This window comes from Eleutherodactylus coqui, chromosome 1 (assembly GCF_035609145.1).
Source record: "Eleutherodactylus coqui strain aEleCoq1 chromosome 1, aEleCoq1.hap1, whole genome shotgun sequence".
NCBI lineage: Eukaryota > Metazoa > Chordata > Amphibia > Anura > Eleutherodactylidae > Eleutherodactylus > Eleutherodactylus coqui.
The window spans coordinates 397,442,764-397,586,942 of record NC_089837.1 but is presented as its reverse complement, the minus strand read 5'-3'; the positions used below and the strand labels follow the sequence as shown (position 1 = coordinate 397,586,942).

Sequence of the window (144,179 nt, the reverse complement as noted above, 5' to 3'; positions counted from 1 at the left end):
TGGTGGTACTATGCCTAATTCTTTTTCCTTCAGCTACGAAAATTACTTTAGCTGCATTTTTTTACATGTTATACAGGGCTATTTTTTATATGAATTTTCACAGACTTTTTTTTCCATTTCTTAGTTTTATTGGGGGTAAAAAGCTAAAAAAAATGATATTTTTTAAAATTTATATATTTATATTTTTTAAATTGGTATATTTACGCTAAATAAAGTACAGGAATTAGTTCCTCATTTTGTTTTGGACATTTATATATAATTTGTAGAGTTTTGGATTATAGGGTACATATTACGACAGTTTAGGTGGGCGTCGGCGGTGGGTCATTTTCTTATTTATGTATATATTTTTATTTTAGTCAGTAATTTTTTAAACTTATGTTTATAACTATTGTTTTTACCATCTTTAATCCACATGACATAATATAAGGCCTCTTGGCATCCTTCACATGGTCTTTTTTTTAAATTATTTTTTATTTCACACTTTTCCACTGTAGCTGGGGTATCCACAGGAGCCTCAGTTACAGAGGTAAAAAATGTCCCTGTAGTAACAATAGTCAGCAACAGAGCTGATCAGGGTCTGCGGACCCTGCAGCTTTGTTGTGACAGAGGTCACCTGGCGATCACGTGATCGCCAGGTCACATGCTGGAAATAATACTTTCACTCTTTAGTACATAGCGCTCAATGTAGCTGGAAAAGGAGAAGACAAAAACTGCTTCTCCCTTCTCCTCTGAATCCTCTGTTGTGACTGGCAGCTAAGGACCCGACCTGCTCCTGCTTGATTGCAACAGCAGAGGCTTTATCTTATATCTGTTATCAGCGTGGTTTAAAGCCCAGGACCAAGTGCCGTATATTTACTGTGCTTCAACCTTAGTTAAACTGATAAATAAAATAATCAATATCAATAAATATGGCGCTGCAATAACCAATTGCTTACATATAATTGTTCTGCATGACTTTGAAGTTCTGAAACGTTAATGGTATGGCTAAAGGCTGATTTGCACGCAAAGATAATCACTCAAAATTCGTCCAAATGACGGCTTTTGAGCAATAGCCATTACGTGTAAATGCACCCATCGTGCACTTACCGTGCAATCTTCGTTCATCGCTGACTTCAAGTCAGCATAAAATCCTCATCCCTGATAACAGAGACAGCATGTTGTGTTCTTCGCGGGCAGCGTTGATAGCATTGTATGCAGCCGGCAGCCTGCGGCAGAACAAAGCAGATGTATTTAGAGAACAAACCACCGTCTAAATACATGCAAATGAAGCTAGGTAGCTACTAATGAGCTAATTAGCCCATTAATAGCTAATGTAAAATGATTGCTCAAAACTGTCAGTTTCTGATGAATTTTGATCGATCATCTGTGTGTGTAAATGGGGCTTTAGACTGGAATGTTCTGGGAACTATAAAAGACCGCACTGCAGTGGAACCTTGTTCACTTCCAGCCCTGGCTGCCATTATTGTGCCAACTGCAAACACTCTCTTATATCATCAGAACAGGGAAGGGCGACAAGTACATTCTCAGGATGAGCCCACCAGGATCCGCCTTTTAGGTAGGGCTTTGAGGCATCTTAGACCCTCGCATCTTGCTTCTGCCAAAGTCAAAATAATTTTATTAGATGCCAAGTTCCATACTTGAGCTCATGTTTCACCTTAATCTAACAGAACATGGGAAGGTAAACTTGTGTTACCAAGGTTGCAAGCAGCTTCAAGGCCTCCGTGTCCTTAGGTCCAAGATCATGCTTGCTCATATAGAACAGCATGCCCCTCATGCCACAAGTACTGTGCGACAACACAAGATCTCAGTGTGCCACTGAATAATTATAAAGACAATCCAAGACATAGTAACATAGTATGTTAGGCTGAAGGGAGACAATGTCCATCCCAGTTCAGCCTGTTTCCACATCTGCCTTGTTGATCCAAAGGAAGGCAAAAGAAACCCAATGAGGCTGAAGATAAATAGCCCATTTGGGGGGAGAAAATCCTTCCTGACTCCATAATGGCAATCAGAATAATTCCTTGATCAACATTTGAAAGTTCCTGCCTAACTCCAAGTGCTTGCTAGCAGTCTTGCTTATGTGAAAGATAAAAACGCACAGGAATAATCAAATAATCACCGATAATAGCACATTTTACAGTCACAGTCACGTGATCGCCGTTATCCAATGGATAATGGCGATCACATAAAAGTTAAAAAATTGTTGAAGTTTACTGCTCCTTTCGGTTTGGGCCCTGTTGTGCATACAGACAGAAGATTAAGGCCACAATGGGCATGTTTCTAAACTCGGGACAAACAGGGGTATCCATTTGGGGCTGAAAGTCTTCATTCATATGTGTGCTGTACAAAAAAAAACTGTTTATAAAATGACACATTTGCCAAAAAAATGAAAATTGTAATTTATTCCTTCTGCTTTGCTTACATTCATTTAAAAACTGTGGGGTCAAAATACGCAGTACACCCCTAGATGAATTCATTAAAGGGTCTAGTTTTCAAAATGGAATCATTTGTGGGGGTTCTGTATCGTTTTGGTGGCTCAAGGCGTCTACAAGTGAGCAATGGGGCCTAAAGCACCTTCAAGCAAAATGTCTGCTCTGAAAGCCATCGGCTGTTCCTTTCGTTTTGGGCACCGTTGTACATAAGATTAGGGCCAAAACGGGTATGTTTCTGAACACAGGACAAACAGGGGTATTCATTTTGTGGTGCAAATCCTCATTTTTATATTTACTATAGAAAAAAATCCTGTCTTTAAAATGACATATTTGCAAAAATATGAAATTTTATTTTTTCTCCTCTAAATTGCATTAACTCCTGAAAAGAAACTGTGGCGTCAAATACTCCTGACCCCCTCAGTGAATACATTAAGGGGTGTAGTTTTTAAAATGGAGTCATTTGTGTGGGTATCTATCATTCTGACACCTATGAGCCTTTGCAATCCTGGCTTGGAGTAGGAAAACAAAATGTTCCTCAAAATGTTGATAATCAATATTAAATTTGTACGTCTCCTAAATGGTTAAAAAAAACTGAAGTTTTTCCAATGTGCTTCCAGAATAAAGTAAACAGATGAAAATATATACCTCATCAAAAATTTGTACAGTATGTTTGCACATATTTTAGATATCGCATTTGAAAATGTGGAAAACAAATATATACAAATTCTATTGGTCTATTTTTACCACCTGAATGAAGTACAATATGTGGCGAAAAAACAATGTCAGAATCACTTGGATATGCAAAACCTCTACAGAGTTATTCTATGTTAAAGTAACACATGTCAGATTTCCAAAATGGGGCCTGGTCATTACGGCGCACACAGGCTTGGTCACTAAGGGGTTAAATATCTGAAGGTTTGTCCAGATTGACCATAGATGGAAAAGTTGGGTGTACATGCTGGACATTTATGCAGTGAGCTAAGAACACATGCGCACCCATTGGGCACCAGTAGCAACTGAACCAGCGCAGGAAGAGATGCGGCGTGTGCTACATGTGACAGACAGATGGGGACCACGATCACCATTAGGAGGAGGCGAGAGAAGTCGGCGGCCGCAGCCCCAATGCATAGCAATATATACTGTAGTAGTATATTTATCACTACCCATTAAAGTGTATTTTTGTAAAAATTGGATGCATCCCTATTATGGGTTCCGCTTTTTAAAGCATCCATGTATGTATGTTTAAATATTATAATATGTTGATTTTGTACACACCTATATTAACATGACCAAATGCTGCAGGAATGGGCCTCTACATACAACTGCATTCTTCCACAATTCATACACCTGAGGTAATCATTAATTTTTATGTTGCGACAGTTTGATAGGGTTCTATTTGTAGAACATTACAGACGTCAGATTTCAAAATACGTTCCAATGTGCTCTAAATATTTTGCGCTCTTGCCAAAAAAAACCATTATCCGACAACAGAAGCTATGATGGACATTTGTCTTTGATTTGCTTCCTACCCTATACAAATATAACTTATGAGAACATGAGTGAACAATTCCATCAACACCGAAAGACAGATTGGAATGGTAAATATAGAAAATGCTGCAACCAACAAACCTGGCTTTGACATCGGTAGTGGCCACTTGACCTTTGGTCCTCTAATCTTTTGGAAACAGAATACATTTACAGCATTTCAAGTACTTTTTGCGCAAGCTGTGTATATTCAGTGCAGACAGCAATCAGTGCTTGAAGTCATAAATGAGCAATCTAAATACAAGTAAATGTTCTCCTATTATAGACCTGTTCACAGATACTATGTTCTTCATCTCACCCAAGTGTAATAGATTTGTATTTTTTTCCATTGGTCTTATGCTAGTCGTTAGGCTCATGAGAACAAAAGAACCCTGGCCAAGCAGCAGGATGAGAGATGTGAACTGATATTTTAAGGACATTGATGCTTAGACTAGTCATGTGAATAGTCATGGGTTGTTATTTCCTTTTATCCTTCCAAATACTTGATCCAGTGGCATTGAATACTGTAACCACAACGCTTGTAGAGGCGTCTATGTCATGATACGGTACCATTTACTTTAAGAAGTAGCTTAACCTGAGAATATATAGCATTATCCATCACTGTGTTCCATGACATTATTCCATCCGTAGTTAGCCTATGACGTGGGACATTTATACCAACAAGTTGTTAATGAGATTTTGACTCACGTTAACAGAGGTAAGATCTCCAAATAACTGACCATTAAAACTGTATTATGGGCAATCTGCCTTAAAACTACTCTGCTTTTCTAATCATTCATCTGCTGTTTCTCAACTTTTGCACGTAAAGGGAATGTGTCATCAGAAAATGACCTATTAAGTACATCACATTTTTGCATTTGAACATATTTCTTTAGAATTTTTAGTGATTTTCGTTTTAGCTTTGGTCACAATCTGTATTTGAAAAAACATCCTGAAATCCTGCATTTTCCACACTGACCACAGAGCCTAATAGGCTGATATTTCCTGATCTGCAGAGAAAGCTTTTCAGCAGTCGTCTCACTAACATCACAGGCAGTATTACACTGAGAGGTAACACCTATACGTAGATAACACAGGATCCAACATTCACAAAAGGTATAAACTATGGCTATCTACTCCGCTCCCTGCAAAATTACCTATGCACGGGTCACAGAGCATGTCTAGAACAGTCTCCCATACAAGTCAGTGGGTCCCTTCCTGTCCATTGTGTGAATGCCTTATTAGGCTGCTATAACGCATCTCTCTAAATGCTGTTAAATGTAGCTCAAGAAAGATGGCAGCCCCCATAGTTATGTATAGAGAACAGAATAAAAAAATCTACAATCAGAAAGTAAAAACAGTTTAAAAAATGGAAAATCTTTCACCACCTGGTCTTAATTCATACAACAGAATGTTGGTGATATAGTCCCTTTAAGGCCTTAGTCAGACGGGCGTTTTTTCGCGTGATTTGTGCATGCGCATGCGCATGCGTCCGGTGATTTTTTAAAACCACTGCTTTGCAATGGTATCGGACACATGAGCGCTTTTTATGCGCTCGTCCGATAAATTATAGAACAGAAATCGCAGATCGCACCTATCTGCGATCTGCGATTCCTGTTCTCTTCTCTATATGCGCTCAATAGGGCTGGCAGCAGCAGCACCGACCCCATTGAGAACATATAGAAGACAAATCATTCTTCTCTGCCACAGCTGAAACAGCTGTGGCAGAGAAGAACGATGTTTGCCCATTGAATTCAATGCAGCCGGCAATACAGCCGGCTCCATTGAAAGCAATGAGCTGCCGGCGATCACGGGATGAATTGTCGGGAAGGGCTTAAATATATAAGCCCTTCCCTGCAATTCATCCAGAAATGTGTAAAAATAAAAAAAATATATATACTCCCCTTGTCCCGGCAGACGGAGTTCAGCGCGGCCGGCCTGCAGTGGGTGTGAATTCATGAATGGGTGTGAGTGAGAGCTACCTCTGATTGGCTCAGCGCTGAGCCAATCAGGGGCAGCTCTCACTCACACCCACTGCAGGCCGGCCGCGCTGAACTCCGTCTGCCGGGACAAGGTGAGTATATATATTTTTTTTATTTTTACACATTTCTGGATGAATCGCAGGGAAGGGCTTATATATTTAAGCCCTTCTCGGCAATTCATCCCGCGATCGCCCGCAGCGCATTGCTTTCAATGGAGCTGGCTGTATTGCCGGCTCCATTGAATTCAATGCGCTGGACAGCTCCGGCCCATTTCTATTGAAACGCGGCTAGGAGCAGTTTTTTCGGGCGATTTTTCGGCCCCGGTCACGCGATTTGCGGATGCGCATCCGTCATGCGATCCGCAAATTGTGGCAAAAAACGCCTGTGTGACTAAGGCCTAAAGCAAATATTCCCCCTTTTAATCAAACTAATCGTGCCTATAAACTTAAAGAGGTTGTGTCAAGAACATATTTGCAGTTCATATGCCCTATTAGAGAATATGAACATCATAGAGTGGGTTTCCACTTGGGACTTCTCTATATAAGCCAAAACGGAAAGCTGCTCTGTAAAAGAGGTTCCAATGATGGCAGACTTTGATCCTGGCTGTCTGTGGCTTCCCTTGGCAAAATCAGCTTTTTGCCAGAGGTGCTGTGAGTGGGTGCTGCTGTTTGCCCCAGGGCGCAACCCAAATGGGTTGTCTTAGACCCCATTTATACTGACAGATGATCGCTGAAAATTCGCTCAAACGACAGTTTGAGTGACAGATTTGAGCAATTGTCTTTGCATACCTTATAGTAGCTAAGTAGCAACTATACAGTTATACTGGCAGAGCAGGACACAGCCTCTAATAGAACAATACAGCTGTTTTGCATAAGCAAACAGGTGTATTGTTGTACATGCTTACAGCCCCTGCCCCACTGTGAATTCACAGCAGGACACAGGCATAGAGAATCTTATCAGTGCAGCTGGCTGTGGTAATAAGAAAACTTGAAGTGAGCGATCAACAACTCCTGCACAAAAACTGCAGGATGTCAGTGCATTTAGCCACAAAGATAATCACTCAAAAGATGGCTTTGAGCAATTTTTGAGCAATTCTCGTGTCTAAATAGGCCATTAGTTCCCACAGTGTTAACTTGCAAAAGCAACAATCTGTGCCCCAGAGCAGCTCTTACAACTTTGAAGAGCTTAGATTGAAACAATATTGTGGCTGCCTGCAGCCACCAGTAAGGGGAGCGGAGCTTACTGAATGTTTTATTCTTATGAGTATTATTACTACTTCTAAACAGTACAGCATTTGCTCTTAAGCTCCATCAATTGGCAGCTGTCGGCAACCAGCATTTTAAGTTTAAAACTCTTCCTATGCAGCTGTTTTGCAGCTCTGTATCAGAAAAATAATATACGAACCATTATAAAGATATATTGGGGACATAATCAGCATAGAATAGTGAACCTAGATTTACATTAAACACATTCGTGTTATAGGGTGAGCAATCATACTAAAATGATTAAACGACAATAATAAGCTTTACTTCTGAGGCACAGATGGAAGCAAATGGATGCTTTACAGATGTACTGAAGTTGAACTTTAGACTCAAAGTAACTTTTTGTTATAGTATATTTACCCTTCCAATTGTTTTTCAATGGCTTTTGTGGTATTAACCCTTTCCAATCCAATTTTGGATTCAGGGTTTCCTAAAAGGCTTTCTCTTTTTGCTGTTATACAACGGTGCCATCTGCTGGCTAAACCAGTGTGTGCGCGCCAGGGAGGCTCTGACAGTGGAGTGGCTGGTAATAAACGGTAAGAATACCCTGTCAGATGTCTTCTGACACTGGACCTGTACAAGCTTCAATCAGAATGTAGGAAGACGTCAGACAGTGGATTGGAAAGGGTTAAAAGGCATTAAAAATAGCTCTTAAAAGGCTTAAGATAATGAATATGTCACACTCAAGTTAAATCTTTGCTACATCTGTAGCTTTTAAAACATAAAGGGGGATATTTACTAAACCTGGCATTTCCTGCAAGGGGCTTAGTTAGATTTTCCCCAGCGCATGGTGCACTGTATACATGAAGCCTGAATACATTTCTGGCATAATTTATACCAGTCAATCTGTCTGTGCGGGTGGCCTTCCCCTCTCCTGACACCCCCCACCCACATTTCTGAAAAGTGACAAGGCCAGAATAGGAGAAAGGAGAAAGAAAAGTCAGTAAATTTTTGCACAAGCAGGCCTTGCGAGAATTTGCGACTTTTCTATGCTAAAAACTAGTGGAAAAGCATTAATAAATATACCCAAAATTATTTTCAGAAAAAAAATAATGCTTTCACAAAGAGCTAAAGGGCACTTTTTAATATAAATGTATATGACCTGAATGATAATGATGTGTTACTGTGTTTTCCAGACCGAACAGAGTACAGTAAACCCTTGAGTAGCATTGCTCTTAAGTAAAGCTGTTTTCAACTTAAGTCGATGTGTCAGGGCAGCGGCGGTCCCTTAAAGAGGTTGTCCCGCGAAACAAAGTGGGTCTATACACTTCTGTATGGCCATATTAATGCACTTTGTAATGTACATTGTGCATTAATTATGAGCCATACAGAAGTTATAAGAAATTTTTCACTTACCTGTTCCGTTGCTAGCGTCCTCGTTTCCATGGAGCCGTCTAATTTTCAGCGTCTAATCGCCAAATTAGACGCGCTTGCGCAGTCCGGGTCTTCTTCTTTTCTCAATGGGGCTCCGTGTAGCTCCGCCCCGTCACGTGCCGATTCCAGCCAATCAGGAGGCTGGAATCGGCAATGGACCGCACAGAAGCCCTGCGGTCCACCGAGGGAGAAGATCCCGGCGGCCATCTTCAGCAGGTAAGTAAGAAGTCACCGGAGCGCGGGGATTCAGGTAAGCGCTGTCCGGTGGTCTTGTTTAACCCCTGCATCGGGGTTGTCTCGCGCCGAACGGGGGGGCTGTTGAAAAAAAAAAAAACCCGTTTCGGTGCGGGACAACCCCTTTAAATAAAGTTCCATTCCTTAGATAAGGGCACCGACCGCTCCATGACCTCGGGTGCTGCTCAGTGAGCCGGTCACTTCCTGCTTCTCCTGCATCAGCGCGCGCCTACTCCTCCCCCTCCCCTCTCCACAGTGCCGGCTAAACGTTGCTGTGTCTGCCTACCTTTTGACACAGTACAGCAGCTGAATCCCCAAAGTGCCGGCTGAAAGCTGCCTGCCTCCTGAATCCCCACTGTACTCCAAAATATAAGTACAGTACAGTAAAGAAATGTTTGCAAATAAATACTGCAGTCCTATGTCAAACCACAGATAACACAGCGATACATACTGCTATAATGATGTCCCTGCAGTCCTATGTCAAAGCACAGATAACTCAGTGATACGTACTGCTATAATGATGTCCCTGCAGTCCTATGTCAAAGCACTGTATGCTAAATGTCCAAAAACCTGTTAAATGTTAATTTATTCTTTACAGTTGTGTTTTATATTCATTCAGTATTGTTATTGTTTTTGGTATTAAAGACCAGAGTTATTCTCTATTAAATGGGGTTTGGTGTGTTTTTTTGGAACGTCTAGAACCAATTAATTGGATTTACATTAATTCCTATGGAAATAATGTCCTCAACTAACATTGATTTCTACTAACGTCCATTGCTTCCGGACGAATTAATGACATTAGTTGAGGTTCTACCGTACTTTGTAGTCATTCACTTCTTTCGTAAGTCACTCAAAGAAATGCAGGAAGGCTGTTCCAAGGATCCAGTGATATTCTCCACAGCAAATTGTCATTTCTAGGATACCACATATAACTTTCTCTTTAATATGATGTGGAGAAGAATATCCTGTGCAAATTTTACTATTACCTTTTAACTTCTACATGAAAATAGACAAACATCACTGCAAGACTGAGCTGAACATGTTAACAATGTAAATGATTCAAAGTCAAAGTTCGATCCATGCTGACAAACTTTGTAAACTTTTCTTTTAAATACATGAACAGAAAAATGGATTATAATTTCTCTTACTGTTCTGTACCATTCCTTCCTGCTATAGAGTTGCTCATCCACATAACTGTGCAATACATGGGCTGGATCCAGTAGGTCATTATATGCCAGCCATTCCCAGAATAGAAACCATTAATAGATGCTATATAGATTTTCTACAGACTGATCATGAAAACTAGATGCATGTAACTGAAACTGTCTCATAGAATTACTAATCACAGCTAAGTTTTCCTCCCCCGGAATTTGGTTTTCTGCCCTGGTCCTGTATATCAGAACCCTGGCCAAAGCAGAGAGGCTTATTGGTGTCCCTCTTCTCTGACACCCAGTACCTGGAAGAAAAGCGCTGACAACCCCCCACCACTCCAGATAATTACCTACAGTGCAGCATGTCTGGCTGTATGTATTGGAAAATACCATTTCATTTAAAAGACTTGCTCTATAACTTTGTTACCTTAGGGTGGATATGTCACACAAGGTGGATACGCTGTGTGATTGCATGCAGAAAATACACAGTGTATTACAGAAGCAGAAAAGTAAAGGGGATTTACAGAAATCGCAACCATACTCTTCAGGAAAATCCTGCAGTGTAAATTGACAATTAATGCTGGGATTTGGTCATTGATGTGTTGCAAATTTTTCAAACTGAGTTCAATGGGGAAGGGATAAATCTGCTACAAATTCCAATTGTTCCAATTTCTTTGTGGATCTACAGAAAAATCCACATGTAGAGATGTTTGACAAGAAGAAAAAAGCAATAAATAGAAAAAAATACATTATAGGCCGCCTGCACACAGGCAAATTTGCATTGCTGAATCCGGAGCGGCAAATACCGCCCATAGCATGCTATGGCAATACGCAATTCCATGTCTACGAATGGAAATCGATTGCAATTTTCCACTTGCGGAGGACAAATCGCAGCATGCTGTGATTTTGTGCAGGGTCTGCATAGACGGCTTCCATTGAAGTCAAGGGAAGCCATCTGTCCCACGGCCCTTCCACAATATCATTGTGGAAAGGTCACGGGATCTGTGTCATCGCCTAGCGACGGCATGGCCTAGTCTGTACTGCACCAGTTGGCAGATCCGCAGAAAAGAATAGAAGGCGACAGACTAGTACATGGGGGTCACCGGCCGGGCACAGGGTTGGATTCCATATGTGGAATCCAAAGCGCCCGTGTGCAGGCGGCCATACTCATCCTGTCATCTTCTTCTCTTCCATACAGAGGTCTGTTGGCCTTCCCAGCAGTCTCTGCAGCTTGGCTTCAAACTGCAGCGGTCACATGGGTCAACAGTAGAGATCAGCGAGCACCAAAATGCTCGGGTCCTCGTTATTTGAGTCTAGCTTTTCGTAAAATTCAAGAGCTCTATTTGAGTAACGAACCCCATTGACTTCAATGGGAGACTCAAGCATTTTTGTATTATGTGACCCGCCGGCTGCCGAGCTTTTTTTTTTTCCTTTTCTGTTCTCTCTCTCTCTCTCTCCTCCATTAAGCCAGCCACAAACTAGCGTTGATGCACGCAGCGTCGCAGTGGGGAGGGGTCAAATCTGACACGTTAGCGTCGGGGAGGGGCCAAAACTGGGGCGGGGTCGAACACGGCATGATGCTCGCTCGAGTACCGAGCACAATCGAGTATGCTAATACTCGAACGAGCATCAAGCTTGGCAGAGTACGTTCGCTCAACTCTAGTCAACAAGTAATGAGCCAGCAAGCGCCTCTGTATGAATTGGAGAAAAGATGAATGTGTATACTGTTTTTTTTCAAAGCATTCTTCAGCTGCGAATTCATAAGCAATAAAGCTGCCTGCGGATTTGCTGCTGAATCAAGGCATTTTAGGTAAATGGAGAACAGTATATGGATTGAGGCTATCCTTAGAGGAAACTCCTTGTCATGTTGTCCAAGTTCTGATGCAGCAATGCATCCCCACACCATCACAATACTATCTACATGTTTAATGTTAGTATGAAGTCCTATGCTTGGGATGTAATGAGTTCTGTTAAACTTCTTACCAGTCCATAGAATATTATTCAACTAACTTGGGAAATCACTCAGGTGTTCTTTTATTTTACTTTTAAAAAATAGCATGAGTGTGAATGTTCCCTTAGGATATTGGTGGTTTCTGTGTAGCTGCTCCCAGATGACTCTCATCGTTTCTCCATAACAAATAATTAAGCCGGGTTTCTCAGTGCAAAAGATTTTTTTCCCTCTATTATTTTCTTCTATTACAACTTATAATTGTTCAGTTTCTTTTTACTTGTGGACTCAAAGTGACATGCCACCTATAGCAGCAGACCAAATGGGGGTCGATTATTCGCATGCCACCACTTTCCACCACCAACTTGCTGGGCCCCGAGCCACCAGAAGAACTCACAGTTTTGCCAGACACCACGAATCCATGCAGTGCAGAGCTGACTCCTCCCCCGTCTCCTGCTCTCTGCTGCTTGACTGTATTGAGAGCTGGAGTCAACTCTGTATTTTATGGATTCATGCTGTCTAGGAAGACTATGTGTTAGAAAGTCACCGCGATTTTTGAGTACTTCAGTACTCGGGTGAAAAGATTCGGGGGGCGCCGGGGGGCGGGGGGAAGCTTGGCGGCGCGGGGGGTAGCAGCGGGGAACAGGGGGGAGCCCTCTCCTCTCTCTCTCCCTCTTCCCCCCACTCCCCGCTGCAACCCCCCACTCACCCACGGCGCCCCCCGAATCTTTTCGCCCGAGTACGGAAGTACTCGAAAATCGCGGTGCTCGGGCAAAAAAAGGGGCGTGGCCGAGTAGGCTCGCTCATCTCTAATGTTTAGCATATACAGTACGTTAAATATACAGGAAAGAATGTATACAAAGTATGCAATTTTTTAAAGATGTTTTTATTTATTATTTTCTTTACATGTAAAAAACATAACATGAAAAACGGAATTGGTGATATATAGAGTCTTTGCATCAGTATCTTCTGTTCAGTTTATGCTTATTGCTAGATAAGAGATTATATCTAGTAAATATATTTGCTGTCATTTTAATAAAATGAACACGTTTCAAAGTTCAAACAAAACCATAATAAAACATTCAAAAGAAAGAATAGTCAGAACTGCTTTTACCATAATATTTTTATGTTCCTCCCTCCTTTGAAGCAAAGGAAGGCTGCATCAATCATCTTTACAGATATCCTTCAAAACAAATCAAACTGCTTGACTTCGTATTAGAGGACATCCACTATGTCTAGAAGAAAGCAGGTTTCATCACCAACATAGAAGGTGGTTCTTTACTGTAAGAGCAGTGAGACTGTGGAACTCTCTGCCTGAGGACATGGTGATAGCAAAATCAATAGAGGAGTTTAAGCCCTTAACGACCGCCCCATCGGGAAACTACGTCCTGCTGTTGCAGGACGTGTATGGAGGGAGGTAGCGGCGCTATCTCCCTCCATACAGCGCGGGCATCAGCTGTTTATTACAGCTGACACCCGCGGGCAATAGCCGCGGCTATTAACCCTTTAAATGCCGCTGTCAATTCTGACGCGGTGAGATCGGGGGAGCCGTGCATGTGTCATGGCAGCCGGGGGCCTAATGAATGGCCCCAGGGCTGCCTTAGCAGACTGCCTATCAAGCCATCCACACAGGGTGGCTTCATAGACTGCCTGTAAAAAAGCAGTATGACGTAATGCTACAGCATTACGTCATACTGCAGGAGCGATCAAAGCATCGCATGTTAAAGTCCCCCAGGGGGACTTCAAAGTAATGTAAAAAAAATAATCAATAAAGTTTTTTTAATTGTTAAAAAAAAAAAAAGTTATAAAAGTTTAAATCACCCCCCTTTTGCTCCATATCCATTATTAAAAAATCAAAATCATAAAATAAAAATATGTATTTGATATCACCGCGTCTGTAAAAGCCTGAACTATCAAAGTAGTGCATTATTTTTTCCGCACGGTGAACATCGTTTGAAAAAAAAAAATAAAGAACGCCAGAAATACACTTTTTTAGTTACTCTGTCTCCCAGAAAAAAACGCAATAAAAAGTGATTAAAAAGTCGTATGTATTCCAAATTGATACTATCGGAAACTTCAGGACATCCCGCAAAAAATGAGCCCTTGCTCAACTACATCGACGAAAAAATAAAAAAGGTATTGCGCGCACAAAATGACCACAGAAAATAATTGAAAAAAATTAAATATCTTAAAAAAAAAAATAAAAGTAACAAGCACAAAAAATACTATACAAGTTTGGTATCCTAGCAATCGTACTGACCCATAGAATAAAAATATCAGGTCGTTTTTGTTGCAATTAGTGTGCTGTAGAAACAGGACGCACCGAAAGATGGTGGAATGTCATTTTTTTTCCATTTCTCTCCGCTAAGAATTTTTTAAAAGTTTTTCAGTAAATTATATGGTACAATAAATAGTGCCATTGAAAAATACAACTCGTCCCGCAAAAAACAAGCCCACATACAGCGACGTCGATGGATAAATTAAGGAGCTACGATTTTTTAAAAGGGAGTAGGAAAAAACAAAAATGGAAAAAAGCAAAAAAGCTCCGTCACTAAGGGGTTAAGAGGGGGCTGGATGAATTTCTAGAGCGCTACGATATTACAGGATATAGACATTAAATAAGCAGCGAGGTTGTTGATCTGGATCTTGAAGTCACATAGGAACCTTTAAACGTTGATCCAAGGATTTTTCTGACTGCCATTACGGAGTCAGGAAGGAATTCCCTCCCCCCCCCCCCCCCCCCCCCGAAATGGGCTAAATTGGCTTCTGCCTCATTGTTTTTTTTGCCTTTCTCTGGATCAACAAGGGGGGAGTAGAAACAGGCTGGACTGGATGGACATTGTCTTCTTTCTTTCTAATATACTATGTTACTATGGATGTATAAATTCCCCTACAGCCCCAGTCAAGCATTTAGAAATCCCTAAAGGGATTATTCTCCGAACCATATTTGCTCTTGAAACCAACATGTGTAATAAAAACAATCTTAAAGTTTGTCCCTAACTTTCTAAGACAACATCTCGTAAAGCTCCCATAGGTCACAAAAAAGACTGTACCATTATCTCCCTTAGAAGTAAGGTTTTGGTTAAACCCATTTGAAACAGAAAGGCAAGTTTAACCAGGAACAGTTTGAAAGGAGTTGCTTTTGGCTGCAGCCACTCCTGCAGAATAGCTTTCAATCTTGCTGCCGCTATGAAATGTAGCAGTTTGCTCGCTCCCACAGATCAATGATACATATTAGGATTGAAATATCTGAAAATGGCCCATAGGGGTTCTTGTGGACAAAAAGTTGTCAAATGTGTGGTATAAGAATGGATTTGTGACAGTGATATAAATTTGCATTTGGTGCTTAACATTTAAAACCGTTTGCATACATACCCATATAGTATCCCTGTAAAGGGGTTAAATAAGATCTATGACTAATTTGCCATCTCATTTTTAAGCCAAGGGGGTTAAATCTGGGGCATCTGTTGACCACTTAAATGTCCCCTAACTCTTGCAAATTACAGATGGCCCTATACCACCTGGAAATCAAGCCTCATAAATTGTTGGTTTAGAGATCCAAGTGTCTCCTGTCAGATCCCAGTCAAAGTCTCGGAACTCTGGCAGCAGTTGTTGGATATAGTATCTGACCTGTAGATAAAAAAATGGCACAGGCATCTCAGGAAACCTCTGTCTCACCTCCTCATATGACAAAATGCTCTTCTCTTTTTTGTATAGTAATTTATCTACTAAGTCAATCCTTTGAACATGCCGTGTGTAAAAAATCCGGTAAGAGTTATTGTTTTGAAATTTAAGGTTTCTTATAAAGACAAATGACATATGTGGGGGGATGCATGACTATTCTATGCTTTCCATTGCTTATTAAAGGATTACGTATGTAATTTTAAGCATACGTGTACTCTTTCTTAGCATATACATCGTATTGCCATATATTTCCATATATTTTGTCCTATTTCGCTTTTTTTCTCAATCAAATGCTTTTATTAAACTTTTTCCAACTATAACAGAAATAGCCCTCTAGGGTAGAGGGGGTCAACAAGAAACATAAGAGGGGGGGGGGTGTTTGAGAGGATGGGCGCCTGAGAATTGTAAAATTTTGCAGTATATAGATAAGAATAGTAATTCAGGAAAGCGCTTGTTTATCTGTTGCAGAGGTTACCAAGTATCCCTTCCCAACGGTACAAACCTGGAAAATGGTATGTTTCAAGCAAGAGGGTTTCTCTAACTCCCTGTTTTACCTCCCCATCTATTGAAATAATTTCTGGTTAATTAGAAGCTGTAGTTTTCCTGGGCAATTGTGAATGTTTCTATTAATCTCAGTGTAGGCTTGCTTATTGTTATCTGTGGGACTGGATAAGTATGCCCGACGGGCTGCAAGCAGATCGGAGTGTAACCTTTATGTTCTGGTGGATTAAGAAATGAAGTAATATTACCCCTCATGGCTGCTTTTGAAGTGCATCATAGTAATGACACGTCCAATGATGAGATAGCATTATCATCCAAAAAGTTACCCCAATGAATTTGAAGGAAATTCTTGAAATTGTGAAAGTGCTAAAGATATGAGGCAAGTCGCCAGTTAACAAATGAGAGTTTAAAAGGGTTCAAAAACAATTGCAATGCAATCGGCGCATGGTCTGACACCACGACTGTCTCTATAGTTGCAGGGTCCATTCTCTCAAATAAAGCATTTCTCATCAGGAAATAATCAATCCGCTAATGTAAGAAAATGCACACATGAAAAGAAAGTGTAATCTATTACCGTGGTATGGATTACACGCCAAAGATCACTGAGACCAAGGTGCTGCATGATTTTATTAATAACTTGCGCCGACAGATCATCATGTGCTGAGTGTGAATGCCTGCCCAGTTGTGGGGAAAGCATTGTGTTGAAGTCACCACCAAGAATGAGGTTATCCATACGTTTAGTAACCGTCTTTTAAATAAAGTTTTATGGTTGAATAGTTTTCTGTTCTTTTAGGCATTTGAGAACAAAAACCATATACGTTAACTCCCCAGATGTTTTTTGATGGCGGCCATTAGGGGCTTTATTCTGATACGCTCTCTTGTGACAGCGCTGCATCAGAAGCCTGGCAGGGATTTCCAGTGCTAGGGAGAGCAGGTGTTCAGCTGTTGGATGACAGCCTGGTACTTGCTCAATACCAGGGACCAGAGAAATCTCCAATCCCCGCTGTTTAACACTTTACATGCCGTAGTCAGTGCAAAAGGGGCATGTAAAAGGCTGATAGAAGGAGTGGGCTCCCTCTGTCATTCATCAGACCACCGCAATGTGATCGCAGGGTCCTGATGGGTTGCTAGGGCACCAGCTGCTTGAATATAGTCTCCGTGTCTGCCAGTCTCTGGCTGAGCTTCATAGCCTTTCTAATACACTACTATACTGAAGTATAGTAGTGTATTAGAAGAATGATAAAATACGTGATAAAGAAAAAGTTTTAAAAGGTACAAAAAATAAATAAAAATGTCAAAACCCCACCTTTCCCTCTTTACAATGTAAATAAATAAATCACACATGTGGTATCACTGCATTTGCAATGACCCAGAGAAAAAAATGGTACATTATTTAACTCACACAGCATGGATAATCATGGAAAAAAACATGACAAAAATAGCTAATTTTTATTAAACATATGGAGATGTACAGCTTTAGGATTCCATATGTTTCCTGTTGATTGTAATGTAAAAAAGGTACACATTAAGCATATGGTAGTTTGTAGGACAGGAAAGTGTGATGCGCTAAGCTTTTCTTTCTAAAAAAAAGCACATAAATCTAAGGAATGTCACATATAGTCTACAGTAGGCACTTTCGAACTATGTTTGACCAATTATATAGTCAATGGGTATGTCAACAATAAACTTTAATACTTTTTTGTATTTAAATATATAGGCTAAAACCCCTTAAATTCAGTCCACTGACAAATTTTGTCACTTTTAACTTAAATAATATGTCCCACATATCCAACCCACATTATCAAAACCACTAAGAACCTCAACTACTGTAATTTATCGCTGATTGGCTTTTCCCTCAAATTAACTGGCTCCAATTCAATCCATCAACAATGCAGCAGTTGAGTTGCTCTTTATGTCCAACGTGAAATGAAAAACTATCAGCATTACTGCATGATTAGAATGCAAAGCTGCTTGAGAGGTAAACCAAGGGTAAGCGAGCAAATCTGTAGTGGAATTATGCATTTTGGGTTGAGCTACCTTAGCTATTCTGGTCTACAGTATAACTTGGAACTGTGTGTCCTTCATTGCATGACATTAGATATAGCTGTAGAAAGGTAACACAATGTTATACCGTTCCTAAGGTGCATTCACACACACGATAAAACTTGCACAAAAATAGAACCCTTTCTTTTCAATGGGTCTATTTACATGGGTGATTTTTCTCTCGCAGAGACGATGCAAGACAAACAAATTGCAGCATGTACTATTTTCATGCATGTCCCTCACATCGCACAGCACATGGACAGTGTGTCCGTGTTCTGTGTGATGCGAGTCACACTCGAGAGTGTAGTGCTTGACTTGCGCTCGTTTGTGTAAATGCACCCTTAGGGCTCAGTCACACGGGCATTTTTCTTTGCGTGATTTGCGGATCGCATAACGGATGCGCATCCGCAAATCGCGTGACCGAGGCCGACGATTCGCCGAAAAATCTGCACCTAGCAGCATTTTCAGAGAAAGGGCCCGATCAAACGAGCGCTGCCCGCTATCCTCTGTCATAGCTGTGGCACAGCTGTGGCAGAGGAGAAGGATGTTCGCCCATTGAATTCAATGGAGCCGGCAATACAGCCGGCTCCATTGAAAGCAATGGGCTGCCGGCAAGCGCTGTATGAATTTTCGGGGAAGGGCTTCAAATATAAGCCCTTCCCTGAAAAGCATCCTGAAAATTTGTAAAAATAAAAAAAAAATGTATACTCACCTTTTTGCTGCAGCTGGAGTTCAGCCGCGTCCAGCCGGGGAGTTCCTTCATCCCCACGAGGAAAAAGAATTCCCTGCTGCACCTGCCTCCTTTATTCATCCCTCTGGAGAATATTGCTACCGCAGCTGTCATCTGAGACAGCTGTGGTGGGGAATTCTTTATTCCCCGCAGGGATGAAGAATTCCTTTGCTGCATCTGTCACAGATGTGGCAGGTGCAGTAGGGAATTCTTTTTCCTCGCGGGGCTGAAGGAAACATCTGCCGCATGCAGCAGATGTATTCTTCATCGCCCCGGGGACACAGCAGCGGCAGGCAGGTAAGTATTTTTATTTTTTTTTACACTAAAATTCTTGTTTTTCAGGGAAGGGCTTATATGCAAAGGGGTGCCGGCAGACTATTGCCTTCAATGGATCCACGGGCAGCACCCGTGGCTCCATTGAAAGCAACGCACGGACCTTCATACGCACGTGTTTTTGCACGTACAAAGGTGCGCACCTATGTAGGCACAAAAACATGCTCGTGTGAAGCCACCTGTAGTCCGTGAAGCTTAGCTGAGATGTACACTAGCGGTGGAAAGTTTTATGCAACCTCATTTTTTCCAGTTATTTTTGACATTAAGACAGTTCAAGTACTGCAAATGGCGTGAAATGGTTCAAAGGTAAGTTAAAAACAAAAACATACTATAAAATTTTAACCTGAAATGCAAGAGTATTCTGAATTTATGCTTTTAACTATGTTTTTTTTTTCAGGGAACACATCAAGAACAGCTGCTCTGCTGAAAGCAAATTATGGTTTGAAATTGGATACAAACTATTCCTACAGGTATCTCAACTTTTGAAAATTACTTTCAAATCATTTGATTCTATATAACTAGTGTTGGAACAGACTGCATTACAACACCTTCTAAGGCTGGATTTGGACAGTTTTGTCTTCAGGACAGAGCACATTGCCATCATAATGGCAAAAAAAGGCAATAAACCAAAGAAGACAGACAGACAATTATAACCCTTGAAAGTGTAGGCCTGTCCTACAGAGAAATTGCCAGGAAACCCCAGGTGGCAGCCAGTACAGTTTAGTGCACCATTAAAAGGCACTTGGAAACTGGAGGAAACTCTTACAATAAGAGGTCTGGCAGACCAGAGGCCACTACAAAATCAGACGACGAGTTAGATGATGCCTCACAGCACAGAATCTTCAAGCATAGCTTAATGCAGCAAAAAAATTAGCAACTTTCCATTTCAACTGTGAAGAGAAGACTTGTATTTGTAGATTTGACAGGTAGGATATCAGTAAAACAAAAACCACTGCTACAATTGCAAAATTAAAAAAAAGACTTGTCTGGTCCAGTCAGCACCTCCAGTGGACTTCTGAAAAGTGGAAAAAGGTCTAATGGACTAATTAATCAAATTCTGACATTTTTAATACATCACACAAGGTTTTTGTATGCTGTTGAGTAGCTGAAAGGATGGTGCCTGAGTGTGTGACACCAACTATCAAATATGGAGTAGGAAGCGTGATAGTCTGGGGTACTATTGCTGGATCCAGAGTTGGCTGCTTGCACACAGTTACTGGCACAATGGACAAAAAGGGCTACCTTTTTGATACAACATGTAGTACCCTCTGGTGTACGCCTAGTTGGTGAGGGATTTATATTACAACAAGATAATGATCGAAAACATACTTCTAAGTTATGTTAGAACTACTTAAGAATACAAGAAGAAGCAGGTAGGCTTCAAAGAATGGAATGGCCTGCACAGTTTCCACTTACACCCTACTGAGCTTGTTTGGGTGAAAGCAAAGCAACCTACAGGTGCAGCACATTAATGGGAACTTCTGCAACAATGTTGGAAAGAATTTCTGAACAATATCTGAGTGCAATTGCAACTGAATGCCTTGATTGTGTAAAGCTGTTATATCAGCTACAAGTAGCTACTTTGAAGAGTCAAACATTTAGATTTAATTTGATCAAACAAAGTTAATACATTATTTTTATTCATCTTAACTATTGTCCTTCTCCAAATAGTAGTTACCCTATTGAACACTTCATTATACCACAATGAGAAACCTAGGGATCCTTTACCACTTCTATGTGGGATCCCTTGGTCCTCTCAGGTTGGTTTGCGGTCCATGTATATCCAACGATTTTGAATTGTAAATAAACCTGTTTTAGTAGGACTAAGCGAGGAGAACGTCCATTCCTCTGTTTTAGTCACAAAAAATAGTGTGTGCACCAAGTACAGCCTCACTTTTTCGATTGCTTTATCCCAATCTAATATGGGATTAAATCTACTCATAGATCCCTTGGGATCGCTGTATTAGGTTATCATGCATCTGTCTCAAGGGTGGGAGATGAAATTACAGTTCCTCCCAGTTAGATATGAATACACTCAGGCTGGGGATCACGTCTGGACTGTACTGCATCATACATATTGATGCTCTAACCAGACGTGATCCTAAGTGTGGGCTTCACTAAAGTATCCGGTGACACCTTATTCTGGCACTGGCTTCTTTATGTTACTGTGTGTCTGGACATCTTTTTATCTTAACTATAATAAAGGTTAAGTTTTATGTACAAATATATAATTCAGAATGATGAAAATTACATTTGCGACATGAAACTGTGTCAATACAGACTGGAAAAATTAAGGTGTTCTAAAACTTTTGACCAGTAGTGCATGTATGTGAGTTTCATGCTCCTATTTTTGTGGTAGAGTTTTTAAGAAGTATTAGGACTTTGTGATTAGAATATGCCTAGTAATGTTACTACACACATATTCTTCTTTCTGTAGTAGCATGTTGCAGAAGAAAACAATACTTTTCAGTCCATATATTGGTTTCCAATCTTTGGCTGTCTAATTTTCATGATTTTCGTCTGTTGCTGCCTTGCTTTCAAGTTCTTAGCTGATTGCAGGGATGACTGCTCTGTTCTATTACTGCTGGAGCTCATGTAAGTTCAACTTGATATGTGTTCAGAGGTTTGCATACCATTGTTGTGGCTTACTCTTCAAGTACTTATATTTACCAACATTGTAGACAACAGTGTTAATATTTACAAAAACATAATAAATTCATAGTCATCAGAAAATATAAACCCTTTGGAATTACCTGGATTTGTGTATTGATTACTAATAAAATATGGTCTGATTGCGTTTATCGATAATTAGGAGTTAAATAGCAATCTAAATAAACTAATAACATACTAATAATTGTCCCATTCATGTATTTTATGGAGCATATTGAGAAAATATTCACAGTGAAAAGAGAAAAATTAGTGAACCTTTGGGTTAATGAATTTTCTAAGAGCCAATTGGCAAAAGGTGTTTCAGTAAGGCCCAATGTCCACAGGCGGATTTGATTTGCAGAATCCGCATGGAAAATCTGCAGTTCAAAGTGCCCATAGGGAAGTATTGGCACCCACAACTGAATTTAAGCATGCAGATTTGATTTGTGGACCGTATGGTGTGGAAAACAAGACGCAGGATGCCCCATTTCAGTGCGGATTCCATGCGGATGGGTTTAATAGAAGTCAATGGGTGCAGACTTTCCGCAGTGCATCCGCAAGTGAAGGTTAAAATCAATTAGGGAGGTTGGGTTGCGTTTTTTTTCCTGCGTATGATCCACAGTGCATCTCCGTACATCCGTGCGGTAAAAAAATTGCATTCGCGATTGCTGGAAAGCATTTAAAAATAACTTCTGCACTGGCACGCAGTTCTTCTGCTGCAGAAATGCACGTGTGTAATCCGCATGTGATGTGGACATGAGGCCTTAAGGAGAGAAGATTGGCATTGTGGGTTTAATTGGACAGGTGCTTTGCCCATTAAATAAATGCATACAAAGCCTGGTTACTGACATATCTGTTTGAAGAAAGATTGTGAACCATGCAACCAACTTTCAAAAGACGTGATATAGAGATTCAGTAGGCTGGAAAGGGCAAGAAAAGCATTTGAAAATACTTGAATGTCTATTAATTCATGATTAGACAAATCATCTACAAATGGAGAAAACTTAGGGCTGTTGCTGATCTGCTTTTACAGGAGAAAACAGATTTGTGCTTTGGAATAACAAAGTCAGAGTTTTCTTAAACAGGGTTTCCCATGAAAATATTGCTTATAGTTAAATGCAACCCATAAATAAAAACACGTTTTGTATTTATATTTATTTAAAAAAATATTCTATCCACAGATATGCCAGGACTAATGTTAGAATAGTGTAACATTCAGAATCACATAAAAATAAATAAAACAGTGAAAATATAATGTGTAATTCTAAAAATACTTTGTAATAAAAGGTGAAATAGTTACCTGCAGGTGATGGATAATAAGCTGGGTTTAGGAATCCAGAAGGGGAGCAATCCACACCAGACAATGATCCACTTCAGCTCTGTGTAAAATCCTAGGCTGGTCTGGTATTAGAAAGACTTGAGATGGAATATCAATGTCCTGTAAAGTTCATTGACCTTTGAATTTGTAGACATAAAACCATCCTGTTTATATGTCCAATGAGTCTGCTGAGCAACTGTAATTGGAACTGCAGTGCATAAACTGTTAAAGCAACCGACTTCCAGAGTGTTAGTTCGTGATAGAATTTCATACTGGTATTTACTTTAAATTACATTAGAAATAATTGACAAACACTTGGCATAGTTATACTTTACAAGAAAGCATCTCAGATGTATTCTTCATTTATGCTGTATTTTTCTGAGATTTTCAAACAAAAGAGGGACATTTTAGCAGCCTTAGCGCCCATTCAAACAGACATATGCAAGTAGCACCTGAGATTCTTAACGTGACTTGCATCGGACAGCACATGGTCACACGTCTGTGTGCTGTTCATCAATACCTGCAGCCAGTGGACATTGTATATCCAATGTGATACGGACCAGAATAGGACGTGCTGCAATTTTTTTCACATGGAAAATGTCCATGTGTATAGCCTAATTGGCTATAATGAGTCCGTGTGCTGTCCATGAAATGGATGGACGGTGCATGGTACATGGGAAATACACCTGCGTGAATGGGCCCTTAGGCTACTCTCACACACAGCAGAATAAAAAATCCACTGTATTTCCAGATCAAAAATCCAAACCAAAATCTGCAATGAATTTGCATATGATTTTGGTGCTGATTTCACTTAGATATTGCCTTAGGGCTCGTTCAGCGAGCGTGTGTTTTGCGCACGCATAAAGCATACTTCTAAAAGAGCCAATGGGTTCCTATAGAAGCGTTCATATGCATGGAATTTGAAGCGCAAAACAGCTCGCACCTAAAAAAGATAAAATATGCACTATCTTTGGTGCGCATTTTGCAGGAGTTTCCATTGACTCCTATGGGAGCAGGAGTTCACGGAAACTCCTGCGCTGCCAATAGCTTCCCCGCTGTTTACAACACGGCGTTTAAGAGGTGCTTCTGGCCAGAAGCACCTTTTAAATGTCCCGCTGTTAGCTCCTTAGTCCCTGCGGGGATGAGGGGACTCCCTGAGGGTTCTATTAATCCCCGTGGAAGTCCCCTCATCACTGGACACTGTGACAGCAATGAAAGAATCCCCTGCCACAGCTGTGGCAGAAGACCGTGATGCTATCCTATTGTTTTCAATGAGAAAACAGTGGGATGAAGGCAATCCCTGCAGTGATGATTTTCAGAGCGGTGGGGGGGGGGGGGAGCTTGAAATATAAGCCCTGCCGTGAAAATCATCCCAATCTTAACTCATCTAGAAGCCATCTAGAAGCCATTTCCAACTCTTCTCCTCGATCCCTGGCAGTTTTCTTCTGTATTTCTGGTGGCCGGGGATTGAAAAATCCCTGCCTCCAGAAAGCGCTGCCTCTGATTGATCACAGCACCCAGCCAATCCCTGCGCAGAAGAAATACAGAAGAAGACTGCCAGGGACCATAGAGAAAAGCTGGACAGTGCTTCTAGGTGAGTGAAGATTTTTTTTCTTCTACACTGAGGGATGATTTTTGGGGTAGAGCTTATATTTCAAGTAATACAGATCTGTTATAATAAAGCAACTCACAGAGCTTGGAAGGAGTTTTTTCTATACTCCTTGGCGCGCAGTCTGGCTGAAGTAGACGAGGACCATAGCCAGGAGATACTGGAGGGAGGAGAAGGACAGTTAGAGGCTGCGACTACTAACAAGTAAAGAATATAATAACTTCACCGTATGGTAAAATCTCTTGTTGCATCTAATAATGACTATTGTGTCAGCAGGTCATTAAGTGTGGTGTGTCGCCAGGCCTACTACATTAATACAAACCCCTATATGTAAATATGTTGCATATCTGCAATCCACCAGATTTTCTATCTCTTTCTACATTTTTATATTACCTTGTCAGATATCATCATGCAGCTATCACAGGCAAGAAACATCCAGAGATGTCCATCCTCTAGAGCAGGGGTGGGCAATTAATTTTCCCATGGGGCCACATGAGAAATTGGAATGGTTTTAGAGGGCCAGACCAACATACGAAGGCTCCATGCACATTGCCTTAATGGGGCCGTATTCCAGCCGCCCGATTTGCGGCCAGAATACGGCCGCCATTGAAAATGAATGGCGCTGTAATACGGCGCGGTGAACACCCGGTGTTTCACCCCGTTTTACGGCGCGGCCCCCGTGTCTGCCAATGGAGAGGGGAGCGGTAAGGAGCACTCCCATCTCCACTCAGAAGTTACAGTGGCATCACTAAGGGCTCATGTCCACGGGGAAAATCGGGCCCGCTACGGATTCTACATGTAGAATCTGCAGCGGGTCCCTCCTGCCCCGTGGACGTGAGCGCTGAAAATAACAATAAAAAGGAATTTACCTATCCGTAGCGGGTGGCGAAGCTCTGCTCTTCCTCACGGCCGGATCTTCTTTTTCGGCCGGCGGATGAATTCCTTACGCCGACGGCACGTCGCCGGCACGTCGTCGACGTGCCGCGCGCATGCGCCGGGCACATCCGCCGAGCCGAAGCAAGGGAGATGTGGCCGTGAGGAAGAGAAGAGCTTCGCGGCCCGCTGCGGGTGAGTAAATCCTTGAAATTCCTATTTTAGGTCTCCCGCGGATCCGGACGGCTTCCATAGGCTTCAATAGAAGCCCGCGGGAGCCGACCCCGCGGGAGACCCGCACGAAAATGGAGCATGGTCCAGATTTTTTCATGCTCCATTTTTTTTAAAATCCCTTTTATTGACGATCCGCGGGTATTTATCTACCCGCGGGTGGTCAATGCATCCCTATGGGGTGCGGATCCGCGCGCGGGAGATCCGCTGCGGATTTTAAATCTCATTTTGCCCGTGGACATGAGCCCTTAGGGCTCATGTCCACGGGGAAAAGAAGAATTAAAATCCGCAGCGGATTTTAACTCTTCTCCCGCGTGCGGATCCGCACCCCATAGGGATGCATTGACCACCCCGGGGAAGATAAATACCCGCGGATCGTCAATAAAAGTGATTTAAAAAAAAATGGAGCATGAAAAAATCTGGACCATGCTCCATTTTCATGCGGGTCTCCCGCGGGGACGACTCCCGCGGGCTTCTATTGAAGCCTATGGAAGCCGTCCGGATCCGCGGGACACAAAAATCACATTTTACTTACCCGCTCCGGTTCTTCTCTTCGGCGCCGCGCCATCCTCTCTCAGCCGCGGCCGGATCATTTTGCTTCGGCCCGGCGCATGCGCGGGGCACGTCACCGACGTCATCGTGCACATCCACCGAGCCGAAGAATGAAGATCCGGCCGCGACGAGAGAAGATGACGCCGCCGCGAAGAGAAGAAACGGAGCGGATGGGAGGTGAGTTTATTGTCATTTATTTGTATTTTCAGCGCTCATGTCCGTGGGGCAGGAGGGACCCGCTGCAGATTCTACATGTAGAATCCGTAGCGGGCCCGATTTTCCCCGTGGACATGAGCACCGGACTCATTGGTGAGTCACCAGGACACTCTTTGCGGGCCGGTCCGAGCTATTCAGCGGGCCGGATGTGGCCCGCGGGCCGTGCTTTGCCCAGGTCTGCTCTAGAGCAAAGAGGAATAATATCGATTTTTCTTTAATAAATGAATCAATTTTATGAATTTGTTTAGTGACTGCAGTAAAGTTACAAAATCTCCTCCATCATGTAACACTGAAAGAAGCAGCAGAGCAGGAAGAGCCATCAGTTCTGTACTTGTACAGGAGCTCTACTGAAAGTCATGAACATCACATGTGACATTATCACAGAGACAGTGATACAATAAGGCCCCGTTCACATCTGCATTTGGGCTCCATTAGGGCATTCCGTTACTCTCTTCATTTTTTCGAATAGAGAAACTGAAGTTAAACTGAATTTAAACAAATCCATTTTTTCCTATTAAAAACAATGATTGAAAAAAAATGGAAATATTTCCATTTTTATCCATTCCATTTGACTTTTTTTACAGGACTAATAGCACAGCAGACTATATAAGCAGGTTAGACTGCATGAAAGAAAGGGGAGTCAAGTGTTAATAGATAGCAGATCTAATTGTAAAAGAAGCGAAACCCCAGGGACAACCTTCTTAGAAACATTTGTAGAGGAAGACAACACAAAGATATGATCATACATTGCACCGGGTAAATCCACACCAATATCTCTGAGTGGAGATGCAGTGAATAAATTCTGCAGTGAAAATCCGCCGCACGGCTGTCTTCCATTAAAACTTCATTCACTTACATTGTACTGTACATTGCTATGGAATGATAGCTTGCATTCTGCAGCCCATATTCTGCAGCAATCCCGCTGTGGGCTCAGTCACACGGGTGCATCGGCACCCATACACAGGCGCCGATGCGCCCGTGTGACCGAGCCCTCACTGCAGGAAGAAGACGGCCGTACCTGAAGACGGACATCTCTCTGCAGCGCTGATAAAAGAACACATGACCAGCAATGAAGCCGGTCACATGTTCTTTCTCCTGGCGCTGCAGAGAGACGTCCATCTTGAAGTACGGCCATCTGCTACATGCAGTAACACGGGCGCAGATGCGCCCGTGTGACTGAGCCCTGTGTGCCAATTTACCCTAAAAACCCATTGTGCATACAGACATAATATTAAGGCCACAATGGGTATGTTTCTGAACACAGGACAAACAGGGGTATCCATTTTTGGGTGTAAGTCTTCATTCATATGTGTGCTGTACAAAAAACCCAGTTTCTAAATTTATATAATTGCCAAATAAATAAAAATCGTAACTTTTCCTTCTGCTTTGCTTAAATTCTTAAAAAACTGTGCGGTCAAAATATGCAGTACAACCCTAGATAAATTTGTTAAGGGGTCTAGTTTTCAAAATGGAGTCATTAGTGGTGGTTCTCTGTCGTTTTGGCCACTTAAGAGCTCTACAAGTGAGCAATGGGGCCTAAAACACCTTCAAGCTAAATTTCTGTTCTGAAAGCCATCAGCTGCTCCTTTCGGTGCATACAGACAATATTAGGGCTATAATGGGTATGTTTCTGAACACAGGACAAACAGGGGTAACCATTTTGGGGTGCAAATCCTTATTATCATGTGCACTACAGAAACAAATCTTGGCTTTTAAATGACATATTTGCAAAAATATGAAATTTTATTTTTTTTCCTCTAAATTTAATTAATTCCTGAAAAAAAACTGTGGGGTCAAAATACTCATGACACCCCTCATTGGATACATTAAGGGGTGTAGTTTTTAAAATGGTGTCATTTGGGGGGGTATCTATTATTCTGACACTAATGAGGCTTTGCAAACTTGGCTTGGTGCAGGAAAACAAAGTGTTCCTCAAAATGCTGAAAAGTAATGTTAAATTTGTACGTCCTCTAAATGGTTTAAAAAACACAAAAGTTTTTCAAATGTGCATTCAGAATAAAGTAAACAGATGGAAATATATATCTTATAAAAAATGTGTACAGTATGTTTGGACATATTTGAGATATTACAGTTGAAAATGTGAAAAAAATGACAATTTTTTCAAAATTTTCCCAATTTTGGCTCTTTTAATAAATATACACAAATTATATCGGTCTCTTTTTACAAACGAAATGAAGTACAACATGTGGCGAAAAAACAGTGTCAGAATCACTTGGATATGTAAAGCCTTTACGGAGTTATGCTACGTTGAACGACGCATGTCAGATTTCCAAAATTTGGCTGCGTCACTAAGGGATTAATAGATTATTTTTGCCAAGGTTCATGTTCATAAGTATACCAGATATGGTTTTCCCATACAAATTTGACCCCCCCTTCCATACTGTCCAAATTTTATACTTCTAACTTTAGTAGTTTTGGTTCTGCAGTGATGAATCAGTCAATCAGGACATTTCATAACCGGAATAGACTTGAGGAAGGACTGGTTTTCACATGGTCAGTTCTATGTGGCTGTTCAGGAGTGAGTTCTGATAGCAGTCTACTGATCCTCGCAGGTGAAGGCAATACTACCGATGCAGTTTACAAAGAGGTCCCTCACTAATGAGGATTAGTGAAGGACCTCTCATAATACAGGTATTATGAAAATGGTTTATATTCATTGTTGTGGCTAAAGATTTGTGGAGTTATCTTCGAGAAGTCCACTAGGGCTGTGGAAATAAACATCTCGGTTTAGTGTTAGACTAGTGTTGGGGCTAGTGATGCAGTGCTCAAACCTGGGAGAAGCTGTAGTCTGGTTCCACTTGGGATTGGAGAAGATTCCTGTTGACAGAATGGTGACGCAGCTTTGGGAAAGGCTGGTTGCTTTGCAAGCCAAAGACGTGGCATGGTGGCATTATTTAGTGAGAGGTTGGACTGCACATAGTGTAAGGGGTTATCTGACAGAAACCTTGACATAAACTGGGTGCTGTGTGGGTGCTGCCCCAGTGTCTGTGTTGCTGCGAGTGATGGACATGGCAGTAAAAGGTATTAGTCCTCTTATTAGCATCGGACCTGTTATTGCTGCTCTACTGTTCCTGTGTCCAAGCAAGAACACGTAGAAGACTTGAGGTGTGGTTAGTGTGTCCTGAGGCGGAAATACAGTTACTGGATTTGATAATGTGGAGTGTGAAGAAGACAAAACCTACAAGATACAGAACTGTTGATAGGAGTTGAGGCCCTTGAGAGTAGAGTAGGACTTTTTGAGAAGTTTGCAGTTGACACAAGATGTGTGTGTTCTGTTTGAGTAAGACTATGCGAGGTAACATACTGCAGTCTGGCTGTGGTCTCTATGAGAAGAACTGAGAAAGAAAGTTCTATTTATTGATATTCTATTTTTGCGGTTTGCAATGTTCAAGTAATTGCACCAACTTGTGTGCGGAATCCAACAAAAACTGTGGCATCACTAACAGAGAAAGCAACCAATACGTTAGGCCCTGGAAACTGTGATTGTGTTAGTAAAGTCTAGCTATTGCAATTTATGTGGTCTGTGAGTATCTTCTTTCTGACATTATCATCAGCACTCACATTACAAGCACACTCTATGTTATGGCCCTTTTAAGTGGTCCGATAATCTCACAATTTTTCTTAGCCCAACGGAATGAGCTGGTGTCATCACCAGCTTGTTCGCACTCAGGCAGCCCATTTACTCCTTGAGAATCATGCAGTCCTCAAGCACTTAAAAAGCAGTATTCAAATGGCTCGATAGGTGCCTGAGCCAGTGATAATTTTTTATGCCGGCTGAAACTGAACGATGAACAAGAACCTCACGATTTTCGACCATTATTTAGTCGTATGCCCGCATTTAATGCAAATTAAATTTGAACAATTTTTTGAACGATAATAGTTTTGTGTAAACAGGGCATTAGACTCTTAATAAGTTATTGGGTAAAAAAGGGCAAAAAGTAATCTGCATTCCTGACACAGATAAAGGCTCCTGTGTGATCTCTTGTTGTTAAACAAAAAGGTGGGGGTCTGGTTAAAACAGCTTCCTGACATAAAGGCTATGGGATAAAAGCTTAAAGGGGTTGCCCCACGCTGAAATGTTTTTTTTTTTTTTTTTGCATAGGCCCCCCGATCAGCGCAGGACAAACCCAAGGGATGTGTTGAAATTTTAAAAAAATAAATTTACTTACCCGAATCCCCTCTCTGCAACTTCTTCCTTCTTTTCCTCCAAGATGGCCGCCGGGATCTTCACCCACGATGCACCGCGGGTCTTCTCCCATGGTGCACCGGGGGCTCTGTGCGGTCCATTGCCGATTCCAGCCTCCTGATTGGCTGGAATCAGCACACGTGATGGGGCGGAGCTACGCGATGCCGCGTAGAAGGGGGCAGAGCCAGAATGCCGCTCGTGCCCGGACCGACCAGAAGGGAGAAGACCCCTCTGCGCAAGCGCGTCTAATCGGGCGATTAGACGCTGAAATTAGACGGCACCATGGAGACGGGGACGCCAGCGCAGGGAAGGTGAGTATATAACTTCTGTATGGCACATATTTAATGCACGATGTATATTACAAAGTGCATGTATATGGCCATACAGAAGTGTTTAACTTAACTTGTCATCGCGGGACAACTCCTTTAACTTCATGAAGGGAGCTGTTTTCAAAAAGGTGGGGGCTAAAGGCTGGGGGATATAAGCCTTATACTACACTCTCATGGAGATAGATAACTTCATGATATAAGGGGCTGTAGATAAAGTCTCATAATATACTCATTTACTTCATAATAGGCTGTAGATAAAGCCAGGCCATAATCATAATGTAGATAAAGCCATCCATAATCATAATATACACTGCTCCGCAGAGTATATTATGATTGGCACATTATAGGACTGACATTTCTGCTATCCTATGCTAATTGGGTGAACTGAAGGGGGCGGTATAATAGCCTAGGCTAATGTGGGTCCCTGGATCCAGCCTCCGGAAGGGGGCCAGCTATCACATTAGCATAAGGGTCATAAAGTGATAGTGGGCGTAGTAACTGTCACTTTCCAAAAACGGGCGGTTTGATGAGATATATGTACGTACGTATTACTACTCAGTCACTTTCGGAAATGCATAGCTCTGTTCTGGTAGGCCATCCTGGCATCAATGATACTCGTAAGTTAATAAGTTGAGCTTTTTGTTGGCCGTCTTTAAGACGTGATGTTTTTTTTTTGTGTCTGCATGCAAGGTCTGTACTAGAGCCAAATCGCCTCGGCATCTCCCTGCCGGGAAGTTGTTGCCTTTACCGGTACCAGAGAGACCCTGGACAGATCTGTCCATGGATTTCATTACGGACTTACCCTCCTCCGAGGGAAACACAGTTATCTAGGTGGTGGTTGATCGTTTCAGCAAGATGTGTCATTTATCTTCTACCTAACCACCCTACCAGAAGCCAATCCCTGATTTTCAGTATACAAACAATAGAGTTGATATGGATCCTCAACGACCCCATGTTATATATCCTTTGTTACCAATGAGTATGATGTTATAATAAAAATTACACTACTTCAAGACAGTAGTAATGATCCCCCTGCGTGGGGAATTGAAAATGTGGTACACCAGTAATAGTTGTATGAAAATTTTTAATAAAAACGTTGAAACTAAACTGTACCCCTAGTAGGCAAACATTGCACAATCTGTTGCTACTGCTGTGCTGATGCATGGCGACATTGATGTGAAAGTGAAAGCAAGATTTTCATTAACAAGCTGGTGCCTGATAAGTATCAGACAGGGGGCTGCACTGCATGGATGTAACTGCAATATAAGGGGGGGGGGGGGCGACACCTCCAGAGTGTGACAGGCAATCAGGTAGGGGGGAAGGGAAGGAAAATGTATTTTTGCAGTAGTGGCCCTTTAATGTATACATTATGAACAGGAACTTCCTAATATACATCTAGTGTAATAAACAGATCAGACATCATTTTCACTGTAATATGTTAATAGCATTTAGAGATGAACAAACTAATTTATCGGCCCCATTCACGGTTGGTGGAAAGTAGCCCTGCTGTGCAGGAAAAAGCCTTCTGCCCCTTTGTTCTCAGGATTAGCAGGGGTCCCAGAGGTCAGACCCCCCATTGATCCTATCCTTATGATATATCCTAGCAAAAAGCAATAACATTACAAGGTGGGAACGCCACTTTGAATAAACATACATTTACATACAAACATGCACAAATGTATATGTACACATAAATATAAACACAGTATATCATGTTTTAGTTGTAATTTTCTTCATGCTGTTTTCTCGCCTTTTGGTAATGGAGGCCATTCTGAGTTTTGCTATGATTTTGGTATATGCCAGTGATTGGCTACATGGTTGCCACCCACCCTGGGCTGGTTTTGGAGTGTATTACATCTGCCCTGCAGGTTGTTCTTTAGAAATAGCAGGTTCTTTTCAGTACTCGGTAAATGATAATATTTTTCTGTTGGGACTATTTTGTACTTTTATAGCAACTATAGCTGATAACAATGTAGTTTATGACAGCCTGCGGTCTGCTGACAGAATATAGGGATGTTAAGGGCAATTTTGTATAGTATTGTCTGATTGCTCCTACTGTGCAGTGCTAATTCTGATAAGAATATACTGGGGAGATCTATATCCTCCGGGTATCATTAAACTAACTAAAAACGGATATAGGGTATAGGGTTCTTGGCAGTTTTTCCTCTCTTAGTGAGACATCATCTCAATGTAGCCAAATTCCTCCCCCCAACTATTCCCTAGTGGTTTGCCCAGGTCAACAAAATGATGAGCATGGAGTGCCTGACCACCCTTGGAAGGAAAAATGTGGAAACAATAAAAAAGATCTGGTACCACTGGTTTCACTTTACATGGAATATGCCCGTCTTGTACTACTCAAGACCGAGTAATCCTCAATCATTCACTCCAATAACCAGTTTAGCCCTACTTTCCCCTATTTTTTAATCCCACCAGTTCTGTTTCTTTACTCCCCCCAAGTCCCCCCTTTTTTTATGACAGCTCTCTTTCTGCGCCAGTCTAATGAAACTGCGTTCTATGTGGGAACTGAATGGGCTTTGGAGCAGTGTTTTTGTTGAGTTGTCCAGGTCATGTTGACTATTATTTTTCACCATCAGTTAATTTTTCCTTTTTTAAATGCTTTAAACTTAATAAAACTTTTATTGCCAAAAAAATAATATTCAGGAATTAAAAGAAACAATAAAACACCATATGCGAACCCGCCTAAGTTTATACAGTGAAGCCTCTTTAAGACGACCAGCCAAAATTGGATTGAAAAGTGGTCTTTTAGGACGTGACCTTCTCAAAGAGGAAAGCCAGTATGTATAATACATGGTGGAAGTGAAAATTTCTCTGGTCCTCATGGTCTTCTCAGAGAGGTGGTTCTATGTAGAGAATTCCCTGGATATAACTTTTGTGGTGATTAGGTTTTTTTGGGCAGTATTTATTGATAAAGTATATGTTTCAGACAGTCATAATGTGCAAAGATTTCAACATCCATATTTCAGTAGCCCGGCTCCTCCATGGTGTACTGAACCAAACTTGAAGCAAGATAAGATTCTATGGTGATCTAAGTTCAGTCCAGTAGAGACCATAATATAGATGTTAAAGCAGCCTAACACATCCAACTACAAGTGCCTGGCTAACAGATGTGTTATGGAATCCTACCCACTGTTACGCCAGCCCATGTTGCCCTAGATTCTAGGGCCTAGAACTTACCCGCAACCCCCTGTCCCTGCCTACTTGCCTCCACTCCTGACTAACCCCAGGCGGGCAACTGGGCGGTGGTCCCTACTCTCACTAGGAACCGAGAGGAGACACTGACGTACCAAGATGTAACAAGGTAGAATAGCGACAGGATGGGCAGATGATACAACCAACAGAAAAATACAAGCAGACCAAGGCAGATGGGAGAACCTGGCAGATATGATAGAACAAGCTGACAATGCTGGAGACCAACAGAGGAAGGATACTAGCACGCTGAAGGAAACCAAATAACTGGCAGTGAATGCAGGTCACTGCCAGCCTTAAAAACACAAGCCTCCGCCCAGGGGTGGAGAGAGGGAGACACTCACTCCCACAGCACCAATTTAAAAGGTGCTAATGCGCGGGGCTGACTACAGGTGCGCGTGCACATGGCGCCGCCTGGACCCGCGAGCGCGCACCAACAGCACCACACCGACCAGCCACCCGCGCCGCAGGCAGCCGGACAACCAGCCGGGAGAACGCGCCCCGACCGCGGGACCCAGCGCCCCGCCACACGGTAACAGATGAATATGAAATATAAACCTATCATCCATGTCAAAAGAGAAACAAAAAACCCTCAAATGTTGATGCAGGCAAGTGAATGTTAGGGGCAAAGGTAGGGCCGGTGTGCATCAGAATTACCCTGGTAATACCCTGCATTTGATATACAATGTGAAGCTTGTTAGCTACAGCATCTCATTAATTTGTAGAACCTATCGCTAGCAAGTCTATCCTTGTTACTGACACTTAGGATCAAGTTTCGTGGATGATAGATTCCTAAAAATATGAGTGGCAAAATAGTATATGGTATCGTATAGTAATAACCAGCCAGCAATTACTTCACTTTGGCAAGCACTTTTGCCAGTTTGAAACATCAGCGAGATAGATGGGTTACAAAACATATCTGGTTGCAGAGAAAATGACTTTTTTAAAATATGAATTTCTGTGGCGTGTTATAAAGTTCACTGAATAAGTAAGAACAGTATGCCGAATATGAGATTCCCAGCACACATCTGCACTCATTTCATCTACAGTATAATGAGAATACAAGTATTTCCACTTCACATGAAATAGAATCCTTAAAATTTAGTACAAATTCTTTATAACCAGTTCTTCTAGTCTATTCAGTGAGGAGAGTAAATACCCACTGGAAACATTACATTATATCTGAACTCTACAACTGGGAGCTTAAGACTGAATAAACTATTTTTCTGTTGCCAAATATGTAGATGTTAAAATCACATAACACTGCAAATTGCAGAAGAGAAAGGAGGAGAGATCAGCTTACGGTCAGGAGACCCATGTAACAAAAGAAGACAAGCCCTTTAATAGGAAAAACATACTAAATTACATTACATGGGACATTGGTATACATTGTGTCCAACTCATCAAAACGAAAGGATCGGATGATTTTAGAATGCTTCCTACATTTGTATGTTCCATTTCCATATTTTGGTAATGATTCTCATTGTTAGCTTTGTACATGGCTGTGCTTGTCAGTGCTTCCCATATTTGCACAGATCTATTTATTATAGATGCTTAAAGGGGTTGTCCCGCGGCAGCAAGTGGGTCTATACACTTCTGTATGGCCATAATAATGCACTTTGTAATATACATTGTGCATTAATTATGAGCCATACAGAAGTTATAAAAAGTTTTTTACTTACCTGCTCCGTTGCTGGCGTCCTCGTCTCCATGGTGCCGACTAATTTTCGCCCTCCGATGGCCAAATTAGCCGCGCTTGCGCAGTCCTGGTCTTCTGCTCTCTTCAATGGAGCCGCTCGTGCAGAATGCAGGCTCCGTGTAGCTCCGCCCCGTCACGTGCCGATTCCAGCCAATCAGGAGGCTGGAATCGGCAATGGACCGCACAGAAGAGCTGCGGTCCACGGAGGAAGAGGATTCCGGCGGCCATCTTCACAGGTAAGTATAGAAGTCACCGGAGCGCGGGGATTAAGGTAAGCGCTCCGGTAAGCTTTCTGTACGTCCCTGCATCGGGGTTGTCTCGCGCCGAACGGGGGGGGGGGGTTGAAAAAAAAAAAACCCGTTTCGGCGCGGGACAACCCCTTTAAAGGGGTTATCCAGGCTTTTAAACTGATGGCCAGAATAGGCTATCAATATCTGATCGGTGGGGGTCCACCATTCTGATGAAATCCTGTGCAGCCCATGTGTCAAAGAATGCCCATGCTTGTGTACCAACCTCCACCTTTACTTGTACTCACTTCATGTGCTGAATGCGCATACACTTTCTCAGCAATTACTCGCAGGGTCACCTGACATCAGACGTTGTTCGGCTTCTGAGCTGATGTGCATGTGCTTTTACGGCTATAACTTGCAGGGTCACCTGACATCAGACGCTGTCCAGCCGCTTAAAGGGGTTGTCCCGCACCGAAAGATAAAATTTTTTTTTTGCCCAGTCCCCCAGTACCTGTAAAGGAAAACCACTGACATGTGTTGTTAAAAAAAAAAAAAAATTCCCTTACCTGAATCCCCATTTAGCAACTTTAAAAAATCTTCTGTCCAAGATGGCTGCCACTGGTCGTCTCCCACAGTGCACCGCGGGTCTTCTCCCATGGTGCACTGTGGATGTTCTTCTGCTGTCTGCGCTCCACTGTCGATTCCAGCCACCTCATTGGCTGATCGGCACCATGTGATGGGGCGGAGCTACGCAATGACGCTGAGAAGGGGGAGGAGCCAGGACGCAGCTCGTGAGCCCAGACCATCTAGGAGAAGAATCCTGTGTGAGCAAGTGCGACTGTTCCTGTGACCAGAGAAGAAGTTTGTTCGTCGCCATGGAGACAGGGACGCCAACACCGGGAGGGGGTAAGTATATAACTTCTGTATGGCCAATATTTAATGCACGATGTATATTACAAAGTGCATTAATATGGCCATACAGAAGTGTATAACTGCACTTGCTGTTGCGGGACAACCCCTTTAAATGAAAGAAAAATTCAGCTCAGACCTTGTGAGCAATGGCCAAGAAAACGCATGCGCATGAGGTAAAGGTGGACGATAGTACGTATGTTCTGACTCTAAATCTGACAATTACAATAAATCCTTGGATGGATGCCCCATCTCCAATAATCCAGTGATCATAACTTATGACATTATTATAGTCAAAATAGGCATCCAGGCCCATTTGAATTCTTTTAGTGAATTCAACACGTCCTCAGGCAGAGAGTTCCATAGTCTCACTGCTTTTACAGTAAAGAATCCCCTTCTATGTCGGTGTAGAAACTTCCTTTCCTCCAGATGTAGAGAATGCCCCCTTGTTACAGTCACAGTCCTCGGTGTAAATACTGTAGATCTCTGTATTTACTTTCGATAAATTTATCCAGCAAATAATTATAATGTCGCCCCTCAGCCATCTTTTTCTATACTTGATAATCGTAAAACCGAGCTCACACAATCATATGCAAAAAATGCTGCGTGAGTCACGAAGGGTTTTACCACTGTGGAGCCGGCAGTCAGCTGGCCTATCGCCGTGTATGGCAATGATTTTGTACTGAGCATGACAGCGTATCTCATGCACACTGTCATGCGCAGTCTTCCTTTTTATAATTCCTGCTCTGTCGCTACACAAGAGCGCATATACATGACGCCGAACAGCGTTGATTATGCATCCATAGAGAACTATGGGCTCTCTCGCTCATAATAGGTGGCGAAGTAGAACACGCTGTTTCTCTTATGTATTGCGTAATATGCTTTTTTTTGCGCTCGCAAATTACGCAATAGATACACTCAAAAGTGAAACAGCATAAAGCAATCTATTTGATTGCCCGCGAATTACCGCGTATCATACGTGTTTACATCTGGAGTGTAATACGCAATTGAAATACATTTGTGTGAGCCCAGCTATTCCTTGTGTGATATGACCAGTGATTGGTAAAGGGGTCTCCATGATTCAAGTGTGAACAGACCCTTATTAAGTTGCTCAAGTCTTAAGATTTTCTCATGGAAAAGAGTTAAAGAGAGCTGTTTTGTTCATTTCTCAAAGATAGTTGTGCAATTGCTGCAGAAATCTCACTTTCTGGAACATTTGTAAATAACTATCAAAGTCTGCAAATGAGGCACATATCAGGCAATATCTGTACAGCACTTTTTAAACAGGAACCAGTCCTCCTTTAGTGACAATCCACATGGATATATTAGAGATTGCTATACAGTTGAAGTCTTCCATCTCTCACAGAGACCAGGGACTTTGCAGTTAAAGATGTATCCTTTTTTAATGTACAAATGGACACAAATCTATGGAAATATATAGCAATATGTAATAAAGATATATGATGAAAAGTAGACATATGTTTTAAATTACATATATTTATACAAGTATATAGATATACAGTAAATGTATATTAAAAGGTGGTGTGAAAAGCCCCTAAGTAGCATGCTACTAAAGGGGTATTCCCATCTGTGACTTTCATGCCATATGGATAAATGTGGGTCCTATCTCTGAGACCCATACCTATTTCTAGTTCTGACCACCCTGGCCTGGATAAATGTAGTAGTTGGGGATGGTCGGAACTTACAGAAAAAACTGGGCAGGCTTTGCTGTTTCCATAACATCAAGAGAAATCAATGGAAGTTACACAAACAGTATAGTACAGCAAGTTAGAGTGTTACCATAACTCAGGAGCTGCAGAAACAGCGTAGCTTGCTTGTTACGCTGTCTTTGTGATTCCCTTTTAATTCCTTGGAAGTTATGGAAACAGCGTAGTAAAGCATGCTTGGCTATTCCTGTAAGTCCCAACCAACCTGGGCCACCACTTACAACCTGGCTATGGGTGGTGGGGGCTAGAACGTAATATAGGTGCAGGTCCCAGAAGAGGGAGCCACATCTATCATACTTGAAGATCCTGTGGATAGGCCATGAAAGTCTCAGATTGGAATACTCCTTTAACCCATTAAGGACCAAACACAGTAAATTTATGGCGCTTGGTCCTGGGCTTTAATCCCAGCTGCTAGTAAATTACGGCGGTGAGGGGAGTAAAGCCACTGCTTCTGCAATCAATCAGAAGCAGGTCATGCTGTCAGTTGTTAGTCACAGCTTATAACCCAGAGGAGGAGAGAGAAGTGGTTTTTAACCCCTTCTGCCTTCTTTCTTTGGTACACGTGCTCAATGAGTGTTTCTTCCACTACGCAAGCAGGCGGTCACATGACCGCGGGGATTCCCTGGCACAGCAAAGCTGGAAAGCCCCAGCAGACCCTGATCAGTTCTGCCAGTGACTATTGTCATTACAGAGGGATATTTTCCCTGTAACTGGGGCTCCTATGGATACCCGAGGTACAGTAAAAAAATGTCAAATAAAAAAAAAAAAGACCATGTGAATGTCCCCCGGAGGTCTTATATGACATCATGGGGACATACATAGTAAAAAAAAAATATTGCATAAATAATACAAAATTACAGAATAAAATAAAAATATATACATAAGAAAGAAAATGACCCAAAGCCGATGCCAACCAAAACCCTCACCGTATGCGAAAACCATGCATATTATATATTAAAATGTCCAAAACAAAAGGAGGAACCCATCCCCATACTTAATTTTAGTGTAAATATACTTATTAAAAAATAATAACGATAAATGTTAAACCTAAAAAACAGGAAAAAAGTCAGTGAAAAAGATATTAAAAAATTAGCCCTGTATGTCACGGGAAAAAAAACACAGCAAAAATAAATTTGGTAGCTGAAGGAAAAAAAATAGGGTAGTTAAACCACCATATGCGTGAAATCCCTAAAAATTGTCTGTCCCTTAAGGTACAAAACAGTCTGGTCCTTAAGGGGCTAAGGAATCCTTGAACCAAAACTAACAAGCAGTAAAACATAAAGGCTCAACAGCTGACAAAGACTGAGAACACAAGAACTTTTGACAGAAATGGAAGGTGTGGGTGATTGTTTACTCTAGTTTCATTCCTTGAACTGATTACCTAATGATAGTACTAAATAACATTAGGGTAAGGCATTAAAGGGGTTTTCCCTGAAAATATTATTGATGACCTGTCATCAGAATAGGTCATCAATAGTTGATCGGCTGGGTCTGCCGCTCGGGCCTTCGACTGATCAGCTGTGCGGGCGCATGCTGTCAGCGCCACAATAACAGAGGTTGGAGCGGAAGCCAATTGAAATCAATGAGAGCCGTGCCTGCAGTTACAAGGTCCGCTACATGGGAGGTCAGCGTGGAGACTTCTGCTCTGACCAAGTGATGGACCTAGGACGATCAACTATTGATGACCTATCCTGAGGATAAAAAACAAACAGCTTGGGAACACAGGCTATATGTGAGTTATTTTCCTGCTTTATTAATGAATAGTGTACAAACATCAGAATACATGGAGAACGCGTTTTGGTTATTTAAAGGGGTTGTCCCGCGGCAGCAAGTGGGTCTATACACTTCTGTATGGCCATAATAATGCACTTTGTAATGTACATTGTGCATTAATTATGAGCCATACAGAAGTTATAAAAAGTTTTATACTTACCTGCTCCGTTGCTGGCGTCCTCGTTCCCATGGAGCCGACTAATTTTCGCCCTCCGATGGCCAAATTAGCCGCGCTTGCGCAGTCCGGGTCTTCTTATCTTCTCAATGGGGCTCCGTGTAGCTCCGTGTAGCTCCGCCCCGTCACGTGCCGATTCCAGCCAATCAGGAGGCTGGAATCGGCAATGGACCGCACAGAAGCCCTGCGGTCCACGGAGACAGAGGATCCCGGCGGCCATCTTCAGCAGGTGAGTATGAAGACGCCGGACCGCCGGGATTCAGGTAAGCGCTGTGCGGGTTGTTTTTTTAACCCCTGCATCGGGGTTGTCTCGCGCCGAACGGGGGGGGGGTTAAAAAAAAAAAAAAAAACAGTTTCGGCGCGGGACAACCCCTTTAAAACCTTGTTCACAAACTCATTCTACATGTATTCTGAGGTTTGAACAGTATTAATTATTAAAGCAGGAAAATAACTTACATATAGCCCATGTTCCCAAGCTGTTCGCTTTTTATGTACAAAATTGGCCACTAGGACTGGAGTGGTGAAGGGCGTGACTATATTCCTGCCGACACAAGAGGACTAAGAGCATGCACAATCTGCAGTAAGGTGAGATGCTTATTTTTTGCTTATCCTGAGGATAGGACCTATCCTATCACTGTGAGGTGCACTATCACCGCTGGGGGCCGCTGTGGGGGGCGCTGTCACTTCTGGGGGCCACTGTGGGGGTCGCTGTCACTGCTGGGGGCCGCTGTGGGAGTCGCTGTCACTGCTGGGGGACACTGTGGGGGGGGGTGCTGTCAATGCTAAGGACCGATGTGAGGGGCACTATCACTGCTGGGGGTCACTGCTGGGGGGCCGTTGTTGCTGCTGGGGGGGTGCTGTCATTGCTGAGGGGCCGCTGTGGGGGGTGCTGTCGTTCCTGGACGGTGCTGTGGGGGTGCTGTGGCTGCTGGGGGCTGCTGTGGGGGGGCGCTGGCGCTGCTGGGGGGCGCTGTTGCTGCTGGGGGAGTGCTGTGGGGGGCGCTGTCACTGCTGGGGACGCTGTCACTGCTGGGGGCACTGTCAATGCTGGGGCCACTGTGGGGCACTGTCACTGCTGGGGGCCACTGTGGGGGGCACTATCAATGCTGGGTGCTGCTGCGGGGGCACTGTCACTGCTGGGGGCTCATCATTACTGAGATAAGTGAGGGGGAGGCTGAGAGAGGCGAGGGCCTGTGCTATGGGTGTTTGGGGTTTATTAAATACTGTTATTAGAGATGAGCGAACGTACTCGTCCGAGCTTGATACTCGTTCGAGTATTAGCGTGTTCGAGATGCTCGTTACTAGAGGCGAGCACCACGCGATGTTCGAGTTACTTTCACTTTCATCTCTGAGACGTTAGCGCGCTTTTCTGGCCAATAGAAAGACAGGGAAGGCATTACAACTTCCTCCTGCGACGTTCAAGCCCTATACCACCCCCCTGCAGTGAGTGGCTGGCGAGATCAGGTGTCACCCGAGTATATAAATCGGCCCCTCCCGCGTCTCGCCACAGATGCATTCTGACAGAGATCAGGGACAGTGCTGCTGGTGCCGGAGCTGCTATAGGGAGAGTGTTAGGAGTTATTTTAGGCTTCAAGAACCCCAACGGTCCTTAGGGCCACATCTGACCGTGTGCAGTACTGTTGAGGCTGCTTTTTGCAGTGTTGCACAGTTTTGTTTTTTTTTGTATATCGGCCGTGCAGAGCATTGCGTCCAGACCATTGCGTCCTGCAGTAATTTTACATAGTCCACGGCCAGTAGTGGTGGTGAGGCAGGGACAGTGAAAGACATATCCAGTCTATATACGCAGTGGGCTTTTCCAAAAAAATTTGGGAAAAAAAATCTATTTGGGCTGCCTGTGACCGTCCTGACTGTACTGCGTCTCTGCTGGGGGTAGTTGTCCTAATTCATACGCAGCCAGCTAAGTGTTACAGCAGGCTTGCGCAAAATTCTTTCCTGCCTCTGCGTTGCCTCTTACATCACCGCTGTCATCCTGTCCAGAGTGAAACAGTTTGCAGTAATTTTACATACTCCACGGCCAGTAGTGCTGGTGAGGCAGGGACAGTGAAAGACATATTCAGTCTATATATGCAGTGGGCTTTTCCAAAAAAATGTGGGAAAAAAAATCTATTTGGGCTGCCTGTGACCGTCCTGACTGTACTGCGTCTCTGCTGGGGGTAGTTGTCCTAATTCATACGCAGCCAGCTAAGTGTTACAGCAGGCTTGCGCAAAATTCTTTCCTGCCTCTGCGTTGCCTCTTACATCACCGCTGTCATCCTGTCCAGAGTGAAACAGTTTGCAGTAATTTTACATACTCCACGGCCAGTAGTGCTGGTGAGGCAGGGACAGTGAAAGACATATCCAGTCTATATATGCAGTGGGCTTTTCCAAAAAAATTTGGGAAAAAAAATCTATTTGCGCTGCCTGTGACCGTCCTGACTGTACTGCGTCTCTGCTGGGGGTAGTTGTCCTAATTCATACGCAGCCAGCTAAGTGTTACAGCAGGCTTGCGCAAAATTCTTTCCTGCCTCTGCTGTGCGTTCCGTAAGTGAAGTCAGCCTCCAACCACAGGCCAATAAGCGGCACATTTAATTACAGCGTTCTGTTTCTGCACTACTGGTAATACAGCATGCTCAGGGGTATGGGTAGGCCTAGAGGACGTGGACGCGGTCGAGGACGCGGAGGCCCAAGTCAGGGTGTGGGCACAGGCCGAGCTCCTGATCCAGGTGTATCGCAGCCGACTGCTGCGGGATTAGGAGAGAGGCACGTTTCTGGCGTCCCCACATTCATCTCACAATTAATGGGTCCACGCGGTAGACCTTTATTAGAAAATGAGCAGTGTGAGCAGATCCTGTCGTGGATGGCAGAAAGTGCAGCCAGCAATCTATCAACCACCCAGAATTCTGCGCCGTCCACTGCTGCAACTCTGAATCCTCTGGCTGCTGCTCCTCCTTCCTCCCAGCCTCCTCACTCCATTACAATGACACATTCTGAGGAGCAGGCAGACTCCCAGGAACTGTTCTCGGGCCCCTGCCCAGAATGGGCAGCAATGGTTCCGAATCCTCTCCCACCGGAGGAGTTTGTCGTGACCGATGCCCAACCTTTGGAAAGTTCCCGGGGTCCAGGGGATGAGGCTGGGGACTTCCGGCAACTGTCTCAAGAGCTTTCAGTGGGTGAGGAGGACGATGACGATGAGACACAGTTGTCTATCACTCAGGTAGTAGTAATTGGAGTAAGTCCGAGGGAGGGGCGCACAGAGGATTCAGAGGAAGAGCAGCAGGACGATGAGGTGACTGACCCCACCTGGTTTGCTACGCCTACTGAGGACAGGTCTTCAGAGGGGAAGGCAAGTGCAGCAGCAGGGCAGGTTGGAAGAGGCAGTGCGGTGGCCAGGGGTAGAGGCAGGGCCAGACCGAATAATCCACCAACTGTTTCCCAAAGCTCCCCCTCGCGCCATGCCACCCTGCAGAGGCCAAGGTGCTCAAAGGACTGGCAGTTTTTCACCGAGAGTGCAGACGACCGACGAACAGTGGTGTGCAACCTTTGTCGCGCCAAGATCAGCCGGGGAGCCACCACCACCAGCCTCACCACCACCAGCATGCGCAGACATATGATGGCCAAGCACCCCACAAGGTAGGACGAAGGACGTTCACCGCCTCCGGTTTGCACCGCTGCCTCTCCCCCTGTGCCCCAACCTGCCACTGAGATCCAACCCCCCTCTCAGGACACAGGCACTACCGTCTCCTGGCCTGCACCCATACCCTCAACTACGCTGACCTCGGCCCCATCCACCAATGTCTCTCACCGCACCGTCCAGCCGTCGCTAGCGCAAGTGTTTCAGCACAAGGGTAAGTACGCCGCCACGCACCCGCACGCTCAAGCGTTAAACGTGCACATAGCCAAATTTATCAGCCTGGAGATGCTACCGTATAGGGTTGTGGAAACGGAGGCTTTCAAAGGAATGATGGCGGCGGCGGCCCAGCGCTACTAAGTTCCCAGTCGCCACTACTTTTCCCGATGTGCCGTCCCAGCCCTGCATGACCACGTCTCCCGCAACATTGTACGCGCCCTCACCAACGCGGTTACTGCCAAGGTCCACTTAACAACGGACACGTGGACAAGCACAGGCGGGCAGGGCCACTATATCTCCCTGACGGCACATTGGGTGAATTTAGTGGAGGCTGGGACAGAGTCAGAGCCTGGGACTGCTCACGTCCTACCCACCCCCAGAATTGCGGGCCCCAGCTCGGTGGTGGTATCTGCGGCGGTGTATGCTTCCTCCACTAAACCACCCTCCTCCTCCTCCTACGCAACCTCTGTCTCGCAATCAAGATGTGTCAGCAGCAGCACGTCGCCAGCAGTCGGTGTCGCGCGGCACGGCAGCACAGCGGTGGGCAAGCGTCAGCAGGCCGTGCTGAAACTACTCAGCTTAGGAGAGAAGAGGCACGCGGCCCACGAACTGCTGCAGGGTCTGACAGAGCAGACCGACCGCTGGCTTGCGCCGCTGAGCCTCCAACCGGGCATGGTCGTGTGTGACAACGGCCGTAACCTGGTGGCGGCTCTGCAGCTCGGCAGCCTCACGCACGTGCCATGCCTGGCCCACATCTTTAATTTGGTGGTTCAGCGGTTTCTGAAAAACTACCCACGCTTGTCAGACCTGCTCGGAAAGGTGCGCCGGCTCTGCGCACATTTCCGCAACTCCCACACGGACGCTGCCACCCTGCGCACCCTGCAACATCGGTTTCATCTGCCAGTGCACCGACTGCTGTGCGACGTGCCCACACGGTGGAATTCTACGCTCCACATGTTGGCTAGGCTCTATGAGCAGCGTAGAGCTATAGTGGAATACCAACTCCAACATGGGCGGCGCAGTGGGAGTCAGCCTCCTCAATTCTTTTCAGAAGAATTGGCTATACCACAGGACCCTGGCGGACAAACTGATGGTAAAATTCCCATGCAACAGCGCTAGTGGCCGAAGGCGCAGTTCCGAGGGCCAGGTAGCAGGGGAGGCGCGGAGATCAGGCAGCATGTACAGCACAGGCAGGGGAACACTCTCTAAGGCCTTTGACAGCTTTCTGGCTCCCCAGCAAGACTGTGTCACCGCTCCCCAGTCAAGGCTGAGTCGGCGGGAGCACTGTAAAAGGATGGTGAGGGAGTACGTAGCCGATCGCACGACCGTCCTCCGTGACGCCTCTGCCCCCTACAACTACTGGGTGTCGAAGCTGGACATGTGGCCTGAACTCGCGCTGTATGCCCTGGAGGTGCTTGCTTGTCCTGCGGCTAGCGTCTTGTCACAGAGGGTGTTTAGTGCGGCTGGGGGAATCATCACAGATAAGCGTACCCGCCTGTCAACCGACAGTGCCGACAGGCTTACACTCATCAAGATGAACAAAGCATGGATTTCCCCAGACTTCTCTTCTCCACCAGTGGACAGCAGCGATACCTAAATAATACGTAGGCTGCACCCGCGGATGGAAGCATTGTTCTCTATCACCATCAAAAACGTGGACCTTTTAGCTTCATCAATCTGTGTATAATATTCATCCTCCTCCTCCTGCTCCTCCTCCTGAAACCTGACGTAATCACGCCGAACGGGCAATTTTTCTTAGGCCCACAAGGCTCAGTCATATAATTTTTGTAAACAATTTTTATACGTTTCAATGCTCATTAAAGCGTTGAAACTTGCACCTGAACCAATTTTTATTTTAACTGGGCTGCCTCCAGGCCTAGTTACAAATTAAGGCCGCCTGCACACGAGCGGAAATCCCGCCGCGGGATTTCCCGCGGGATTTCCGCCGCTGAAAGTTTGCACAGGAGTGCATTAAAATACGCACTCCTATGCAGACGGCCGCGGTTTGGCTACGTGAAATCTCGCGCGGCAAACAAACCGCGGCATGTCCTAATTTTCTGCGGGGCACGCACTCACCCGGCCGCCGGCTCCGGTCTGCGCATGCGCCGGCTGCACGGCAGCCGGCACATGAAAGAGCCGGGGCCGCCAGGCGCGGGTGAGTACGCGCTCGTCCCTGCAGGCGCTCGGGTCGGATCGCGCGGCGAGAATTCTCGCTGCCGGATCCAACCCGCTCGTCTGCAGGTGGCCTAAGCCACATTAACCAAAGCGATTAATGGGTTTCACCTGCCCTCTTGGTTGGGCATGGGCAATTTTTCTGACGTACATTAGTACTGTTGGTACACCAATTTTTTACAGTGTAATCCAATTAATTTTTTGCCCACCTGCATTAAAGCTGACTTTACATCAGCTGTGCTGGGCACTGCAATGGGATGTATTTATGTACCGCCGGTGGGTTCCAGGGAGCCACCCATGCTGTCGGTCCACACGGAGTTGTAACTGCATGTGTCCACTTCTAAAGAACCCCAGTCTGACTGGGGCATGCAGTGTGGGCCGAAGCCCACCTGCATTAAACATGACATTACCTCAGCTGTGATGGGCACTGCAATGGGATATATTTATGTACCGCTGGTGGCTTCCTGGCACTCACCCATGCTGTCGGTCCACATGGAGTTGTAACTGCATGTGTCCACTTCTAAAGAACCCCAGTCTGACTGGGGCATGCAGTGTGGGCCGAAGCCCACCTGCATTAAACATGACATTACCTCAGCTGTGATGGGCAATGCAATGGGATATATTTATGTACCGCCGGTGGCTTCCTGGCACCCACCCATGCTGTCGGTCCACACGGAGTTGTAACTGCATGTGTCCACTTCTAAAGAACCCCAGTCTGACTGGGGCATGCAGTGTGGGCCGAAGCCCACCTGCATTAAACATGACATTACCTCAGCTGTGATGAGCACTGCAATGGGATATATTTATGTACCGCCGGTGGGTTCCAGGGAGCCACCCATGCTGTGGATCCACAGGGACTTCACAATAGGGAGTTGTACCTGCCTGTGTCTATGAATTAAAAACCCCGGTCAGGTTGGGGCATGCAGTGTGGGCCGAAGCCCACCTGCATTTAATCTGACGTTAGCTCTGCTGTCCAGGGCACTGCAATGGGATACATTTATGTACAGCCGGTGGATTCCAGGGAGCCACCCATGCTGTGAGTGTACCTGCCTGTGACTATTTATAAAAAAACGAGGTCTGACTGGGGCATGCAGACACCTTGACAGAATGAATAGTGTGTGGCACATAGGTTCCCCATTGCTATGCCCACGTTTGCAGCTCCTGATGGCGGTGGCACAGGATTATATTTCTCATTGCTTCTGTACAGCATTGTGGGCTATCGCCCCGCCCCTTTTAAAGAGGGTCGCTGCCTAGCCGTGCCAACCCTCTGCAGTGTGTGCCTGCGGTTCCTCCTCATGGCAGACGCACTTATAAATAGACATGAGGGTGGTGTGGCATGAGGGCAGCTGAAGGCTGCGCAGGGACACTTTGGTGTGCGCTGTGGACACTGGGTCGTGCGGGGGGGGGGGGGGGGCTGGGCAGCATGTAACCCAGGAGAAGTGGCAGCGGAGTGTCATGCAGGCAGTGATTGTGCTGTGTTGGAGGTAGTGTGGTGCTTAGCTAAGGTATGCATTGCTAATGAGGGCTTTTCAGAAGTAAAAATTGTTGGGAGGGGGGGCACTCTTGCCGCTATTGTAGCTTAATAGTGGGACCTGGGAACTTGAGATGCAGCCCAACATGTAGCCCCTCGCCTGCCCTATCCGTTGCTGTGTCGTTCCCATCACTTTCTTAAATTGCCCAGATTTTCACAAATGGAAACCTTAGCGAGCATCGGCGATATACAAAAATGCTCGGGTCGCCCATTGACTTCAATGGGGTTCGTTACTCGAAATGAACCCTCGAGCATCGCGAAAATTTCGTCCCGAGTAACGAGCACCCGAGCATTTTGGTGCTCGCTCATCTCTAACCGTTATACATTACAATTATACATTTTTGTTATTTAAACTATAAATATTGGGAATTTATAGGTTTTTTTTCTCAAAGTGATACACAACCCGAGTTATGTTCGTTTTTTTTTGCAAATTTTGACACACCGAGCTCAAAAGGTTGCCCATTACTGGGATAGGTTAGCAATAGTATTTCCATGGAAAACCCCTTTCAGATAGCAGCACCCAAAATTTACCGCAGCATATTTAGCATTTTTTGGTTACTTCCCTCATCATTCTAATAAATCTGTAAAGCACATAGTCAACATTAGCAGTAAAATAAAATGTGGAACATAAAAACACATAGAAATTGTATCCTACCATTATGCAAATACCAATATATCCAGTAATACCACCATTACTACCATACACTGACTAGTAGTTCGATGCCTGTTCTATACAGGCTCTCAACACAGTTTTATCATGCTGCAGATCCTATAAGAGAATACAGCATTGATCAGGCACAGTAATAAGTGGAATACATAACAACTGACATCTTCTCTGATTGGAGTCCATGACTCTCCTCTTTTCTTCTGTATTTGTCGCAGACCACCATGTAGATTTTTTCCAGTCATGATTTGTTTCTACAGAATTTGCTATACAGACTTTTTCGGAACCCTACCCACCTTTTCCCAACCTGCACAGGCTTCTCCTTCGTAGTGCCCCAAACAGTAATAGTTCTCCAGACAATAATAATATCCCCCTTGATGTCTCACACACAGTAAGAGTCCTCACATACAGTGAGGGTGCATTTACACAGGTGATAAAATCGCACGAGTTTTGTGCGTTGTGAGATGCACAAAACTTGCACAAAAATAGAACCTATTCTCTTCAATTGGCCTATTAAGATGCTCGATTTTTCTCTCATGGCGATGCTGCAAGATAGAAAAATCGCAGCAAGTCTTGCATCGTGTTAGTCTTGCACAATGCCACTAATTTGTCCTGAAGGCCAAGCATTCTCATACAAGGTAATACAAAACATTGAAGCCTATGACAAAAGCACTGATAAGGCCTCATGCCCACGGCCGTGATGGACTACGCCAGCGGAATATCGCAGCGGAGGCCGTTACAGGGCCCCCAAAGACGCCATACTCACCTCTCTGGATCCTCTGTACACGTCCTGCCTGGCAGGCCGGCGGTGGGCGGGGACGCATAATCACGTGATACTTCCGCTGTGCTACAGCGGAAGTATAGTGTGACGGTCGGCTTCCATTGACTACAATGTAAGCCGGCCGCGCATATACCCACAGCAAATAGAGCATGCCACATTTTTTTTTTTCACGCTGTGAAATTCCGCTGCAGAATTCCGCAGCTTGAACATTAAGCCATTAGGTTCAATAGAACCTAATAGCTGCGGCCTAACGCCGTGGATTTCTGCCGCATAAAACGTGGCAGAAATCCGGCCGTGGGCATTAGCCCTAAGGGTTGCCATTATATACTCCTCATTCACTGATTTGATATTTATCCATAATATGTATCTATCATGTGTATAGAATCAACATAAAAACTGGGTCCCTCATGTGAACTCTAATAACCTCAGCCTAATGATTTGCCCACATGTTCTTCAAATAAATATTATTAAATTATCCAAAAAAGGGGGTCAAGTAGTGAAATCTGGATCACAGGCTGCTCTCTAGCCATTGTCATTACTCATTGGTGTTCAATAAAATCACACATAAGGGACAGGCACATGTAGACTTCCAGTGATGCTTTAAAGTTTGTAAAGCCTTCCGAATTTTTAAAATTTCTGCTTATATTCGACCTAAAACTACACTCCTTGTCAAAAAAACAAGCACCTAGTCGGAGAAACTTCTATGTATGATTGTTACATTGTATTGTATTGTTATATTGTTACATTGATATAAGCAATTACAATATCAGAGCAAACGGATAATTCATTGCAGAAAACTGAACACTTGAAGGAAGGCTCCAGTACCCTGTTGTACCGCCTCTAGCTTGGATGCAAGATGCGATACGGACAGCAATGAATTTGTTGTAACCGAGCCTCTAGATTAGTGGTGGCGAACCTATGGCATGCGTGCCAGAGGCGGCACACAGGGCCCTCTCTGCTGGCATATGCCGCCATCTGCTGCTTACCATGGCAGTGATTACCGACTGGGGTGCCGCAGCTTCCTGGCCGATAATCACACAGCGCCGCTGATCCCGATGCACACTCTGACGTCAGTCAGTGTGCAGCCGGGATCCTCTTCCCCTCTTCTTAGTTCCGCAGGAGAGGACAAGGGAGGAAACGTTCCAGGCTCACTCACTGACGTCAGTGTGCACCCAGGATCAGCACCGAAAAGAAGAGGAGCGGCGCTGACTACAAGGAGGAGGTAAGTATATGGGTTGGGGGGGACTATTACTACTGGGGCTACTGTGAGGTTAATTTTGTTACTGAGGGGTTTATTACTACTGAGGGTCACTGTAGGGGACATTATTACTACTGACGCCACTGTGGGGGGGTCACTATTTATGCTGAGGGCCACTGTTGGTAACACTATTACTACCAAGGCCACTGTGGTGGTCACTATTACTACTGAGGCCACTGTGGGGGACACTATTACTACTGAGACCACTGTGGGGGTCACTATAACTACGGAGGCCACTGTGGGGGACACTATTACTACTGAGGCCACTGTGGGGGTCACTATTACTACTGAGACCACTGTGGCAGTCACTATTAATACTAAGGGCTACTGTGGGGGTCACTATTACTACTAAGGGCTACTGTGGGAGTCACTATTACTACTGAGGGCTACTGTGGGGGGTCATTATTAATACTGAGGGCTACTGTGGGGTTCACTGTTATTACTGAGGCCACTGTGGGGGTCACTATTATTACTGAGGCCACTGTGGGGGTCACTATTACTACTGAGGCCACTGTGGGGGTCACTATTACTACTGAGGCATGTAGCAGCATACCTCAAGCTTAAGGGTATGTTTACACATGGTGAAAATGCTGCAAAATGTCCAAAGTCTAAATTCTAAATTTCCATGGCAATTTCAGCTTTGAAAAAACAGTCAAAATCCGCACTATTGCTATAGATTTTGACTGGAAATCACTTGCGTACCCGCAGCTGATTTCATACTTTGCAGCGCTCCCACTTACCTCTCCTGTAGGCTTCCCGCTGTCAGCGCTTCCTAGCTTCTGGCTCCCAATGGCCTGCTCAGGTGTGGCGCCGCTGGTCAGGTGAGGCCACTACAGGCAGCTGAGAACCAGAAACTGGGGAGCAATGACAACAGGAAGCCTACAGAGGAGGTGAGAGGCAGTGCTGCATAGAATGAATCAGCTGTGGGTATGCAACTGATTTCCAGTCAAAATCCACACCAATGGTACTCCAGGGCTCCAGCTGGGAAAAAAACCCACAGCATTCCTCGCTGTCTATTTTGAAACTGTCATGTCGTTTTTATAAAGACGGATGTAAAAATCATATGTCATGATAAGCCCTGCCCCCCTGATGTGTTCACACGTTGCTATAAATAAGTGGGTTTTGGGTGGCAGTTTGCGCACTCAGTCTCTAAAAGGTTCGCCATCACTGCTCTAGATCATGCAAACTTGCAGCCTGTCAAAGTTTGTGCAGCGGATGGTCCCATACATGTTATAAGTCTGGCAATCGGGCAGCCATGGAAGTGTGACAATGTTGTGGAGACATTCCTGTGACCCTTGTGTGTGCAGCCGAGCATTATCCTGCTGGAAAATGCCTCTTGGAAGCCGCCATGAGAGGAACACATGTGGCTGCAGGATGTCCTGAACATATCGCTGAGCTGTCATTGTCCCTCATACCACTACTGGGAGGTGACCGAGTGTCATATATGATGGCTCCCCCACACCATCACACCAGCAGGGGGCAGTGTGCTGCTCCACAGCAAAGGCAGGATTGAGGCGCTTACCCCTAGGTTTCCAGACATGAATACGGCCATCATCAGTGCCCAAAGTAAACCTGGATTCTTCACTGAATGCAACCTGGTTCCACCCCATAGCAGTCCAGTTTAGCTGTTTACGTCACCACTGCAAAAAAGTGGAAATTAAAGGCAGCACACATAATGGGTGCTGTGAGACCAAATGCCCTTCAGCAATGCACCTGGAAATGCTTTCAACAGACATAGGGGCCTGTAACAATGGTGCCAACTATCTCTGGATGGCGGACAACAAAACAGCTACATAGTAACGTAATATGAAAGGCCGAAAAAAGACATATGCCCATCCAGTTCAGCCTACTACCTCCCAATGTAGCAATCGGAATAATTCTTGGATCAACAACCCCTTTGAAGTTATTAATGATTATAACATATAATATTGCATTGCTCAAGAAAGGCGTCCAGGCCCATCACCGTGTCCTCAGCCAGAGAGTTCCATAGTCTCACTGCTCTTTTACAGTAAAGAACAACCTCCTTTGTTGATGTGGAGAACTTCTCTCCTATATATGCAGAGGATGCCCCCTTGTTACAGTCACAGTCCTGGATATAAATAGATCATGGGAGAGATCTCTGTATTGTCCCCTGATATATTTTTTACATAGTTAGTAGGTCGCCCCTCAGGCGTCTTTTTTCTAAACTAAATAATCCCAGTTTTGATAACCTCTCTGGGTATTGTAGTCCGCCCATTCCATTTATTACTTTAGTTACCCGCCTTTGTACCGGCTTAAGCTCTTATATATCTTTCTTTGAGTATCGGTGTCTAAAAGTGTACACAATATTCCATATGTGGTCTAGCCTGTGACTTGTAAAGAGGAAGAACAATGTTCTCATCATGTAACCCCAGACCTCTTTTGATGCACCCCATGAACCTATTTGCCTCGGCAGCAGCCGCCTGACACTGGTTACTCCAGTTAAACTTATAGTTAACTAAAATTTCCAAGTCCTTTTCCATGTCAGTGTTTCCCAGTGGTTTCCCATTTAGTGTGTAATGGTGACATGTATTTCCCCTGCCCATGTGCATAACCTTACAATTATCAGTGTTAATTCTCATTTGTCAGGTTTCTGCCCAAGCCACCCACTTATCCAGATCCTCTTGCAATCTCCTTGCATCTTCTCTTGTGTTAATTTCTTTACATAGTTTTATGCCATCTACAAATATTGATATTTTACTGCACAATCCTTCTACTAGGTCAAAAATACTGTATATTCAAAAGAATAGGACTTGAAACCAACCCCTGTGGTACCCCGCTAGTAACGGTGACCCAATCAGAGTATGTACCCTTTATCGTTCTATCTTCTACCATGTATCTTCTATGGATTTTGCCATCACCACATCCTCAGGCAGAGAGTTCCACAGTCTCACTGCTCTTACAGTAAAGAACCCCCTTCTGTGTTGGTGATGAAACCTGCTTTCTTCTAGATGTAGCGAATGCCCTCTTGTTACCGTTGCAGTCCTGGGTATAAACAGATCATAGGAGAGATCCTTGTATTGTCCCCTAATAGATAGTTATTTGGTTGCCCCTTAACCGTGTTTCTTCCAGGGTGAATAATCCTAATTTTGATAGCCTCTCTGAGTATTCCAGCCCTCTCATTCCGTTTATTAATTTAGTTGCTCTTTTTTGAGCCCCCTCAAGCATTGCAATGTCTTTCCATATGAAGCCTGACAAGTGCCTTATATAGTGGAAGAATAATGTTCTCGTCCCTGGCCTCTATACCTCTTTTAATGCACCCCAGAACTTTATTTGCCTTTGCAGCAGCTGACTGGCATCGATTTATCCAATTGAGTCTATAGTATCTACTATGGCAGGTCAGGTCCTTTTAAGTAAATGCAGCTGAGCTACAGTATCACGCACAGCCCATGATTATTGGTGGCGCTGCTGCTGAGCAAAAAACTTAGAGCCTTTTTTTAAATTTGTATAAAAAAATATGCATAACTGCCTGTAAAATTATTGCTTTATTATTAACTTAGGTAATATACCTGTGCATTATGCGTCACTATAAACGCCGGGATTGGTTATTGAAAATTGGGCTTTCAAAGTTATTTCCTTCTTCTACATAATAACTGATGTTACTACAACATTTTGCAGTGGTCCCCAATCATTTGTTTATCAAAAATTTGATTATGAGGCGCTGCGTGATTGTAACATTAACCTTACACGCAATCATCATCAGTAATATTTCTTTTAGCTGAAAAGTTCATTAATATCATTAGTTGCTACATAAGTGCTGCCAGCGGACAATGTTGGCAAAGTTGCTGACATTCGAAATGTTTTTATGAATAGCAGTCCTGGAATATACAAAGTGGCCATAAAAATGATCCCAGCACCGCACTCTTAGGAAAGCCGTCCAAAAGAAAATCTGTGCTGCCCATAGCAACCAATCACATTGCAGCTCTCATTTTACCTCAGCAGTGTAAGAAACAAAAGCTACGCTGTGATTGGTTGCTATTAGCAACAAAAGTTACAAGGAAAGTTGGTGAGTTTTCGATTTTTAATGATGCCAGTATTCATCGCCGGGTGCTGAAGAACGCTCATGCTAAATTTCACTTAAATCGGACCAGAACTGTGCAAACAAACGGATTTAGCGCTTTATATATAAGATAAACTGCAAAAATTCATTTGGAATTTCTATTGGAATATCCATTATTCTTGATGATTGCATCTTCTAGCTTTGTAGAGTTTTATGCTCAAACTTGGTAGATTGTAGATAACCTCCATGTCAAACAGTTTTTTGAATTTCTGAATAAATGCATTCTCCAGAAGAGTATTTTCTTCCCTAAATCTCATGACCCAGAGGATAGTAGTGTTTTCACTACACAGATGATCAAATGTCTCCAGAAGTTCTTCTAAATACGGATGGTTGTAAACAACGTCGGCTGCAAGAATATAGTCAAAGTTTAAGGAGGACTTTGGAAAACTCTTCTCCAAATTAGATCCCCAGAGGAGTTCTTTAACTTGCGGGATGTGTTTACTTTTCCTTTTGGTATTACAAAGTACATTATACTGCAGGTTTCCAATCAGCTCCTGCAGATCTGTTGCTACAACTTGTGCCCCTGAAACAGAGAAGGAACTGAATGATGTCAGGAAATGGATCCAAAAAAACCTGATAAATTATTGCAATTTATTTCATGTAATGCCAAAGTCTCCTACAATGTACAATGGCAGCACGACTGTTGATTATACTGTACTGTTAGGAATATTCTTTAACTATTAACAGGTACCGGGGATTATAATTTGTTTTGTATAAATGAGTAGTACAAGTGAATGTCTGAATCTTTCTAATAAGTGCCATAAGGGTAAAGTGGCACTAAGTGATGTGTGGGCCACAGCAAGAGATGCCAAAGTAAAAGCCTGCCTACACAGAAACCATGCAAAGAAAATTAATACATACGCAGAAGCCATGAAAATGAACAGGAAAATACCCATGATGAAGCTGAAGCCACAAATTATATATTTTTTTGTACAATATATATGCAGCTGCTTTAGCTCTTTCCAATCCAATTTCCCTGCCATCCACACACATCCCCTCTATTATTTATTTTGGGTGGGAAAGTGCGTTATTCCTTGGAATTACTGAACAGAAAATTTGGCACAGAAACCACAAAGAGGGGCACACAGACTCTCCTGTCACAGTTGTTGAGAATGATCACACAGGTGCTTGTTACACAATTATAATAAAGGAGATCACAGCTCATCCTCCTGACTGTATACTTATGGTTTGTAGCTTATTTAGGTGAATATAGAAGGTAATGATAATTAAATTGTCCCGCCAGAGGGCAAAAATGATAAAGCCTCAGCTAATGTTGTGCTGATGCATCATGGGACAAATGTGAAACTGAAAGTAAAAAATCTCACTCTTAAAATAATGCCTGATAAGCATTAGACAGGGGGCTGCACTGCAGAGAAGTGTCTGGAATAGATAGAGGCGACCTCCAGAGTGTGACAGGGTATCAGCTAAGAAGAAAGGGGGGAGGAGGCATGGAAAAATGTGTTTTTGCTGCAGTGGTCATTTAATTTAGAAATACTTACCAAGTAGAGAAGCCACAACTGCAACTAGCCCTGTCCCAGATCCTATCTCAATTATGCTTTTATCTTCTATACTTATCTCTTTTCCATGTTTCTCCAAAAAATAACATAACACAAGGGCCTGTGAGACAAGATCAGAATAATCAAATAGCTGCATCAGAATTCAGAATCAATATATGAACATTGGGTCTTATGGATGAAAACTGTTTAACAAGATGTCAGTACTGCTCATAGCAATCTAATAACACTGCAACAAATTTTTAAACATTTTTCGTAACAGAAAGTAATTGACATGTTTCTGTAAAATTAAAACATGCTGATTACACTGGGACGACGTTCACCATACGGGGTAAATAATGCATTACTTTGATAGTTTGGACTTTTACGGGCGCAGCGATACTGAACATGTATTTTTGTTTTATGATTTTGATTATTTTATTTAGTCTAACCAATGACCTGTAAAAACACAGTTCATTAATTCCAACTTACTGGTGGATGATCTGCAGTGTTTACACCACGTGGAAACATACCCTATTTGTTACATAAACCTACCCTTATAGTGATCAGTCAGCACACGGTGTGTAACAGTGATTGCGGAATAGTTGCGCAATTACTTTGGATATTCTTTTTATTAATCAACATTAATGGCGAGCCGACTGGATTAATTGTATAGGCATATTTCCAAAAAATGCAATACAATGGCAATTGGATTACATTATTCCCCATAATTGGGAAACCTTACGTGGCAGAAAAAAAGGATATCATATTTGAATTCAGCGCACTAAAGTTACTGTGAGCCGCCTATCTGCTTATCGGTTACAAAAATTGTGTTGTACAGTGTATTCAGCCCATTCCTGAAAATGTGAAAACTGCAATTTGACTGGTTGCTTTGCTTTCCTCAATACTCATATTTTTTGTTAAACCTGGTTGTGGCAAAAAATGGAATACAGCATGTGCCCCAAATTAAACACTTTTAGTATACAAAAGATGCCTAGAGGAATCATTAATTGTGAGGAATTAACCGTGCTATTTATCATGCCATGCGCACCATTTAATAATTTTGGAGCAGTATGCCCCATTTTTGCTGACTCATAAATATGTGCACCCTCATAAACAGATTTACAGAAGTAAAGGAGGGCAGAGTTTCTCATAATTATAACAGCCATTATTTAGTTCACTACAATATTGCACAAAATGTGCATTGGGCATTTAGAACACAGAACAAACCAAGCAATCAAAATGTTATTGGGTCCCAGTTTGTGTATAGCAATCTAACAGACCAATTGCAGCATTTAATAGCCAAATGCGCTATGCCTAGTTTAATACTTGACTCTGAGCTCTATGTAGCAATTGCAATTACTGGGTACTGGTGGATTGTGTTCTTGAATTATCTATATTATCATCTAATCAAACTTTAGGCAGCTCAGAAGTTTTGATTGGTAGGGATGCTGAGATCCTAAATGATCTTTAAAATGATGGGTGTGGTTTTTTAGCTGATCACTGTATCCCTTTTTGCTCTGATTGACTCTGCTCCACTTTTCTCAGAGAGAGCAGTTTATCGGCTCATAGAAATTTTATGAGGCCTTACATCATTCATTTTGTTCTCCGAGGAGAGTTGAGCAGAAAGATGATCAAAAGCAAAGTGGCACAGAACTCAGCTGGGCACTTCTGTCCGTTCCTGGTGAAATGCTAGTTACACTTTAAAAACCACATTCGTAACTCTAAATCAGAGGCTGCAGAAAACTTGAAGTGCCTCAAACAACCCATTATTGTCACTGAACAAAGTCCAAACACTCATGATCATCTTCTAAAATACTGCGGAGGACAATTATGGTGCACTAATGCCAGACTGCAACAGGAAAACATTCTAGGTGATGTGCCCATTGCCAAGATTTCTGCAAAGTATGTGATTTTGTAGAACTAGATGGTAGCTGTCAGTGAACAGATCCTCTGTGCCACACACAGATTATTGGATTGGCTATGTAGCGGCATATTCAGGAGACTTAGCCGAGTTTAAGGCTGGTAGTATAAACCAAAGTACAGGCAAGAGGTCAGGGCTGGTTGAACAGGTGCAATATGATAAGCAGTCCTGAGTCAGAACAGGTAGTTAGCAAAGAGAGGAGTCCAATAAACTTCGCCAAGGTCAAGAATGGAGAAAGCAGAGTAGTCAGGAAAAGAACAGAATCAGAACGAGTACCAGGAAAACACTACAAACACTTGTAACAAGAATCCGAAGACCTAAAGCTTGAGCACTTTTCTTAAGGCCCCTTTACACACAACGATCATTGCTCAAAATTCGCTCAAAAGCCATCTTAGTGTGTAAATGTGCACATCTTTCACTCTTCTGCCGAACGATGAATTTCAGTTCGGCATAAAATCCATCATTCGGCAGAGGAGCTGTTACGAAGGACCACACGCTGTGTTCTGCCTGGGGAGCGCTGATCATAATGTCTCAGCTGTCAGCCCCACAGCAGAACAAAGGGAAAGTATTCAGAGAGCAGACCCCCCTTTGTTTCGGAATATAGCTCCCGGCGGCTCACATGCATTGCTTAAGCTACTAATTGGTACTAACAGGCATTAGTACCAATTAGTAGTTTATGCAAAAGGATCGCTCAAAAGCCATCTTTTGAGCGATCATCTTTGTGTGTTAATAGGCCTTTAGTGGGAATGTGCTTAATATAGGCAGAGGTGAAAAGGGATTGGAGGGGGACAGTTTTGCAGGATGCATGCTAGCCCATTAAGACAGCGGGCATGCGCTTGCCAGGCCTTTGGGCTGCGGCAACAGTGCAAGACTGACTGTAAGCAAGACCGCAGTGCCAGCCCCAGATAGGTAAGGTAACATAGCAGCCACAGCCGCAAATCGTAACAGCAGCATTGTGAAAGAACAGAATTGTGCACCAAAATATAGCTAGTCATCTGAGACCATGAGAAAATGAGATGAGTATTGAAAAAAGTCTTTTTATTTTACTACCAGTTAATGCTAGAGATTTGTAACCACATACATCAAAAATTAAAAAATCATCTTGTTGCCCATAGCAGCTAATCCAAGTTCAGGGTTCATTTTTGAAATGCTCAAGAAATTAGAACAGGTGCTCAATAAATATTTCTTTCGGTTCAAAGACCAGAATTTTTTATACATTCATGTCCAGAAATTTTGAAATGTCATTGATAAATCAGCCCTAGTGAGTGCAGTTATACTGGTAATATGTGTCAAAAGTTCTCTTTTCAGGTAGCATCAATACTGTTTTATGATCTATGCACGTAGCAGTCCGCAAAAATGGAGAAGTTGTACCTAATGTAATAAAATGGTATTTATGTTGTACATTAACTTTGTATATTCCCATGATTCGTCTTATTTTGATATCACAATATATTAGCAGTGGTTTTCCATAAGTCTTAAGGCAAACCTAGTGCGTCATCTTTACTAAAAGAGTTTTTTCCTGCCACGACTGTAAAATGAGGACCGCTATGAGCAGGTGGAGACTGAGCGTTTTATAATATTTCCAGTTTAGTGATTTTCCAGATGGTTGTCATATACAGCTGGTTAAGATATACAGCTGGTTAAGTACGTTCTTTGAAGAGGGTATTTACAAGAGCATAGTGATCATTGCTTTGCTCTGGGTAGATGGTGCAATTCAGTAGAAGTCATGCAGTTTGCAGTACCATACAAATCTATGAGGATTTACTTACTGAAGGCCAAACAGTAGCACCATACAGATCTGTAGATTCCACTATTTTTATTTCATGTCCAGCAAAGTTGAAACCTTCCCAAGGGACGCTTTTAAGATAAGCCGGTACATACCGACGGTCCAGAATTTCTTGGACTATAATCTCGTGACCTTCTGCAGCAAAACAATAACAAAGCCAATGAACATGATAAAGTGATGAATTTATATCTTGCAGATAATGCATTTTGTCTATTGTTTTCAACTTCCAAATGAGTAATCTTAAAGAGTTGGATTTTTTATCTAACTTTCACTCTAAGTTTAAAAACAAGTTCTCTCCCTAAACAAAACTAAATGGGTTACCCACAGATAAAGAAATATAAGAGGTAAATGGAGACCAGTCACCACCAACAAAGGATAGGCTGCCCCATGTACACTATTCGGAGTAAGAGAAGAATGGAAGCAGGGAGGAAAAAAAGAATGGTCCAATGTGATGTCCTTACAGGCAAGATTTCCAATTCATTGGTGATACATTTTTAATAAAATTAGATGTTTAATACTTTTTGTGAACATAAAGCAAGCAGCCAATATACACACTTCGAGTGGCTAGATATTGTTGTGGAGCTGCACATTTTCCCTCCATGGTCACACCATGGGGGCAGCCAGTATCGTCTAGAGTGGATGGCCCCTCTGTAGCATCCATATGCCCTTATACTAATAATTTATTAGGTGTATTCTAAGTACTATTTCTAAATCTAGCCTGTAGGTGGCCCCCAATCACTGCAAAATGAATCAAATTTCCTCAATAACTAGGGGATTCACTTCAAAGATATTAAAATGGAACTTTCATTAGGATAATTTAAAACCACAGACCAGAAGCTATAAGTACCTAAATACCAAACAGTACTAAACTAGGGAGCACTTACCTTTTAATATCTATAGAGTTCACTCCAAGACGTGTTGGAATTTGGGGATGCACCGATAATAAAAAAAATCCCCCCCCCCCCCCCCTCCCAGAGTCTATGTAAGGGAGAAATATACAAGCTCTCACCCTAACTCTTGGATGGACACAGCAACCCCATATTAGCCCAAATATATTTGATCAATGTCAAATCTCATTTAGCAGATGCTTGGCATAATACATAATCTTAAAGAAAAATGAGAATAAATAAATCGACCAAATCCTAGAGTAATAGAGTCTCAGATGTCATTGATCAACTCGGCATATTGGGGATACTCTGAGGTTGCTGTATCCATCCAAGAGTTAAGGACATAGGGTGAGAGTTTGTATATTTCTTCCTTATATACACTGTGGCGGGCAAACTTTTATTATTGGTGCATCCCCAAATCACAATGCACTTTTGGAGTGAACTCTGCAGATATTAAAAGAGAAGTTCTCCCTAGTTTAGTATTGTTTGGTATCTAGATACTTATAGCTTTTGGTTTGTAGTTTTAAATTATTCTAATAAAAGCTCTATTTTAATTTCTTTGGCAGTGAATAGCCTGTAGATAACAATCATAACTAGGACCCAGTAGTTTCCCAGACAATGGGATGAACCATCCTAAAACATAGCACACAATACAAACATATCCGTGTGTAGTGTACACTTGTTTTCATATGCTTTAAGAATTACCTCTAATCATTTTAAATCTATCTGATCTAAGTGTTGTCAGTAGGTTTTAAATTCTTAAAGGGGTTGTCCCGAGGCAGCAAGTGGGTCTATACACTTCTGTATGGCCATATTAATGCACTTTGTAATGTACATTGTGCATTAATTATGAGCCATACAGAAGTTATAAAAAGTTTTATACTTACCTGCTCCGTTGCTGGCGTCCTCGTCTCCATGGTGCCGACTAATTTTCGCCCTCCGATGGCCAAATTAGCCGCGCTTGCGCAGTCCGGGTCTTCTCCTCTTCTCTATGGGGCTCCGTGTAGCTCCGTGTAGCTCCGCCCCGTCACGTGCCGATTCCAGCCAATCAGGAGGCTGGAATCGGCAATGGACCGCACAGAAGCCCTGCGGTCCATGGAGACAGAGGATCCCGGCGGCCATCTTCAGCAGGTGAGTATGAAGACGCCGGACCGCCGGGATTCAGGTAAGCGCTGTGGGGGTTGTTTTTTTAACCCCTGCATCGGGGTTGTCTCGCGCCGAACGGGGGGGGGGGTTTAAAAAAAAAAAAAACCCCGTTTCGGCGCGGGACAACCCCTTTAACCCTTCAGTAAAATCTAACAGCCCTTAGATTTAGTTAACACAATTAACATATTGACAAATATGAATAAAACCAGTTGAGCCATCTATCTTGAATTCAGAAGGTTGAACACACTGTGCAGATAAAATTGGACGTAACCAGTCACATGTGTATACACAAAGCATAAAGCACATCTTAATTACCATGTTCATCCGCCATGTCTTCTGGAGAGTTGATTTTGTTGGCTTCGACAATACACTGTATCAAAATTAAAAATTGCAATGTTAAGGAAATAGAACACAATAACAAATTTTATGTTTAAAATGTTAGAATTGAAATGTAGATCCTATTTGAAATCCACAGAACAGAATCCACAGAGCCGTATTCACAGAGCCCCCCAAAAAACTGTGTGATAACCTGTTTTTTCCCCCCCCATTCCTCTGCATGTGTTTTATTTCTATATCCATGCTTGCTGAGTGGATGGCTCTTCCCGAAAGCCCTAACTCAAATTGTAAATATTAGGAGCCACAATGAAACCTGTTTTGTAATAACGGTCTATCCTTGCATTCTTGTGGCTGAACTATAGTGTAGTCGATGCATTTAGAATTTCTTCCTTCGACACTGAAGTACTCCGGGTCTGGACAGCTGTGTCCCTGGTCTAGATGCAGACCGCGGTCCGCCAGTTGCGTACTCCTACAATAGAGGGTGTGTTTATTTCCGTGTTTTATTTTAAAGATGTCACAGAAGTATTTTTCTTCATTGCTAGGCAATTCGATATCATAGTAGTTGTTTTTGTTGGCTTTCTTTCATTCTCCCATCAAATTTGGATCCAATACCACATGATTATACAAGATTAGGCAACATGTCAAATAAAAACCCCTCATCAGACCAAAATGGTAGATGTTGATGGGAGACACAGTGCTTATGTAGAGGATAAAATAGGCAAAGACATGGTTAGAGACTATGTTTTGTGGTGCTGATGTTACAATAGTGTTTGTCTTCATGCCAAGGTTATGTTCTATTGTGAGGATGACACAGTAGTGATAGTCTTTATTTCTATGCTATTGTATGTACTGCTGATGTCAAAATAGCCTATGTCTTCACTGAAACTTATCTTGTAGTGTCAGGATCCTACAATGGCCTGTATTATTTTTTATGATGTGTTCGAGTTGCATGATGTCACAAGATGCCATGTAACTTAGTTTGTAAGGCTGAAAAAAGACAAATATCCATCCAGTTCAGCCTATTATTCTGCAATGTGGAATCAGAATATCTTCTTTATTTGGCTGTGATCTCTTGTATAGATACCACAATGGAATTTGTCATTACTCCTAGGCTATTGTCCCATTAAAACAGGACGACAGTAGTCTACATAACTGCATGAGCGCTGGCATCACTGCTAAGGTCGCTAGCAATTGTGCAGGAGCATTTAGACAGGCAGAGTTCCCTGCTGTTCGCGGGCTTCTCACTCAGAGCTTCACATTCTATAACATGTCCACTTATAAACTAGTGATAACCTATCCTTAAGCTAAACCATCATTATAGATTGGGGGGCCCAGGTGGCAGACCCACACCATTGATCACTGGCCAGGTAAACTCCTGCTCTGAGCTAATTTTTGCAGCATGCCACTGCAGTGGCCAGGTTTGGTATTACACACAAATATCCCATTCAGTTCAGTGGGAACTTTACATGTAATAGCAATCCTCATCACTGCAGTGGTAATGGAGCTGTCTGTTTCCTGCAGAAATCAGCTCAGTGCATAAGGTGAAGAGCTGATTGGCAGGGATCCTGGGGGGACGACCCTCACCAATCAACTATTGATGGTCTACCCTAAGTATAGACATTCAATAGTTTACAGTGGACAACCTCTAAGTGTTTTAAACCATTTATTTGACATCGCAAGTTTTCTACCCTATGCCGTTTCAATAAATGATTGCCATATAATGTGGGAATTTCTGTCCCTTGCAGCATTAGATTTGTGTGGGTGACATACACGGATGGTTTTTCCACTATTATTCCATCATCAATAAAAATTATATATCTTCCTGCTTGGTATGAGCAATGCTACAATAAATACTTACACTGCACATAAGTTATAATGTTGAAATGTTCTGGGAAGCATTGGGTCCTACAAAATCTATCATAGAGTTCAGTTGAAACAGAATGCATTTCTATCATGGGACTGTTACTATAATAAATAATGAACAAAATATCAGGAGCCAGGAGCTCACTAGTGTATTCCAACTGCTGTTTTGGTCGGAGTTCGGGTCAGTAGCCTCCTGGTCAGGCTGGGACACACTTTCATATTATGGAAACAAGACAGCAGCCAAAATACGGTAGTGTCCTCCTGGGCTTACATGCATGAAAGACAACTTTTATTAAAATTCGTTTTCTTTAAGTAAATAAATTACAATCACTTTTGTAGCTTTGTAGTACAACAAAAAGCATGACAAATTAATGTACAGCTGAGAACATTTGACAAAGGGGGCAATTCACCCCAATAGTGGAAGTAGCTACATAGAGGTAAAGAGAAGGAGTTTAGACATATTTGTCAGTAAATCCCAGTTTCCAGCCAAGGATGTGTTCATTCATGGGGATGTCTCTGATTCATTGAAATGGAGGATAAGAGTAAGTGTGGTGGGTAGGATGCAAGTCGGGAACTACACCATAGACCCCATACATTGTCAAATTTTGCTGGGCATCTGCGCCCTTTATAAACTATATAATTATATGGAATAACAAAATTTACTAATTCCCCCCACATTAACACTGAGGGATTTCTATGATCCATCCAACATAGTGCTATTACTTTTCTAAGCTAAGAGTAGTATCTCTCTCAAAAAGATCCTAAAATGGTGCTGCCAAATCTCTTCATTGAGTTTCCCTAAGAGGTATATTTCAGGGCTTGTAGGGAGAGGCGTTTCTAAAACCTCCAAAAGGAGGTATGTGAAGTCTCCCCAGAAGCCTCGAATAACTGGGCACTCGCAAATCATGTGCCAATAATCAGTCGTGTGGGCATCTAATATACTTAGATGATGTTCTGCCCATTCTCTGCAGCCTCACTGGAGGAAGGTAACACTGGTGTATAATATACAGCTGTATCAGCTTGTTATTAGCTGGAGGAGAAACAAATAGAGGAGAAGCTAGTAAATCTTGGAAGGAGTTGTTTGTCAGAGTTGGTATCAGAGTTTTCCATTTCAGCAGGACCAGGGAGTATTGTGAGAGGTCTTTGACGTGATTAGATAGGAGTACAGCATGGATATGAGGTGCTGTGGACCTTGGGAGTGTAATATACCATCCATGTAATATCAGATGGCAATGTGATATAGAGGGTCCAGGAGATGGAGATTGTGTCTGCAGTGCATGTCTGAATTGTAGGAATCTGAAGAAACGGGTTCAAGGTAGTTCATAATTAGCTTGTAATTGTTTGAAGGAGGAGAAAATGTTAGATATATACAGATCACCCAGAGTTCGTATTTCATAGTTCTCCCACCCAGAGGTGTCCTGCAAGGGAAGCAGCTCTGTCAGACCAGGGTTATGCCATAAAGGAATGTCGGCCACAATATCTGTACATTTATTAAGATATTTAGATTGCCTCCAAGCTTTAGAGGCCAGTTTATGTAGTGGGAGTGTTTTTACAAGATAGTGAGAAGGGAGACTCCAACACCGGACATGTGACTCCCAATTTGGGAGCGAGTCATCTCTCAACCAGCATCTTAAGTGGGCCAATTGGCTAGCAATGTAATAGATGAGTAAATCTGGGAGGGCAGCCTCAGCCTCTGAAGAGTGGAAATCTTTAGTTTCGGACGGGAACTTCCCCATATGAAAGATGTCGTGAGTGAGTCATGAAAGACCACTTTTAAATACAAATAGATTGGCAATAAAAGTATCATTGTTTGGGATATTATTACTCTTAATTTCTACAGTGCCGCACATTACAGATCTGTGTACAATTTAAAAATGTGTACTGATCTGTCATATAACCCAAACTCACACAACGATTAACCAACCCAAATGGACTGGGCAAAAATAAATAAATAAAAATAAAATATATATATTGTAGCTGTTGTAGCTTAATGGGCATCATGTCCCTGAATTCAGAAATCTACTACGGGGTTTGCCCGAAAACAGGGTCTTACATTAATTAATTTTTGCTCCAAAATATTTCCTTTTCACATATATAGCTGCCTGGACAGTATTTAAAAAGCATGCTAGGACTGATTTTCAGGGAAACAGGGTAGCTATATTCGTAACATGAATGAGGAATCAAAAGGATAACCAAGTTGTGTCATTAGTAAACTCAACATAATACAAGCTGGATACCACTGTGTTGCCACAGTATATATAGGTCTTAAATAGAGCTTTGGAGAGTTCAGTGACTGTTGGATAGGCTGTGATTATGTCTTATAATACATTTGTATAGGCTGTTTAGTTCCATATGTAATATGTGGTTTAGTAAATAGATTGCACAATACAATGACTATGGTTATATGTAATTCAGTATGAAACGCCATCACAGACAAGAACAGAACTTTATTCCAAGTAAAATAAGACAATGACATTACCTTGCAGTGGGGGAACAAGATCATCGGACAAGAATAATCTCTGCATTCCTCGGTGGTGGCATAGGATATTCCCTCCAGAGACAGGGAAACTGTGTATTCCTAGTGTTAGTTTCATACCGCTCATGTCATGATGAGGCTTTCCCTATAAGGAGAAGGCTTAAATGAATCCGGACAGCTGCAGCTAGAAGACACACTGGAATGTCCTATCACTACATTCCTTAAGATGGGAGAGCTGGTGACAGACTGCACGGACACATTTATTGTATTCCTCTCCTATAGTTTATGTACACACTGGAAGGCTTTCTTTATTATAGGATCGTTTCAATAACGCATTTGTCGATATTTCTACAAATTCATGCAAGGAAAAAAAAAACTATAGGATTTCCTGAACATACAAAAAGGTCCAATGAAATGGCAATTGTTTTAATTATTGCAAATAATAAAAATAAATATAAGCATCAGTCAAAACCTCCATATTCGAAAGTGAGATAGTAAGAGCTTGTTCACATCTGCGTCAGAGGCCGCATTCAAAACTTCGGATGCAGATCAGGCATAAATCCCAGATGAAATAGCACATGAGCATTTTCCTAGATAAAATAGCAGAGGGCATGCCGGAACTTGGATGGATCTCATTATAGTGAATGGGGTCTATCTGCTGCCGTCCGAAATCGAACAATCCAAGCTAAAAGCGCCTTTAGAGCTCCTTCACATGGACACATTTGCACGTGCAATGCGCAGTAACTAGAACCCATTGATTTAAATAGATGCATTCACATGCGCGTATGAGAAGGGGGGAGGAGACGTGCAGAATAAACAAGGAGATGCGTGAAAGCTGTATAATTCTGCTGGAAGAATACCAATTTAGCCATGTCACTCAGTGCGCTTCTTTGCCGCTTACAAATGAACAGAAAAAGTCCTTTTTAATACGCCAATATGTGTGCAGAAAACCTTGTTCATAGTGCAAAAAAGTTGCGCTAAAGGCATGTGCAATTCTGCTTACGCCCATGTAAAGCCGGCCTTTGTGGTATTTAACAACTCATTTGTTGCACAGGTGAAGACATGATCTATAAAGACTTCTGAGTCTAGAAATGATCAGCCAAGAAATGAGGAAAACATTGCTGCCTTCCACCGTAAATGTCTGATAGATGCTGGACCTACACTGATCTCTAGAACAGCACATTTCCAACTCACCCTTTAACTCCACGATTTCTTCGTCAGGTTCCTCATTGTCATATTCCCTTCATTTCTGAAGAATCTTAGCAGTGTGGTAGGGCACATTATCTTGCTTAAAGAGGCCACTGCCATTTGGAAATGCCTTTGCCATGAAATACTTGGTCTGGAGTAATGTTTAGGTAGGTAGCATGTGTCAAACCAACATTTACATAAATGCCAAGACCCAAGCTTTCCCAGTAGAGCATTGCCCAGAGAATCACCCTGCTTCTGGCAGCTTGCCTTTGTTACATAGTGCATCTTGGTTATATGGTGTAATGCACATGAGACAGCTGTCCACATGAGGTGGATGAAATGTGATTCATCAGACCAGGTCACCTTCCTCCCTGATCCAGCTCTGATTCCACTATTAATGCTTTCAGCGGTAGGTAGGGTGCAGCATGGGTGCTCGGACTGATTTGTATCTACATAGCCCCATAAGCAGCAAACTGTGATGCTCCGGCTGTTCTGACACCTCTCTATCATAGCCAGCATTTGCTTTTTCAGCAATTTGTTCTACAGTAGCTCTTCTGTGGGATGGGAGAAGAAGTGACCAATGGCAGCAATGTTTGGCCTGGCACCTTCCTGTTCTGGGACCCGGATGGGAAGGAACTGCCAGGAGGAAAAGAACAGGTCTTGCCAGCAGCGCAAATATACCTCTCCACCGGCCCACTGCTACAGCAGAGAAGGGGAGCAAGTGCAGGGCGCATGCAAGTGCTGATATAATCCCCCGCCAGACCTGCAGCAGTAACGGGGGAGGAGAGGCATACATTGCCATGCTGTTGTAGCCTCGTAGAATCTGCAGGAAGTGGCTCCGACCCCTGCCTGATGCAGCCTTCCTTCCCAAAGCAGACTTGGTGTCTGAAGAAGGAGATGGCACAATGGACCTGAAACAATGAAAGCTACGGGATACATAATACTGGTCCAACAACGTTAGTGTATGCACACTAAGAGACTATGACGGACAAGAACAGACTGGAAGACTACCTCCCCGAGGAAACTGTAATTAATGTAGAATTACAACGTTACATATATAGTTACTAGGCAATGCAATGTGCAAGTATAGAAATTACAGTGTGAAGTGTGACCAAGTAAATGAAGCGATGCCATGTGTAGTAATGACACTCTGATGGGGGATAGAGCACTTCGTAGCAGCTCTACATGCCAGTAAGATGTGGGAAGAAAGTGTGCTCAACATGACGATTTGCACGATGTGCTTTAAAGGGGTTGTCCCGCGGCGAAATCAAAAAATTTTTTTCTACCTACCCCCACATTGTGCCCCGTTAAAAACAATCCCTTTGTTATTTAAAAAAAAAAAATCACTTACCTGCATTCACGTTCGGGCAGTTTCTTCTTTTAAAGATGGCCGCCGGTCCTTTCCCAATGATGCACCGCGGTTTTCTCCCATGGTGCACCGCGGGTCTTCTCCCATGGTGCACCGTGGATGTCTTGCGTTCCACTGCCGATAACAGCCACCTAATTGGCTGATCGGCACCACGTGACGGGGCGGAGCTACGATGACGACCCGCAGACCAGCTCTCCGGCGCGAGCACACAGCAGAAGACCGGACAGCGCAAGCGCGTCAAAAGAAGCCAGAAGATGCAGAAATTAGTCGGAGCCATGGAGACGGGGACGCCAGCAACGGAGTGGGTAAGTGAATAACTTCTGTATGGCTCATATTTAATGCACGATGTACATTACAAAGTGCATTAATATGGCCATACAGAAGTGCTTACCCCCACTTGATTTCACGGGGAAAACCCCTTTAAGTCTGCAGTCAAGCGGGGCTCCAAAATTGGAAACAAACTACGGTGCGTTAGGCTGCAATGTTAGCCATGTCGCACGCCTTCTAGAATATAGTACAGAGTTCGGATGTTGAGTATGGAGTACTTGGAGGACAGTGTTCATTAATGATCATAGTTCAAAACCCCTGATAAGGACATGTGAAGATGTTTCTTAAAGAGACTCTGCTACCTACTTTTAGCCCTAAAGGCTAAACTTAAAGGCTGAAAGCAGGTGACCCGCTGAGTACGGGGATGTAGGTGCTATACTTAACTTCCCCATTGTTCCTCTGTGTAAGTAATCCGCCCCTTATATTCTATTGATATATTCTGGTAGAGAGCAAAAAAAGAGTGGAAAAAAAAATTCAGTTCAAATAGTTTAATGCTGGATTTGCAGGAAGTGACTTTTATAGTCCGGAAGAACAACAGTTACTAAAAGGCTGAAGAGCAATGTCTGATGTCTATGTAGCAGTGTGAGGAAGCCTAAAGGTAGTAGTCAGTAGTGAAATAGGCTCATGAGCAGGTAAATAGTAGGTCAGCACATTCGTGAGCAGTCTGCATAAAGAATGTTACCATGGGGGACCATCAAACAAATGTATAAACCTCCAACAATTGCAAATCTTCAGTCATCCAGCACTTTGGTGGTCCCAAGCATTTGTAACCTCTGTATATTTAGCGGAAGAATATGCATACTTTGTGCACAAATCAACTTTATACATGATGAAATAGCGGTGCTAAATCAGCATCTTCACACAGACAGCAGCCAAGTGGTGTGCTGAAAAGATTAGTCTTTTCTAGTATGTGTTCTGAATGGATGATAGAAATGGCTGTCCTGGTAGGATGATGTCACCATAGTGTTTGTCTTTATTCCTAGGCTGCATTTAATGCCGCCTGCACACGGGGGGGATTTGCATTGCGGAATCTGGAGCGAGCATCCGCCCACGGGTTCTGCAGCAAATACCGACCACAGCATGTAATGAAAAAGGGGTTTTTCCTGCACACGAGCGGAAATCAATTGCAGTTTTCTGCTTGCGGAGGAAAAATCGTAGCATGCTTGATTTTTAGGCAGCTTCCAGGCGGACAGCTTCCATTAAAATCAGTGAAAGCCGTCCGGCCCACGGCCCTTTCGCAATCATCACTGAAGAAAGGTCGCCGGATCCACTTCGCCGAGCGACAGCGTGGCAAGATCTGTACTGTCACTTGTCCATCAGGTAATTATGATCAGCTCACTATTTATTCTGAATTTTAACCCTGAATGTGCAGGGTTAACATAAGCTTGTGAAGGGCGCCGTTGAGCGCAGAACGCGTTGCACATCACTAGCCTGTCAGTTTGGATCTTTTTAACCCTTTCTATACTTGTGTTTTCTGTAAACCTTTTATTGAGAATAAATATTTTAGTAATTATCAAGTCAGGAGTGCGGAGGAATTTTACTTACTATATACTGGCTGTCACAATTAGTGATCTGGGTTTTCCTTACGCTGCTACCCACATCCTTGGAGTTCCATGGACTAGGACTGACGTCCAGCCCTTCAGAGCACGCCAGGACTTCCGGTGCCAGAGGGTTAATCCCATTCAAATAGGGACCCCGCTGGGCACGAGATGAGTCATAACTTGCGGACAGGAGTCTCTCCACTTTTACTAAGCTCCTGTAGGCGCTTTCCTATTTACATTGCGTATCTCTCAAAGTCTTGGAAAAGTTAGGTGACAGAAAAAACTTGTGCAACTTACTGTCATGCTACAGTAAACAACAACCAATGTGCAGACATGTTGCAGGCAAGTTGTAGTCGCATGCGATTTATATTGAGGTCAATGGTGGGAAAGTCAGAGACTTGTGACTAAAATCCAACTGAGTTGGATTTCTTGCAACTGTCGAATTGCAGTTGCATTGGGTGACAATATTGACAATCTTTAGATGTAGCGTCACAGTGTTTATATTGCGATCTTCATGTCATGAGACACGTATTGTCATGTAGCCCTAAGGGTTATGTTGACACACAGAAGATTGGTTGCAGAAATTACAGCAACTGTCCCATCAATCTAAAATGTAACTCAGCTGCATGGAATGGCTTTTTAAGCATCATGAATATACCCAAACTGAAACCTATATCAGATATTGGCACAGATGGAAAGTAAGAGGTGTTTTACAGGGGTCATGACATCTGACATTTATTTAGAGGCGCACCTGCTGCCTTCTCTGCTCTCCAGGTACGGTGATAAATTGTAAGGTGAAGAGATAGCATTTCTAACCCCGTCCCAGGCCTCTCACTAACAAAGCCAGACTCCTACTGTACACTGATGAATGGCAAATACCCCGAAACAGCTGTCTATACATGGAGTCTGGCTTTGCTTTTAATTTGCAGCCATTGTTACAAGGCTTGTATAAAGAGTCTGACTTTGGCTTGAAGGAATGCTGCCTTCCAATACGTGGCACTATGGAGGTATTATTCCATCTCCCTTATTTGCATATTACCCAGAATAGCATAAATGGCCTTTAAGTCTCTTCACTCACCATATATGTGCTCTCCCTAAGGAGAAAAGATAGCGTTTCGGATTCCAGTCAGATTAATGCCTTTACTGTGTACGTTTTATTTTTGTCAAAAATGGTGTAAATGGTTACTTTTCCTCAGAGCATTGATACTACATTTTAAGGAAGCACATGGTAACAAATACAGATCAATTAATAAATAAGGTCACAAAGCCAATAAAATTGCTAAGCATATTATAGAAAAAAATACAGGATGTTTGGATACAAACAGTATAAAATGTATTTAAAAAAAGGGGGGAAAGGATGCATGGACCTTTCTGCAACACTGCCCAAAGGATTGCTCAGTTCAGAAGGGATTATTTAATTTATGTTCACATGAACAATAATATTTTGGACCTGGACCAGGTCCCTATTCAAGTTCAAAAGCTGTAAAATATCTTGCCACAGGTCCAAGATGCATAGTTCATATGAACACAAGTACACTTATTTAAAAAACAAACAAACAAAAAACGTTCCCCTAGAAGAAGTTCTCATTTTACAGCAAAACTCTGCATGCAGTCACATCTCAGGCAGATATGCAAATGATTAGAGTTGTGATGGGATTAGATGAATGGTCTTGGCACCTGGGACCCTAAAAGTGGTCCACCCTTGGTTCTCAGAGGCTCCTTGTGTGTAGTGAACCTCTTTTAACACTTGTGTAGACCTTGCTGACCACTAGACATCTCTACACTCAAAGAGATTTCACACAGCTAAAAATTTGAGAGGGGGCGCATTTGTATCGGCAAATTGCTCCCCCCTGGGCCATTCTGAGTCTGAGCAGACTGTTGTGACCAGTGGATGCATGAGCGCACACAAGACAAGCACACTCATGACTCCCTTGACAGACCACCAGTAGAGAGGATCGTCTGACAAGCACAAGCAGCTCTAACAGTTTGATTGTCCGCCATTCAGAGACATGTGGCATTTCCAGGCACTTGGCTAAAGGACATCTGATGGCACCCATTACATGCACAGCCTTGGACACCCACCTTTGCTTCCATTTGCAGTGGTGTCATGAATGATAAAACTATGCTGCTACAGGCTGGAACAGGGTTGTCTTCAGCCACGTATCCATGTTTAGTATGAGTACTGCTGACAACCATGTTCATGTTAGTTCATCACCCCTAGTAGTGGTACGAGATACAATGACATCTCAGCGATATGTTCAGGACATCCTGCAGCCACATGTATTGCCTCTCAAGGCAAGGCGTCCAAGAGGCATCTTCCAGCAGGATAATGCTCGGGCGCACACAGCAAGGGTGTCATAGGAATACCTCCACAACATTGTCACACTTCTGTGACCTGACCAGTCACCAGATTTATTGCCAATGGAACATGTCTGCAACACCAACTTCAAAATCCTAGAAGTTTGCATGATCTAGAGGCTCAGTTAGAGCAAATATAGAGCGATATGCTGCAGGATATCATACAGAACCTGTATGCCTCCATGCCTGCCTGTATCACATCTTACATCCAAGCTAGAGGCGGCCCAACAGGGTACTAGAGTCTCCCTTCAAGTGTTCAGTTGTCTGCAATAAATTATCCTTTTGCTCTGATACTGTAATCACTTACAGTATCAGAGCAAAATGTACAATCACACACAAAGTTTCATTCCATTTGGACAACTCCTTCTAGGGGAGGAATTTATTTTGACAAGGAGTGTAAATTAATTTCCTTTGAACTATGATCTTCACCGGATTTCTTTGGGCAGCACCAATAAAAAAAAAAAAGTCATCCTTCCACTTTGTGCACTTTTGATGTTCTGAGACCAGCACCAGACACCGGGAAAGCCCCCCCCCCCCAGCAGCAGCCCTAACACAGTTTCTATGTCAAGGTACTTAAAGGGGTTCTTCCAATTCTAGCTTTGTTTTTTATTTTACTGATTTATATAGCACATGCATATTCCACAGCACTGTACATCAGTTGATATTGGGTTCTGTTCCCATTGGGTCTCACAGTCTAAATTCATGTTTCTGGAGTATGGAAGAAAATATGAGAACCCAGAAAAACCCACACGAACAGGAGGAGAAAATGCAAACTTTACCCAGATGCTCTCCTTGATCAGATTTAAAAAACACCGAGCCACCGAACTCCCTGCACCTCAGGCATCATTAGCAGATTGGCATTGGTCTGGGCCAGAATTTGTGCATATGGAGAAGTCTTTCTGTAGAAACAGACAGCTCCGTATATTATGCAGTTGTCCCAGCTGGTATTGCAGTCTGAGTACCATTCACTTTAATGGGACTCCGTTTGCATACCATGTGCATATAGGTGTACCAATCTGTCTTTCTGCAGAATTATGCAAATACTGGCATGGGACAATAGCCAATCGATGGGGGGTCTTCAATGTCAGACCCTTACTGATCTGCTGTTGAAGTAGCAGTAATGAATAGACAGAAAAAAAAGATAAATTAAGAGTGGAACTTAGTCTTCTAGGGAAATAGTGGATGCAAAGTCATCTACCCCATTTTTCCAGGACAACTTGCCAATAACCAAATAAGGATCCTCCAAGCCAGCTACGTAGAAAACTTCAAAACAGCCCATTTATTGATGATCATGATATGAAGCATACAAGTTTCGTAGGGGAACAAGATAATTATTTTTCTTAAGCCCATTCAAAAAGGAACCATATAGACAGTCCACATGTATGTAACCACCATCATTTATGACAGTGTGCAATATGCGTGGCTGTTCAGCCGCTGTACGTTCCAGATACCAGAAGTAATGGTAAGCCGGAAGGAACATGTGATCGAGAGGCCAGAAGCAATCTATCTTTCAGCAATGATCCGAAAAGGACACTACGATCTGGGGACTGTGCTGCATAAATTATCATATTAATGGGAAAGGTTGCATGTCAATCCTGAACATAGGTCAATAATAGCAAGAAGTGCTAGAACCCCTTTAAGAGTCTTGCGCCTCACAGCACAAAGTTTTTCCCTATTATTTCATTAGCAATTCTGCCTCCAATGCTCTTTTTCCTTTTTTTTTGTTTGCAATTAGTTAAATATAAATGGCACTCAAACTTCAAAATTCATAATTATACAAAATTGAGTTTCCAGAACTTGATATAGAAAACAGTAAGAAACATTTGGTTTATATATAGTATATGGGACAGCTATTTATTTCTTTTTCCCCTCAGAGTTCTTGGTTTTCTTTTGTTGCTCTGAAACACCGGCTTGGCCGCTACCAGCACTACCTTGTCTTCATCGTCACTTGAACTGCTTGTTTCTATTGTTGCAGTCTTTACATCTGAGCCAACACTACTGCTAGATTTTCCTGGTTTTGTTCCCTCGTATGTGCTTGTACAACTGTTCAGTTTTTGTGCTTCCCTGTCCAAGTCATCACCAAATGATCTGTCATTCCGAGGAGACAAAGGTTTGGATTCCGACCCAAGAAAGCCACCTTCCACATTTTTAGACAGGGGACTATCCACATTTGTCTCATTTTTCTTCTTCCCCTTTCTTCTAGGCTTTGTATTTTTCTTTTCCCCAAGTGCACACTCTTTTTCCATCAGCACTGTGGACTCTTCTATTTCTAGAGCATCACTTTCTTTTTCCTTTCTTTTCATGCAAGTCACCGCTCTGCGCACTCGCTGACTCTTCACACCATGAGCCTCATGTTTTTCCATTCGAAAGAAGGAATCAATCCGGAGCTGGGTCTGTAAACAGCAAAACCATAAGAATATACTTCAATATATCAGGTGAGGTCAAGTAAGTCTATATGGAAAGTTACAGACTACTGTTTCTACCAGTGTGTAACGAGGTATTAGTCATAAGTCAGGGTATAATGTTACAATGGCCATAATTGAGCACTTGTAACGCGATTATCGTGAAGCTAAATGTCAGAACAGAATTTAATAATTCAGATCCCGAAATTGTATTGATTTCCCTATAAGCAAGTACTGCAATTTTAACAGTACCTTGGTAGCAAATTACGATGCATTTTTGGTTTAGCCATGTAACAACTTCAAAATTTTGCTTGGGTATTCAATAGATTCATCATAAATTAAATTGTTATCGATTACCACCTAAAAATGGAAGCTAGCCATGGTAGTATAGATACCAGATCATTGTAGTATGCTAGTATCAGATCCTGAACTACAGTACATATGCAACAGTAGGTCTAATCAAAAAGGCATATTCGATTAACCAGTTTTAAACTATGTATGTCCTGCAGTATAAAAATCTATATACCTAAAATATTCAGTTTGTATCTTACTAAACATTATTTTCATCTGACACAATAACTGATGTTAAATTAACAACCCTGGAACGTACCGTATATAATTTAAAGGGGATGTCCAAGATTAGAAAAAAAAGGTCTTTTTCCAGAAACAGTGCCACACTTGTCCGCTGGTTGTGAATGGTATTGCAGTTCAGTCTCATTCACTTGAATTGAATACCAGATATAGCTAACAGAAGATATGAACAGAAGTGGCACTGTTCCTAGGAAATTAAAAACAAATGTGTAAAATGTATAGATTTGTAATAAAGGAAAACGAGGAGTAAAATATTTACCCGCTGTGTATTCAACTGCTTCAGCACTGGCAGCAAGATGTCATCAGTCTTGGATCGATACCAGCCAAAGCGGCTCTCACAGAATGTGTGTGGAGTTAAGAAAATTCGTAAACTTTAAGAAAAGTTGCAATTAATGCTGTATTTATTTGACCAGGGATTTTGTGAAACGTTAAAGATGTTTTCTGGACATAAAAAAAAAAAAAGCCCTATGATAGAGAATCCTTAAAGAGATAAAATAACTAATAACTGTTACTCATACTTTCACTGTGCCTCTAGTCCAGCGCTGCCAACCTGCCCCCCCCCCCCCCCGCCTCCCCACTGATATAGAATGCAATGAGATAATATTCGTTGCTCTCATAATCGCTGCAGTCAATCACTGGACTCAGCGAGCACGTGCGGTTCATGCACAAGTGACCATGGAGGCCAGCAATAGGCTACAGTGTTCTTGTGACGGATGAATGTGACATCATCGCTTCCTCTATCACCGGGGACCTAAGCAGAGGGTTGGTGGAGCTAGACAGAAGGCAATGTAAGAGGGTGAGTAACAGCTGTTTTACACCATCCCTACACTGGGGGACTTGGCTTCTGTAATGATATACAGTAGTTCAGAGAATTTAGTGGTCCAGCTTAATATACTTGCTGCCTAGGGTTACTACCCGAAGCTCAGTTTCAGCTTGCTGGTCGAGCACGCTCCTTTCCAGTGCATAGGAGGGGGAACAGCAGAGGATGGAGGAGTGGTAAATGGGTACTAACGCAAGAGGTTCAGCAGTGAGGGAGCAACAACATAAAATGCCAAGAGGGTGGACACTTCCTCTTCTATAGCCAGGATAATACAGGACGAGGAGAAGGCGGAGAAGAGCAGCTTGGAATAGATGTCAGCAATGCAGGGTATGAACTGTAGTCTTCTACCCACATGGGCTGCTTCTGAAGACAAACCCACCTGTGCTGAGGAGAACATAAGAAGCAACAGGGTCAAAAGAAGTATTTTTTAATTAGTTGGATGTTTGGAATATTCTAGAGTATTATTGCTTTGTTGCTCTGTGTGTATTAACCCTACAACCTTTTTTTAAGTTTTGTGTTCAGACATTGGATGATCCCTTTAACATGTCAGCAAACATTTTTTTCCATTTTTGTGCCCCAGTGGTCATAACTTTTCCTCCCCCTTCAATGCAGCTGTATGAGACCTTGTGTTTTTGCGGGACAAGTTACAGTTTTCATTGGAACCCACTTTGGAGGACACATAATGGAATAAATAACTTGTTCATTTGTTTATCAATTGTCTTTTAAGATGCATTTTCAAGCTGTTCATTGTTTGAGCGGTATAAACAATATGTTGACTTTATTCTATGGGTTACTATGACAATTCTAAATTTATTCCGTTTTAATTGTGGAAAAGTCATTTTGTGTCGCAGCATTCCAAGATCCATAACATTTTTTTTCCATCAGCAGGGCTGCATGAGGGCCTATTTTTTGCACTACTGCTTGTAGTTTCTATTGATACTATTCCAGGATATATTTGACATACATTTACTTTTTTTAGACTTTTTTCTTGACGATAAAATGACCAAAAAAGCTCAATTCCAATGCGGTGTACTTTTTTTTTTTCTTACAGTGTTTACCGTGTGGGATAAGTAATGCCTTATTTTAACAGGTCAGACTTTTACAGACACTGTGACACCAAATATGTTTTTTGATGAAAAGGGTTTCTTGTTAACTTTTAAATTCCCCAGAGGGGAATTGAACTAGCAGCCATGCAGTATATTGTATTTTGACAGGCATTCTATTAAGCCCTGCTATTGGCATAGCTTAATAGGTAAACATAAATGGAACCCCTAAGAACTTTATTTCCAAGAACAAATAAGCGGTTATATAAAATACTTAGAGTATCTTAAAAAGCATCTCATTCTATATTATTCTATTAGAAAATGTAAATATATAAAGGATATTCTCGGATTTCATCTAGGTCGGGCCGCCCCCAGGCAAAAGCTCCTTCGGAATCATCTACTACAGGCTTTAAATATGCATCAGCTACTGCTGGGTTAGGAAATGCAGGATGAAGCTCCAGATTTCGTAATTTCTTCTTTACTTTGGTATCGTGAGGATTAGCTCTGATTTTCTTATTCTTTTGAGCTTCTGTCCACCATTCCCTGCAAAGAAATGTATTTCAGGTCATCCTATTGTAACACCTTTAAGACTGAAGGTAATTAAAAAAAACTTTGAAAGAAGTCCCGTTACATAATCTAGATTCTACAAATCTAGAAATCCCGACACTGTAAATTTATTTTTTTTTATTTTAATGTGCTGCTGCACTCACTGCCACCAATGCAGTTGGACAGCCCCTTTAACAACCAAGCATTTCTTGTAACATGCCTTTTGTCACACAGCTTTATAATGAGGATTTTTTTGCTGCTTACCTGTAAAATTCTTTTCTCGCTGAACTCCTACCAAGTAATTTTTTTTCCAATTTTTGAGCATCTACTGATCTTTTGGGTGCTTTTTTTTATAGTTTAAATGCTCACATTCTCTGTTGGCTGTGTACAAATGGATTAGCTCACTGCCTAGAGGAAGGGCAAAGCTGGTAGATGGAGCTAACACCTTTGTGCTTAATGCTCTCCGCTGGCAGTAGCTGTATACAAGATATTTCCTGTTCCCAAGGAACCCAGCAAGAAAATGATTTTATAGGTGTGTAACAAAAAAAAATCCTCCTTGTAAACTTCATTGGGGGACACTATGACTGTGGGGGCTACAAAAAGCAGATTACTATTGGTACAGTGTTAATAAAATTGAAGTAGAATGAGGGAAAAAATACAATTACTACACAGCTTTTTGGGGTTTGTTTTCAGGTGTTCATTGTACAGTACAAGTGACATGTGACCATTGATCTGCAGGTCAGTACAATTGCAGCTGTATTATAGTTATACATTTTGTTATTTTTTTTTACTAACATAGTTCAGCCTACTAACCCCCTACTATCCCCAATGTTGTTCCAGAGGAGGGTAAAAAAAAAACCAAATGAGGTAGAAGACAATTTTTCTCATTTAAAAAAGGAAAAAAAAATTCCTTCTCAACTCTAATCTGGCAATCAGAATAATCCCCGAATCAACAACCCTTCTGACGTAATCAGCGACTATAACAGAAAATATTGCTTCGCTTAAGTAAGGCGACAAGGCCACTCTTACACGCTTATCAAATTTGATATCACCATCCTCAGGCAGAGAGTTCCATAGTTTCACTGCTCTTACAGCAAAGAGCCCCATTCTATGCTGATGTAGAAACCTTCTTTCCTCTCTGCCCGTTCCATAGTCTCACTGCTCTTACAACAAAGAAACCCCTTCTATGTTGGTGTAAAAACCTTCTTTCCTCTAGGCATAGTGACTGTAACAAGGGGGCACGCTCCATTTAAAAAACCAAAAAAAACCCAAAAACGTATTTATATATTCAAAAAATAATTAGTGTCACTGCATGTCGACACCCACAACTTAGATGGACTTTCTGATAGATCTACCAATGTTCTTATGTTAGGTTTTCAGATAGCCCACCTTGGCTGATACATTGTCTAGCTCTCTGAAGACTCTGCTCAGTAGCTCTGACAGCTTAGAGAGAACACTGGCAGCTGTCACCCTGTTGGGAGAGTACGCTGGATGAATGGAAGCTAATGAGAGGTGTTCCTCTGATCTGGATCCCCATCTATTAGCAAAGCAGAGAGCTTAGCCTTAGCTAGTTACAGCTAAAGAAAAGGAAGGTCGTCGGTGAAAATAAGAGTAGCATCTTTGAAGCTGAACCAGGTTAACCTGAAAAGGCAACTTTGCAGTTAAAAGAAATTTTTCATCTGACCCTTTCCTGTAGTACCAGTGAATAGGTAGTACCGTCATGCAATGACAATTCTGCAGAAGCATAGATTTTCAGATTTAAAAAATGATAAAACAATACATTAGCTGATCAAGTGATGAAGCGATTTATGTGTCCACTAATGAAGCGGTACAAACTAAATTCAGGTTAAAAGTATATTCACACACTCACATCTATATTCAATAAAAATAGAAAAGGAATAAACTACTTACTTAAACCTCATCAGAGGTTCTAGGCCATGCCCGGAAAATTCATTCAGGATCTCCATAGCAGATACATAGCCAACAGAGGGTACTCCATCAGTATAATCACTCCCCATCAAGTATGCCAAATTAATAAGTTTAGAACGATCCAAGCCTGCGGAATGATACAATTAGGGTTAATTAAAAATAAAAAAAATTTTTAAAAAACTAAATTTTCACATCGGTAAAATATAAGATTTAAAACAAGTGTACTATTTTGTGTCCCAATTCTTTGTAATATTCACTTTCATTTGCTTCTTCGTAACTGTACAGGAGAAAATATGTTCTCTGATGTGACAGTGGTAATGTAAGGATATACGGAATATACAAAATGTAGAAAATATACAAATTGTATAAATAACAAAATAAGCTATGCCCAAAATATATGTTTTGTGATATTAAATGGTTGGGCTGAAACACATGTAATAAAAGCCCATGATAACTATAAGCATCAAAAGTTATACTATATGGCCAAAAGCACGTGGACATACATTTGAATTAGTAGTACTGGCTAAGGCTGACCCTGTCACAAGATGCCACCGCTCCAAAAGGTCTGTTCATTGAGGCAGCTCTAGTAAGGTAGACATACACATTGTGGAAAAGTCATCCAGAACCACCGATTTCGCAGGGCTTGACAACCATCACTTGCGTCAGGTGACGTCAGAATAAAAGGGGACTAGGCACTTTGAACTCAATGCCCAACTCTTTTGTTCCCCCTGTAGATAAGACACTGCCCATTAAAAACACATGAACACTTGGCTGCACCGAGCATTCATGTGTATGGGAGAAGTAGCTGCAGGCAGAATGAGTCTTTTCAGTTATCAGTGTTGTAGCCGAAAGGAGGCACTGACAATTTAGTAAGCTTTAGAACTAGAATCTCAGCATTCCCTGCTGGTTCAATAGCTTCATGTAGCTTTCTCTAGATATTTGCACTCTAGAAAAAAAGTGCAGTTTTTAGACTCGCCACTGTGTAGTAATTGAATTTAGGAAAATCCACCCGACTAACACAAGAAGTCAGCTAAACGGTTGTCTGCCAACGAGCTTCTGAACCGATTCCAATAGCAGGATAAAAAATTAGGCATGGACTATAGTGCAGGCAGTGAAAGATAAGTAATACAATGTATTTTTTTCCCAATTCTCTAGGTAATTATTCTATAAGCTAAAACAGTGGTCTTCAAAAGGTGCATGTGAACTTGTCATCTGCCAAGCACAGCCTTGTCCTTCTGAGTGCAAGTGTAACATGTTTTATGCCATGCCAGACAGCTTACCCATGAGGATAAGCGGGCTTTTTGTAGGTGCTCATTTGTGGACGCCCACCCAATCTGAACATGAAGTGATATGGTGAGGCGGTTTGACCCAGTAGTTATGATTTTTATGTGCTAATGAATCTCTGTGGACGGTACTCCTGTTTTTTTAAGTTTGCAGAACAGTTTTTTTGTATCTCCTACAATATATGTTTCCAGTTTAGAATAATGACACTTAGGCTGCCTTCACATGGGCAAGAAAATCGCGTGCGGTTTGTGTGTTAGGAGACGCACAATTTTTTTTTATGTCGATCAGTTCTACATTTAACCTGTAAAATAGTGACCCAATGGTGACATTTTTAAATTTTGTTTTCTTTCTTACTGTCACCCTCAGTATATAATGCTATCATACGAGGGGCTCGGAGTTGAATCATCTATGTATAATGTACAAATACAGAGGGAAGACCAAAGGAGAAGGTAAAGCTATAGACACGGATGTTATATTAAACTTGCTTGCAAGGCAACAAATGCCCAAAGATTTGTCTACCCTACCATAAAATATAGTTCATTTTATCGTATTTACAACAAAGACTTACCAGGGATACATGTGGTTTAAAAGCCCAAGAATGCTGGGAGTTCGTGTCCAACAAGTTCCATATAATACGGATAATTCTGTAATGTATTCATACCTATGGTCAGTATGATACTAGTATCCCAAACTGGACGTATAAGAGCACGGCTCTAATCTGCAGCACAAGAGTCACCCATCTAGTATGTACTACAACTCATAGAATCATAGATCATCCAAATGGTAGGGTTGGAAGGGCCTCCAGGGTCATCAGGTTCAACACCCTGCTCAGTGCAGGATTCACTAAATCATCCCAGACAGATGTCTGTCCAGCCTCTGCAAGAAGTGGTATTATATAAACCAGGTACATATATTCAACCCAATAAAGGTTGGGGGTGTTGAAAAGAACCATACTCACTGTAAAGTTGCATCATATATATTGCATAACCCAAATTTGGTGTACTTGCATACTAAAGGCTGTTACACCATGACATCTAGTTCCTATAGTTTATAGTGTAGATGTTACGGTATACTACCCTTGATACACCAGCCCGGGTTGCCCTGGATTTCACCCACAACCCCTGTTCCTGCCTACTTGCTTCCACTCCTGGCTAACCCCAGGCGGTGTAACTGGGCGGCGGTCCCTACTCTCACTAGGGACCGAAAAGGGACACTGGCGTACCTGGATGGAAAGGGTAGGATACCAACAGAAAAGGCAGATGTAATTAACCAACAAGAACCATACTAAGCAGAACCGAGGCAGATGGAAAAACCTGGCAGATGGTAGCAACAATAGCAGACAAGCTGATAGAGGCAGGAGACCTACAGAGGCAGACTAGCTAGCACACTGATGGAAACCAATAACTGGCAGTGACTGAAAGTCCCTGCCAGACCTTTAAACAAAAGCCTCCACCCAGGGGTGGAGAGAGGGAGACAGCTCACTCCCAACATATCATAATAAAAGGGAGCTCGTGCATGGCAGCTGCACTCACAGGTGTGCGTGCGCCACCAGCACCACGCTGGGCAGGCACCCACACCCCCGGCAACCAGACAACAAGCCGGGGGGACCCAACCCGAGTGCGGGACCCCACACACCGCCGCCCTGGGAGGACCAGCAACCGCCGCATGGTAACAGTAGATGCTCCAAACTTCGGTGATATAAATCAATCATATGTCCCTATGAGTATATGGGGTTGATCAGTGGATTCTACCAGTAGTTATATATATCCTTTTGTTCATTGTGACTATTAAAAGGGTATATAGATGTATATTATTACTTTTTGCCCTAAAAAGTATGTAATTTTAGGAAGGCTGAATATGAACAGCCTTCGTTAAGGCCATTCAGACTCATACAAATGAAGTTTATGTTCTATATACTTTGAAGTCTAGCCTCCTCCTGTAAATAGCACCTATCCAGGTTGCCTATACATTGACCCAATTTTAATTGGCATAATCTCTGGCAATTGCTGTTACCACCATGGTAACCATTAACATGTCTTGCTACTGGAGTTGTCGCTATTTGTTCTCACGCAACTGAGATGTTTGGATATATCAATCCCCTGATGATAGGACTAGATTATTAACCGCTTCCTGTAATCTGAAATGTAACTCATCCAGGTATTGTGCAGTTGGGTTAGGAGTCAAACCTCATATGCATTTCCATCGTCCAAAAGATGTCTGGTCATAATTTTATAGTCCAAACCATCCATAATTACTCTATTGCTACCCCTATCTGAGATTTTAATGATGATCTTGTGGTTATCCTGTAGCTGTTTAAGGACTTGCTTTTCATTGGATGTTACATTAGAGTGCACATATTTTGCATTTGTTTTAATTTTAGCTATATCATTACATGCCATTCTTGTAATTGTTCTTATACTGGGAAAGTGTGGGGGTTGTGGTTCATCTTGGTTTTAGTGTGGTAAATGGATCTTTAATAGCACCATACTCTGTTCCTTCTAGAAGAACCTACAAAATACTTCCATATCAGAAATAGTTGGTCTCGCTGCATGCATTGATTTAGAGATATGATATTTATGCAAAGCCAATTTTCTGGCAAGTAAATGAGCATCCTTCGTCAGGTCAAAGTGACTGAATTATGGTGTTGGTGTGGCTGACAGACCTCTCTTGGGAAGGGATATTTGGGCATCTGTTAAGGTTATAAACACTAGGTTTATAATTTGCATTTAATCCCTAGACTATAAGGTTACCAGTGTTCACTTCTAGTTTAGAGGGATCTTCTATCAGGCGCGAAGTGGTATTCCGCTCTGGCTAAAAAAATTATATATGTATATATATATATATATATATATATATATATATATATATATATATATATATATATATATATATATATATATATATGCGCGCTTTTAGTGTAAGTTTAGTATTTACAACTGTTGGAGCAGGTATATACTAGTAGCAGAAATTCCAGCATTGATAATGCTGGTGCCCACATTCATATACATGGGTGTATTTGTTACAGGTGTGTTTCCTAGGTGTGGTGGGGTGGGTCACCTTTACTAATGCCGATGGAGTGGAAAGTGAGGACTGTCCAGAAGGATTGGAGAGAAAAAAAAATGAGCATGCATTTGCTACATTCCACATTCCATTATTACTAGCTTTGGAGAAGCAAATTGAGTGAGGGAAGTTTTTGTGGAGTATGGTCTCCTACATTTCCAGGTATAGATTTCTCTTCTGGCTAAAACGTACAGGGGAATTTTCATCCACTTCGGTTATCAGATTCGGATGAGTCTGTTTGCCAAGCTACCCAGGTAATATCAGTGTTTTTGCTGTTATAAATCCAACCCGTCTCGAAATCACCAAGAGCTCTTCGATATTTATGGGGTTTCTTTTCTTTGATATCCTGTTTGAGAACCTCAATACTTTTTGTAGCCTCTGCTCCAGTCTTTGTCTTGCAGGCATGTTTGATAGAACCTTTTGGAGCCCCGTCTCTCTGGGGTCCTCTTCTTTGTTGATAGTTACAGAGGTCTCTTCAGTTGACGACATATCCAAGTACATGTGGCCGAACTGTATATGTGTAACATATAACACTACATGTTCTTGCGCCAACCATTAAAAAAGGTATATCATGGAAGTCTTTAACAAGAATGAAGCCAAAAGTAGATTTCCCTGTCTACAGATGTGTCCAACCCAATGTAATACGGCATCTACTGTTTAATGAATTATGTAGTTAGAAACAATGCTGAACGCAGAGTATTTTACAATGGCCAAATTCATCATGCTTAATAAATTATGCAGAAAAATCATTTTAAGATGTTTGGCTAGAAATACAAATATTTGTTCAGCAGAAAACAGAGTATGTAATGCCGCATGGACAAATTTAAGACAACACTGAAAAAAGTACAAATACAGTAAGTGTTAAATATGGATTAACATGATCCAAGCAAAATATCAGCTCCGTTCATTAAATACATAATGTCTATAGTCATAGACACTATAGCTAGCGGTACATCAAATAATCCCATTATTGGGTAAAAGGCTATTTGGAATAAAGGGTTGTGCGAGATTAAACTAAACTGAGGTAAAGGGAGGGGATGGTATAAAATAAAATGTGCGCTGCTGGTCTATTGAAGCCCCAGTTGCTCCAGCGTCGCCTCTTTGCTGCTCCCTGCCAGTCTTCACTTTCAGGACTGCAGTTGTGATTGCATGTCAACAACATGTGAAGGCTGCGGCCAATCAGTGTTGTCTTACATATTTTTAAAAAGGTTTAAAATTTATACATTTCCAAAATAGATCATAGTTTAAAAAAATACAATGACACACATCACCTAGCAGGATATCACCATATTACAAAGAAAATAGGAGCATACTTGTAGTGGGTTATAAAAGATTAGTATAAAGGAGGCTTCACACGAGCATAGGCGCATAACGTGTTTGCGCTGTGTACGAGGTAGATTTGTGTGTGAATCGGCACATTTTAATGTAATTTTGCGCACGGCCTTTACCACGCCCCAATTTAAAAGACTATTCAGCCTAATGAGACCCTGATGGTTTGTTTTTTTTTTTAAACGGAATTGCAGGAGTATTGAGGATGCATTTGCGCACCTCCCATGGACTTCTATAGGGACCGTTAGTGTGCCAATGCGCACAAAAATGTCTTTTTTTTATAGTCATTGTTAGGTTCTGTATTACTTCTTTTTCTTTACTCTTTTCAATAGTATTGTCACGTTACGCTTTGCCCATGCTAGCCCCCGATCTGCACAAAGAGAACCCTGGTAAACAGCACTTTTGTAACAACGAATGTGAATGGTGTTCTTAGCTAAGTTATGAGTGCAGAATTCGAAAATGAAATCATTACAATACAGAACCCTTAGTTTAGAAAGCCAGCACCAGGAAATAAGGGCAGTTTGGCAAGATTGCCCATGAGTCATGCCCGAACATGTACAAACATGTTCTGTTGCGTCAGTTGCCAACAGTGATGAACATGGAGAACAGTTCCACCAGGACATTTCTCAAATGGAAAAGCGTTATCAAGGCAAATGGAATGCCTCAATGTTGTCCGACTACTGCTGGACCCTACGGAGAGACGTTCCTGAGGCAAAGTACCACAGAAAATCAGGAAGGAAATCTTTTTAGGTATGTTTCTTCTCTTTTCTTTACTCTTATGTTGCTTATATCTTTGATTTCTTTGTGAACTGACACAGTTTTTTGGAACTCTTGTAGCAGAAGCGCATCATTTTGCCAGATACATATAATAGCTAAATATGCCGATGCAAGCATTTACAAATACCATTATCACGTGAAAACTGAGGCTGATACAGAAATTCTGAAATGAGATCTGGATTCAGGGAAGAATTATCTTCCAGAATCAGTGTGTTTTGTTCTTATAACAGAAAAATAGTTTTTTTTGTAGTCCACTGTTATTGATGGGACCAACACAACCCAATATACGCATACCAAGCAAAGATATCTCCCTCTTGGACAGGTGCAGGTTCGGATTCAAACAAGTTAGCCAGTCAACATTAGACCCAAGCCCCATTATACATTGGAATGTGAACCACTTGATGTTGACTTACTTGATTGTCTATAGTAAAGTTATGGGCTATAAATTGTGTATTGTATACCCTACACAATGGGTAAAATATGTAATTTACATGTTCTCTCTTTTCATGTTTAAAAATCCAATAAAATATTTGTTGATGAAAAATGTTTTTTTTTTTTTCTTTCTTTCCATGCACACGAAATGCGCGTGCAAAAGGGAGGGCGGATCCCATTGGAATTATGGGTTCTATTCTTCGTGTACTGTGCGCGCAAATATACTTTTGTAAAAGGAGCCAGAATACTGATATATGAGAAAAAGGGGAAAAGGTATGTATATAAAAACTGTACGCATAGGCAAGTAAGCCCACCAGTTCACAAACATACATACTACCGCAGTCAGTGTGTAACCCCCATCTGCTCCATGACTGCACTACTGGTTGATCCATATATTGTTGACAAATATAATTACGTAGACTTTCTAGATCTATCTTTGTGTAATGCAATGTAGGCGTTAACGAAGCATATTTTTATTTTTTGTCATTTATCATTTGTCAGTGTTTATTCAGGCTTTGAAAATTATGCAAAGAACTTGTAGATAACAGACCAAACGATCAATCCAAGTATTTGAAATAAGGGACAGTATTACAACAAGACATGAATGTCACGTATTTGGTCAGTGAGAGATTCTGGTTATATTTAGTAACTACTGAATAGAATATGCAATGACAGAGAGCTAAGATATAAGGGCAGAGCATACAAGGAAAAAGAAGGGAAGAGGAGAAGGGGGTTGTATATGACCAAGATAGGCTGTACATGAGCAAGTATCTTAAATGGGATTGGAGGCCAGCCAAGCACTTAATCCATCTGAACATTCAGGACGACCCTACAGTGAAAGATGTGGAAGAAGGTTTGTTGGCCTCAATCACCGCCAGATCTTCCATGGGAGGAGATCCAGATGGTTTACAATGTGCAGCTATTGTCTGTCATGCTGCATCCAAGAATTGTCTAAGCAGGCCTTTCTTGGCTAGAGAACAGGAGGCCAAGATAGTGGACAAAAGCTGAAATGTAAGACGTCTTAATTGGGGAAAATGAATTGTAAAGTGAGAAAATATTCCATAAAGTCTGGACTTCTGGAGATTTCCACCAGAAGTGAATGTTTGTACCTACACTGCTATTGCGCGGCCAACACAAGTCGGAAGTTTTGTAAAGTTGGGGGTTTTATACTACCTAGAAAGTATCCAATAGTTCTTTTCCTGCATGAATCTAGAGATGAGCATTTGTGAGTGAGAATATAAATGTGACAGAAGGCCCTCCGTATATTCTTGCTACTTACTCCAAAACGAATAGATCACCGTCTATGTCGTCTCATCCCTGAGTTGTACATACCGTGTTTCCCTGATAGTAAGACACCCCCGATTGTAAGACGTATCGGGGGTTTCAGGGGGGTCGGCCAATGTAAGCCGTACCCCGAAAGTAAGACATATTCGGGGCAACACGGGGGTATTGCCGCCTCCCTCTCATCTAGCTGCGCGCCGCCTCCTGCCCACGTCCGCACCGTCCCCCTCTCCATACGTCGCCGCGTCTGCCACCTCCCTCTGATCTTAAAGGGGTTGTCCCGCGCCGAAACAGGTTTTTTTTTTTTTCAACCCCCCCCCCCCCCCCCCCCCCGTTCGGCGCGAGACAACCCCGATGCAGGGGTTAAAAAAGAACACCGGAGAGTGCTTACCTGAATCCCCGCGCTCCGGTGACTTCTTACTTACCTGCTGAAGATGGCCGCCAGGATCTTCACCCTCGGTGGACCGCAGGGCTTCTGTGCGGTCCATTGCCGATTCAAGCCTCCTGATTGGCTGGAATCGGCACGTGACGGGGCGGAGCTACACGGAGCCGGCATCCTGCACGAGCGATCCCATTCATAAAAGAAGAAGACCCGGACTGCGCAAGCGCGGCTAATTTGGCCATTAGACGGCGAAAATTAGTCGGCTCCATGGAAACGAAGACGCTAGCAACGGAGCAGGTAAGTGAAAAACTTCTTATAACTTCTGTATGGCTCATAATTAATGCACAATGTACATTACAAAGTGCATTAATATGGCCATACAGAAGTGTATAGACCCACTTGCTGCCGCGGGACAACCCCTTTAATGAGCGCCGCCTCCTGCCCACTTCCGCGCCGCCCCCCTCCATACGTCACCGCGTCTGCCGCCTTTGTCAGATCCAAATGAGCGCCGCCTCCTGCCCACTTCCGCGCCGCCCCCCCTCCATACGTCACCGCGTCTGCCGCCTTTGTCTGATCGGATTTTTTTCCAATATAAGACATACCCCGAAAGTAAGACATAGTGGGGCTTTTGGGGATAAAAAGAAAGTAAGACCCTGTCTTACTTTCGGGGAAACACGGTACTCGTAGACCAAAGATACAGTGCGAGAAGGTGGAATGTTTTTGAGTGCAAAGTTTTCAAAATAAGGTAAGCTGTGCAACCCTAGGTTTAGTAAACTTTACTTTAAAAGGTTTGGACTCCATATACATTAAAACCTTTAAATACTAGCAAAAAAAAAAAAAAAAAATCTTTCCATTGGGATTTTTTGGCCACCGTCATTACATGGTTAGAAATTTCAAAATTGCATGAAAGTAAATGAATTGAAAAAAAAAGTATTAAAATAAAAGGTGAGCACTAACAAATGTGTAAAGGGTTTCCTTTAGCTACGGGTATCAGAAAACAATAGTTTAAATGAGGAAGAGAAGACAAAATAAATACGTAGATAACAAATGTCATTAATGGGGATTTACACTAGCAATAACAGTACCATTTTACACAACAGCTGTTAGTCTTAACAAGCATTAACTGTGGATAAATGATATCCCTGGCCTATTTGCTAAGCCCTCTGTAATCCGTGCCAACATCTTAAAAAAGAAAAAAAAAAGGGCTTCCAATTCCAAAGTGGCAATGATGTCAAATGAAAGCTTATAGACACCTGAAAAGAGGATGATGTCTTTAGCAGGTCTTCACCATTTCTATTTCCATGTTCTATAGATTTACTGATCAATGTCTTAATTGGGCCTCTAACTAGATAGTACTGCCTTGGGCTGACGACAGTACTACCTTGGGCGTTATATACACATTGCTTCGATAAACTAGCTCAATACCAGTATGGCGAGTAACCACAGCGGGCCAAAAAACCCAACACCACCCTTTGCTCCATGGGTCTTTTTAGAAGTACAAGCCTGTATAAATTGCTATGAAATCAACTGGATAGCGGATTGAAAAAGAAGGTTATTCGAAACCTTTGAAACGCAAAGCCTGGCTATATTAACCATTTCCAATCCAATTTGTATCCTGGTTTTCCTAGGGGGCTTACTTTTTTTCCGCCATTATACAACAGCGCTATATGCTGGCTAAAGCCAGTACTGCATGAGGTGACACGTTGGATAGGCTCTGACAGCAGAGAGGCTGACAATATACAGTAAGAGAACCCAGACGAACGTCTTTCAACATCGGAGCTGTACAGCCTTAAATCATAATGTCTTCAGTGGTCAGACAGTGGATTGGAAAGGGTTAACCCCCTTACTTGTTTCTTTATACTTGCTTTTTTTAATTGTTATGTCATTTACATTTACTATGCCATATTGTGGAATAAACGAGTGAAAGCCATCTTTACCTCCTTGTGGAGAGTTCTAGACCTACAAACCTCGATCTTGGGGGGACTTCATGGGAACCAAATCTCCTCTGTGGAGCAAGTTATACTTTCTTTTATTTATTCATCAAGCATCCCTAGTAGCACAGGAGTGTTTTCTACTTTGTGATTTACTACATGGGTCTTATTAGAGCGCTAAGAGTTAGAGTTTAATGAATGAAAGAAAGACAGAATGAATCTCTCACAACGCCTCTAGAGGCACATAATCGCTCTGTCAAATTAACTCGGACTGTGCAGGGGGATTTCTATGTGAGACAGTGAAAAATCGCCTGCATATATTTGCCCTAAGGCTGCCTTCATACGGGCGAAAACATTCGCGCGAGATCTGTGCGTTGTGCGACACGCAAACATGAAACATATTCTTCTGAATGGGGCATACACATGAGCGATATTTTCCTGCATGGCACAGCAATGCGATGCAGGAAACAAATCACAGCATGATCTATCTTTCTGCATCTTAGCGGCAATTGTTTGCAATGGGGCCAGCGGTAACATCACAAGGTCTCCCATTGCAAAAACAATGGGAGAAACTCTGTGATCCTCCTCCGTGGCGGCGGCGGATTGCTTCTTCCCCGAAATGATGTGAGGCTGTTTTGACATGAAAATGCCTGGTATCTTCAGGGAATTCACACGGTGGGGAGCGTGATATGGAGCCGTGATTCATGGCCCCATGTCGCGCTCACCAGTGCTTAGGGTAGGTTTACATGCAGCTGATTTGCTGAGGAGTTTTAGCAGCACATCTGTATCAGAATCCATGTTAACCTCTTAAACGAAGGGGTGAAATTTGCTGCGGGTCTGGATACTAATACGGACTTGCTGCAAATTTTTTGCGCTGTCGAAAATCCACAGCAAATTAGCCGCATGTGAATGCAGCTCTAAAGCAACAATTATTGTACTATACATCAGGCCTTTGATTCTCAGCATTAAATATTAATTAAATATAATTTAGTGTGCCAGTGCGCTGTCCCTTTAAGGTGACAATTTGTATATATGTTGCACCTGTATATAAATTGCAACACAATTTTTGTTGAGCTTTGTGCCCAAGACTACAAAAAACAAAGTTGTTTTGGAAATGTGACGTTAGTTTTTAGCATAAGGCTTATAAATTACTTACCCAGCTGATTCTGAAGATCAGAAAACTGGTAATATTCCACATATTTATTTTGGGAGAAGAAATTCTTGTAGACATGTCGTGCCCCAAAAAGCCAGATGTCACTGTCGTCGGTGATGGTGCCTGAGGTTTGGTCAGTCAGGTCTAAAATGGCACACTGGGCTTCTGCCTCCATAGGGGCTACTATGTAAGGAATACCAAACAGGCGCAAAAGTTCCTAGAGAGTCAAAAGATATAATAGAAGATTACTTTGTACAACTAGAATTATTCGCAAACTGCATCCATTGCTAACCAAGTTGACCCTCTAAACCTACAGTACATGGCAGCTGTTGTCCTTCAAATGTGTGTACACAACTGTGTAGCAAGTGTGTCTATTGTTTCGGCACATATTTAGGATGTGTATACTGTAACCTACTGAAGACATACATATATACAAGGGGCGCTCATTAAATCCCCTGACCCACTTCTATTTATCGCAGGATGCTGAAACTGCACATGTGTAATGATATAAGTCTCTATAGGTTATGTGCCAATTTGCAGCTCTGAACTGATAACGGTCTTTCTTTAACAGGTGATGAAGCGGTGCGAGGTCTGATAATGGATGCAGTGGAATACAGAGCCGCCACCAAGTTCCTTTACTTGAAAGGCCGCACACCAAGGGAAATGTTTGATGGGATGAGAGGTTTATGGGGAGGATTCCCCATCGTGTGATGTAGTCAAGAAATGGCATTGTCAATTCAAATGTGGTTGGAAGTCCATGTAAACGGCTCCAATTCCTGGGCAACCCCACTCAGCTATCGATTAACACAGCATCCAGCAAGTGGAGGCTGCCATTTTGGAAAATCGCCGCGTAACCATTCGCAACCTAGCCCAAAATGTCAAGATTAGCGTAGGGTCCGTGGAAAACATCATCCAAGACCATCTTCATATGCATAAAGGTATCCGCTCGCTATGTTCATAAGAGATTTAGGAGTAGTCCCAACCAATCACGAGAATTCAGGTCCCTTGCCCCCCAGTTGAATGCAGTGGTGGCTGAGCATGTACGCTGCCACTCCTTTTAAATGCCATGTGACTGGTTGAGATAGCCAAGTACAGCGCTCTGCTATCTTTGTCAGTCCTTCAAAGTACCTTACTATGGGCGATTATCGTCCGAAGTCTTCAAGCTAATTTAAGTTATAATTGTTCCGTGTACATGTGGCCGCTGATTGCACTGAGCTCACCTGCTGCAAGTTGCTGGGTTTTTAGCAGAGCTAAAAACCAAACAACTATTGGGCCGTGTAAACAGGAGCCGCTTAATAAGGAGGAAGCACTCAAACATTTAAAAATGGAGATGGGCAGCCAAAATGATCCCTGGCCCCTCTGCCGCGATTCACTTCAACGACTATCGCTCCTGTGTAAGGCATAGGAGCAGTAACTGGGATCGTTGGAAGGCTCATATGCTTCCAACAGTCATCTCCTGTAAAAGGTACTCATACACTGAGTATGGAGCAGCAGCATACATGCTTGACCACTCTTCCATTTAAACAAGGGCTAAGAGAACCCTATCCTAGTGAATATCTCTAAGATAGCTCTTCTAAATACCCTAAACATTCCATTATTTGTCCTCCTAAGATGTGATAACCTTTCCTCCTTCCACTCAGAGGGGTTCCCCTCTGCTTATTGTAGAAACTCTACATCAACATCTAGAACCCAAGATCCCTGAGGATCATCATAACTGAAATGCTCTTGGAATAATCCATTATTTATTTTATAGCCCAACTCAATAATGCCGCCTCCTTTTAATACTCACACTGATTAGTGGATATTGCAAAATATATTTAAATTAGTTTATCACATTGATACCTACAATGTTATTTATATCTTTAGTCATCTTAAGATGTACTCAGATTCCACCCTGTGTCGCAGTGCAGTTGAGCATTTTTTTAGTTACTAGAAAAGCCTAATAAAACTTTTGGACACAAAAAAAAAATATTTTCAATTAAAGGAATCACATAAATAAAACCCTTCAAACCAGTTAGTAATGCCATCAAACATAGATACGGTAGTTTTGGGTAATCCCTGGAAGTACCAACCTGACTTTCTAGGTACATCTGTCCCGTCACAGATGCAGCAACACGTTCCTGCTGCTGCCTCTGCGCCTGGAGTGAGGTTTGCTGAACAAGTAGATTGTGCTCTAATGTCGCAAGTTCCTCCTGCAAGAAAATTAAACATTTTTTAAAGCACAGTAACATAATGCTTCTAATGGTTAATGAAGAGGTGTTAAAGAAGTCCATTGCATATCAACCTCTTTATAAGAATTACTCTGCCTTTAATGTTAGGACTGTTTGAAAAGAGTATGCTAAGACTTGGAAAAACAACAAAAACTAGTAGAATATGTAATAACAAAAAGGCAGATTCATCAGCTATTAAATCTCCTGCTGGGCCAGCACTGATGCCGCCATGGTCCCCCCGGGACAGCAGCCAATCAGTAGTCACAGTAGTGATGTCAGTCAATACAGCATGTGATCGTTGTGGCCAACGATTATTATACCAGGAGTGAGTGCAGGGGACACCTAGAAGTCACCGCCGGTGTTGGCAGGGGCTGTCACCTGCATTCTGGGGCTCCAAGAGAGTCGAGTATACCCTTGGGTCCAGCTGGGGCACAGAGTTTTGTTCTAAAACCCTTTAAGGCTAATGAACTCCCCTTATTTACCAAATTCCATTTGTCTCTACAGTACACTAGGTTAGGAAACTGAACTTAAAATAAACCTGTCAAACTGAAAATGAAGTGCAAACTGCAGGTATCATATTATAGAGCAAGAAGAGAGGAGTAGATGGATACATAGTTTTGTTAGAAAAGCTCCAGGATAATTTGAACTCCGCTCATTCTGGGCTTAGTAGTCATCTGGGCAGTCCTGGTCACGGACACACAGCCTTCGCTATGCAAGTATGTATACAGAAACAGCTATCATGGAGGGGGTCTGCATTTCTAAATGTGATAGGTTCGCCATGGCTTAAGTGTTTTGGTGTCTACACCAGAGACGAATATCAACAAAACCATTTGATTGGCTGACCATCTAATGTCTTGTCCTTGCTCTTCCCCGACAGTAGATGTCAAAGGAAAAAGGGAATTGGGCATGTTGGATTTCAAAGCACCCAGTTCTTCTGCTCTCATACAAGATAAGCCACCGGAAGTGTCCGGCTGCAGCTCACATCCCCCTCCTATTGAGGACATGCACAGGCTGAGCCAAGACTAGCATGCATGGGTATAGGGGAAGGGGGTCAGAAAGAACAGAGGTTGGCTGAATGAGTGTTCAGCTGACAGTTATCCAAGCTTTATGGCCAGCTTTATAATGTATATAATGGAGGATACTGTACAGGGTGATCATAATTAAATCAGAAGTGTTTAGAGGTCTCTAGCAAAGTAACTATGGGGCAAACCCAATAAACATTGGTCTCTATACTCCAATGGGATATGGGGTTTAGATTTCGCAAAGAAGAAGAAAAAAAATTGTACCAAACATTGCAACCAGGAGAATATTTTGCAGTGTTGAAGAATAAGATATAGAGGAGTACGACAATTAATGACCAAGAACCATCTGTTGTGATTTGGGACAGGATTATGTGGTTTTTGCCTGGAAAACCCCTTTAAATTGTTGGAAACCCCTTGATGAATTTCCCCCAGCGTGAATCAGTTTTCATATAATACATCATTCAGGCTCTTTACAGCATCATGCTGTGCCTATAATCAGGCATGATCAAGTCAGTCAATATGATTACCATACTTATGTCTTGCCATTCATTGGATTTTGCTTCTCCATCTTGCGATTCTTCCTTTTGATGTAGTGCAGCCGTTGGGACATCTATTGGCGCATCGTTTTTGGAAGTGTTTTCTAACTGTGTGGTAGAGGTGCATGCCGCCTCAGGGAGATCATTGGCTTGTATTTTCATAGTCTCCTTGGAAGATTCAGCTGTTTGTACTAACTTTGAATTACTATCTTCTGCATCACTTTCTACTTCAATGAAACTACCTAGGAACAAGAAGAACACCTTACAGTAACAAGTGTAAAGAAGATATACAGTATGTATAGAGGCTACTCTAAGCTCGATTTAGACTTTTTTGTGGTCATATTCCATCTCTCCTCCTTTGGCCTTTCTCAGGCAGAACTTGATAATCAATATGCAGAGGAAGAATGGCAAAAGGTTCACTTGCTCATTAAAGAATTACCAGTGACCCGTTTGGCCTGTTTGAGTACTGATATAACCATGCGATCTTTTTGACCTGCGCAGTGTTACTTCATAGGATTCCTCCACCCCCTAGTGTAGGACCTGAGTCAGCGTTGTAGTAGCGCTTCTAAAACATTGCTTCATATTTGGTGACACTGTCTCTTATTTTGTCAATTTTGGCCCCAAACTTTTAAATTACATAACAGACTCACAGGTGATGTGTAGCCAGGGTTACGCTCTATTGGTCATCTCTCTATCACTGTCCCAAATTTGTTAACAGCTGCCAGGACTGTTTTTTTCGAGACACTGGGAATCTACTGTTGCTTCATCTGGCAATGAATGGTTAAAGTCAATTACCAAATGAGGATGGAAAGCAGTCTTGGCTGAGGATACTGGGAAATCAGATAATTCTATTTACGTCTGGTCCACATGTTTAATAATGGAGATGAAATTTCTTGTTAGATTGGGGATTAATATGGGAGGGCTACTCTTTGCCTTTTAGTAGTCCCCAATTGGCTCTCAGCCAATCATAACTGTTGCATTGGTTCAGCGAGTGCTACATTTGATTGGCTGAGAACAGTGCTCGCTGAACTAATCAGAGCCATTGCTTCCTGGAATTGGGATTTATGAACCCTGTGACCAGGAAGTGATGATCTGTCAACGGCTGAGGAGTGCAGGACACATGGCGGAACTTCGGAGATCAGCGAGAGGGACCCGAATAGCTAGGGGTTTTTTTTCAGAGTAAGGCTTATATTTCAAGCCTCCCCAAAAATAGCCAAAAATCAGGGTAGGGCTTATTTTCAGAGTAGGTCTTATCTTCGGGGAAACACGATAGGTTTTCAGCTTTATTATTTCCAGGTAGTTGAGCATTTCCGATTAGGTATTACGCAGCCCAGCTCCTCCAATTTGACGCCCGATACTTGTGAATGGATATCTGATACATCTGTGTGACTATTATTGGGGCAAGTAATTTAGCAATCATTACACCCTGATGAAGCTGCCATAGAGCAGCGATACGGGAGTTTCCACATAATAGCTATCTTGAAAAGTTGTATCTGGGCACATTTATCCTAATTTCTACGGATGGGCAACTTACTAATATCACTTTGATATGAATATCTGATTACTTTGCAACATAGTAACTTTGTGGTTTGGCATTGTTACTCCCTGCTTTCTACTTTGATTTTGGAATCCTTTCTAAGGGATGATTATCTAATCCCTGGGCAGTGTACAATACATTGACCTTTTCCTATATACTTTTTTGCACATGGGCAATGTGCAATATATTGATTCCTTCCATTTTTCATGCACTTTATTTATCAGGATGGGGTATGCCATTAAATCTCCCATGTGATTTATGCCAGTTTGGCGGTTATGTGTACATTTAGATACATTATTCTCTGAGTAATAAAAATCACAAGAATGCATGTAAGTGTTTTTAATTTGCTATGTGCTTACATACTATGAGCGTGCACATTTTCGTGTAGCTTTTCTTCTGTTATACGTATTGTTTGAGCACAGGGACTTGCACCTCACTTGAGCTTATTGAGTGGTGCCCAACCATGTTGTTTAGGTGCCACAGGCAGAGGGAAGAGTCTTAAGTAAAAAGTATAGGCATTGGCATTAGAGTAGTGATAATGTGACCATTTCACCATTTGCTACCCTCTGAGGGCAAATTGACCATGTGACTAACTATGGTGATGATGCTTGCACTTCTGACACGAGCTCTCGTTCTGTTCCAGCTACTATGCAATATAATTTGCTATAGTAGTACAGATTAACTACTTTTGCAGTAAAGTAGCAAATCCGCTGTATTTAACTAAAATCATGACATAAATCATGTTAAACTAATAATTAAAACAAGTGGCCGCTTGAAGGAAAGCATACATTATACAAAAAACACGTACCATCAGAGTCTGAATCCATTTCTTTATGCCGGTCCGATTCGTCATCAATTATAGGTATGCTTTCTGGAGTCAAAGGGATATATCTAACATCTTGAACATTAGAAGGGGATTGTTCTGGACTACCAGGGGTGTCCTCTTCAGTGGCCTTCTGCTGTGGTGGCAGTACGAGTGCCAGACCCTCGACCTCCGGCACCGCTACCACAGGACTATTTCCTTTGAATAGTGATGAAGAATGTGAAGCTTCGGATGGTGAAGAATCAAAGGCAGTTTCCATTTTGCTAGGAGTAAGCTCAGCATCAGTTTTTTTACTAAACTTTAATTCAGAGGAAACTGAAGTAACTATATTACTGGGTGGATCTTGATTGCTGCTCTCAAGTGAAGGATTTATAGAAGTTGGTATGTTAATATTGCTGGAAATAGTTTTCAGCGACATCTCAATAGGTGTATCCTGGGAATGGAAAAGAGGTCCCTTAACTTCCTGCACAAGGAGATTCTTTTTGTCAACTTTGCTTATATCTAATTCATGAGGTGGCTCACCCTGGTTTGTACTAGGGACCAAACTATGGATCACTGATGTATCATTGTCGCTTGTATGAGCCCTTGTAGAACTCACTACCTCATTGCGGGTCTGAAAAATTATAGAACGGTTTTCTTCACTGTCAATAACCACAGCTTCATCGTCCTCATCAGAGCTACTAATGATCAGCACCTTGGCCTTAGGTTGCTCAACCTTTAAGTCATTTCCATCAACAGGCCTTTTCCTGCTCAATCCTATTTCATCTTCTCTAAGAACCTCCTGAATTGCTTGCAGGGTTCTGGGCGAGACACTCCTATCTATTGCCCCCGAGGACTCAGACACTATCTTATGACTTTGAGTTACTGAACTGTTATGGGGTTCCTCATCAGAACTGCTCTCCACCATTGCTTCCTGTATAGCAAAAAGTGTTCTTGGGGAAGGTGGCGCCTCTTCTGGTAGACTATCCTTTGCCTTCTTAGGTTTATGGGCAGAAGCCAGCTTCATATCAAGGTAGGTTTTTGGCATATCACTTGAATTAGAGGGTATTGCTTGCTCAGGTATATCAGCTTTCTTATCTTCTGCCTTCGATTGAATTCCTAAAAATAAATAAATAAATAAGAACAAAAACATCTCTATGCAGTTATTGTTACAAACGAAAAGGAGTTTTATATGAAAGGTTATTAAAATTAAAAGAGTATGTCCTAAGAAAACACCACCTGTCCATTGGACCTTAAGACACAACGACATCACAGAGGGTGGTCCCCGACTCAGTAACCCCCTAGATGAGCCAGAATGGAAAGATGCCTGTTCTGACAGACTCAAGCGGTCCTCCTTGTGTTACAAGGATGGCCTTCAAGCTGAATGTCTGCCATGTAATACTACAGTATGACCTCAACCTCAAACCTGCCCTCAGAAAACTGTACTAAGACCTACTGGACAGAAAAAAAAGGGAAGGTAGGTTTGTGAACCTGGAAATCACCAATAAGTGCATTGCAAAAAACAAACAAAAACAAACCAGTAAAACACATCTACAAAACAGAAAAAAAGGAACAAATAATATAGTAGTCAGCAAGCAACCCTAAAGCCGCTGGGGAAAAAAAATTTTGCACAGGAAAAATCCAACTTGTTTCCAAATATAAAAAGGTTCATCAGGAATGAATAAACTGCAGATCAGTACCTCGAGTAATATACACTGCTCAAAATGATTTAGGGAACACTTATGTTGCAGGTAACAAGGTTCACCATGGCATCTACAGACTTTCATGTCTATCACACGTGTGCAGTCATCTGTGAAGAGGATGGGTGCCAGACTTGCCAATTCCAATGTTCTGTGGTGAAGATCAATCGAGCTGCATGGTGCTGGGCTGTGAGCACAGGTCCTACTCCAGGGTGTGGGGTCCTCACATCCCCTTCATGGCAGTCTGTGACAGCTTGGCCAGATACATGCAGACCAGGAGCCTGCTGGATGTAATTCTGTAAGGCTCTGGCAGTGCTCCTATTCGCACAGAGGAGCAGTTACTAGTCCTAATGCTGGGTTGATGGCTTTCTATGACCCTGTCAAGCCGTGGCCTTTTCAATCAGCTGATTAGCAGGGGTCTTGTGCAGTGGGCTCTCCACTAATTAGATACTGAGAACCTTGCCAAGCATCAGTACTGTTTCCAGTGAGTAAGCGCATATCAGGTGTCCAAAAAAAAAAAAGAGAGCCGCTGTTTGATGATTTTGCCCATCAGTGATATTTTCGGTTTGACGCGATCCAGCAATACCTTGTTCGTTGTCATGGCGGTCCAAGGTATCCATTGCATTCTCATCCAGCGCCATTGTTCAAACGCATCAATTTTCCTTCTGTCAGTTTTCCTGAACGTCCACCTTTCACAACCATACGTCGTTATGGGAGTGACGATTGCATTGACCAGTCTGGCTTTCCATTCCTTGAATTGCAATCCTATCAAGTGTAATCCGTCTCTTGATCTCAGGTCCAGATTGCCAGTTGCAATCGATTTTCGATCCAAGGAAGATGAAATCTTGGACCGTCTCGACTTCTTCGTTGCTAATTTTTATGTTTACTGTACCGTTGCCGACCGGGGTCATTACCGTGGCATTTATATACTAAAGTATACAGATGATGGCTAAATACACAGGGTTGTTAAGCAAAAAAAAAAAAAAACTGAACAGGGGGAAATGTGCTGTAATGCACCCCATTATCCGCTGATACTTATCTCCCACTACAGCTGCTTCAAATTTAGGCAGTCGCGTAATGTTAGATGGAAGCTGACCGTTCCAGCTGGTAATCCCCTACAATGGTAGTTATCTTGGTGGCTTTGGGGTGCCAGTGGTATTCTTATACCGGCCATCTCTGATGAGACGCTGCGTTTAATGAAGCTTAAAACAATTTTACTAAAAATGTTTTGTTCATTTCGAGGTTCATCAGTGGTTAAAATAATAATGAAATTTGGATATTTGAAGTCAAACAGAAGGTGTGAGTCTGTATTTACAATAATATAGGATTGCGCAGTTATGCAGAAAATTTCCCCTGCCACCAGATGATGTTGTGCATCTGGCACTGTTCATGTCAAGCATTTGCTGCTATGTGTACTTATACCTTTAATTAGAATATAATGAGAAGTGTCCTCTGAGACCAGACGGCGAGTTTCAACCTCTTTCATAAATCCGCCTTCTGTTTCAAACTGAGCGCGGACCTCCCCCGTGTACTGCTGGTTCATCTCTTTTCGCACATTATTAAGGCACCTGTTCAAGTTATTTTTTTTCAGCAGTCCTTTCAGCTGATACTGGGAGAAATCATTGGAGTCCTAAAAAGAAAAAAAAAAGGTAAATAAATGTCACACTGGCGAGAAAATCTGAAAATTGCACAAGATTTGTGCGTTAGACACACAAGTCTTGCACAAATATAAAACCCATTCTTTTGAATGGGTTCATACACAGTTTTTCCGTATGGCAATGCAGGAAACACATCACAGCATGTCCTATCTTTCTGTGAGATCGCCCATTATCTTCAGTAGGGCTGGCGGCCGCAGTAGTGCCAGCCTCATTGAGAGCGATGGGGGAACTCCACGATCCTCAACCTCGCATCCATGGGGATTTCACATTTAGCAAGTGTGATATCGGGCCGTGATTCACAACCATATATCGTACTCGCCAGTGTGACGGAGCCCTAAAGGATGGAGGTGCATAGGAAATCTTGACTGACTGCAGAATAAACTACTACTTAGAAACAAAACAGAACAGGGAATAAATGTATATACAATTTAAAAAACTTCTTCATATGAAGCATTTTAAAAAAAACAAAAAAAAAACCTGCCCCAATCTAATCCGTGTGACCAGAGCCTAATTATTTTCTTCTAGAAGAAGTCAATTCTGTTTTATTCGTGAAGGCCACCAAAACTGCGCTGTGAACAGTGCGGGAGGTCAGTCTGGAGAACAATCTATGGAGGACATTCTTGCTGATAACAGAACAGCTCATCTTACAGGGCTTCCATCTCAGGACGTCCGGCACTGCCTGTTCATATCATTGTACAGCAAGTTCAAATTCCTAAAATAAACTGGATGGGTCAAGGAGAAAGTTTCCCCCGTTCCATCAGATCAGGCTGAATGAGCTGCTTAATGTCCACTTCTAGGTGTGCAAAACCGTACGGTGCCATCACGTGTGTAACGCTGCACATCCACATTGGAAACAATCACTCATCACTAAGGGCTCTCTCGCACGAGTGGTTTTTTACCACGTATGCACGCGCAACACATGGCAATTTTACATTCAAAAAACGCGTTGAGCACTATTTACACGCGCATACACGCCATGATAGTATATGGGGATTCATCGGCTCACTATGCATTGCATACTCCTTGCGCGGGAGATACGTCCGCAGCACACACAAGAAACCCCCCATGTGAGAGAAGCCTTAGGCTACATTCACACGGGACGAGAATCTCGCAAGAGTTTTGTCTGTGGTAAGACGCACAAAACTCGCATGAATATGGACATTGTCATCACTGGTCAGAGGAGGAAGTTGGAGCGTTGGCTTCACTCCAACTGAACTACTGCTCCTATGCTTCCTGCTCAGGCCGTCACGTCCGGGCACATGGTCTATTTTGGCCTTAAAGGGGTTTTCCAGGGAGAATACTACTGATGCCTTTTCCTCAGAATAGGTCATCAATAGTTGATCGGCTGGGGTCCCAAGTGACGGATCCCGACCGATCAGCTACATGCTATCAGTGCGATAAATCTCCCCGCCGACCTCTGTGTAGTGGCCAGCGCTTGTAACTGCAGGCACAGCTTTCATTGAAATTACCGCCAGCTGTGGCTGCAGTTATAAGCACTGGCCACTACACGGAGGTCAACCCACATGTTGGGGGGTTTCTGCATCACAGGTGGGTTCCCTGTATATCTATGCACTATAGCCTTTACTCGCTCTATTTATTTATCCTATACCTTATCTGATGAATGTGATCCCACCTACAAATGACAGGCGTTTCTGTATCATGAGTGGGTCTTTTTTATGCCTTTGATATACCCATTGCTGGCATGTAACCATGTTATTATAAGTTTTTCAGTCTATATAGTTTCATTGCTACGTTATAGCATTTTTTGCTATTTGTACATTTATACGTTTACACTGTTAAAAACTATTGCATGTAGCCTCTCTTTTCTCTACTTTACATTTTATATGATTATTGTGATCCCACCTAGGATTGATCTTTATTTTTAAATGTGTTGTTCCTACCGTATACGTGATTATAATGTGTTGAAGAGTGTGTTCAATTTTTTGTACTGGTTGATAAGGATGCGACTAAACAAGAGAGTTAGAAAAAACAAAAAAACAACTATTTGCTCATGTCCCTGTAGGAAACTAGAACCTGTGATGCTATGATCGCACTGAGCGCTTTACACGCCGCAATCATCATTTGCAGCTGGATGTAAGAGGGTTAACAGCAGGAATCGGTGTTCTCAGCGATCTCCACTGCTGCGGTGGGAGGCCTGTGGTCAGTCACAGTTTACGTCCATTTGTGGTAACCCGATCCAAGTCAGGACATACAGTACATTTACATTCGGGGGCAGAAAGAGGTTATAAGGCCACTCGCACACAGGCAGTTCTTTACAGCGTTAATCGTGGTGTCTCACACGCCGCACTAAATGCTGTAAACCACCTCCATTGATTTCAATGGGCTTTTCAGCGGTCGAGTGCAACGTTTCTAACATGCAATTTTTTAATACTGTCTGCTCCATTTTAGTATGTTTCACTGATTTTTAACTTGCCTCATCACCCATTGCAGTGATGGGGTGTGTTGAACGCCAAACGCGTTTGAAAAACGCTGTTCGAAAATGCTGTAAAAAAGCCGCATTTAAACCGCTGCGTTTTACAGACACCTGTGTGAGAGCAGCCTTAGACTGTAGATACACAACCTGTTCATGTCTATGTACCAGCATCCACACATCTGATAGATTATTCACAACATAGAATGGTTATGTCCGCCAGCCACGGCTCTTTCACCATCCCCCTCCGCTCCCAGCCGCAGTCACTGAAATCCTCCAAGTCTTGTGCGCAGTAGGCACTGCATTATCATTCTGGTTATCTCTTCGGCCTGTATGGCGCACACATGTGCTCAGCTGACCTCTTAAAACAGGGGTCCCCAGCCACCGGTCCACGGACCGGGCCGTTAGGGTTTCTTTGCCGGTCCGCGGCTCCGCAGACCAGCACGGTACTGTTGTACCTTGATGTCACGTCACTGGAAGCTAGGGGCTGAGCGGACTTTGGAGTGAACGCCACCTAGCTTCCGATTGGCAAGTACTGCGGCGGGGAGGACACGCTCCATCGTGTGCTGCTGTCTGCTACCGGTGGTGGGGGTGCGGGCTCGCCAGCATAGCAGTGAGCGCGCGGGAGCGGAGAGCATAACGGGGACCTCAGGAACCACGCCATCAGAACTGACGGGGTCCCTAGAGATCTTGCAGCGCAGTGGGGACACGGCCACACGGACAGTGCTTCAGATCCGGTGAGCGCATATCTGAGGGTGCCAGGGAGTGTAGCAGGGCAGCAGAGTGGTCCCAGCAGCATCCCCCGGTCTACAGCGCTGTTTGGTGTATAGCGCTCCATAGCCCCGCCCCATATGACCAAAGCCCCACCCCTGCCGGGCCATGGAAAAATCATCTTGCTTGAGGCCGGTCCCTGGAAGGAAAAAGGTTAGGGACCACTGTCTTAAAAGACCAGCGTGTGCACCCAGCTTTCTCATCTCCAGCGGATCCAGATGCTTTTCAGGTTATTTAAAAGCAACCTCTCCCACTAGAGGGTGACTGAGCAAAAGATTCATAGTGTTTTAAGTGAAGATGTTCCTGATTTCTGCCTGTTTTTGATCAATATCTGTATATTCAGCTTTCTAAACCCAGCCTGTTTTCTTGCCCAAGTGCCGCCTGCCCTGACCTGCAGCCTGATTTACTATATTGCACGAACTCCACCTGTCCTGACCCTGGCCTGTTATACTGACTATGTCTTTGCCTGTTACTTTGGTATCATGCTCGGTTATCCTTTGGGACACTTGGGGCACCCGTCACTATACTGAAAAGTACTCCAAGTACGGAATACCAGCTTGTCCTGCTACATTGTATTACCATGATATGGTGACAAATGTCATGTTTCATACAATATGTTGAACAATTAATGATTAGACAGTTATGAATGAGAAGAGCCCTAGAATGCTGACCATGCTTCCCAAATATCCCCAGGCATTACGTTTCTTTCTATATACACCATATTCCAAGCATGCAATAGATATAAAAAGTCTACACACCCCTGTTAAAATGCCATATTTGAAATTATTAAATCATTTAGGGTAGAAAAATAAAAATTTAAATAATGTGGTTGCATAAGTGTGAACAGCCTCATATTTGGGGATGTGGTTGTGTTCAGAATTAGCCAATCACATCTAAACTCATGGTAAATAGTAGTCAGCACTCCGCTGCCATTATTTACAGAGATTCTGATTTATCCCAAAGTTCAGCTGTTCTAACAAAATTCTCCTGACATCTTGTTGGATCTGTTGAAGGGTATTAAGCAGGAGAAGGGCACCCAAAAATTTGCATTACATATACCACGGAACACAATCAAGATTGCTAATAAACAAGTGGATTAAATTTGGCACAACGGTGAAGTTACCAAGAACTAGATGTCCCTCAAAAATTGATGAAAGGACCAGACGAAAATTGTTCGGTGAGGCTGCCAAGGGGTCGACAGCATGATTAGGAGGAGCTGCAGGAATGTCTGACAAGTCCTGGTTCTGTAGTGCATGTGACAACCATCTCCTGTATTCTTCTATGTCTGGGTGGTGGGGTAAGGGGGCAAGATGGAAGCCTTTTCTAACAAAGAAAAATATCATGTTTTGCCAAAACCTACATCTAGTTTGCCAAAAGTATATTGGAGAACATGTTCTGGTCTGATGAGACGAAGGTTAAATGCTTTGGCCATAGTTCCAAAAGGTATGTTTGGCACAAAACCAACACTGTGCATGACCAAAAGAACACCATACCCACAGTAAAGCATGGTGGAGGCAGCATTATGCTTTGGGGCTGTATTTCTTCTGCTGCTACTGGGGCTTTAGTCAAGGTGGAGGGAATTATAAACAATTCCAAATATTAGTCCATTTTGGCACAAAACCTTCAGGCCCATGCTGAAAAGCTGAAGATGAAGAGGAATTTCACCTTTCAGCATTACCACAACCTAAGGTATATCTCCACATCAACAAAAGAATGGCTTCGCCAGAAGATCAAAGTTTTGGAATTGGCCAGCCAGAACTCAGAACCAGATCCCATTGAAGATCTATGATTGAGGATGCTACACACATGATGCCCCCGCAATCTGACAGATTTGGAGCACTTTTGCAAGGAAAATTGGGCAAAGATTGCCAAGTCAAGATGTGCCATGCTGATAGACACCTACCCAAAAGACTGAATGCTGTCAGAAAGTCAAAGGGTACATCAAAGTATTAGTTTTAGACTGCGTATATTTATGCAACCATATTATTTTTCTTCTATTTTAATTTTTCCACCCTAAAAAGATTTTTTGTTTCTTTTTCAGTGGATTGCACAGATAATGGGTCACAATGAGGTGGAAATAAATCTGAAAGGATTCATCTTTGTCGGATTTTTTAACATGACAAAACCTGGCATTTTACCAGGCGTGTGCAGACTATATCCACTGTACATAAAGGTGCATTTCATCAGGTAATATCCCTTTTATAGTACGCCTATCGCTGCTCAGCCAGTGAACGGCTATCAACGTCCTTGCTTGATATAAGATACATTTTAAAACAGCCGTCATGTGTTCATCCCCCAGAATGCCGTCAGCACAGCCATGAATGCATACTACAGAGAAGAGGGCATCTAAATCTGGAACACTGTGTGCATGTAGGAAAGAAGGTTGTTTCAAAAGTGACCCAACAGGACACATGTCCAGAAGAGGTGCACGGAAACGGTATCTGGAACCATTTGCATCAGATCGGCCTCCAGTCCTTTCAGGAAGCAGTAGGGTTCTGCTGGGAGGGGAGCAGTAAGGGGTAGGAAGCTGTTTGGCACAGTGCACACACAGCTAATTTCCAGTATGATGCCAGGAATCCCACTCTGAAAAATAGCGACCCCTTATAAAATCATACCAGAAAGTTAATCAGCAAACAATTTGGGGCATAAAAAAAAACAAAAAAACTGAACCTACAATTTAAATGGAAATTCAGCAAAAAGCCCAGAATTTCCAAATTAAAACTATTCACGAGTGAGACCTTCAGACGGCAGCAGCTGTGTGATTTGTCTAAGTGCAGAACTTCCTCGGCAGCCTGATGACATTTGGACAGCTGCCCAGCAAGAAGGCCCTTCCGTCAGAAGGCTGCAACTTAATACCCTTGTGGACACCGGTGGCGTCAACATCTACTCTATTGCAGTATTTCCGAGCTGGGAGTACTAGTCCTATATCTATAGAACACATATACATATAATGTAGCCAATTATTTGAAGCAAAAAAGTATTAGCCATTACCAGCCCTGAAAGTTCCAATATTCAGCATTACTAAAAAGAGTTCCTAAAGAGCTACAAAATTACAAGTACAGCGGTGCCTTATCTTAAGAGTTTAATTTGTTCCGTGACAGAGCTCATAATCCAAAACACTCATTTCAAATCAATTTTCCCCATTGAAATGAATTGAAACACCATTAATCCATTCCAGACCTCCCCAAAACACGGCATCAATTCCTTTTTTTTTTAGTATCTCTGCTTGCTGTCACAGAATGACACAAGTTGAAAAAAAAAGCGGTCCTGATCACCATCACAGAACTTATTCTAGAAATCAGATCTCCCTTTTGTAAAGAGTCAGAGACAAATGTCATCATAATATGACCAGTACAGATATTGGGTTCTTGGTAGTAAATGGTTCCCATTCAGTGACAGCAAGAAGACACCCTTGACAAAGGCCCTATTGGGGTCTGAAACGTCGCCTTTTTCTGTTGAGGCTATGGGAGAATAAAGCACTTCTTGCAAATTCTTCACATCCATGGATGCTGTCATATTTTTTCATTTCTACAAACATTGTGGATGCAGTTCGGTTCCAGGTGGCTGCTGCATCATTTAAAGGTCCTACCATAACTGTGGTTTATTATATGTGCTTCTGGTAATTTTTCCTGAGCAAGAAGACACCCTGACAGACAGGAGTAGGGACTAACAAGGACTAGAGAGAGCTGGAGATATGCCTGTATTTGAGGGGGTTCTGCATTCACCCCTATAACATGGTAAGGGCAGAGTTGTAACATATAACAGACTACCAGACAGTCAGCAAAGAACTACAGCAGCTCCCTGTGCCTATAAAGCTGCATATGGCGCAGCCAACTCGTCCCCGTCACTTCCCGCAATGCTTCTCCCTTACCTGCTACAGCCCGCAGGCTTCTGATTGGCTGCTGTGCCGTGTGACGTAACCGCAACATTCCTGGAGACAGCGGCGGCACTGCATCTCTGGTGGAATGCAGAAGCGGGCTCGTAACCCGAGTTTTTACTCTTAAATCAGAGAAAAAAATTCAGGAGGGATCCTGCTCGCAAGTCAAGAAGCTCGCAAGCCAAGGAACCACTGTACAAATATATTTATTACATAGCTGTATTATGTATTATGGACCAACTATGTTACTTGGCGGATCCTAAAAGCCTGCTTTATGGTGACCGTGTAAATGTGTACGCAAGTGGAGCCACCTTGTGGCACATTATACATGTATGCACTGCGGATGTTCTTTGCCTTTCACACAAATAAAAATATGACTACCAAATATTGAAAAAAAAAGGAATAAATGGTTAAATCTGTATACAAAATCAGACCAGTTACTGCTGGTGCTTACATGACGAAATAGGTGCAAGAGTCAGACTGTATTTGTACAGGTGGGAAACTCCTACGAGTTCAGTCTGATGCAATATAGATGGAACTCGTACAAATAACAAACTCATTATTTCCTATGCGTTTATCTACACGTGCGATTTTACTCTGATCGAGAATTGTTCAAGAATCTCCTGTGGGTGCCTGAAAAAAATAAAAACTGCATCATACTTGCATGCCGTGCCCATGCGATTGGCATGCGACTGCATATTTTTCCCTTTTAACTACTAGAACAACATGCAACTTTATCATGAGTATGAAAATAAATCGCATGTACAGGGATGTGCTTCAGCTTAAAAAGCCAACACACAGACCTATATGGCATTGCTTACGAATGCGACATAGGTCGGATTTTCTCGTCTATGTAAATACAGCCTCAAGAATGTCTTATTTAAACCAACAGCTCATCTCACATTTAACCCCTTAAGCACCAGATATTTTTCAGAATTTTGTTTTTCATCCCCAACTTACAAGAGAAATAATTTTTTACAATTTTTCTGCCGACACAGGTAGGCTGTTTTGTGGAATAAGTTGTAGTTTTTAATGATGCTTAATGATATTTAATGTAGCATACAATAGTTTGAAAAAAAAAATGCAGTTTTCTTTTACAGTGTTCATAAAAATCATGGTCATTTATTCTGCAGAAACACCAAAGATATAAGCTTACTTTATGCTTTTCTACTAAACTGGACAATCCTAAAGTTATTTTTCTTGTAAGTCATTACATAGCTTACAACTGGTTAAAGAGGGGCGAAGTGGCGCCAAGTTACTGGCTTTATATTTAAAAATATTTCAATAACGACAAAAAACTGTGTTCCAATACCATACTGAGACCCACGACCTTTTTTTTATTTTTCTGCTGATGGTGCTGCGATGTAGTGAGGTGGCTTGTTTTCTGCAGGGTGAGTTGTAGTTTTTTAGCACCCTTTTGGGGTATGACTTTTTGGGATTACTTTTTATTTCATTATGTTTTGTTTTTAACAGCACTCTCCATGCAGGATACATAGTGCAATGTTTTAATAGTTTGGACTATTACCATGTTCCCCCGAAAATAAGAGACACGGTCATATTAGTTTTTGCCCCAAAAGATGCAGGGTCTTATTTTTGGGGGGGGTGTCTTAATACTCACCTAGCAGGCGGCATTCAGGTCCCTCGCGCTGGTCTCCATCACTGCTACAGGCTTCCGTGTAGTCCTGAACGCCGACAGAGCATTTCTTCCTGGTAACAGGCCTTGAATACCCCGCCTCCAGCAAGCGATTGCTCTGATTGAGCGCTGTGTCAGCCAATGAACCAATCAGAATCGGTGCTAGATTAACCAATCACAGCCGAAAATCAGGGTAGGACTTATTACTGGGGTAGGTCCTATATTCGTGGTATACTTATTTTCTATGGTTTAGATCTTTTAGGGGGGAAACTGGAAAGGGAGGGGGAGGGTTTCAAGTCATGCGGCTTATTAGGACTTTAAACCTATTAAATTAGTAAAAGGCACCATTCATTTAAAGGTCACTATTGAACGCAGATTTAAGCTGCCTAGGAGGAACTAGGTGGTTCGCTTTATAACCAGTTGTGGCTATCTGGTTCAGGCCAGCAACCTGGTTACCCTTAGGTGGCGTTACTGGTGGATCGGAGAAGGAATAATTATATTCATACCATTAATTGTTATGCTTATCATAGGGATAGTGACAAGTTTTATTTCAGCCAGCAACGTGTTATTTTTGCCCATGGGGGCAATAGTGCTTTTTTCGTTTATCCATGAGGTACACGCATGTCATAAGTGGCTAAAGAGTAAAAAACAAGTATATTTTCCACCCATACTTCTATAGGGAATGAAAACCTAACTTCAAGTATTTCTACACCTATTAATCTATAGATGTAACCTTGCTGTTAAGTCTTTTATAACATAATAACTACATGTCCATTATACTTAGCGCCCGTACCTCTGGCATAGCATCATATAATGTCCTTCTGCGTTTTGCGAACTCCTTCATGTCAGTCAGTATTTCGTGCTTTACCTCAGGAGGGAGGCTACTAAAGTCTTCAGAGTCTATGTCCACTGAATTAGGATTAGCCAAGATTTCATCCTAGATTACAGGGCACAAAAGTGAAGATTAGTGGGATATGCAACTACGTAACGCTCTCCCAATGATATCTGTAGAGGGAAGTTTTCTGTGAATGTGGGCTCTGTTGATATAAGATTCACAAGGCAAAGATTTGGATACTGGAAACAAGTTCACCCCTTCAAACTCTGTTGTTGGCTTTAGGCCGTTGATGCTAAAACACTAGACAAAGTACTGCGTACATAAAATGTAATTGGTACCTGAAGAAGCCGTTTTTGAGTCATTCGTTCTTCCCAATCCCTTTCTTCTTCCTCTTCAGAGCTAAATCAAAGCAAGTAAAACAATGATTATGAATGGAATATAATTAGTACTAAAGCTTTGATAGATCGGACTTTTACGGACGCGACGATACCAAATATGTATTTTCATTTTATGATTTAGATTTTTTTAATTACAGATATGGCAAAAGGGGGTGATTAAAACTTTTATTACTTTTTTTTAACAATTAAAAAAAAACAAAAAACTTTATTGATCTTTTTTTTAACTTTACTTTTAAGCCCCCCTGGGGGACTACAACTGGCGATGCTTTGATCGCTTCTGCAGTATGACGTAATGCTACAGCATTACGTCATACTGCAATTTGACAGGCAGTCTATCAAGCCACCCCACAGGGATGGCTTGATAGGCAGTCTCCTAAGACGGCCCCCAGCTGCCATGACACCTGCACGGCTCCCTGATCTCACTGTGGGGGCCATTCGGGAGATTTAAATGCCGCTGTCAGAATTGACTGCGGCATTTAAAAGGTTAATAGCGGCGCTTGGCCGCACGGCCAATTGCAGCTATTGCTCGCGGGTGTCAGCTGTAGTATACAGCTGACGGCCGCGCTGTATGAAGAGAGGTCGCCCCGCGACCTCTCTTCATACATACCCTGATGCTACAGGACGTAAATGTACATCTTGGAGTGGGAAGGGGTTAAAAGGGGTTGCAACAACACAAAGTTTTTGATTGGCGAGGGTCCGATCACTTGTACCCCCTCCGATCCAAGAATGAGTGTCCCAAAGGACCCCATATGAAGGAAGTGGTGGTCGCGTTGCTGTTCCCTTTATTTCAATGGGAACCTCAGAGGTTGGCGAGAGCTTGAACTCCCATTGAAATTGAAAAGAGGTAGAGATCCCAGTGGTCAGACACTCACTGACCAAAAAGTTATCCCGTATCCAATGAGGAGGGGATACCTTTATCTTGGCATATAAAAAAAAACAAAAAAAAACACATTTTAAATTAAAAAGCAGAGAAGCTCGTATGAGGTGAACTTAATAAAAAAAGATAAGTTTTATAAAGCAGCAGATGAACAGGTAATATAAGTAGAATTGATTGCAATTTACCTGTTTCTCTCCGTCTCCTCCAAGGTAGGCAAGACATAAATATCTTCCTCTTCCTTTTTCCGTACCTGCGAGATGCTAGGAAATTCTTCATTGCTTTAAAGAAAGACAAAACAATTACTCATTTCTATTATCAGTGAACGTAAGAAGCATGAAACCTCCCCGTTCTATTATGGCACATACCTCTGTTTGTCCCCAGACAAGGCAGCTTTAATAGCTTGTCTTTTCAAGAAGGTTTTCAGCAACTTTTCATTTGTCTTCTTGGCCTCACCAGCTGCTGTATCTTTCTTCTGTCTTCTTTTTGCCTATATTTACAGAGGAAGTAAAAGTAACTTTCTTCACTACTAGTCATTTCAGTTTGTCCAGCTTTGGCCCCAAATAACCGATACTTACAAGAGTCTGTTTCTTCAGCAGAGGTGCTTCACCATCAAACACAAATATGGGGCGGATTCGAAAGAACAGCAGCTTACAGAGCCGATGGAATAAAGTGAGCAGATGAGCGTTCTGCATAGCGTTCCCATGCCGATCTCTGGCACCTTTTATTGCTTGATTTAACCAAATGCTGATATCTTAAGAAATTGTTAATTAAAATACGACTTTTTTTAACCATACGCTATATTTCATATTCAGCACTACACATTGAACAACAGACAGGGGCAATTCTTATTACATACTGCAATAGCTGTATATAGCATCATGGGCAAAAATTATGCCTCCATTTGTGGATTTTTAGAAAATTACGTGAGATACTTCTAGCCCATAATATAAATATGTTATTATCCATTGCTCAGGTATACTATGTGGTTCAATGTGTTTATGGTGAGAAGAATTCCACGGGTAAAGGAAGCCCTGTTATCATGAGATCATTACGCTACTGGGAGAGCTCCCCCCTCCACGGACAGAGGGTCACGTGTAATGCAGAGGGTGACGCCAGTGCCACCGTATTGTCACCTTGCAGAATTAGCTATCTGGACTATACAGCTTTGAAGCTCAAGAGCAGCAGACATTAAAAGAAGTGTCACCCACGGAGGCCTGTTGGCAGATATTAATGTATTCCATTAATCAGATGAACTACATTATTTAGTCTCTCTTTAAATATATATATTTTAGCTACACAAACCTAGTGTATCTGAGGCTTCAAACACCAGGATTACTCATTTTGCTATGCGTTATACTGCCAGAACATAGGGGCAGATTTAATTAGACAAGTCTATGAAACGTTGGTTCAAGTAGGGTTGGTGCTGGAGTGAAGTGCGAGAAATGTATTGAGAGCTGCAAGCCTTTTAACACACTTGTTGGATGCATTCTTGGTGATCATATAGTAAAACTAAAAAGGTGCTACAAATAATGCAACATTTAATAACCATTACGGCTGTTTTCACATTGCATATTTCTCTCTAGTGCCAATTCCATGTCAGGTTTACATCTTCAATGCAGACAACTGCTGCGGGACGAAAACCTGGATAGAACCATAGTGTTCTGTATGCGAGATGGAGACTTCTCTGGTCTCCGCTTCACATGATTTCTGTTCCTTTGAGTCTTTTTAGTTGGGGAGAAAAAACATGACGCTTTTCTATCCAATTAAGGAGACTGGTAGGGAAAGCCAGCATGTGAAGTGGAGACCAGAGAAGTGTCCATCTCACATACAGAACACTATGGTTCTATCTAGCTTATGAGACTGACAGGGACAACCAGCATGTGAAGTGGAGACCAGAGAAGTGTCCATCTCAGATACAGAACACTATGGTTCCATCCAACTAATGAGACTGACATGGACACCCAGCATGCAAAGTGGAGAGCAGAGAAGTGTCCATCTCAGATACAGAACACTATGGTTCTATCCAACTAATGAGACTGACATGGACACCCAGCATGCAAAGTGGAGAGCAGAGAAGTGTCTATCTCAGATACAGAACACTATGGTTCTATCCAACTAATGAGACTGATAGGGACAACCACCATATGAAGCGGAGACCAGAAAAGTGTCCATCTCATGTACAGAACACTATGGTTCTATGCAACTAATGAGACTGACAAGAACAACCAGCATGTGAAGTGGAGACCAGAGAAGTCTGCAGCTCACATACAGAACACTATGGTTCTATCCAACTAATGAGACTGATAGGGATAACCACCATATGAAGCAGAGACCAGAGAAGTCTCCATTTCACACATAGTACACTATGGTTCTATCCAACTAATGAGACTGACAGGGACAACCAGCATGTGAAACGGAGACCAGAGAAGTCTCCATCTCAGATACAGAACACTATGTTTCTATCTAACTAATGAGACTGATAGGGATAACCACCATATGAAGCGGAGACCAGAGAAGTCTCCATCTCATGTACAGAACACTATGGTTCTATAGTGGTTTCTGCCCAGCAGCAGTTTTCTACATAGAAGATGTAAACCTGAGACAGAAGCAGCTTTGGAAAAGAAAAACAATGTAGAAAGGCTAATTAGTAATATGATTTGTGAAGATATTGGGGGAGGGGAGATATGTAGAAACTTTTTAACTTTCGGATGGTAAGGAACAGCTCTTCATGTTACCATATTACCAACAAGGATACCAACGGCAAGGATTTTTCCTTCCAGGGTCTCTGGATTTATAGGTTTTCCGGAACACTCAAGAAGCTTCCAAAGTCCTTGAACTCCCATGCTGGTATTACATGTGCTGCGCTCACACAACTACCTACAAATAAAAGCAGACGGAAAATTAATAAAGCGATTCACTGCAGTATTCCTTAGAGATATTACTGGACATCTGTATATGAGATCATCCGGTGCAGGCGGAGAACACTAGAGGCCAGAAGAGGCCTCATCATGAGGACTGGATTCAATTAGTACTACTGTACACTGCATGGCATTACTGGGGTACCAGCGATACTATTTGTATGGTCATTGTACAGTACCCTTTATACAGACTCCAAGATAAGCGTCACAACTTTGGGGAAAAAAAAGGTGTCACGTTGCAGTCAGGAAATACATGCATTATTCTTGTGATATGGCTGCAGTTGGTTGAGAGTTTTGCTAGCATGCTGCCATAATGTAATGAATTTGCAAGATAAGTCATCAATAGTTGATCAGCTTGGATCTGCAGCCCGGGTTCTCTGCTGATCAGTTAATCGTCAGGCCCGCTGACTGTGCAGACAGTGCTGTCAACACTGCAGTGGCCTGCTTTGGTACTACAGGCACAGCTCTTATTGTATTCAATGGGAGCCGTACCTGCACTACCAAATACAGGACAGATCTATCGGCTTCCTGCATTGTCTACACGGGCAGAGAACCTGGCGATCAGCTATTCTGTAGGGATTTTCAGTGGGTCCCCCATCGATAAACTATTGCTGACCTTGGTTGGGTGTTATGTGACAGTACGCAAGCAGCATGTACTACTGGCTGTATAGCACTTACTGTATATCTATTATATTAGTGGACGTTCAATTTAAAGCCTAACACCATTACGAAGCAGCTAGTCTACGGCCGTGGTTGTAATTAACCCAAAAATGTCACACTAACAGAAATCCACAAAACACATATGGAGGAGCTGCCATAGTACAGAACAAGGCAAAGCCTGAAACACAGCCGTCAAAGGCAAGAGAAAAACAAAAGGAGTAAAATAAATAAATAGAATAAATAATAAATATATTAGGCTGCTTTCACACCTGCCTTAGGGTCAGTTCACAGTTGTCGTCTCTCTGCTCCGTTTTTGGAGGAGAGGAACGGAAAAAAAATGATCTGTTTTTTCTCCCCCATTGATTTCAGTAGGGATCTGTTCAGTTTCTCCCCCCACACCCCGTTTTATTTTACCTTTTCTCCTCCAAATATGGAACAGAGAGACGGAAATTGTGAACTGACCCCAACGCCGGGGTGTAAGCAGCCTTACATTGGACTGGCAGTGATGTGTCAGTAATGTGACCCGCAGACCATGTAGGATCATCACAGTCATCCCTGACGAGATCCAACCCTCTGTGATCGCAGTCCTGCTCTGTTCAGGGAGCAGGACAGGGGAATCCCTGCGGCCAAACCGCTCTGTCTCTGGAGAGAACAGCGCCAGGCAGACCCCATTAATTATAAAGGGGTCCATTTGGTTTCCGCTCATCAGTCCGGCTTTTTTTCTATTTTGACCCAGATCAGTGACAGGACTGATCAGTGGCTGTCACTCCTCTAGTGCTGCTCTCACAGATAAGAATGAGGTTGATCAGCCAGTGAGAGGAACAAGCAGAGAGACAGATCCCACATGAAGCTATGAGTGAGGCGCTGCAGCCATACCTTCAGGACAGGGCTCCCTCCAGTCCCTGCACAGGACGCCTCGGCCACTAGTCACACTAACAATGCAGGACCCGATAGCACATGGGCTGCTGGCATTATTGACACTTCCTGGAAGCATATTATCATTTTCTGCAACAATTCTGCCCTAACAACCAATCAGGTTGAATCAGCCAACCCAAACAACCAATCAGGTTGCTGGAATTGCTGACTAGTGCAGAGATGTTGCAGAAAATGATAATATGCTTCCTGGAACGCTTATTGGGTAACTTCTTTACACGTGATGATCAGGGCCGAAGGGATTTCTGGGAATTGTAGTTTTGTGGTGTGAATAAATATGAATTGCTGCTTTCTGCAGGACTACAATATCCACAATTCAACTCCCGCCGTAGTGACAGAAGAAAACGCTCTTAATGAGGGTCATGGAGATTTGTTGCTGTTGTGTTTCTGTGTTTTAGTTTCTGCATTGTCCACAACGCCACCTACAGGATGGGATGACTGCTGCTTGATCTTGATCTTTGTACTCTGCAGTCTGGAGTAAACGATGTACAGAAGTCCCAGACAGCCGCTGTTATGGCCGAGCGAGTGACCGTACTGAGCGGAGGCTTGTCCACTGAGCTGGAGGCTGCTGGCTGGAGTCTGCAGGTAGGTTGTCAGGCAGCTGCTTTGTGATTGACGTCTGCTGGATACTAATCAGTCACCAAGTCTCCTAGAACTTCAGATTGGTGGATTCCTGTTGGTCAAACGCAATGGTCACCAAACCCAGAGGTGATGACTCTTACTGCTCCTCCTGTCACTGCCCGGAGGGGCCTCTATCCCTGTGTCATGCAGACAGCTGGACTCTACTTGGCGTTAACCGCATCCCTCAACTACTTGGGCAGCGATGGACACTTTATAGTTCATTGTGTAAAAGGTCAATTTCTCCATGTATATCTAATATATGCTTCACTAGTTTCATTTAAATATCAAAAAAAACAATTAAGCCCCAAATTGCACCATTCAATGGATTAATATCATTGGTGGAAACTGAAAGTGTTCTACCCAGAAGGAATTGCTGGAATTCCACGCAAAAAAGGAGATGGAACAATACCTCTGCAGCGCCACCTATTGGAAGGCAGCATTCCTGCAAGTCAATGTTGGACTCTTTATACAAGCCTTGTAACAATGACTGGGAATCGAAAGCCAAGCCAGAATCCATACACAGACCTGTATGTCTGTGCGTTATGCCACAGTGGAATTCCATGAAACATGGTAGATACATACAGTATCATACCCAGAGTAAATGATAGCAAGTTAGAAAGAGTTGGACAAGTTTTGTCACTGTTCGGTACAGGTTTCAGTAAGAAGTGTGTCCACAAGGGGCGTAGCTACCGGGCTCTGCAGCCTTTGGGGGTCCCAATGGCCCCTACATCACATAAGAAGACACCAATATTATAAAGGGCACATGGTAGCTAGGGGACTGTTTTATAGCTTATAGGGGACCCTTCTTGCTACGCCATGAGCACCTATAGACTCATGGATCCTTGCAGTCACTGAATCACTAAGTGTTCAGATATCTTGTTGGGTCTCTCCATATGTGCATGACCTGTGCAATCAGTTGTATAATATTTTTTGGTGGGTGGCCCTATGATATAAAGTGACTACCTAGGGTCATGGTGGCGAACCTATGACACGTGTGCCAGAGGGGGCACTCGGAGCCCTCTCTGTTGGCACGCACGCTGACTGCTATTCACCAGGATAGTGATTACCAGCCGGGGTGCCACAGCTCCCCGACCGTTAGGCTGCCTGTCCACGGGCAATAAATTGCCTGCGGATCACGTTCTGCAAAGCTTTCCATAGGGTTGCTATAGAAAACGCAGTGTCCACGAGCGGAGAATCATAGTGATTCTCTGCTCGCGGGATTTAAATCGCGGCATGCTGCGATTGCCGCGTTTCTCCACGGTGAGCCTTTCTATCAAATAGGCTCATCGCGGAGACCTGTCAGGGCTCCCCCTCCTAGCGATATTCCACCTAAGCCGTGGTCAGGGGGCCTTACTTGGCAGCGCTGATCCCAGGTGCACACTCTGACGGTAGTGTGCACCCAGGATCCTCCTCCCCTAGCCTCTCCTCCTCACTTCTGTTTCTGGCAGCATTAAAGAAGGGAGGTGGTGTCCAGGCGCACACACTTCCGCCCGCAGCAGAACTGAGCAGAGGAGCTTCAATAACAAGGATGAGGTAAGTATATGTATATCAGCCGCAGTACTAATAGTATTACTAATGAAGCCACAATGTGGGTCACTATTACTACTGGGCTTCTGTGGGGAGTCACTATTACAAGTGGGGCGAATTTAGGGAACACTATCACTACTGGGGCTACTGTGATGGTCACTATTACTACTGGGGCTAATATAGGGGACACTATCACTACTGGGGCTACTGTGGGGGGTCACTATTACTACTGGGGCTAATATAGGGGACACGATTACCACTGGGGCTACTGTGGGGGTCACTTACCACTGGGGCTACTGTGAGGGGATCACTATTACTACTGGCGCTACTGTGGGGGGGTAACTATTACTACCGGGGCGAATATAGTCGTCACTATTACTACTGGGGCTACTGTGGGGAGTCACTATTACTACTGGGGCTACTGTGGAGGGACAGTATTACTACTGGGGCTACTGTGGGGGGGTCACTATTACTACTGGGCTACTGTGGGGGGGGGGGGTCACTATTACTACTGGGGCTACTGTGGGGGGGGGGTCACTATTACTACTGGGGCTACTGTGGGGGGGGGTCACTATTACTACTGGGGCTACTGTGGGGGGGGGGTCACTATTACTACTGGGGCTACTGTGGGGGGGGGTCACTATTACTACTGGGGCTACTGTGGGGGGGGGGTCACTATTACTACTGGGGCTACTGTGGGGGGGGGGGTCACTATTACTACTGGGGCTACTGTGGGGGGGGGGTCACTATTACTACTGGGGCTACTGTGGGGGGGGTCACTATTACTACTGGGGCTACTGTGGGGGGGGGGTCACTATTACTACTGGGGCTACTGTGGGGGGGGGTCACTATTACTACTGGGGCTACTGTGGGGGGGGGGTCACTATTACTACTGGGGCTACTGTGGGGGGGGGGTCACTATTACTACTGGGGCTACTGTGGGGGGGGTCACTATTACTACTGGGGCTACTGTGGGGGGGGGGTCACTATTACTACTGGGGCTACTGTGGGGGGGGTCACTATTACTACTGGGGCTACTGTGGGGGGGGGGGTCACTATTACTACTGGGGCTACTGTGGGGGGGGGTCACTACTACTACTGGGGCTACTGTGGGGAGACACTTACTACTGGGGCTACTGTGGGGAGACACTTACTACTGGGGCTACTGTGGGGAGACACTTACTACTGGGGCTACTGTGGGGAGACACTTACTACTGGGGCTACTGTGGGGAGACACTTACTACTGGAGCTACTGTGGGGAGACACTTTTACTACTGGGGCTAATATAGGGGACACAATTACTACTGGGGCTAATATAGGGGACACAATTACTACTGGGGCTACTGTGGGGGGGTCACTACTACTACTGGGGCTACTGTGGGGGGGGGTCACTATTACTACTGGGGCTACTGTGGGGGGGTCACTATTACTACTGGGGCTACTGTGGGGGGGTCACTATTACTACTGGGGCTACTGTGGGGGGGTCACTATTACTACTGGGGCTACTGTGGGGGGGGTCACTATTACTACTGGGGCTACTGTGGGGGGGTCACTTACTACTGGGGCTACTGTGGGGGGGTCACTATTACTACTGGGGCGAATATAGGGGACACTATTACTACTGGGGCTAATATAGGGGACACGATTACTACTGGGGCTACTGTGGGGGTCACTTACTACTGGGGCTACTGTGGGGGGGTCACTATTACTACTGGGGCGAATACAGGGGTCACTATTACTACTGGGGCTACTGTGGGGGGACACTACTGGAGCTACTGTGGGTGTCACTTTTACTACTGGGGCTAATATAAGGGACACGATTACTACTGGGGCTACTGTGGGGGGTCACTTACTACTGGGGCTACTGTGGGGGGATTACGATTACTACTGGGGTGAATATAAGGAACACTTACTACTGGGCTACTGTGGGTGTCACTATTACTACTGGGGTGAATATAGAGGACACGATTACTATTGGGGGCGAATATAGAGGACACTATTACTACTGGGGCTACTGTGGGGGTCACTATTACTACTGGCGTGAATATAGGGACACTCTTAATTCTGGGGCTACTGTGTGGGTCACTATTACTACTGGGTCTAATATAGGGGACACTGTTACTACTGCGGCAAATATAGGGGACACTATAACTACTGGGGCTACTGTGGGGGGTCACTATTACTACTGGGGCTACTATGGGGGTCACTATTACTACTGGCACGAATATAGAGGACACAAATTACTGTGGCTACTGTGGGGGTCACTATTACTACTGGCTCGAATATAGGGGACACTCTTACTACTGGGGCTACTGTGGGGGTCACTATTACTACTGGGGCTACTGTGGGGGTCACTATTACTATTAGGGCAGGGTTACTATTACTACTGGGGCGAATATAGGGGACACTATTACTACTGGGGCTACTGTGGGGGTTGGGGGGGGTCACTATTACTACTGGGGCGAATATGAGGGACACTATTACTATTGACGCTACTGTGGGGGTTGCTATTACTACTGGGATGAATATAGGGGACACTATTAATACTAGGGCCACTATTACTATTGGGACGAATATAGGGGACACTATTGCTATTGAGGCTACTGTGTGGGAGTCACTATTACTAGTGGGGTGAATATTGGGGACACTATTACTACTGGGGCTACTGTGCGGGTCACTTACTATTGGGGCTAATATAGGGGACACTATTACTGGGCTACGGTGGGGGTCACTATTACTACTGGGGCGAATATAGGAGACACTATTACTACTGGGACAACTGTGGGGGTCACTATTACTACTGGGGTGAATATAGGGGAGACTATGACTACAGGTGCCACTGTGGGGTCACTATTACTATTGGGGCTAATATAGGGGACACTATTACTACTGAGGCTACTGTGTGTCACTATTACTACTGGGGCTACTGTGGGGGGTCACTATTACTACTGGGGTGAATATAGGGGACACTATTACTATTAGGGCTCCTGTGGGGGTCATTATTACTACTGGGGCGAATATAAGGGTTACTATAGGGGACACTATTACTATTGGGGCTACCATGAGGGTCACTATTACTACTGGGGCTAATATAGGGGACACTACTACTGCGGCTCCTATTGGGGGCCACTATTACTACTGGGGCAATTATGGGGGACACTATTACTACTGCAGCCACTCTGCACGTCGCAGCATACGTCAAGCTGACTTAGGATATGTTTGCACGTGGCAGAAATGGTGCAGAATTACTTGTATTAAATTTTTCGTATCAAAAACAGTCAAAACCGCACCATTGCTGATTTCATACAATGCGGCGCCCCTCTCACCTCCTCCAAAGGCTTTCAGTTCCCAGCAGTCTGGCCAGGTGCGGCGCCGCTGGTCAGGAGATGTTGGTTAGCTGAGGCCCCTGCAGGCCACTGGGAACTAGAAGTCAGGGAGCCCTGACAGCGGAAAGTCTTCGGCGAAGGTGAGGGGGACTCCTGCATAGTATGACATCAGCTGCAGGTACGCAACTGACTTCCAGTCAAACTCCGCACCAACAGTCCTCCAGTGCAGCTAGGAGAAAAACACAGTGTTCCTCCCTGTCCATTTTTAAAACAGCCCTGTCCTTTTTATAACGATGGAGGTAAAATCATACATCGTGTTAAGCTCCGCCCCCTGACGTGTTGGCACTTTGCGATAAATAAGTAGGTTTGGGTTACCGTTTGGGCACTCAGTCTCTAAAAGGTTCGCCATCATTGACCTATGGTGTTCAAGACATGCTCCATTGAGGATAAATCTGGAGATCATGTGGGCCAATCCATGGCTGTGACACCTTGCATGGCATGTTTTCTGATGGCTGCAGTATGTGCGCAAGCATTATCATTTTGCAAAATAGTATATTGGATGGTGGTCACGTAGGGTATGACAACAGGGTCTAACACTCTGCCGTCGCCTGCAGTAAAATCAGGTTGACGGAATACACTGCATGGGGTCTGAGAATGCAACCCAACTGCAAGCAATCAAACTACTAACGACCCCTTGCCTATGAATATGTTTGTGGGTGCTTCTCATTTTCCTTCCCTGATCACGTGCTGGTAATTTCACCGCAGGTCCTACAGTATGTAGAAAACACAGAGCCTGGCCGACAGAAGAAGAACAAAGTTAGGGCTCTTCAAAGGGGAGGACAAAAATAACAAGATGATTAGCTGTGTGTGTGATGTGTGGGAATCTAGATGGATGTAGTAGAGCTGTGTGTGTGATGTGTAGGAATCTAGATGGATGTAGTAGAGCTGTGTGTGTGATGTGTAGGAATCTAGATGGATGTAGTAGAGCTGTGTGTGTGATGTGTAGGAATCTAGATGGATGTAGTAGAGCTGTGTGTGTGATGTGTAGGAATCTAGATGGATGTAGTAGAGCTGTGTGTGTGATGTGTAGGAATCTAGATGGATGTAGTAGAGCTGTGTGTGTGATGTGTAGGAATCTAGATGGATGTAGTAGAGCTGTGTGTGTGATGTGTAGGAATCTAGATGGATGTAGTAGAGCTGTGTGTGTGATGTGTAGGAATCTAGATGGATGTAGTAGAGCTGTGTGTGTGATGTGTAGGAATCTAGATGGATGTAGTAGAGCTGTGTGTGTGATGTGTAGGAATCTAGATGGATGTAGTAGAGCTGTGTGTGTGATGTGTAGGAATCTAGATGGATGTAGTAGAGCTGTGTGTGTGATGTGTAGGAATCTAGATGGATGTAGTAGAGCTGTGTGTGTGATGTGTAGGAATCTAGATGGATGTAGTAGAGCTGTGTGTGTGATGTGTAGGAATCTAGATGGATGTAGTAGAGCTGTGTGTGTGATGTGTAGGAATCTAGATGGATGTAGTAGAGCTGTGTGTGTGATGTGTAGGAATCTAGATGGATGTAGTAGAGCTGTGTGTGTGATGTGTAGGAATCTAGATGGATGTAGTAGAGCTGTGTGTGTGATGTGTAGGAATCTAGATGGATGTAGTAGAGCTGTGTGTGTGATGTGTAGGAATCTAGATGGATGTAGTAGAGCTGTGTGTGTGATGTGTAGGAATCTAGATGGATGTAGTAGAGCTGTGTGTGTGATGTGTGGGAATCTAGATGGATGTAGTAGAGCTGTGTGTGTGATGTGTGGGAATCTAGATGGATGTAATAGAGCTGTGTGTGTGATGTGTGGGAATCTGGATGGATGTAATAGAGCTGTGTGTGTGATGTGTGGGAATCTGGATGGATGTAATAGAGCTGTAAGTGTAATGTGTGGGAATCTGGATGGGTGTAATGTGTGGGAATCTGGATGGATGTAATAGAGCTGTAAGTGTAATGTGTGGGAAGCTGGATGGATGTAATAGAGCTGTAAGTGTAATGTGTGGGAATCGGGATGGATGTAATAGAGCTGTAAGTGTAATGTGTGGGAATCGGGATGGATGTAATAGAGCTGTAAGTGTAATGTGTGGGAATCGGGATGGATGTAATAGAGCTGTAAGTGTAATGTGTGGGAATCGGGATGGATGTAATAGAGCTGTAAGTGTAATGTGTGGGAATCGGGATGGATGTCGTAGAGCTGTGTGGGAATCGGGATGGATGTAGCAGAGCTGTGTGGCACATTGCTCCACCAGAGACACTAGTACTATAATTTCCAAATAATTACTAGTCATTTTAAAATTGTGGGGTGACGTCAACCACTGCTCTGCTCAGTGCTGTATTCGTTCTGCTATTAGCAACTGCATTCACACAATGTGGAGGTCTTCACGTGGCATTGTCCTTCCGCGTGGACCTGTGACTTCCTGTGTCCACTGAGTAATCACTCTGCACTGACATTGCACTACAGCCAGTCTTTAGAGAAATTTCATGACATGATACCCCTATTTCAGAAATGCCAGTTATCAGACATTTGGGTGTATGGAGTTCAAACTCTGCATTTTGGCATACCTAGTCCCCCACAATCGGTGAACAAAAAAGAACGCTCTTAGGGTGGTTTCACATGGAATTGGATACTCCCCTTTCCTGCTCTATTTGAGGAGCAGGGAAGGGGAATCGCCGCCGCTGTATGTCAATAAATTCATGTATTTGCAGTATGGCCCACAAGAGGTTTGCTGAAGAGGAGGCTGCTGCAGTTATTATGTCTGAGTCGGACTCGGCTAGTGATGATGTCTCCGCTTTTCTGGCATTATCTTCTTCATCATCAAGTGATTCTGAACCCCCTGTACCTCCAAGAAAGGCGTCCAACGACTGCCACTGCAGAGGCCCCCAAATTCATCTGATGCGCAGTGGATTGCCCCAGAAAACTTCAGATCCAAGATCCCTGACATTGCTGGGAACTCAGGGATACAATTTGATACAACAAGAATCGGAGGGGTGGGCTTTTAATTTTTTTATTTATTTTATTTCCGGATTACTTTATTGACCATATTGTTACCCAAACTAATTTATATGCTCAGAATTTCATCTGAGAACCCGAACTCCAGTTTTGCAAATCCCCACAAGTGGACCCCTGTGGATGCATCAGAAATCACAAAATTTGGGGACATTGTATTCTGTATGTAGTAAAGAAGCCGAGCATTAAGGCCTACCAGAGCACCGAGGGTTCTATACGCCACTACAATGTTTCAAATAGCGATGTCAAGTGATCATAAAATCCCTGCATTATAATGACCATACACAAAGTCCACCCAGCAAGGACCCCGCCCCAATTATGATCACTTATATAAAATAAGGTCTGTAATAGAGCTTTATTCCTAAGTTTGCCCAGGTGGACACCACTGAGAAAAACAGTATGAGGTACCAGTACAGAGACCCCCCCCCCCCCCCCCCCCCAAGAGTGGTATAAAAACTGGCCGTGCACATCGTACAGATGGCTGTATTATGCATACGTGCCAGCCATAGGAGCACCTTTCTTGAATTTCAGGAGGAATTCATCAAGGCCCTAATATTTTGGGGACCAGGAGGGGGGGGGGGGGCTAGTACTTCTGGAAGCGAGGCCACAGGGATTGTACCAGGGCAACACTTTCCCGTGAAATTCCCTCCACTTGGAAGAAGGGAAGAACCCCAAAAAAGTGCAGAGTCTGCTACAGACGAGGGATAAGTAAGGACATCATATATCCTTGTGAAATATGCCTCACACAACCTGGCCTGTGCATAAAAGATTGTTTCAAGATCTCCCACACATTCCTGGAATTTTAATTGTATTATTGCGTTGAACGGCCGTTATGTTTTATCCTGATGTACTCCGCACAGCTTGTACATAAAGCCACATGCCGAGCCTTCCCTTCTGAGCTCTGCTATCTGCCCAAACAGTTTGTCCACATATGGGCAATTTCCCTGCTTGGGAGAGATTGGGTAACACACCGTGGACTACTTTTTCTCTTTTTGTCCCTGGCAAAAACTAAAAATCTGGGATTCCAAGAACATCAAAGAGAGACTTATGACCCCCTCAGTCCCTGTACTAGACCCATCACCATGTATTACATTTCAAGGTAAATTAAAGTTTCACTGTGATTATTCTTTGTTCCATTCCCTTTTCACTATTCTAGGGAGATCCACTGTGGAGTGCAAGACTTCTTCATACTAATCCTCAAGCCATTAAGACTGTACACACTGAGTAAGTTTGTGAGGTGAAACCTTTACTATGTATTTGTATCTTAGTTTCCTCTTTATACGTAAATAGAGCAGAATGCTAAATATCACATAGGGTTTCCAGGATCCAGGTGAATCTCACAAAAATCCCTTTAACCCCTAAAGGACCAAGCTCTGTAAATACATGGTGCTTGGTGGTGGGCTTTAATCTCCATCGATAGCAGATGTACGGCGCAGGATTAAAGCCTCTGCTTCTGCAATCAATTCTGCGATCGGGTCCTTCACTATGAGTCACAGCTGAGAACCCGGAGGAGAAGGGAGAAGCGTTTTTAAACACTTCTGCCTTCTTTACCCGGTACATAGCGGTCAATGAGCACTATGTACTAAGTGGAATGGTTTCTTCCACTATGTCGCCCAGCGATCACGTGACTGCCGGGTGGCCCCTATTACAGCAGGGCTGCAGGGTCCTACTGACCCTGATCAGCTCTGTTAGTGAATATTGTCACTAGAGATGAGCGAACGTACTCGGTTTGGATGTTTTTGCACTCGAGCACCGCTTTTTCCGAGTAACTGACTACTCGGACGAAAAGATTCGGGTGGCGGCGTGGTGGAGTGGGGGGTAGCAGTGGGGTAGCTCACCCCCGACGCCCCCCGAATCTTTTCGTCTGAGTAGTCAGTTACTCGGAAAAAGCGGTGCCCGAGTGCAAAAACACCCGAACAGAGTACGTTCGCTCATCTCTAATTGTCACTACAGCAGATGTTTTCCCTGTAACTGGGGCTCCTATAAATGCCCCAGCTACAGTGAAAAAGTGTGTAATAAAAACAAATATGTCACTGACCCCCCGAGGTCTTATATGATGTCATGGGGGTCCTCGATGGTTTAATTAAAAAAAAAAAAGTGGTTACAAAAATACGTTAAAAAAAATTACAGAAGAAAATAAAAATATATAGATAAAAAAGAAAATGACCCAACGCCAACCAAAACCGTCGCCGTATGTGCCATGTAATCCGAAACCATGCACATTATATATATCAAAACACCCGAAACAAAATGAGGAACCCGTTCCCATACTTTATTTTAGCATAAATATACTAATTTTAAAAAAAGATAAAACATTTTTTAAAGCTTTTTTTTAACCCCAATGAAACTAAAAAACGGGGAGAAAAAGTCAATGAAAACAATATTAAAGTAGCCCTATATGTCACAGGAAAAAAAAACACAGCAAACATAATTTTGATAGCTAAAGGAAAAAAAATAAGGCAGTAAAACCTCCACATGGGTATAATCCCTAAAAAGTATCTGGTCCTTAAGATGCAAAACAGCCTGGTCCTTAAGAGGTTAATCCCCTCCAATGTATTTTTCTTTCCCACCTTGCAAGAGCTATAACTTTTTCTTCTTTTAATGTTTCCATCCACATAGCTGTATAGGGGCTCGTGTGTTTTGTAGGATGTTGTATCGCCTTGAGTGCCCAGTGTGATATCGGAGCTAATAGAGCTCCTCTTACGTTCACTGCGTGGGCCAAATTAGATATTCAGACGTTTGTGCACAAAAGGTAACAGATTGACACAATGCTCTGTATCAGGCCAGTACGCTTCTGACTTATTCAAAGCAATACAATCGCTTTTACGGACAAGCGTTACATCACAAACTAGGAGTTATTGTGCTCATACAGGATTGGTTAGTCCCAGGATATGATAATTCACACGTTAGTAAAGTATCACAAGTGAAAGAATTTGGAGAAGGCATATAGCCTTATCAGTAAATGAGAAGCTTAACCAATCAGAATGTATAACTACTCTGTGGGAAACATGAGGGGGAGGAAGATACACGGGCCTAAGACATTCTGAACAAGTTTGTATATGAACACGTTTAACTGCTAACCCTTTACTAAGAGAGTAGATATAACTGTGTGTGTGTGTGTGTGTGTGTGTGTGTGTATGTATATATGTATATATGTATATATGTATGTATGTATGTGTATATGTGTAATATATATATATATATATATATATATATATATATATATATATATATATATATATATATATACACACACAATTTGCCTAAGATGATATAAGAAACCCAAGACAAGATAATAAATGATATACAGCATACAAATATCATTACTAGAACAAGTGCTTGCAGACTGTGCTTACTGCCCAAATTTTATTTAACTTCTGGTTTCTGCCCAATGGATTATATATACATATATACCTAACTAAATATTTCCTATAGCAGTACAGGAGACTTTGGGTGACGGCTCCTGTGTGGAAACATACCCGTATATTTTGTAACGGTACAATATAATGTGCTGAATAACTTATAGATTTTTGTTAAGTAAAAGGGTGGAAAAGGAGTGTCTGTCGGCACAGCACTAACCCTGCTTCTCCACGGAGAGACTAGCAGAGATAATTGCAATTGGAGGGGCATGTGGCTTAGCTGAGCGTGTCTGCTTTTTTGTTTTAGCAATTGGTGGTGTTCTCAGCACCCGGACACCCACAAATCAAAAGTTCCTTCATGTCAAAGATTTGTGTAATAACAGTTCCACTTTGATGACCTGGATGTAGGACAAAAAGATCTCTAAAATATACTTACCATTTTGCTTCAAAAAGATCTGGACAAGATTGAACAATGAGCGTCGACTAACAGAATGGTATTTAAAAAGAAGAGATGCAAAGTATTGCATCTGGAAAAAAAAAAGCGCATACGGAATGGGAGGAATTGGGATAAGCAGCAGCACATGTGAAAGACTTGGGTATACTAATAGATTATAGATGGAACATGAGTCAACAGTGTGATGCAGTAGCAAAAAAAAGGCAAACACAATTCTGGGATGTACTATCGTGTTTCTCACGAGTAAGTAAGACCTATCCCTAAAATAAGCCCTACCTTGATTTTTAGTGGGTTGAAATGAGTGCCACCCCGAAAGTAAGCCCTAGCGGCACTACGTGGAAAAAACCCAAACAATACTTGCCTAGCAGACACTGTCCCTCCCCTTTTGAATGGCTTTGATTGGTTCATTGAGCGCTGCAGTGATTTGCCAAAGCCACAGCGCTCGACAACCAATCGGAGCAATCGCTAGCTGGAGGCGAAGTTTTCAGGCCCGTTACCAGTGGGAGGGACCCGGTTGGCACCTGCTAGGTAAGTATAAGACTTCCCCTGAAAATAAGACCCTGTGCCTCTTTTGTGGCAAAAATCAATATAAGACAGGGTCTTATTTTCAGGGAAACGCGGTAAGAGAAGCATGGAGTCTAAATCACGTGAGGTAATTATCCCCCTCTTCTCTTCCTTAGTCCGACCTCATCTGGAATACTGTGTCCAGTTCTGGGCACCTCACTTTAAAAAAGATATAGACAAACTGGAGCAAATTCAGAGAAGAGTTACCAAGATGGCGAGCGGTCTGCAAATCATGTCCTATGAGGAACGCTTAAAGGATCTGGGAATGTTTAGCTTGCAAAAAAAGAGGGCCGAGAGGAGACAATAGCTGTCTACAAATATCTGAAGGGCTGTCACAGTGCAGAGGGATCAGCCCTTTTCTCATTTGCACAAGGAAAGACTAGAAGCAATGGGATGAAACTGAAAGGAAGGAGACACAGATTAGAAAAAACTTTCTGACAGTGAGGGTCATTAATAAGTGGAACAGGTTACCACGGGAGGTGGGGAGTTCTCCTTCTATGGAAGTCTTCAAACAAAGGCTGGACAAATCTCTCTGGGATGACTTGGTGAATACTGCACTCAGCAGGAGGTTGGACCAGATGACCCTGGAGGTCCCATCCAACTCTATGATTCTTTGAAGAAGCCCTTTTCCACTGATCCTTGCTTCACCTGCTGCCAGTCTTGCGTACTTGTTGCATAGTAATTTTACATCCATTGACAAGTCATGAGATCATAGCCGAAGCAAAGCTAGGAATTCGGAGATTATGCCTTTGGAAAAGATGCTATAGACATGTCTGATGTCTTGTAAGAGATTGCTTTAGTGTGACTGCACTCAGGGAATTAAGGCTGATGACTGGCATCTTGCTAGATTTATAAAATGTATAGAGGTTTGAATCTCTGGACATTGGCATTACCCATGTCATGGGCAGCGGTCCGGTATTATTGTATCTTGACGCCACCAGGAACTCCTGGTGGAGTCAAGACTGACGGGGGTGACGGCCCCTGTACCTGATTGGCTGCAGCAACGGCTTCCCTGCAGGTCCTGGCAGTACAGTATCATTGTTAATTCGTGGCTGCCATCCCTTGCGTGATGGAAGCTCAATACTGCTGGCGTGACTTGTGGCAAGCTCCCCGCCGGTTTCGTGTGGTTTCCGATGCAGCTGTGTGTGGTCGGCACTTTGTGGCAGCTGCTCCTCACCCCTGCTAGCATCCAACAATAGGTATGCACTGCTGGCTCCCCACTGCTGCTGCTTCTTCCCCAGGGTAGTGTACAGCTTCATTACCGGCTCCCGGACCCTGTCACAGGCTCCTCCGACTACGCGCTGCTACTGATTCTTCCCCAGGGCACTGTACATATTTTGTTCCGGCCCCTCTCCCACGCACCACAGGTTCCCCGCTACAGCTTCTTCTTCCCCGCCGGCTGTACCATCAGGCTTGCTGTCCTTGTAAGTGGGGCGCTGTCGCCGTTGTGCCTCTTCATGCAAGACAGCACACACAGCTGGCGGTCACCAGATGTGTGCGCTGCTACAATCCGTGCAGCATCTCAAGCTGTGTGGCAGAAGCCACTGGAGACACCCCGCCATCCCCACATGTCAGCGCTGCTGGTGGGCCGTGCACACCACTCAGAGCCGCTGCATGGCTCAGGACAGTATTGCGAGCGGTGGCCGCCTGTATGGCTATTATTGTATGTTGACGCACAGCTTCCAGGACCTTGGGGAATGCAACCAATCGGGAGCTAGGGATGTGACAGGGGCGTTCCTGCATGGAAGCCCTGTCAAACTCCTAGCTTCCATTGGCATCAAGATACCCTAATACCCAGGGGTCCTGACTTAGAGAGGGACAATTCATTGTTAAACTGAAGATCTAATCTAAAGGCAAGCAAGTAAATTTCTGAACACTGTATCTGCTGTGTATAGTTGTAATGGAGAACAATAGTAAATGAGCACGTGACATGAAAAATAAAATAGATTTTCGGGATTTTGTGGTGGAGTGACGCTCAAATATTGGCAGTAAAATATACGAATTCCATAGGAGTGATATAAAAAAATTGGCCAATGATCTAAATTAATAGTGAGTATGAATACATGTCGCCATTCTAAGTAGCTTGGTAGACCATTACAGTAACAAGAAGTATGAACATTAGACAACAGAAGGCGAGGGCAGGTACAGATGAGGCAAACAGGAGGGTCTTTGAATATATTTTTGACGCTTGGATTCTGCAGACAGGGATCACTCAATATCTTCATATCTCAGAGTGTGGGAAACAAATGATTTAGGTTACAACATACATGCTTCAGATCATCTGCTCTTTTGATAATTCCCTAATGTAATGTTTCAGATTTCTCCGAAGTGGCGCTGATGTTTTGAGTACGGCAACCTATCAGGCCAGTGTGGAAGGATTTAAACGGCACTTGGGCCTGAACTCTGAGGAAGCAGCAAACCTTTTTACTGTAGCTGTACTCCAAGCTAAAGAATCAGCTGAAAACTTCACCTCGCAGTCCTCAGGTAAAGCGTACTGCATCGTGTTCATACCTTATTCACGCCTCTGATACATGGATATCGCTAGGAGGAATAGTAATATACATGTTCAGCTATCATCCAGTGGAGCAAAGTGCACTTCTCTTGATATTCTACTGTATTTATTTGTGGGTTTGCAATAGAATGTTCTTGACATATCTAATTAATACAAAAAAATTAAGTCCCTTTACAAATATAATATTAATTGAAATCTCTGACCTATGCAGACTGATACATCTCTATGGGAATAGACTGCAAACGACCACAAATAAGTGATAATCATTACGTGTAAACGCTGCCATTGTGCACTTTTCATCAGGTGAGCTTAAAATCCATCATTCAGCTGCAGAGGGATAAAGTTTGTCTTAACAGACCGCATGCTGTGTTCTCCGCGGGAGACAGCTGATAACATTGTTAATTGCCAGCAGCCCAGATGAGAACAATGCAGCTGTGTGCAGAGCTCCATGTGTGTGACTAATCACATGCTGGGCTCTGCAAACAGATCCTGGAGGCTCATTTACATGCAAGAGAAGATGATATTCAAAAATATTGCTAAAGGCACAACGATTATCGCTCACAAGCCATCTTTTGAGCAATAATCCTTGGCTAAATGCACGACCATCATGCACTATTCATTCATCACTGATTTCTAGCAAGCTAAATATCAGCTATGGGCCTTAACAGCACCGCACGCTGTGTTCTCAGCGGGATACCAGCTGATAGTATTTTTTCAGCTGGTAGCCTGCATGGAGCTCTCAGGAATAGCTCCGAGAACAAAGCAGCTCCTGCTGTTCTCAGTTTAGCAGGATACCAGCTGACAGCTCCAAGAACAAAGCAGCTGCTTGCAGAAGACAGCGCTGCCGCTGTCCTATGCATACAGCGGGAGCCTTCATTTACACAGTGATAAGCTCCTAAGTAGCTTATTAGCTACTTAAGAGCTTATGCAAAGTGATCGCTCAAAACTGTCACTCAAACTGCCGTTTGAGCGGTCATCTTGGCGTGTAAATGCACCTTAAAACTTTTAATCTTTTAAAAGATTATCTTTGCGTGTAAATGAGCCGTTAGTGGGGAACAGATGGAAGGAAATATGACTGCAGGATCACGCTGCGCAAGGTTTGTTACTATAGAAACACAAAGCTCTGCATAGTTACTGTAGATCGAAATCTATTTTTAATGAAACCTGGTTGAGAAGGTAGACCTTCTCATTAAGTAGTGGGTTTTTTTTTTTTTTTTTTAAAGAGCTATAATCCTTTTTGAACTATTTAGAAAAAAAAAAAAAAAGATTGTCAACTGTGCTCAGTAGACTTAATTGAAAAACTAAATATAATCATCATATACCCATGCTATTTTAGCTAAGTAGCCTAAATAAATGAATAGCAGCAACAAAGGAGAGAGGCCAGCTGTGGTCAAGAAAGAAGTTTCTTTTGAGACGTGTCTGAGCGTAGACATGGTGTTACACGGTACCTACCATATAATTTTACGATTTTATTGTAATAAAAGAATAAAAGTGTTTTTAAGGAGCCTGCTTTTCTCTTTGTTGCTGCTATTCAAGCCATTTGACTCACGGTCAACCTGAGCACCTTCAAGTTAAAGCTGGGTAAATATTACCTACTAACTAGATGAAGATAACATTATGTTATGCAATTTGGAATAAATAAATGAGTATGGTTTTTGATCAGATCCAAAAATATAAGTTTAGTATTTAAAGATTTTAATTGGTCTGTTTCTTTTTAGAAAAACGGGAAATTGTAATTGCTGGATCAATAGGCCCATATGGAGCATTCCTCCATGATGGCTCCGAGTACACAGGAAGTTATGCGACTGACATGAGTATTGAGGCAAGTACGGCTGCCCTTCTACCTTCTAGTTGAAAAACTGGATAGGGTTCCATGAAATAGGAAGATGGGTAAAGACTACAGCAAGTCAGGCAGTCTATAAATGACATCTCAGCACCATTCCTCCAAAACATCTCTGACTGCCTGTCCGCTGTTTCAAACTTAACCTCTCAAAAAGTGACCTGCTTGTCTTTCTGCTTTTCGCAAGCCAACCTCCCCCCAACATTTACATGTTGTGGCACCATCATAAACCCCAAACGGAATGCCCGCTGCCTTGGGGCCACTCTGGACTCTGACCTTTCCTTTACCTTCTATATATCCAATCCATAGTCCCCCCCCCCCTTCCCCTTCATATCCAATCCCTAGCCCAAACATGCCACCTGCACCTCAGGAACATTGCAAAAATCTGACATTTCTCACCACAGGTACGCTAAGGACACTCGCCGTCGCACTCATCCACTCTCAGCTCGGCTATTGCAACTTGCTGCTTGTTGGCCTTTCCCGCAAGAAACTCTCCGCTCTTCAATCCATAATAAACGTGGCAGCTAGACTCCTCTTCAAGCCGCTTCTCCGACATCTGCATCGTGCCAGTCACTGCATTGACTGCCTATCCACCAGATCACCGTACATCGCCTCACTTCTATCGGTGCATCACCCAACCCATACGCTCTGCTCTGCTAACACACTCGGACTAAACATCCCTCTAATGCAAACCTCTCATGCCCTTCTGCAGGACCTCTCCAGAGCTGCACCTGTCCTCTGGAACGCACTACCCAAAAATACCGAACATTGCCTGATGCACAGAACTTCAGATGTACATTTTTCAAAGAAGCTTACCAAATCCTCTAAATAAATCCCCCCCACCCCCCACCCTCAACCTCTGCAACATGTCCTCTGCCCTCCCATCACACGCCTGGACTATTGTCTACCTACGACACCCTACACTCTCCACTTTGCCTACCATGTATACCTCCTTTGCCTGTACCTCCTGCATCCCCTCCTTGTATGTAGGTTTGTTGATGCATGACCCCCTACCCCTATTGTTCTCTATAAACCTGAACACTTTATGTAGCTGTTTCTTATTAATTTTGATTACTACGTGTAACGGTTGTACAGTCTGTGATCCCCTGTGTTCTAAAAGCACTGTGGAATAAGTCGGCGCTATACAAGTAAAGACTATTATTATTAAATGACAAACCAGTTTCGTAGTTTTCACTCGCTCTAGTGTCGTACTCATTGATGCATGTCGGCCCAGGTTTGTTCTGTGCACTGTTTTTCTAATAATTTCTCTTGTCTTTTGGAGGCAGGAGTTGAAAGATTGGCATCGATTACAGATGCAGTGCTTGGCAGATGCTGGAGTTGACCTGTTCGCTTTCGAGACAATACCCAGTCAAAAAGAAGCAGAAGCCCTTGTGCAGCTCCTGAGGGAGTTCCCAAATAAAAAGGCTTGGCTTTCCTATTCATGCCAGGTGTGTGATCAATAAATGCAAGTAAAAAGAGACCAGCAGGGCTTGTAGACCCTCATGACACACTTCCACTATCCAGGTCTTCATCTCTATAGTTAAACTACAAATAAAATAGTTGTATATTTCATTCCATCATATATTACACCTGCAATCTGCCGGTAGTTCACACAATTTCCAAAACAGGAATTTAGGCTGCACCTCTGCTTGATAAAGCACTTTTTTCTTCTTCTCAATCTAGAGCGAATCATTGACAAGCTTCGGAGATAGGTTTGATGATGCAGTAAACATCGTGGCAGGATCCAACCAGCTGGTGGCTGTAGGGGTCAATTGCTGTTCACCAACAATTGTTGGTCCACTCCTAACATCCATGAACAAAAAACAAGGTCGGAAGATTGACTGGATTGTTTATCCCAATAGTGGAGAGGAATGGGACCACAACCTGGGGTATGTAACTAGGGTATAAAAGCCCAATACAGAATATGTTCTTTCTTTTTCCTAAGCATTTTTAACATGCCGTTTACTTTTTTTCACTTATATTAATAGAGAAATATTTAACCAGTCACTGATTGTTTTATTAGGGCCTACTTAAAGGAGCGTACCAAAATCTAAAGTTATCCCCTATCCACATGTCTGAATGCTGGGACTTGCAGCAAGCCCAAGAATGGTGGTCTCGATGGTTGCCCCACCTCTCACCTATGTGCCTTGATGCTCCGTTCTTTTTAGTGACCGTGCCAGAGATTGCCAGGCTTTCTATATATTCAGCAATTTCCAGTGCTAACTATCAATGTATTCAGGCTGCGCAACTTAAAGCAGGGGATAGGTAGATGCAGGTTCCAAATGAGTAGACCATTGTCCCATAAAATACGTATAGAAGAGCGGAACAGCACAACAGATAATATGCAGTTAATGACATTTCATTTATTCCAACTGCCTTAAAGCCACTGGTGAAAAGACTCAAATATGCATGGGGCCTTTTGGGTAAGAATATCTTTCATCAGCCATGGATTGCAGTTGAAGGCACGACGATAAAGTGCAAGGGAATCCTTACCGAAACATCGCATGCAAATCTGAGTCTTAAGTCAGCTGGAATAAATAAAAATGTCATCACAAGCCTATTACCTGGTGTGTGATTTCCAGTGCGGTCAATAAAATAAGTGGAGTGCTGGAGCGCATGCAGAGACCATCGGAACCCCCATTCTTGGGATGGGTGGAGGTCTCAGCAGTCGGATCCACACAGATCATAACGTTCTCTTCTATCCTGTGGATAGGGCATAACTTTAGGTATTGCTAAACCCTATTAACGACGCAAGCTGTTAACATCCTCAGCAACTTTGCAATTCTGGAACAAGTGCTAAATTTACGACTGTTTAAGCATTTATGTTGTGCCCCGTTTAAAAAAAAAAAAAAAAAAAAAATGGACAAAGCCTCATGTTAGGGGACATGGCCACAGACAACCTGCCAGATTTACTTTAATCTGACAGTTTGGTGCACAGAGGTGCTGACAGATGACTGTATTATAGGGGCTGTACCAATTTTTACCTTGATCACCTATCTATGTTGTAGGTGATAAAAATTTGATTGATTGGGGGGTTTCGCCACTGTAACCCCCACCAATCTCGAGAATGGGAGTCCTTTTATTCCCCTTTATCTCATTTGGGACTGCTGCACCTTCTCCCCCACAGTGAGGAGATTGAATGGGGCAGCGGATGCGCATGCGCAGTGTTGCTCCATTCATTTTCAGGGGGCTGACAGATATCCGAGCGGTTGTACCTTGCTATCTTTGGCAGGCCCATTGAAAATGAATGGAGGGCACTTCCACCGCTTCTCACGTGGTGGTCGTCAATGATGATCAGGCTCCATCATTGTGTACATCACTTTTTTTGTTCAATAAATTTTATTGAATTTTAACATTAAGGCAAAACAGTTACATTAACGCGTAAATGATATTGAACATGAGCAGAGCACTCATGGCTCCATGAATATTATTGCAATAAATTCCATTCAAACAGAGATGCGTTTTGCTTGCAATTTGTCATCTCGCAAACAGTAACATATGACAAGACAGGGGTTTGGGACCAGGGGGGGGAGGAAGGAGCGGAAAGAGGGGGGGGGGGGGGGGGTCCAGGCATTGGGTTCAGTGGTATAGAGGCCAGCCTTGATCGATTGGTTTTATGTGCAAGAACCTGTTGTGTACATCACTTTTTGTCGGAAAATAACTGCTTCTATTTTCTGGCAAAAAATGATGTAATCTGCAATGGATGCGCTGAATGGAGCCTCCTCCGCAGATCTGAGCCTAAGATATGTAATTAATGAAGGAACAGATTCTTGGTTGCATTGTATGTATTTTGTGAACCTAGTACTTTCTGCATCTAAAACCTAAGAAGTAGTTCCTTGTCAGGCCACCTCTCCCAAGATAAACCAATATGTATAGGGTCGCAGGTGTTTCTACCACTGAGGCATGCAGGTATCGAGCGGATCTAATCATAGTTCAACCAAGCAGAAGTGTGCAGTCTGTTATAACTAGTCATCCTCTATATATCCCACTGACTGGTCTTTAAAACTATTTACTTGGGCACTTTTTCCCATCTTCTTGATATCTAATATGTATATTTTTCTTTGGTATAGCTGGCAAGGGTCAAGTACAGATAAGCCACTCTCTGAATATGTCTTAGAATGGGTTCAACTGGGTGCAAGATGGATTGGTAAGTTGTCAAGTCACAAAAAGCCTCTTGTAGACCAACTAGTTGATCAAGGCTGGAATCCTAGTTGATAGGAGGAAACTAATTATATATATTTATATTGCCTTGCTTTGCCTACAAATTGAGGATCCATATGTTGTAGCAAATGTATTGATTTTTTTCAATACAAGTCCATTTGGTAACATGCTGATGGTCAGTATTCGACATCAGTGACAAGTAAATAATTCCACTTTAGCTCCATTTTGATACCTCTTAAATTTATATTGAATGAATTCAGCTGTAACTGTTAGCTTAACGCGACCCTCCAGTCTGCTAAGTCTGATGTCCTCCCTTATTCCTGTACAGCTGCAGGTTCCTGGGGCCGCAATCTGTATCAATAACTATTTGCAACAAATTTTACAAAAAATTTTCATAAGGGAAAGTATTTGATAAGTTTACATAAAATTTAAACCTGCTGATTACACGGGTAAAACTGAATAATAGCAGCACGTCTCATTTTCAGGTTATTTAACCCTTTAGTGACCGGGCTTATTTTTTTTTTTTTGTCATTTTAAAAAAATCGGAACTTTTTAAAAATTGTGGTGTTTTTTTTTTATATCCATTGACATAGCTGTATGAGGGATTGTTTTTTGTGGGGCGAGTTGTATTTTAATGTACCTTTATAATGTACTGAAAGTTCTAAATGGAGTAAAATGAAAAATGAAACCACATTCCGCCATTTTTCAGTGCGTCTTTTTTTTTTCTCTACGCCCCACAAACTGCAACAAAAATGACATGATAACTTTATTCTATGGGTCAGTAGTACGATTACTATGATACCAAACTAAGTTTTTTTTTTTCTCTTGCTGTACTACATTTAATTTATTTTTTTCAAAGACATTTAATTTTTTTAAAATTATTTTCTGCTGCCATCTTCTACGCACAATAACTTTTTATTTTTCTGTCCGCGTAGTTGTGCAGGGCCTCATTTCTTGTGGGACATCCTGCAGTTTGTGTTAGTACCATTTTGGAATACATGAAACTTTTTTGATTGCTCTTTTATTGTATTTTTTTTTTCTTGGAGAGAGAATGACCAAAAAAGCGCATTTCTAGCATTCTTAAATTTTATTTTTTTTTCCTGGATGACGTTCACTGTGCGCAGTAAATAATGTGTTACTTTGATAGATCAAACTTTTATGGACGCAGCGATACCAAACACGTATTTTTGTTTTATGATTTAGATTTTTTTTTTTTTTTTGTTAATTAGTCTAACCAATGATTTGGATTAATTGTACAGGCATATTTCCAAGACATAAAGTACAACGGCAATTGGATTGCATTATTCTCCATAATTGGAAAACCTTACGTGGCAGAAAAAAAAAGGATATCATATTTGAATTCAGTGCACTAAAGTTACTATAAGCCGCCTATCCGCTTATCTGGTACAAAAATTGTGTTGCACAGTAGAATCAGCCACTGCATGCTGCTTTTTGATTGTCAAACGCTTCTCACGGGAGCAATGTGTAATATCTTAGACTACTAATGCGCAGTTTGCATTGAGTAGCCTAAGAAGTGGTGCAGCCATTTTGGATCCCGCAGTTAGGTCCCAGGAACCAGCAGCTGGAAATAAAGGAGTGCACAGATAATACATCCCCCCCCTCCCCCCCCCCCCCCCCCCCCCCCCCCCCCGATCACAGGGGTTGCTATAAATGGGGAACTTTTGGTTGGAAACATCACATGTTTTGTAGTTCATGGTTCACTTTATTAAATGTTCCACGTCTTCTGTGATTTGTCACCACCTATAATTATATGTACATTTGTCTTGGCAGGGGGGTGCTGCCGGACCACTCCAGCTAATATTGCAAGTATACGAGATGTTTTGCGGACAAATGATTTACGATAATTTCTCCCTTTGATATAAAGGGCACTGCGCTAAATATCAGATGTAATTTGTGGGTAATAATTGACATACATTAGAATGGTATTACAGTATTAGAGACATAAGACATGGCAGATTTCCTGCAGAATCTGCACCGCAAATACATAAAACATTACATTACAATGTAGCGGGGAAAAAATCTTCAAGTTTTAGGGCAAATTTCAGATTAACACGTTATGTTGTAAAATCAACTGAAAATCTGCACTTAACACGCAAACTTTGTTGCAGGTTGTCTGTACTAAAGTGACCTTCATATTGTTGGATATGATGTTATATAAGGCTTGTTCTGAATAATTTAAGATATTCTTAATAAACCAGAAAATCCGCCTCATTTTCACGCATGGCCTCGATTGCCTTGTTTTTAACCCTGGTTATGTCACTTCTCGTCCAGTCCTGGAGCCAGAAGCAAGACCATTCTACTACCGTGCAGATATACTAAGCTGTGTATATGGTTTTATGCCCTCCACATGTTTTCCAGTTACTATTCTAATATTACAAACCTTGTCTGAGAACAACCCGGCCCACTGGTATAAGGAATATTCTTTATCAAACGCTTTTGAACTTTGTAATGGCTGACTCCATCATTTCCCAGACCTGTCCTCAAGGAAACCATTGTGTTGTATCTCAAAGCTTTCTGTAATATTACACAGGAGATGTCACTAGTTTCACTAAACAGATGAGAAATGCTCAATACGCCTTTTTACCAGAATAAAATGACTGGGCTGGAGAAGGTAATGGCTCCCTGCTGTCTACTACACTTGTATCAGATTAGACAAATTCCTCCATTCCACTAATACGGGGGCCTGTGAGGCAATAAGAAAAAAACTGCAGGATTCCCACAACCCTTTGTGTCCAGACCTGTGGAAAGGGGGGCGTCATACGCTCCTGGAAGTGACGGTTTGCAGCCAAGTGTTTTCCCTATTGCCTCCACAACAGTACCAACTAAGATTGCCTTTCCCCTGATAGGACAGAAAAAAACAGAGAAGTTTAAAAGTTTCATAGTCTACAGAAAGTTCAAAATGGAAGGCATGAATTTAGCGCTGAAACTGATACAAAAGGGGGCCTCTATGGGCACAATAGATCTCAACAGTGCATATTTTCATGTGCCAATACATGAGGACCACCAGAAATACCTGAGGTTTTTTGTTGAGGAGGAACGGTCAGGTGAAACACTTCCCGTTTAGGTGTCTCTCCTTCGAGATTTCATTGGCTCCTCGTGTATTTACCAAAGTTATGGCGGAGCTGCTGTCGGTTCTGAGGAAAAGATCCCTCCTCCTGATCCCATATCTCGACAATATTTTGGTGATAGCTCAGGCAAAAAATCTTCCAAGAGACCAGATCATAGTAACAACCCAGTTTCATCAACAGCTAGGCTGGATTATAAATTAGGAAAAATTTGATCTGTATCCCAGTTGAGATCCTGAACTCCATAAAGCAGAGTTCCTTTTTGCAGGCAGACAGAACCCAAGATCTTCAGGCCACCGTAGCATCCTTCCTATGTGCGCAGACTTGCCCAATAAGGAAAGCAATGTCTTTCTTGGGCAAGCTTACAGCATGTATTCCCACAGTAGCATGGGCCCATTTCAATACCTGAGTCCTGCAGGGGGCAATCCTGTCATCATGGGACAAGAAACAGTTCTCACTGGACAAAATTATGGTAATGGGGAATACTGTAAAGAGCGCCCTTTGGTGGTGGCTTGTAGACCAAAACATCTCCAAGGCGGTAGAGTGGTTTCAAAACAAGGCCATACAAGTCACAATGGATACCAGTGCATCAGGCTGGGGGACTCAGGTAAAGAACCACTTTTTTTCAGGAAACATGATCTGAGAGAATCAGGAATCAGTCTTCAAATTTCCAAACATTATGTGCAATCTGGAGGGCACTCCCACATTCTGAACACCTGACCAAAGGATGACACTTAAAAAAATTTTGTCAGTTAGCACCAAAGCAGTGGAATATGTCAACCACCAGGAGGGCACAAAGTACGCCTCTCTTCAAAGTATTGCTCAAAAAAAGATTTTACAGGCCCAACACCACATAAAATCTATATTAGCCACCCCACCTGAAAGACTCCCACAATGTGAAAGTAGACTTTCTCAGCTGCTACTAAATGAATCAAGGGGAGTGGGTCCTTTCCTGCATGGTTTTTTTTTTTTTTTTTGTTAAAGAACGCATACAAAAATGGAGAGGGTGGGGGGGATACATTTATTTGCCAACTATCAGCTTCCAGTACTTTCCATAATACTAGGTTATCTCAGAATAGATGGATTATTAGGTTCTTAGAAGTGGTAGAAATACTAAGACCTAGAACCTGAATTGTGTATTGAAAGCCTTCTCTGCACAGCCTTTTGAGCCATTACAGTCAGTGCCAATAAGAACCCTAACTTTAAAAACGTCTTTTCTGCTATCAATTTCTACGGCTAGAATGAGTAAGCTTCGAGCCTTGTCATTTCAGAGACCGAATCTTTAGAGTATAAGATACTAAAATTGTATTTAAACTAGATCCCTCTTTTCTGCTAAAGGTGGTATCTGAGGATGAGCGAGCGTATTCGGTAGGCCGATTTTCGCAATCGAGCACCGCAATTTTCGAGTACTTCACTACTCGGGTGAAAAGATTCAGGGGGCGCCGTGGGTGAGCGGGGGGTTGCAGAGGGGAGTGGGGGGGAGAGGGAGAGAGAGCTCCCCCCTGTTCCACGCCGCCCCCCGAATCTTTTCACCAGAGTAGTGAAGTACTCGAAAATCACGGTGCTCGATTGCGAAATCGGCCTTACCGAGTACGTTCGCTCATCTCTAGTGGTATCGCCTTTTCACAGGTCTCAGGATGAAATTATCCCATCCTTTTGTAATAATCCTAAGAATGACCTAGAGAGAAGTTTCTGCACTCTAGATGTTAAGCAGGCAGTTTTACAATATATCCAGGCTACTAGCCAATGGAGGAGAGATACGAACCTCAGTTTTTTTGGGGGGTAAATCGGGGTAAAAAAGGTTCTACAAGCACCATCTTAAGATGGATACATCTGGCCATCATCCACACATATACTTCCATTAATAAACTAGTGCTGGAGGGAGTAAAAGTTCACTCTACCCGAGCACTATCGACTACCTGGGCCGAACATGTTTCTGCCACAATTGACCAGATTTGCAAGGCAGTAGTGTGGAGAAATCCACATACTTTTATCAGACAC

The 144,179-nt window shown here is 42.9% G+C and overlaps 3 protein-coding genes across 3 annotated transcripts; 1 reads left to right on the top strand and 2 right to left on the bottom strand.

Annotated features, from left to right (window-relative positions):
* Positions 1 to 54,662: 54,662 nt before the first annotated feature.
* On the bottom strand, positions 54,663 to 67,289 carry LOC136612539 (protein-lysine methyltransferase METTL21E-like). Its single transcript, XM_066592969.1, has 5 exons — positions 67,148 to 67,289; positions 62,785 to 62,839; positions 60,420 to 60,571; positions 56,733 to 56,850; positions 54,663 to 55,756 (listed from the first exon to the last, which is right to left on the bottom strand). Exons 1-5 carry the CDS (start codon positions 67,169 to 67,171, stop codon positions 55,347 to 55,349), a joined length of 759 nt encoding a protein of 252 aa, XP_066449066.1. The 5' UTR covers positions 67,172 to 67,289; the 3' UTR covers positions 54,663 to 55,346.
* A 5,406-nt stretch (positions 67,290 to 72,695) lies between these two features.
* On the bottom strand, positions 72,696 to 117,739 carry ERCC5 (ERCC excision repair 5, endonuclease). The gene is made up of 16 exons (XM_066580067.1): positions 117,629 to 117,739; positions 115,930 to 116,051; positions 113,750 to 113,925; positions 113,540 to 113,661; positions 113,360 to 113,452; positions 112,238 to 112,298; positions 111,858 to 112,001; positions 102,117 to 102,324; positions 99,001 to 100,113; positions 96,647 to 96,897; positions 94,960 to 95,079; positions 92,891 to 93,104; positions 81,241 to 81,385; positions 79,126 to 79,326; positions 77,180 to 77,264; positions 72,696 to 76,320 (listed from the first exon to the last, which is right to left on the bottom strand). Exons 2-16 carry the CDS (start codon positions 116,015 to 116,017, stop codon positions 75,778 to 75,780), a joined length of 3,564 nt encoding a protein of 1,187 aa, XP_066436164.1. The 5' UTR covers positions 116,018 to 116,051; positions 117,629 to 117,739; the 3' UTR covers positions 72,696 to 75,777.
* A 315-nt stretch (positions 117,740 to 118,054) lies between these two features.
* Positions 118,055 to 141,324, top strand: LOC136612534 (uncharacterized). Its single transcript, XM_066592954.1, has 8 exons — positions 118,055 to 118,270; positions 127,359 to 127,426; positions 132,897 to 133,063; positions 134,810 to 134,913; positions 136,218 to 136,379; positions 136,615 to 136,820; positions 139,002 to 139,078; positions 140,884 to 141,324. Exons 1-8 carry the CDS (start codon positions 118,199 to 118,201, stop codon positions 140,955 to 140,957), a joined length of 930 nt encoding a protein of 309 aa, XP_066449051.1. The 5' UTR covers positions 118,055 to 118,198; the 3' UTR covers positions 140,958 to 141,324.
* The last annotated feature ends 2,855 nt before the right edge of the window (positions 141,325 to 144,179 follow it).

Excerpts from the sequence above, each read along its gene's own strand:
- LOC136612539 (XM_066592969.1), bottom strand. The coding sequence starts at position 67,171 with ATGATCTTGTTCCCCCACTGCAAG. Across the intron at positions 56,851-60,419 it reads GTGCTACTGTTTGGCCTTCA|GCCCTTGTGTTATGTTATTT; the intron begins GTAAGTAAATCC and ends CTTGTCTCACAG. Across the intron at positions 55,757-56,732 it reads AGTTGTGGCTTCTCTACTTG|GGGCACAAGTTGTAGCAACA; the intron begins GTAAGTATTTCT and ends TCTCTGTTTCAG.
- ERCC5 (XM_066580067.1), bottom strand. The coding sequence starts at position 116,017 with ATGGGAGTTCAAGGACTTTGGAAGCTTCTTGAGTGTTCCGGAAAACCT. Across the intron at positions 112,299-113,359 it reads GAGGAGACGGAGAGAAACAG|CTCTGAAGAGGAAGAAGAAA; the intron begins GTAAATTGCAAT and ends GCTTTGATTTAG. Across the intron at positions 93,105-94,959 it reads AGATGTACCTAGAAAGTCAG|GAACTTTTGCGCCTGTTTGG; the intron begins GTTGGTACTTCC and ends TTGACTCTCTAG.
- LOC136612534 (XM_066592954.1), top strand. The coding sequence starts at position 118,199 with ATGGCCGAGCGAGTGACCGTACTGAGCGGAGGCTTGTCCACTGAGCTG. Across the intron at positions 127,427-132,896 it reads ATTAAGACTGTACACACTGA|ATTTCTCCGAAGTGGCGCTG; the intron begins GTAAGTTTGTGA and ends GTAATGTTTCAG. Across the intron at positions 134,914-136,217 it reads CGACTGACATGAGTATTGAG|GAGTTGAAAGATTGGCATCG; the intron begins GCAAGTACGGCT and ends TTTTGGAGGCAG.